The sequence below is a fragment of the Bombina bombina genome, chromosome 6 (genome assembly GCF_027579735.1).
Source record: "Bombina bombina isolate aBomBom1 chromosome 6, aBomBom1.pri, whole genome shotgun sequence".
NCBI classification, from domain to species: Eukaryota; Metazoa; Chordata; class Amphibia; order Anura; family Bombinatoridae; genus Bombina; species Bombina bombina.
Window position 1 is genome coordinate 919763795 of NC_069504.1, and position 144179 is coordinate 919907973.

The following is a 144179-nucleotide window of genomic DNA, read 5'->3' on the forward strand; positions in this document are numbered from 1 at the left end:
TCACTTCACACCCACAACATTTATATTGTTGATGGTCAAAGATGTAAAGAGTTTACCTCAAAATTGTTAGTAATGTGGAATAAAATAAAAAACGCTATAGATAAATAACACTACAGAATAAAAAATTATAGGTATTACATTTAAGAATATAAAGAAATAAAGAATCTTTATTTCAAATAATAAAATAAGACTTAATTTTGGAAGTAGGTTAGATACATCCCCTGCTGACTGGAAGGCAGCAAAGAAAAGAGGAAGATATTTCCTGTTCCTGTAAAGTTATATTATCTGCTCGTTGCTGATTGGTTGTTTTTGTTGCTATGCTAATTTTTTCTTTGCTGTTGTTTTGGAAGTCAGTAAAGATTCATGCATAAAATATGAAGCCTCCTATCTAAAATGCATATTTTTTACATCTAACAAATATATATTTATTTTTTCATAAATCTATACAGTAACAAATGTAACATATAAAAATAAAGAATTCTGCTCTGTGCTATATAACGCCTAGATTTAGAGTTCTGCGTTAGCCGTCAAAACCAGCGTTAGGAGCTCCTAACGCTGGTTTTGGGCTACAGCTGGTATTTAGAGTTGTGTAGGTAAAGGTCTAACGCTCACTTTGCAGCTGCGACTTTTCTATACCGCAGATCCTCCTACGCCATTTGCAGATCCTATTTTTTCAATGGTATCTTTCTTACGCCGGTATTTAGAGTCTTGGCTGAAGTAAGCGTTAGAAATCTAACGACAAAACTCCAGCCGCAGAGAAAAGCCAGGAGTTAAGAGTTTTCAGGGCTAACGCCGGTTCATAAAGCTCTTAACTACCATGCTCTAAAGTACACTAACACCCATAAACTACCTATGTACCCCTAAACCGAGGCCCCCCCCACATCGCCACCACTCTAATAAAAAATTTTAACCCCTAATCTGCCGACCGCACACCGCCGCAACCTACATTATCCCTATGTACCCCTAATCTGCTGCCCCTAACACCGTCGACCCTTATATTATATTTATTAACCCCTAATCTGCCGCCCCCAACGTCGCCGCCACCTACCTACAATTATTAACCCCTAATCTGCCGACCGGACCTCACCGCTACTATAATAAAGTTATTAACCCCTAATCCGCCTCACTCCCGCCTCAAAAACCCTATAATAAATAGTATTAACCCCTAATCTGCCGTCCCTAACATCACCGACACCTAACTTCAAGTATTAACCCATAATCTGCCGACCGGACCTCGCCGCTACTCTAATAAATGTATGTAAGTCTAACTCTAACCCTAAACCCCCCTAAGTTAAATATAATTTTTATCTAACGAAATAAATTATTTCTTATTAAATAAATTATTCCTATTTAAAGCTAAATACTTACCTGTAAAATAGAACCCTAATATAGCTACAATATAAATAATAATTATATTGTAGCTATTTTAGGATTAATATTTATTTTACAGGCAACTTTGTATTTATTTTAACCAGGTACAATAGCTATTAAATAGTTAATAACTATTTAATAGCTACCTAGTTAAAATAATTACAAAATTACCTGTAAAATAAATCTTATCCTAAGTTACAATTAAACCGATCAGCCAATAGAATGCGAGCTCAATCTGATTGGCCTATTGGATCAGCCAATCGGATTGAACTTAAATCTGATTGGCTAATTCCATCAGCCAATCAGAATTTTCCTACCTTAATTCTGATTGGCTGAAAGAATCCTATCAGCTAATCGGAATTCGAGGGATGCCATCTTGGATGACGTCCCTTAAAGGAACCGTCATTCATCGGGAAGTCGTCGGCCAGGATGGATGTCCCGCTTCGGCGGGATGAAGATGGAGCCGGAAGAAAGAAGATTGAAGATGCCGCTTGATAGAAGACTTCAGCCCCCGCTTGGATCAAGACTTCAGCCAGATGATGGACCTCTTAAGCTCCCGCTTGGATCAAGACTTCAGCTGGATGATGGACCTCTTCAGCCCCGGCTTGGGCTTGGATGAAGAGATCGCCCGGATTGGATGAAGACTTCGGACCCTCTTCTGGACGGATCGGTGATACCCGGCGTGGTGAAGACAAGGTAGGGAGATCTTCAGGGGCTTAGTGTTAGGTTTATTTAAGGGGGGTTTGGGTTAGATAAGGGGTATGTGGGTGGAGGGTTGTAATGTTGGGGGGGGGTATTGCATGTTTTTTTTTACAGGCAAAAGAGCAGAATTCTTTGGGGCATGCCCCGCAAAAGGCCCTTTTAAGGGCTGGTAAGGTAAAAGAGCTTTTCAATTTTTATTTTAGAATAGGGTAGGGCATTTTTTTTATTTTGGGGGGCTTTGTTATTTTATTAGGAGGCTTAGAGTAGGTGTAATTATCTTAAAATTGTAATATTTTTATAATGTTTGTAAATTATTTTTTTATTTTTTGTAACTTAGTTCTTTTTTTATTTTTTGTACTTTAGTTTATTTAATTGTATTTATTTGTAGGTATTTGTATGTAATTTATTGATAGTGTAGTGTTAGGTTTAATTGTAGATAATTGTAGGTAGTTTATTAAATTTATTTATTGATAGTGTAGTGTTAGGTTTAATTGTAACTTAGGTTAGGATTTATTTTACAGGTAATTTTGTAATTATTTTAACAAGGTAGCTATTAAATAGTTATTAACTATTTAATAGCTATTGTACCTGGTTAAAATAAATACAAAGTTGCCTGTAAAATAAATATTAATCCTAAAATAGCTACAATATAATTATTATTTATATTGTAGCTATATTAGGGTTTATTTTACAGGTAGTATTTAGCTTTAAATAGGAATAATTTATTTAATAAGAAATAATTTATTTTGTTAGATAAAAATTATATTTAACATAGGGGGGTGTTAGACTTAGCTTTAGGGATTAATACATTTATTAGAGTAGCAGCGAGGTCCGGTCGGCAGATTAGGGGTTAATACTTGAAGTTAGGTGTCGGTGATGTTAGAAAGGGCAGATTAGGCGTTAGTACTATTTATTATAGGGTTTTTGAGGTGGGAGTGAGGCGGATTAGGGGTTAATAACTTTATTATAGTAGCGGTGAGGTCCGGTCGGCAGATTAGGGGTTAATAATTGTAGGTAGGTGGCGGCGACGTTGGGGGCGGCAGATTAGGGGTTAATAAATATAATATAGGGGTTGGCGGTGTTAGGGGCAGCAGATTAGGGGTACATAGGGATTACGTAGGTTGCGGCGGTGTACGGAGCGGCAGATTAGGGGTTAATACTATTTATTATAGGGTTTTTGAGGCGGGAGTGAGGCGGATTAGGGTTTAATAACTTTATTATAGTAGCGGTGAGGTCCGGTCGGCAGATTAGGGGTTAATAATTGTAGGTAGGTGGCGGCGACGTTGGGGGCGGCAGATTAGGGGTTAATAAATATAATATAGGGGTTGGCGGTGTTAGGGGCAGCAGATTAGGGGTACATAGGGATTACGTAGGTTGCGGCGGTGTACGGAGTGGCAGATTAGGGGTTAATAATAAGATGCAGGGGTCAGCAATAGCGAGGGCGGCAGATTAGGGGTTAATAAGTTAGGGGTGTTTAGACTCGGGGTACATGTTAAGGTGTTAGGTGCAGACTTAGGAAGTGTTTCCCCATAGGAAACAATGGGGCTGCGTTAGGAGCTGAACGCTGCTTTTTTGCAGGTGTTAGGTTTTTTTTCAGCTCAAACGGCCCCATTGTTTCCTATGGGGGAATCGTGCACGAGCACGTTTTTTAAGCTGGCTGCGTCCGTAAGAACTGCTGGTATTTAGAGTTGCCGTGGCGGTAAATTATGCTCTACGCTCCCTTTTTGGAGCCTAACGCAACCCTTCTGTGAACTCTAAATACCAGCGGTATTTAAAAGGTGCGGGGGGAAAAAGCACGTGTAGCTAATGCACCCCTTTGGCCGCAGAACTCTAAATCTAGGCGTACGTTTTTGACTGTGGATAACTAATATTTTGGAAAAAATATAACAGGATGGTATTGATAGTTGATGGATTATGTGATTGCCTGATGAAAACAATGCAAACACATTATGATCAGATATTTTCCCCCCTGATGTCTGACACCTGATGTTTGATACCTGATGTCTTACACCTAAGTCTTGATAACTGTTGTCCGACACCTGATACCTGATGTCTGACACCTGTTGTCTGACACCTGAGTCCTGATGTCTGACTCCTGATGTCTGATACCTGATGTCTGACACCTTATGTCTGATAACTGATGTCTGACACCTGATACTTGATGTCTGATACATAGGGTTGTAAGGTGCCCAACACAAAAATACCGGACATATGGGGGGAGGGGGAGTAAAATAAAAATGTTATTTAAGTCAACACAGACAAATATATACAGACACAGATGCACACACACATATAATATATATATATATATATATATATATATATATATATATATATATATATATATATATATATACACACGCACATATATATATATATATAAAGGTTATTTACTATTTTAATGCAAAGATAATTAAAGGTTTTAAAATACACTGTGTAAGCCCCTTGACTGCCAGAAATGTGTGCACATCTGCTACATACTGCACAGCAGGCAGCCCTTTTAAAACAGTCAAGGGGTTAAACAGTTTGTTTTATCAGACAGAAAAGTGAAATCAGAAACTACCTTATTGCAAATGCTATATTTACTCCCAATGTTAGCCTTCCATTTGCCTAAAAAAACAAATATTTACAGATAAGTCTGTACCCCAGCAACAAAAAACATAAAATCAACTGCTTCTCAGAGTACAATCCATTGTGGTCCTTGGACAAAGCAGCTTAAAATGTGTTTATATTAACATGTCTATGATTATTAGTATGAATAAAAAAGGAACTTATGTTTGTGTAGAAAAAAAAATAATACATTTATTATGAGTGGGTACAGGGATTTTGAGTAGAAATACAAAGAATGAAACAAAAGACCATGCAGGTAACTAGTACTACAGCTCAGATAGCACATTCAGTCAGTGAAAGTGCTAACAAACCTTTCTGTAAATACATAAGTAAAACAAAGAACACACCAGCAGTTACAATAGAGTTGTGGGACATAGGTGAGACATCAGATCTGGCAGTGTGACTGTGCAGGCTAAAGAGAAATTCTGCAGAAAAGACAGTAGACACTTCACAAACTCCCTTCTCAGCAGCAGTAGCAGACGCCCCATCCCCACAGCAAGTGAAGCAAGACAGCAAGTCTCTGAAAGGGGAGGGGGCGCAGTCTGTACTAGTTTTATTACTTTCATTTTGTTAACCCCACGCTGTGGAAGATTAGAAAGCATGGGGTTTTCTACTCTTTCACTTGCGTGGGTAAAAGGAACCTGGATGCACTGCATCTAGATGGATAAAAATCGGTGCTCTGACAAAATGCAGAAGGACATTTGGCAGACGGACATTTGGCAGACGGACATTTGGCAGACGGACATTTGGCCGACAGACAGAAAGCTAAAGAATGTTCCGATTTTGGCCGAGGGCAGATACGTTCCAGAGTGCTCTGTTCTAATCAGAGCCTCGGGCGCCGCAACTGCCTCTGGGAACTTTACCATGGGTCCCAGACCGCACGACTTGTAATTCTCTGTCTGGGAAATTATCTATCTATCAAATCTATCTATTTATCGATCAAATCTATCTATCTATCTATCTATCTATCTATCTATCTATCGTATCTATCAAATGTATCTATTGCATTTATTGATCTATCTATCTAATCTATGTATCCATCTATCAAATCTATCTATCTCGTGGCCAGACTGTTATCTGACAGCCACTTGTGTTTCGGCCAAATGTCCGTCGGCCAAATGTCCGTCTGCCAAATGTCCGTCGACTAAAAGTCCGGCCACATAAAAATCAGTGATCTGCTAAAAAAAAACAACAGATTTTTTTCAGCTAGCTGTCTAGTATTTTTCTGCTAATTTTATCGGACAGCTGGCTGAAAAAACAGACTTTCCGGTCAAATACCGGGCACCTGGCAGCCCTACTGATACCTGATGTCTGACACCTGAGTCCTGATACCTGATGTCTGACACCTGATACCTGATGTCTGACAACTGAGGTACAATGGAGTTTTCAGGGAGGGAGCATGGAGTTTTACAGTAGGGAGGAGAAAGGAGGGAGTTTTGCAGGAGAGAGCATGGAGTTTTAAAGGATTGAGAAGGGAGTTTTGTAGGAGGGAGGAGAAAGGAGGGTGTTTTGTAGGAGGGAGGATGGAGTTTTAAAGGATGGAGGAGGGAGTTTTTGAGAAGGGAGCAAGGATGTCCTAAAATGGACACCGTACACTCAATATTTCTCTGAGATTCTGTTAATTATTATTTATTTATTTATTTATTTATTGTGGCCATTACTGGTTTAATCTGTTCTACAATTTATATCCAACCATATGGTGACTTTAAATATTATCCAAACACAAAAGCATAGAAATCCTAATTGCATTGTTGTTGCTTCAAAGGTGCATGCCCCATACTCTTGTGTAAAATTATTCTATTTTGTGGGGGTGCTTTAGGCAACAACAAAAATGAAGGTGGTTTTGTAGACAGGAGCACTGAGAGTAAGTCTGGTGAATGCTGCTGTTAGGGGTATCTCACTTCCTCCAAAGTGAGACAAAATGTTTGTGGTTTGTAGGGATGTTATTTCTAACAGCGCTTGCAAGAGAGGTTCCTCATGTGCATTTGGGGTATAAAGAGATAAATGTATCTCCAATGAGTACAATTAAGTAGTCAACAGTAGCAAATAGTATAATATATAGCTCACCTGCAGAATCACAGGGACCGGTGATCAGCGACGTGAATCCCTTTTAGTGGATGCTGTTTCAGTTTGTTAACTTTTTAACTGCAATCTGTCTGTAGCATGTTGCATGGTTAGAGTTCAGAACACATTATCCATTTGCTATGCAATGTTCCTTCTCTGCAGGGGAAGTGTAGTTTGAGCATAACAAAATTTTGAATAATTTAAGACATTTTAGGCCAAATTACAAGAGCGCTAATTAACACTCCCGCTCAAGCATTAACTGCACTAGAAGTAAGCTTTTTGCGCTCATCGGGTTTCAACCGTATTACAACTTGAAAGTAAACTGTTTTTGATCCCGCTAATCCGATGAGCAGAAAAAGGCAAACTTAGAATATCGCATGTGCATTCACGTATTCCCCCATGGAAAGCAATGTAGCAAAAAAAAGTGGATAAAAATCCTAACACCTGTAATGCTCGTGGGATATTCCACTATCAGACCGAACTCGGCCAGTAGTCTTCTTATCCCGGCGTCAAGCCGGAGTGATAGGGAATAACCCAGAGCAGAGAAAGTTTGCAAGATGAGGTAAGCAACACTCACCACAGGCAGGATAGTCTTCAGCGGCAACAGGCAGGGAATCAGAGAAAGGCAGTTCAGGGGCAAACCACAAGAAGGGTCAGGCAGGACTTGGCAATGGCAAAGTAGCCCAAAGGTAAACCACTAGAATGGCCAGTCAGGCAGGGTTTGGCAACATTAAAGCAGTCCAAGGGTAAACCACTAGAATGGTCAGGCAGGCAGGGTTTGACAATGGTAAAGCAGTCCAAGGGTAGACCACTAGAATGGTCAGACAGGTAGAGTTTGGCAACAGAGAGGCAATATATCAATCCAGTAATTTAGGGTTTAACAGGCAGAGAAGTCAGACAGGCAGGGTTCAACAACAATAAGGCAATCCATAGAATAATGATCTATCACACCCAGGAGTTCACAAAGTAACACCTATACTTGGGCAGTGATAGATCGTTTTGAGCAACTTACATAGGCGTAGGATTCGCACCACAGGAATCCGGACCAGCATCAGAGAGAGGAGTGTGTGGCGATGACATCAGCGATGCACACATCCGGACCCGAAACACAGCCCCTGACAACGAGCAGGGAAGGAGACGCCATTCCCCTAGCAACAGCTAGAGCAGCACGGCGTGACATATCCCCCCCTCTCAAGGGTTCCCTACGGGAACCAGAGTCAGCTTCAAAGGATGAGCAACATGGAATCTGGAGACCAAAGATGGAGCATGTACATCACAGGCAGGAACCCAGGAATGACCTGCCACAGAATAACCCTTCCAAAGTACAAGATACTGCAGTTGTCTGAGCCTGTATCTGGAGTCCAGGATCTTAGCAACCTCATATTCAGAGTTGCCATGGAGGAGGAGTCGTGTATATCTATTCCTGATGTAAGACTTGAGTAGAGAGATGTGGAAGCCTGGGTGTATGCATAGGGTTTTGGGCAAGGCCAGTTTGTAGACAACAGGAGACAGTCTTTTCAGGACTTTGTAAGGACTGATAAACCTAGGTCCTAGTTTGTGACAGGGTTGACGTAGATTAATATGTCGAGTAGAGACCCAAACACATTCACCTTCTGAGATGGCACGTACAGAGTCTCTATGATGATCAAAAAACTTCTTGTATCTAGAGACAGCTGAACATAGCTGAGAGTGAATACGTCGCCAATGAGTGGTGAGTTCAGTAATGTGTCAGTCTGCAGCAGGAACCCCAGTGGACTGAGCAGAAAGAGGCAAGACACAAGGTTGATACACTGCTGCAGCTTGAAATGGAGAACATCGTAGAGAAGAGTGCCATTGAGTGTTTCTTGCCAGCTCGGCTAGGGGCAGCAAGTCAGACCAATTGGCATGGAGAGAATTGACAAAGGCTCTAAGGTAGGCCTCGAGAACCTGGTTTACTCTATCATCCATTGGTCTGAGGATGGTAGCCAGAAGACAAGGAAACAGTGGTTCCAATCAAATTGCAAAAGGATCTCCAAAATGTAGAGATGAATTGTGAACCTCTGTCGGAAACAATTTTTACAGGAATGCCATGAAGTCGTACCACATGCAAGAGAAAAAGAGATGATAATTCCTGGCCCGAAGGCAGTTTCGTTAAGGGTACAAAATGAGCCACTCTGGAGAACCGATCCACCACAACCTAGATAACTGATTGGTGTTCAGAAGGTGGGAGGTTCACAATGAAGTCCATAGTTATGTGTGTCCATGGTTGTTTGAGAATGGACAATAGTTTGAAGCAAGCCAGGAGGCAAGGATCGGGAAGTCTTGTTGGCAGCACAAATTCTGCAGGCTTTCACATAATCCTGAGCATCAGACTTTATAGCAGGCCACCATACATGTTGGGAAAGACGCTTAAAAGTCCTAGTCAAACCAGGATGTCCTGAGAGTTTACTATAATGAGCCCAGGATAGCAGCAGGGGTGCGTAGGTTCAGAGGTACAAAGAGGATATTGGAGGCCACGGAGGCTCCAGGAGGTTTACTAGACTGGGCATGTTGCAGTCTTTGCAGAAGAGTAGTATTTAGTTGAGCAACCACACAGGAGGGAGGTATGATGTGTTCAATAGGAGCTTCAGAGGATTCACTTGAGTGAGGGAACTGACAGGAAAGGGCGTCCGCCGTCTTGTTCTTGGTCCCAGGAAGTTAAGAGACCACAAAGTTAAAATGGGAAAAGAACAAGGCCCACCTGGCCTGTCGAGGATTGAGTCGATGACCAGTCTCTAGGTAAGTCAGATTCTTGTGGTTGGTGAGAATCTGAATGGGATTGGCGGTGCCCTCTAACCAATAACGCCATTCAGTCAAAGCCATCTTAATGGCTAAGAGATCACGATTACCCACATCGTAATTCCTCTCTACAGGATTAAAGCGTTTAGAGAAAAAGGCTACAGGGTGTGATTTGGAAGTCAAAGTATCCCTTTGGGTTAGAACTGCTCCAGCCCCTATCTTGGAGGCATCAACCTCTAAAGTGAACTGTAGGTCAGGATGGCAGAGCACAGGAGCAGAACATAAAGCCTTTTTCAGATGAGAGAAGGAATTTATGGCTTCAGGAGGCCAATGTTTACAGTCTTTGTTCCATTTTGTCAATTCAGTGAGTGGAGCGACTGTTTAAGAAAAGTTCTTTATAAACTTGCGGTAATAATTGGACAACCCCTAAAATCTCTGTAATTCCTTTAATGAAGTAGGTTGAGGCCATTCTAATACTGCGGTGAGTTTAGCAGAATCCATGGCAAAACCCTCCTTTGAGATGACATTGCCAAGGAATTGGATTTGAACTTGGTCAACTTCACATTTTTCTAGCTTGGCTACCAAAGAATTGTCTCTGAGATGTTGAAGTACCTGTCTCACGTGTTTATGATGCTACTCCAAAGTGGAGGAGAAAACAAGAATGTCATCCAGATAGACAATGACAGTGCGGTTGAGGATGTCGCGGAAGACATCATTGAAAAATTCCTGGAAGACTGCAGGGGCATTACACAGCCAAAAGGGCATTACAAGTTATTCGTAATGCCCTGATCTTGTGTTGAAGGTGGTCTTCCATTCGTGGCCTGGGAAGATAAGAATCAGATTGTATGCTCCAGGTAAGTCCAGCTTGGTGAAGAAACGAGCATCCTGGAGTAAGTCATACAGTTCGGTGATCAAAGGAATGGGATAGCGATTCTTGATAGTTATGTTATTCAAGGCCCCAGGGCCACCATCAGGGGGTGATGGGTGTCTACAGTCAGGGGCCCAGCCAGGAGGAGGGTCCCGAAGCCCACTGCTGACATACCAAGGTTATTTACAAACTTGTTTTTAATATTTTAAAAACCCGGGCCCGGTAGTGCGATGATGTCACTCGTACAATCACCACCCACCCACGGCCCGAGACTCTGTCTAACAATGTAATTCCCGCATTGTTGTCAAAGAGTTATCGGTAGAGGCTGTCCCACCTCCTCCCTCTGGCCCCCTCCCCTTCACATCCTTTCTATGATCCCCCAGCTCCCGCTTGCTGCAGCAAAGCTCTTAGAAGCGGTGTAGTGACAGGTACAGCAGGGTGTAATAAGCTGTTGCCCATATACTATGGAGCACTACTGCCTTCCACAGACGTAGCACAGCATCAACCCTGGAGAGCATGCTGCCATCTCCTCACCTGGAACTGGGTAAGTCTGCCCGAGTAAAGTTAGTATGGCCAGCATGATCACACTCAGATATGATCACCACTTATTCAGATAATAATAAGTGACTTTGTTTCAGGGTGTGAATCCTTTTCAAAACCTCTTTATTTCCTTATGTAATTATGTTTATTGATACATTCTGTTCTCCAAGATTGTATTGTAATAAAGCAAGCTTTACTATAGTACTATACCAAAGAGCTTGCAATCGATTTGATCTCACAAAAATTGGCAGTCTTATGATTTTAATTTGGGATAAATTACATCACTGCTACAGTCACTGCCCCTTCTGTAACAGGTATTTTTTTTAAATGTTGGAATAGTGAAATGGTGTAATATACATATCATCAACTCTATACTTCATGAGGATGTTTTCATTTATTAATTCATTTATTTATTTATTTATTTTTGTAATGTCCACTATTTTTCATGGTCACATATCACATATAAAGATTATATATGCTGTTTAGCACTTAACATGATAGAAGTGTATAAAGCATTATTATATTAATATTTGTAATAATAAGGTAAAGTGGCAAAATGTACAATTTAGTGTGAAGCTAAAACTCAGCTTTATTACTTGATAAACACGTATTCACCATCCTATGTTGCAAGTGAAATATTTAAAACTAAATAAATATTTTAAAGGGACAGTAAAGTCAAAATTAAACTTTAATGCTTCAAATAGAGCACTGGTTTTCAAACCTGTCCTCAGCCCTCCACAACAGGCCAAGTTTTAAGAATTACCTTGGGTTAGAGTAGGTAAAATAACCATTGGCTAGATTACGAGTTGTGCATTAGGCTTAAAAAGCAGCGTTGGCCGGTCCCAACACTGCTTTTTAAAGCCCGCTGGTATTACGAGTCTTGAAGGTACAGGTGTACCACTCACTTTTTTGGCCAGACTTGGAAATACTGCAAATCCACTTCCGTCAATTGTGTATCCTATATTTTCAATGGGACTTGCATAGCGCCGGTATTACAAGTCTGCCAAAAAGTGAGCGGTACACCCTCTCCTGTCAAGACTGGTACCGCATTTTAAAGTCAGTAGTTAAGAGTTTTACACTACAACGCCGTAGCATAAAACGCTTAACTAAAATGCTAAAAAGTACAAATACTAACACCCATAAACTACCTAAGCCCCCCCCCACATCGCAAACACTAAAATAAATTTTTAACCCCTAATCTGCCGAACCGGACATCGCCGCCACTATAATAAATATATTAACCCCTAAACTGCCGCACTCCCGCCTCGCAAACATTAGTTAAATATTATTAACCCCTAATCTGCCGTCCCTAACATCGCCGACACCTACCTAAATATAATTTAAATAAATCTAAATACAATTCCTATAATTAACTAAATAATTCCTATTTAAAATTAAATACTTACCTACAAAATAAACCCTAAGCTAGTTACAATATAACTAATAATTACATTGTTGCTAGCTTAGGGTTTATTTTTATTTTACAGGCAAGTTTGTATTTATTTTAACTAGGTACAATAGTTATTAAATAGTTATTAACTATTTAATAACTACCTAGCTAAAATAAAGACAAAGGTATCTGTAAAATAAAACCTAACCTAAGTTACAATTACACCTAACACTACACTATAATTAAATAAATTAACTAATTTAACAACAATTAAATACAATTAAATAAAATTATCTAAAGTACAAAAACAAACAAACACTAAATTACAGAAAACAATAAACAAATTACAAGATTTTTAAACTAATTACACCTAATCTAATCCCCCATACAAAATAAAAAAGCCCCCCCCAAAATAAAAAAGCCCTACCCTACACTAAATTACAAATAGCCCTTAAAAGGGTCTTTTGCGGGGCATTGCCCCAAAGTAATCAGCTCTTTTACCTGTAAAAAAAAGTACAAATTTCCCCCCAACATTAAAACCCACCACCCACACAACCAACCCTACTCTAAAACCCACCCAATACCCCCTTAAAAAAACCTAACACTAACCCCTTGAAGATCACCTTACCGGGAGAAGTCTTCACCCAACCGGGCCGAAGTCCTCAGCGAAGCAGGGAGAAGTGGTCCTCCAGACGGGCAGAAGTCTTCATCCAGACGGCATCTTCTATCTTCATCCATCCGGCGTGGAGCGGGTCCATCTTCAAGACATCCGACACGGAGCATCCTCTTCAATCGATGGCTAACACAGAATGAAGGTACCTTTAAGTGATATCATCCAAGATGGCGTCCCTTCAATTCCAATTGGCTGATAGAATCAGCCAATCGGAATTAAGGTAGAAAAAATCCTATTGGCTGATGCAATCAGCCAATAGGATTGAAGTTCAATCCTATTGGCTGATCCAATCAGCCAATAGGATTGAGCTGGCTGTTTTTCTACCTTAATTCCAATTGGCTGATAGAATTCTATTGGATGTCTTGAAGATGGACCCGCTCCGCGCCGGATGGATGAAGATAGAAGATACCGTCTGGATGAATACTTCTGCCCGTCTGGAGGACCACTTCACCCGGCTTGGATGAAGACTTCTCCCAGCTTTGTTGAGGACTTCGGCCCGGTTGGGTGAAGACTTCTCCCGGTAAGGTGATCTTCAAAGGGTTAGTGTTAGGTTTTTTTAAGGGGATATTGGGTGGGTTTTAGAGTAGGTTTGGTTGTGTGGGTGGTGGGTTTTAACGTGGGGGGGGGATTCATACTGTTTTTTTTTACAGGTAAAAGACCTGATTACTTTGGGGCAATGCCCCGCAAAAGGCCCTTTTAAGGGCTATTTGTAATTTAGTGTAGGGTAGGGCTTTTTTATTTTGGGGGGGCTTTTTTATTTTGTTAGGGGGATTAGATTAGGTGTAATTAGTTTATAAATCTTGTAATTTGTTTATTATTTTCTGTAATGTAGTGGGGGGGTTGTACTTTAGATAATTTTATTTAATTGTATTTAATTGTTGTTAAATTAGTTAATTTATTTAATTATAGTGTAGTGTTAGGTGTAATTGTAACTTAGGTTAGGTTTTATTTTACAGGTACGTTTGTCTTTTTTTAGCTAGGTAGTTATTAAATAGTTCATAAATATTTAATAACTATTGTACCTAGTTAAAATAAATACAAACTTGCCTGTAAAATAAAAATAATCTTTATTTTACAGGTACTTTTGTCTTTATTTTAGCTAGGTAGTTATTAAATAGTTAATAAATATTTAATAACTATTATACCTAGTTAAAATAAATACAAACTTGCCTGTACAATAAAAATAAACCCTGAGCTAACTACATTGTAACTATTAGTTATATTGTAGCTAGCTTAGGGTTTATTTTATAGGTAAGTATTTAGTTTTAAATAGGAATTATTTAGTTAATGATAGGAATTGTATTTAGATTTCTTTTAATTATATTTAAGTTAGGGGGTGTTAGGTTTAGGGTTATACTTAGGTTTAAGGGTTAATAACTTTAATATATTGACGGCGACATTGGGTGCGGCAGATTAGGGGTTAATAAATGTAGGAAGGTGGCGTCGATGTTAGGGCCGGCAGATTAGGGGTTAATAATATTTAACTAATGTTTGCGAGACGTTGGGGGCAGCAGATTAGGGGTTAATAAATGTAGGTAGGTGGCGGCAACATAGGGGGCGGCAGATTAGGGGTTAATAAATATAATTTAGGTGTCTGTGATGTTGGGGACAGCAGATTATGGGTTCATAAGTATAATGTAGGTGGCGGCGATGTCGGGGGCAGCAGATTAGGGGTTAATAAGTGTAAGATTAGGGGTGTTTAGACTCAGGGTTCATGTTAGGGTGTTAGGTGTAGACATAAATTTGATTTCCCCATAGGAATCAATGGGGCTGTGTTAAGGAGCTTTACGCTGCTTTTTGGCAGGTGTTAGACTTTTTTTAAGATGGCTCTCCCCGTTGATTCCTATGGGGAAATCGTGCACGAGCATGTTACACCAGCTCACCCAGCTCACTGATAACGTAAGCAGCGCTGGCATTGGAGTGTGGTAAGGAGCAGAATTTTGCTCAACGCTCACTTCTTGTCTGGGTTGTAAAAACTTGTAATACCAGTGCTGTCTGTAAGTCAGTGGTGAGCATAAACTGCTCATTAGCACCGCATAGCTTCTAACGCAAAACTCGTAATCTAGCCGCATGTTTCCTCATCAGCTGATTATTTCACCTGTGCTCTAGTTCAGATATCTCAAAATGTAGCCTGGTAGGGAGGCCTGAGGACAGGTTTGAAAACCAGTGAGTTAGAGCATGGAATTCAAACAACTTTCTAATTTGCATGGTTCTATTGGTATTTTTTGTTGAAGAGAATAGTTAGGTGGGCTCAGGAGCAGTAATGTACTACTGGGAGTGTTCTACTAATTGGAGGCTGCTATGTTTCTTGTTACAGGCTCACCTGATGTGTTCAGCTAGCTCCCAGTTGTGCATTGCTGCTACTTTAACAAAAGATACCAAGAGAATAAAGCACACTTGATAACAGAAATAAATCAAAAGTTGTTTATGGGGTTATATGTATGTCCCTTTAATTGAATTTGTGTTTTGGTTCCCCATTTATATGTTACAATTTACTAATGACTTGTTAAGCATGCTGCAGAGTAGATATTGCCCCTTTCAGTTCATTTTGGTATATGAAAATGTTTTTGCTCATTGGACAATGGGAGGGGGGCGGGCGGGTGCTGGAGGGGGGGCTAGGGGGACAGTCACAGGGCCTGAAAACTGGCTGAGTCAGGGGCCCCAAAATTTATAGTGGCAGCCCTGCAAGGCCCTGTAGTCGATGAAAAAGAAGCCTGCCCCAGCAGGAGAGGAGGAAGGGCAAATTAACCCTTTAGCTAGGTTCTCTTGGATGTACTCCTCCATGGATTTGGTTTCAGCTTTGGAGAATGGATAAGTCCTCCCTTTAGGAAGTGGGGCTCCAGGAAAGAGGTCGATTTTGCAGTCATAAGGATGGTGGGGTGGCAGCACGTCGGCTGCTTTTTTCTCAAAAACATCTGCAAAGTCTGCATATACAGAGGGAAGGTTTGGAGGAGTCTGTATACTGGCTATGGGAATACAGGCAGAGGAATGACTTTAGCAAGGCAGGAGTGGAAACAGGAGGTACCCCAGGAGGCCAGTTGTCCTTCAGCCCAGTCGAACTGAGGATTGTGTATCCGAAGCCAAGGAAGACTAAAGATGAAAGGTTGTGCTGGGGAATGAATGACCTCGAACTGCAGCTGTTCGGTATGAAGGACTCCAACAGTCAGGGTCAGTGGTGCTGACTCAAAATGGATTAACCCTGAACCAAGGGGGGTGCCATCCAGAGTAGTTATTTTGAGACAATGTTTTTTCTGCTGAAAGGTAAGCCAGCTTGAATCATGAAACGGTGATCCAGACAGTTTTCAGCTGCCCCTGAATCAATGAAGGTTTGAGTGTAGACAGTATTCTGAAGGAAGGTAAGGGTAACAGGTACAAAATCTGAGAAGTTCAGTAGAGGAATTTAGTAGAGATCATGCTTAGAGATACCCCAGTGTTATCCCCTAAGCATTGGCTTTTCCACAGTCACAGTTCTTCAGTTGGTGGGAGTTTGAACCGCAATAAAAGCATAGTCTCAATCTCCTTCTTCTCTGTCTTTCAGACTGAGGGTTTGAAGGAGGAAAGATCCATGGGTTCCTCTACTGGGGTGGCTGGAAAAGTTGAAGGGGTAGAGGACACTGCAGAAACCGGATTTATAGAAGGACGGGAGGGAAGGATTCTCTGAGTTTTGTCTCTCTCGGCTTGTCTCTCCTTTAAGTGAGAGTCTAGACTGATACAAAGTGTTATAAAGTCATCCAAAGCAGAGGGAATATCACGATAAGTGAGTTAATCTTTGATGCGTTCATGCAGACCCCTTCTAAAGGCTGCCTTGAGGGCACTGCTATCCCAACTGGTCTCTAGTGCCAAGGTGCGAAACTCAATGGTAAATTGTGCCACAGTTCTATTGCCCTGGTGGAGATCTAGGAGAGAAAATTCTCTAGCAGAAGTACGGCCACAAGTCACCAACACAGAAGTAAGTGCAGAAATGAACACCTTAGCGTCGTTCAGGAGTGGAGCGTTCTGTTCCAAAAGGGGAGAGACCCAGGCTAGGGCCTTGTCTTTCATTAAAGAAATGATAAAGGTGACCCTTGACTGGTGAGATTGAAAGGTGTGAGGATCATTGTGGAAGTGCACCTCGTATTGGTTAAGAAAACCCCTGCAATCAGTAGTACCTTCATACTTGTCAGGAAATGGTATCGCGGGTATACTTCCAGAAGCAGAAGAAGATGCGCAGTACTAGGAGCAGAGACTGGCGGTACAACAACAGGAGCGATATTCCTCGTTGAAATTAGTGAAGAGAGTTGAGCGATTATAGCCTCTAAATTGGAATCCATATGCTGAAACTGTGTGGTATGGGTTCCCAACATCTGTCCCTGAAGATAAACTGCTCTTGCCACCTCATCTGGCTTCATGGCCCAAGTATAATGTAATGCTCGTGGGATATTCCACTATCCAACTGAACTCGGCCAGTAGTCTTCTTATCCCGGCGTTGAGCCGGAATGATAGGGAATATCCCAAAGCAGAGAAAGTTCGCAAGATGTGGTAAGCGGCACTCACTACAGGCAGGATAGTCTTCGGTGGCAACAGGCAGGGAATCAGAGAAAGGCAGTACAGGGGCAAACCACAAGAAGGGTCAGACAGGCAGGACTTGGCAACGGCAAAGTAGTCCAAAGGTGAACCACTAGAATGGTCAGGCAGGCAGGGTTTGGCAACGGTAAAGCAGTCCAAGCGTAAGCAAATAGAATCGTCAGGCAGGCAGGGTTTGGCAACGGTAAAGCAGTCCAAGGGTAAGCCTATAGAATGATCAGGCAGGCAGGGTTTGGCAACGGTAAAGCTGTCCAAGGGTAAACCACTAGAATGGTCAGGCAGGCCGGGTTTGGCAACAGAGAGGCAAATTAATAAAGCAGAGTGGTCAGACAAGCAGAGGTCAGCAGCAGTATATCAATCCAGCAATTTAGGGGTTAACAGGCAGAGTGGTCAGACAAGCAGAGTTCAGCAGCAATATATAAATCCAGCAATTTAGGGGTTAACAGGCAGAGACGTCAGACAGGCAGGGTTCAACAACAATAAGGCAATCCATAGAATAATGATCTATCACACCCAGGAGCACACAAAGTAACACCTATACTTGGGTAGTGATAGATCATTCTGAGCAACTTACATAGGGACAGGATTTGCGTCACAGGAATCCAGACCGGCATGAGGTATGTGCGGCAATGTCATCAGCGCCGCACGCATCCGGACCCGACACAGCCCCTGACAATGAGCAGGGAAGGAGACGCCTCACCCCTAGCAACAGCTAGAGTGGAGCAGCGTGACAACACCCAACTGATGAGCAAACCTGATCATATATTCTCATGTACGCTAACCTGATATGAAAATTCGAATTTCACATTCCAATGTTCTTCACATAGAAGAATAAGCTGTATTTATTCCTATATATATATAAACTTGAAAGGAAGAAAATATCCAGAGCGAAGTGTAAAACAAAAAATCCTTTATTATATTCCACTTATGGTAAAAACAGACATGGGAGTACCATAAGCACTTAAAAGTTTAGACACATGAAAGCATCATGCCTGATGCTTTTGTGTGTCTAAACTTTTAAGTGCTTATGGTAGTCCCATGTCTGTTTTTACCATATAATAAAGGACTTTTTGTTTTACACTTTGCTCTGGATATTTTCTTCCTTTCAAGCTTGCATACCTCCAGGACATCCAAGAGCGAATGGAGGCTCGCACACTCTACATTCTGTGCCCGCAACAATACATTTAACCCCGGTTTGAAACTACCCGGTTATGACTGAGATAGGCGTTGGTTGGTTGTTGGAGACCAGGTGGGAAAACACGCCTCCCGGCGTCTCGGCGGAACACCACAATCTGTGTGCACAGCCAGGAGGATATCCCGGTTACATCGAGTCGAAGGAGACACGAAGGAAGCAGTGAGTGGGCGCAGCTAAAGGCAGTGTTGGGCATGGGCTGTCCTGTAAGGTCCCACTTTAACACCGCCAAAGTTGAACATAACGATACCGGTGACGTATGGCTGTTTGCTGAGTGAGACCAGCAGTATTTTCGCTGTCAGCACACTGGGATACTGTGGGAATAGCAGGGGCCAGAGACTTTCATGTAGAATGTTTGCTTTATATCGCTGTGCAGCTGTGTGAATCCTTCTTTCTTCTGACTATATATATATATATATATATATATATATATACACACACACATATATATATATATATATATATATATATATATATATATATATATATATATATATATACATATATCATAATATTTTGGTATAATGTACAGTATACCTATATATACATGATTATATATAGGTATAGACATATACAGATATATATATAGGAATATCTATTTAAAAATACCTAGAACATATTCCCCTATGTGCAGAATACCGGAATGTGAACTATTTACAGTAAATACACACTATAACACTTTAATAAATATGAATATTGCATAAATATGCTTTAACATGTTTTCATCTACTTAACTGCAAAGGGCTCTATTGTACTTATATATGTCTATGTATCTATGTACTTATAAATGTCTATTTATGTGTACATATATATATAAATAAAGAGAAAGAGAACAGCATTCCTGAGATAGAACAAAAGCTAGAATAACTTCCATGCCTGTTCATTTATATTGCAACTCAGAGTGCGTGTTCTTTTAGCACACTATGCCCCTTCACAGAGAAAAAATATCCTGTAACATATCAGTATGATCCTGTCCAATGACAGTTCAGCGCCAAAATACCAGGCAATTCTTCTCTGAACAAGGGAAGCACCCTGAGTTGCAATATAAATGAACAGGCATGGAAGTTATTCTAGCTTTTGTTTTATCTCAGGAGTGCTGTTCTCTCTCATTTTTCTCATTTATGTAAATTACTCTTGGGTCTCCCTAAGAGTAATGGGTAATCCACACGTGCAGCCCGTGCACACATGCCCTTAGAGAGATACAACTGCACCTCACTGACGAGGTCCATAGGAGGCCGAAACGATCGTCTGGGGTTGTTGTTTCCCTTGTTCAGAGAAGAATTGCCTGGTATTTCGGCGCTGGACTGTCATTGGGCAGGATCAGACTGATATGCTACAGGATATTTTTTCTCTGTGAAGGAGCATAGTGTGCTAAAAGAACGCGCACCCTGAGTTGCAATATAAATGACCAGGCACGGAAGTTATTCTAGCTTTTGTTCTATCTCAGGAGTGCTGTTCTCTTTATATATATATATATATATATATATATATATATATATATATATATATATATATATATATATATATATATAGCTCAATGTTAAAATATGATTTTTTTCTCTAACAGACTTGTATCTTTGAGCCCTTATAACTTTTTTTGGGGAATATTTTTTATATATAATAAAAAAAAATTATATACATATATTTTTTTATTAAATAGTGTTATAATTAGTAACTGTACTTTGTAATGTATTTTTTATGTGTTTTGTGACACTTTTTTTGTTTCACAAAACAGTTAACTAGAGCTCTGAGGACGCGGTAATCATTCTAGCGTAAATCATAATTGGACTCAAGCGCTCGCATTTACTTTCAACTTGTAATATGAGCAGTAAATCTAGCTCAAACAACTGTGATTAACCCCTTATCGTTCACAAGTAGCTTATAATCTGGCCATTTAAAGGCATAATTTAAATGTAAAGTCACATACTAAATTTTCCCATCTGTTAGAAAAAAATACTTTGCATATTCAATGACATTCCAGTCCATGAGGAACTTGTTTTCTAATGGTTTTCAAGGGACTTTCCACAAAACTTATTAGATATTTTATATTGAGTATCAGTATCTTCATTCATCAGAAAATATTTTGTAAACAATTTAAAATATATATATATAATTCAAGATATTTGTTCACTTAAAACCCATTTTGTCCCATTTCTAAGAGCATATCTTAGCTTTTCATATAGCTTTTTTTTTGTGGTGTGGGGATTGTTAATCTTGAGCATGCACGGTTCATATCTTAAGAAGCATAAATATCTCCTTGTTTTATTAAAATAACATTTTTAAACCATTAAATACATTCAGATGTATAATGTGGTCCATCAGTATGGTATAATATTGTTATAGTTGTATGTCATCTTCAGGGAAGGCACTATATAGAATATACCAGGCTGGGTCATCTGAGTCTAGCAGCGTATATACCTTTCATGTATTGAGACTGCCCCATGTAGAGTAAATAATTGTTGCATACAGTATCACATCTCTATCTGCTTATCTACCACTGGCTCTCAGTGTTCCGACTTTGTCGATCTGGAAAGAAAATAATAGGGTTGTAAAACCAGCTAAAATATTATCAATGTTACAAGAAATAGGAAATATTTAATATTTAACAACAGGTTGTTGCCAGCCCTAGTCTCTCCAACTCGGGTTGTTGCCAACCCTAGTCTCTCCAACTCCAGATATCAAACAGGTAATGAATAGCAACGCCGTCCTTTGCAGGTAGGTGACTTCAGTGCTCATCTCCAAATGAACCACTGGAAAGGAACACTAAGGATAGTGCAAAAAGTTTTTCACCCAACAAGCACGAAAGGAATATACTCACTAGGAAAATGATGTAGATTATTAACTTGTTTTATAGAAGACTATGACAGATGTGTCTTTAAACAACTTTTAATAAAACAATTAAAAAGCTCAACGCATTTCAGTGAATCAACCAACAATGTTATTGAAATTTGAACAGCTCTTGATAAAGGATAACTGTCCACACAACACTTACTCTGGTGAGCTAAGGAAATTTTGAGGTAAAATATGTTCCTTTTTTACATAGAGATGTTCAGGTGATATTTTCTTCTCAGCTTTTTACAGTTATGCTGAATTGCTTTCAAGTGATTTAGCACTTGGGTGTTATTTCCCTTTAAAGTTGAATGAATGAGTGCCCGGTTTTTATAAATACTATTAAAAACAGGGGCACTTTCATTCATTAAACTTTAAATTGCAGCGTTGTTTTTAAATACTTACCTTTTTTCTTAGGAAACCCAGACCAGCGATACTCCATCCACAGCCCCTCTGTACTTACCACAGCAATGACAAAACCGGCTTCCTCCAATCGTTGCATGGCCTCACGAGATATACACTCCAGGTGCACGCCATGATTGGAGGAAGCCGGTTTCATCATTGCTGAGGTAAGTACAGAGGAGCGGCGGGCGGAGTATCGCCGGTCTGGGTTTCCTAAGGAAAAAGGTAAGTATTTAAAAAAAATGCTGCAATTTAAAGTGTAATGAATTAAAGTGCCCCTGTTTTTAATAGTATTTTTAAAAACTGGGCACTTATTCATTCAACTTTACTTTCACTTTAAGCTTATGAGTTAGTGCAATACTGATTTCTTTTGTACTTTTAAACTACTTTATTTCCCAAACTCATCTAGAGTTCTGAACTAAATAAATTATCCAGTCCACACAAGTAGCTTTAAATAATTTTATTAAAAACAAAAGTTTTGTAAACCATCAGATTGCCACCGTGAAGAGACAAATAATTTCATGAAATGGCATTGCAGGTTTGTATATTGCTTGAAAATCTGGTGACATTTACAATAAAAACAACTTCAATAACATTTTACAACATTTGTTGTTATTTTCACATTTTGAACATTAAACAGGAAACAAAACTTGAACAATACTTTCTAAGGATAACAACAAAATGTACACGTCATACACATTTCTGAATGACAAAAGCTGGTATTTAAAACAAAGCCAAATTGAGTTCAAAGCACAACTGCCATGTTTGATTTACTGTTTTCAAAATGTTAAGTAAAGATAAGATAAGCAGTATAACTATGACAAAATAATGCTGAAAAATAAATATTATTCATAAAACATAATCTGCATGCTGTTATCTCTGTTGCATAATTGGAACCCTTTAAGACATTCATATATCTTTTGTTATTTAGTTGTATCTTTAGCATCTTATATTGCACAATGTACCCCATAATGTTAAACTATACTGAGGTGGATTTCAAGAACCTCAGTAAATTGAATAATATTTGCAATGCACCATCCAACCTTCACGTTTACAGAGATTTTTATAACTGTGTCTTAATAAAATATTTAAATTGTTCTTACATTGATTTGTTCCATAAATAAAGTTTTACCAAACACATACAAAGCATGAGGTTCCTCATATGTATTAAGCAATATACTGAACCTGTAACATGACTTGATATATTATTTCTTTCTCTTAAAATAAATATATATAAATTAATTAACAGATATGACAGCTTAGTCGTCATCCACACTTCACACTGCTTAACTGAGAGCTTTGTGAAAGTGCAATGTATCAGTTTAGATATCTGCTTTATGATTTGTATCATATGTGAAAATATTTATCTGTGGAGCATCGTTTTGCTTTTGTCATGCTATCAAACATTGAAACAAGTATCACTTTTAGTTCTCACAGGACTCAAAAGTCATGTTACATTTTTTTTTAAAAAACATTGCATTTATTTTGCACAAAGAATTATTGAAATCTCAGTTACTGTATTCAATATACCTCAGTTCTATCAATTATGTTGTGTTCTTACTGAAGAGAGCCCATATTTTAACCATATATATTGAATTTGATTTAAAAATGATACCATAAATTTGATGAAATTAATTACAATAAACTTTAATTTTGAAAAGTAACACAATTTTACACAGAAAAAAATAGTCCGGTTTCTGGAATTTCATAGTAAGGAAAGGCATGTTTCAAAATCAAAACACATTTAAGGGGATATTAAAGTCTTTTTTTTATATATATGTAATAGAAATTAAACAAAGTTTAAAAGTCCTGGGACACACCTTGATAAGCCTTTTGAGTGGTGTTTAACCTATTTTCTCTGCAATGAGGAAAAATAATAAGTTACCTCCTGCACATATTAAGCAATCACCTTGCAGCATTTAGGAGGGTCAGGGTAACATAGAATTTGTGCTAAAGAGACATTAAAGCCAATTTTCTTTCATGGTTTAGAAAGGGCATGCAATTTTAAACAACTTTCTAATTTACTTCTATTATCTAATTTGCTTCATTCTCTTGATATTCTTTTGCTGAAAAGCCTATCTAGATAGGCTTAGGAGCTGCTGATTGGTGGCTGCACATAGATGCCTTGTGTGATTGGCTCACCCATATGCATTGCTATTTCTTAAACAAAGGATATCTAAAGAATCAGGGAAATTAGATAATAGAAGTAAATTGGAATGTTCAAAATTGTATTCTCTATCTGAATAATGAAAGAAAACATGTGGGTTTAATGTCCCTGCCTTAACCTCTCTGCAGGCAATTGCAAAACTACAGCTTGAACATTTATAAGAAAAATAGACACAAGAAATAATAAAAATATGCTGCAAGCTTGTTTTACTATGCATACTTGAAACTTTTATGAAGAATTACATTTTGAGTATATATTAAAATCATGTGAACAAGACTATATATATATTTGTACAGTATGCAGGACACACACTGTACTATACTACTATATAGAGAGTGTTATTACTCACCTTTAATGTAAAAAAGGGCAGAAAATCTGGTAAAATTATTTTAGAAGCCTTGTAATCTGTGTACCTATTTCAAAGAGAAGTAAGGTTTTAAATAAAATAAAATTTTAAAATATATAAAAAAAAATCTATGTATTCAGGGTGTAGATAGATACCATGAAGCCCTAGAGCAAAAATGTGAGACGGGCCTTTTTCAATGTTCCCTCAAATAGAATCATTTTTACTCCATACATAATTCATGACCATGCATATATATCTATATACTTACATAAAATATGTATTTATTTTTATGGAGGTGAAATAGAACCCTAGATTTAGGGGTGGCTTTATTAAGCAGTGGATGCTGCAATCTACCCCCGAAGTTTCAGGTCCACCTGAAACATAAGTTAAGAAGCAGCGATCGTAAGATCACTGCTCCTTAACTTATTCGTCACCTCTGAGGTGGCGGACAGCAATCATCCCGATCAGATACAATCTGGATGATTGACACCCAAATCTGCAGGGGGCGGCATTGCACAAGCATTTCACTAGAAATGATGGTGCAATGTTAAATGCCGACAGCATACGCTGTCTGCATTTAGCAATGTCGGGTAGACATGATCTACTACAGCGGATCATGTCCGTCCGACATTTAATAAAGCTACCCCTTAGAATGGAATAGCTTAATACAACAGTATGATCAGGGTGGTTCTAGACCATAAAATTTGGGTATGAAAAGGGTTGACCACAAAGCTAAAGGGACAGTGTAATGTAAAATTGTTTTTCCCCTTAATGTGTTTCCAACAATGTGTTAAACCAGTTGTTTAAGATGTATAGGAAATTGTTCCTTTGTGTTTATTTCTGTATATGAAATAGGTGTTTTTGCTAATTGAAACCACAACCCAGTACAATGGGTTGATCTTTTAGAATACCCCATTATCTTATCTAAGTATTTACACAAATCCTTCCTTATTTATCACTGTTTAATAAAATACTTAGAGCGAACAATGGAAAATGAACATTTCAGTACCTCTCTGTTACAGCCCCCCCAGGTGCATTATTTTATCTAAACCTTCTTGTTTACATACAGAATTTTTCAATACAGATGGGAATACAATATGCAAAATCTATATTCAAATGACAAAATAAAGGTATAGGAGCTATTTGTTAATAAATACTCTCCAGCTGGTAAAATGAATCGTTGGGAACACATTAAGGGCTACTTTATGAGTGGCACGCTAACTGATGTGCACAAGCAATATTCTAAGTTCTACTTTTTGCATATGTCGTGTTTTTGCTCTTGCTAACTTTTTACTTTCAACTCATTATACGAGCGCAACCCGATGCTCACAAAAAGCCTCTGTCTAGCCAAGTTAACGTGCTAGCATAATCGCTAAATAGAAAGCCACTTGTAATCTAATATTAGAATACACTGTCCCTTTTAATATCATAGGAAGATAAAGTACTGGTGAGGAATCTAACTCTTTTTCTTTGTTAATTCTCGTCCTGTTCTGTGCCGAGCACTGAGCCTGCAAAAAAAAGCAGTCACTTGCAAATTCAGGGCATTTGGCACTATTGAAGTATGGGGATACTACTGTTATGGACTAGGACATATAGCACCCCAAGAATGATTTGCCTAATTCAGATTCTGTGTAATTTGGCAATATTGCTAGAACAAACAAAGGTATCTTCTACTGTTTTTTTTTTTGCTTGTGTGTCAATCAAGCTAGTGCACAGAGCATACCAACCAATTAGGTGCAACCTCAGGGACCCGGTACTAATGTTAGATAATGCTAATGCAGCCCCAGCATCCTAGTGACTTTCGTGCCCATTTAGGCTAAAAAGCTTAATATAAAAAGCTCATTCCACATACCTTTGCCAGATGATTTTGAAGTACTGTCCTAATAGCTTTAGGAAAACAATCTATGTAACCAAATTCTCCCAAAGTTAAAATTAAGAAGTTATAGCAGAGCCAGTTAAATGTTTTCTCCATGTCTAATAACAGCATCTTATTAGGATGGCTTTTTCACAGTGTCTTGTCTTGATGTACAATGGTTATATATTACTTTATATATAGTTACATGCCCAAATCGTCTCAAGGGTCTGTTAGTGTAATACAAATATGTAAAAATTAAAATATTGTTAACAAGTTGAGTAGCAGAAAATGTCTAAGATGCAGTATGGCCTCATTAGCTAAATGCAGTTACCATATAGCAGTGATGGCTAACCTTGGCACCAATCTTGGCAGTTGGCACCCCAGATGTTTTGGAATTACATCCACAGTGCCAAGGTTAGCCATCACTGCCTTATAGGATGGTCTGGCACCTTGGTTGACAATCACTGCTGATCATCCAGTTTCACATGCTGTTTTATATTGGTAAAGCTTATATATCAAGAAGAAAAGTGTAGGAGCCAATCTTAAAATAATACATGAAGTATGGAAGCTCTGGTTGCTTTGGCAATAATGTCTATTGAGTTAATTGTTTTTTTTTGTTCTTTGTTTTTTTTACAAAAGTTCCATTAAATTAACTTTCTAATGCAATAGTAACATGTATTTTTAAGGCTATAAACACATACTTAAGCTCATTGAGCAGATGTGTTTCTGTGTTGTTTTGAACAGGTTACAGGGGGTGATTAGCAGTTATGTACCATGTACATATGATATTTCTGATTGGTTTAACTGCCATGCCTGGATCAAAAGCAGCAATTCATTACACTTCCAGAGCCACAAAGGAATTAAAAACAGTTATCTATAAGCATCCATGCAATAATAAAATGCTTTCATGATAGATATCATTTTACTATTGGACTGGAAAGTGAAAAGTAGCCACAGGCATTTCTCAGCTGACAAACAATTACATCTCTGCCATTCACTTGCTGACAAAAACTACAAGCTTAATTAACATATTAATAAAAAAAATAGGTTTGTAATACATTTTTTAAACCAGGAAAAAAGGTATGATTTGTAAACATATCTACACTTTTACTGCCTTGAAATATGCGTTTATGCTTCAATATGCCGTTGTAAACATTGTAATCCGTGATCTAGATGTGAAGATATTACTGCTTTGTGCTGTTATATTTGCAAATGGCCGTTTTTATATATATATATATATATATATATATATATATATATATATATATATATATATATATATATATATATATATATTACATTATAATAAAGAAACCTACCATTTGGATGTATTGGTGCTAAAAGAATAGTCATCTGACTTGACTACTCATTGGATTAAAGTCAACCTCTTCTTAAAACAATTTAACTGCTACCAAAATAAAGCTAACTTTAGAAAAGTTTTAAAATAGCCGAGTTTGACTCAGTCATTCAAACTCCAATCTAATTGCTTTTAAAAAAAACCCAACTAATTTTGTACTGAGCTGACGCAGTGCAAAGTCAGTTGTTAAAAGACAATGCCACTGGCAGTTAAAGGGTTAATTTTAAAGCAGAACCACTTCTTTCAACTCCTTAACAACCCCAACGTATCCTGTATGTCTCTGGTCGTTAAGAGTTTTTCAGGTCATAGTAGCACGGGTCTTGCCATGAGCGGCAGGACTGTGCTATTATGACCTCCATTCCGGCTGCAAGCTTCCAGGAATATAAAAAAAACATACAGGGCACATTGCTGGTTATTAAGGGGTTAAAGAGACTGCTCCTGTACTATTAAATAAAATCCAAAAGTAAAGACATTTTGTGTACAACAAGAAGTGTTTCTGTGTATTATTTTTGTTTAAAAGCAGTGGAAAGGGTTTTCTGGTAACCAACAGTGCCTATGGCTATGAGAGTGAGAGGAGCACATACTGGTAGTTGTAATAAGAGGAACCCGTATTTTGCACAGGAGTAAGCAAGCAATGATATACTACTGTACTAATATTATACAGTGGACTAATAAGATCTCCAAAACACACTTTGTGCATACTTCGGATTTGTAGTTAAAGAGGCCTTTGTTTTTCTGCAATGGACTTAGAAACCGTTTTACACAACCAGCCAGTTTGGGTGTAACGCTGTGAAAACACAGCGTGATCTCTGCGCACATAGAACCAATACCACCGGAGGAGTATGACATATATGGCAGCCCAAGTAACGCCTAGTTTCCAATTTTTTTTATATAAAGTTTTGAAACTGGTGGTAACAAAAATTTTACATAGACTTTAAAGGGACACTGAACCCAATTTTTTTCTTTTGTGATTCAGATAGAGCATGAACTTTTAAGCAACTTTCTAATTTACTCCTATTATCAAATGTTCTTCATTCTCTTGGAATCTTTATCTTTATTTGAAATGCAAGAATGTAAGTTTAGATGCCGGCCCATTTTTGGTGAACAACCTAGGTTGTCCTTGCTGATTGGTGGATAAATTCATCCACCAATCAAAAACTGCTGTCCAGAGTTCTGAACCAAGAAAAAAGCTTAGATGCCTTCTTTTTTATATAAAGATAGCAAGAGAACGAAGAAACATTGATAATAGGAGTAAATTAGAAAGTTGCTTAAAATTGCATGCTCTATCTGAATCACGAAATAATTTTTTTGGGTTCTGTGTCCCTTTAATGAAGATAAATGTTTTTACCAACATTTTCCAAGTTTTACCACCCCAATGGAAACTAGGCCTAAGTTTCTCTTTTCATCTCAACACGTGTAAAGTCTATTTAAAGGATTTAACTAATATACAATGGACTGAATTTCTATAAAACGAATACTAGTTATAATGTTATAAGGTTTTTTGAATACTCTGCATTTTCCAGTTCATTCACACTTTGCGCACATTATCAATAGTTGCAAATTGCTTGTTTCATTTTGTGTACATTACCCTTATATGTTATTGGAAAAGTAAATCAGAAAATAAGAATCTTCACAGAAAATAAATCATAAACCATAACAAAAAAATAATTACAGCGAATATGATATAAAACTTTATACGACTTCCTTAACATACAGTAATGTGCACATTTTGTTTTTATAACAAATCTTAAAGGGATACTTGTAAAGCTATAAAAAAATATTGTGCAGTGTTTTTTAGCCCTTTTTTATAATTTATTGCATTTATATTGATAATTTGAAATATTTTACGTTTGCTAAAATTTTATATATAATTTTGTATTTCATATCACTGTGTCTTGGTTCACATCTTCTTACTTTTCTATTCCCCACTTTTTTCTTAGATGTGACTTATGTCTCCTGTCAACCTGTAGGAGATGAGACACACCCCTTATATAAAACTCAAATTTTAACATTCACGCTGCGTATTATGTTATTTATTAATTTAGATTATGTTCATGCTATTTGTCATATTTCACTGTCCATTGAAGAGTAAATCTGTTTGGAATTTTAAATTAAGTTTCTAGGTTTGCAACAAATGTTTCAGCAAATCATAATTGAAATCCACCTACAAGCAAAACTGTATAATATTTATAGTGATCAAATTCCAAATGGGCAAAAAAATCCAGACAGGGTACACATAACAAAACAGTTATTTTAAAAAACATATTTCAAATAGATTTTTATCAATGAAACTGAATCATCTTGCAAAATACATATTTTAATATGCTTATTAAAGTTTGATGAAATCCATTATTTTAAGCATTTATCTAAACAACCTCAAATGTATAAAGTTTGTTGTAACAAATATATCTATTGACAACAAAATGTGTATAGCTGATGTGAATGAATATTGAAGGTAACGACAAAATACAGGAAATATATTCTTCGATTAATTGAACCGAGCAGCATAGCTAATAGCCATCACACAATTAATTAGACTGACCCAAATTGTGAAGTTAATCCCACTTTATATCATTCTATATTTATGTTCTGGATTTCATTCAGAAACATGGCAGCACTAAAACCCACCCAAAAATAGCTGATCTCTCCCATGTTGTCGAAATCAAAATCAGACTACAAGCCTAAAGTGCACAAACTCAGTATGAACTACTAAATCCTTACACCAGGTGAGATTTTTCAAAATGAGTATGTGGTAGGTTATATCCAGGGACATTAAATCCACATAAAAGTGGGGATACTACAAACAGGGTATTTCTGTGATTGAGATGTTTAGACCAATTACAGAAACTGGAGGAATTTGATCCAGAAATCTAAGAGCTTTTCATACTATCATGCACTGCAGAGTAATTGTTAGTTTGCTCATTTAATTGACTTTAAATAATGGTATAGTTGTTTTAATTTCAATAATAACCTAAGCATATCAGCTTGTAGGCTTTTCTAAATTGTTCAGATTGTGCTCTTACATTGCTAACTGGAACTTAATTGTGCATATTAGTTTCAATCAAACTCATGATTTGTGTATTATGTATAGCCAAATTTAGTAATATATTGGTACATTTGTCTAAAACTCCTAAAAATTTAAATAACATGTATAGAAAAAAAGTCCCTCCATGGAAGGGAGAGAGCATCACCAGGCATTGGCCATCTAAGGCCTAGTTTCCAAACTTTACCACCTCAAAAGAAATTAGGCTTAAATGTTTATACATTTAACAGAGATACCTGTTGCATTAAAATACATTTTCTGGTTGTATAGCTTCCCAATTTAGGCCTAGTTTTCATTGGGGTGGTACATTTTGGAAACTGGTGGTAACTTTAAAAGTTTCCATAGACTTTAATGGAAATAAAGATTTTTATCACCAGTGTCCACAATTTACCACCTTAATGGAAACAAGCCCTTAATTGGCCAATACGTTTTGTTTGACTTGAAAATATGTTTCTAAATGGAAGTTAAAATTGCTACCTGATGATATGCACATGTTCAAACCATTGTGCTCACAGCCACTGGTTGTGTGCTGAGAAGATATACCAGTACTACAAAGGGCTTCTTGACACTTTCAACAAACACCTTGATAACCGTAATACCTAGGGAGTATAACGATTGATCAATACTGTTAAAAAAGTATAAAAACATTGTTTATTTGCTATTACATTTAAATACATTTACATTTGATATTTGAATAGTAACATTTATTTAAATTAACATTAGAATAGTAAAACTAATATCAAGGAAACATTCAGCTATGCCTTATCTATTTATTTTTTCACCTAATTGTGTAAGCTGTGTAAGCACAGCTGTATCACATATTGAGTATTACGTAAAAAAGTTCTCAATTTGGATGTTAGTATGGAGTAGCAAGTACCAAGAAAGGGCTTGTTTCTACTGAGTCATTAAGAATGGAATAGTAAGCTACCTATGTTGCCGATACCTAAAATTAGTTTACGGTTCCATTTTAGTACCAGGTTTCTATTTAAATATTTTGTGTGCAGTCATTCTTTTCGTGTATGTGTAAGTTAAGGTTGTGTTAACGCTTCTATCCGACGTCAGATTTTTCGGAAATCGCACCTTAACAAGTTTGTTGCTTGGTAACCAGACCTAACACTATAAAAAATATGTTTAACATCTGCGCCCCTTACTTGTGATTGTCTCTAGAAAGAAAGATACAGGAGTTATGTAGGTCACAAAACAAATACAAATATGAAAAAATGCTTTATGTATTTATTTATTGATATGTAATATTTATTGCTGCCCTAAGCAAAAACCTAGTTGAAATGATGGAGATATGTGCTTCATTATATTTGTATATGTAAATATATTGATATTTAAATAGGAACATAACTCCAAATAGTCCTATACTTGGGTCAGCAATACATGTTTCATATAACAATAAATTTATAAAATGAAAGACTTGCATTGTGTGTAAACGTTAATATCTCAATGGGAAATAATCCTCAAGAACCTTATTTTTCGTTTTTTACCGTAGTTCAGTATGCCATAGTGTTTCAGAGCTTATCGACAGCTTCAACAGTGTTTAACCTGCTTACGCATTCAATGGAAGCCAGGTGTAATTTTGCTTTTTTTGGATTCTATTATTTTCTATGGGACATGTAGTGATGGAAACACGACATCGGAAACTGTCAATAAGCATAATGGCTTCCGACAGTTGTTTTTTTATTTTGTGACCTCGCGAAAACCCAGTTGAGCCAAAAGTATGCTATTGATCCAACATTAAAAAAAACAAAGGCCTAGTTTTCATTGAGGTGATAAAGTTGGAAACTGGTTGTAACTTTAAAATTCCTATTGATCCAACACTACAAAAAACAAAGGCCTAGTTTTCATTAAGGTGATAAAGTTGGTTGTAACTTTAAAATTCTCAATATACTTTAATAGAGATAAATGGCTTTACTAACAATTTCCAAACTTTACCACCTCAATGGAAATTAGGCCAAAGCAGGTTATATACTTAGGCCTAGTTCAGGTGGTAAAATTTGGAAACTGATGATAAAACCATTTATCTCCATTAAAGTCAAAGGAGAATTTTTATCTTACCACCAGTTTCCAAATGTTAACACCTCAATGGAAACTAGGCCTATGCTTGAAATTCTTTTTAAGGGCACATATTTTTTTGAGAAACAGGGATTTAAAGCAAATATGACCTTTAAACATATTAACCAAACAGTCACATAAAAGCTGACAATTTACCTTGCATAAGCAAAACCATTTCTATAGCAGCATACATAAGAAGGATTCTGAATATATATATTTTTTCCCAATTAAAATAACTGAAATAAAACTATGGCAGCTCAAATAGTTTAAATGATTCTATTAGAATGCAAAATATTTGGATATTGGCAAACGCATTTTCCCTTGATGTATACCTACAAAATGATGACAACAAATTATTGTTTTCTCTATAATGTAGATTACAACCATGTGCACCAGAACACTTATCAGATCATAAGGATATATAAAATAAGATGGAAAAATTGTTAAAGTTAATGTATTTCTATATGTAGCAATTCAGAATCCTGTTCTATCAACATAGCTTAGATTTTGTTTTTGTTTATTGTCAACCTACTTTCCATATTTATACCCAATTGGATGGCAAATTGGTCTTTATATTTCTTATTGAAGTGTGCTCCACAATTTATTGACTTAACTGCCACAACAATGAAAGTAACAAAGAATATGTTAACCATTTACATTACTTTTACACATATGTAACATTATGCCATGATATTTTTTTAACTAACAAGTTTGGTATGAAACATATTCTACATATTTAGAAACCAACACAATAAAATTTTACAATGTTTTGCAAAAATATGGTAAGCTTATAGCTCCCACTCACAGTAAATGGCGGCTAACACACCAAAAGTAATTATCGCCTTAAGGTTTTTAATCTACATACCGGATCAAAAAGCAGAAGTAATTTTGACTAACAAGCAATTTTTTTTGTCTTACTATCGATTTAATTGAAAGTAAAATGTATTTGTAGATTTTATTTTCTTATCGTAGCATGCATCCAAAAGGATATAAAATCGAGTAAGTGTCTTGTATATGGGAAAGTTTTTGTTTTTTTTGGTTTATCCGTTCATACATAGTTTCTGAGTATGGTGTAAGGGCCTCATAGAAAATCCTTCTGGAATATTTAATGTCAATGTTGTAAAATTCCTCACAAAGAATAAAATTATTTTTTTTCTTATAGTTTCATAAAGTTGCTCGGTGTTAACTGTCTTCTCCAGAAATGTTACAGAACATTCTCAAAAAGTTGCAAGGACCTCATAATATTATCATCCTGTGATAGAGAAAACAAAACAGACAATTGGGTTCTGCAAAATATTAAAGGCTTCCCTGTGTCAGCATAAATCATAAATAGAAATCAAGTACATTTTTGTCACATCTAAAAGATATTTTTTTAATAAAGAATTATAGTTCCTTTTTAAAACAAACAAACAAACAAACAAACAAACAAACAAACAAACAAACAAAAAACTGATTAATATACAGAGAAAGAAATATTGAGTAGTTGAAGTTTTGCTTAGCAACCAGTGAGCAATCAGGCCCAGTTTAAGCTTTATGATAAAGGGACAGTAAACACGATGTAATTACAAGCGATTTCTGTTATGTCACCAGTACCACCATCAGGAGTTGACAGGTGCAACTGTAGTCAGGGGCCAATGGTCTAAGGGGGCCTGCCCAGCACTGATCACCAGTGCAGTGCTGCTGCAGGCAGAAGAGTGTGCTGTGTTTGTTTGTGGCATCATGGTGAGTAGGGTCCGGGGCTAGGAGGAAGCAGGAGGAAAAGAGTATGCAGGGAGGGTTTTTTGGGGTTGGAGGCAAACAACTTTTGCTCTGCTGACGTTGGGGGAATATCTGGTCGGGCCATTCCTCCACTCAGACTGGCTGTGATTGTCACTCTCCCTGTTCCCTACTCACCCTCTCTTTATCACTGTCACTGAGAGTGAGGCAAGGCCACCAGCGTGAGCAGGGACCATGGCAGAAGGAAGAGGATGGAAGGCTTTGACACAGGAGTGGACTAAACCAGAACGTTTGAGTGGGGAGGGCGGCAAATTGGTTGGAGTGTTCTGTCGTACCTCAAATCAGAGCGGGAGGGACAAGCTCCTGAGTGGAGGAGGAAGAGAGCTCCTGGAGCAGCACTGCCCATGTTTCCCCCCATGGGAGGCTGGACTCGGCAGTTTACCTGCAGGTAGGGAGGAAGATGAACCGCATACTGCGCTGTGTGACAGACAAAGGAGGCAATTAGGGCTCTAGTAGGGGAATACCTAGAGTGAGTCTCATAGAACACATAGAGGTTTTGTAGCCAGAGCAGGGTCTGTCTACAAGACTTGCAGGGATATAGGAGAGAAAGTGACCCCAGGGATCTCAACCTATTATAGTACTGTCTCTCCCCTCCTTCCAGTGCTGTCTCTATCTCACCCCCTTCTTCCAGTGGTATTTCTCTCCCCCCAGTCTCTCTCTTTCTCTCTCTCCCCCTCTGTCTTTTGCCCCCTCTGTCTCTGCCCCCCCCTTTGTCTCTCACCTTCTGTCTCTCTGTCCTCCCCTCTGTCTCTCTCTGTCCTCCTCATGTCCCCCTGTCTCTATCTGTCCTCCCCCTCTGTCTCTCTATATTTCCCCCACTATCTCTCTCTCACCCATCTGTCTCTCCTTCCCCTCTGTCTCTCTCTGTCTTTTTCTATTTCCTTCCATAGTGTGTCTCTCTCTGTCCCCCCTCTGTCTCTCTCTGTTTGTTCCCCTTTCTATCTCCCCTCTGTTTCTCTCTCTGTCACTCTATGCCCTCTGTATCTCTGTTTCCCCCTCTGTCTCTTTCTCCCCTCCTCTAACTCTCTTTCTCTCTCCCCCTCTGTTTCCCTCTCCTCTCTGTATCTCTGTTTTCCCCTCTGTCTCTCTATGTTTCTCCCCCTGTGTCTCTCCCCTCCTTTTTTCTCTCCCCTCTGTATCTCTGTTCCTTCTTCTTTCTTTCTCTGTCTCCCCTTCTGTGTCTCTCTCCCCTCCTCTGTCTCTCTCTCTCTCCACTTCTGATTGTCTCTCTCCTTCCCACTATTTCTTTCCTCCTATGTCTCTTTCTCCCTTCCTCTCTTCCAATCTTTCTCTCTATCTCTCAATCACCCTCCTTCTATCTGTGTGTGTCTCTCTCTCTCTCTCTCTCTCTCTCTCTCTCTCTCTCTCTCTCTGTTTCCCTCCCTCTCTTAATGTCTCCCTCCCAAAGTGCAGTGTGCGGATAATTACAGATAAATATAATGACTTTTCAAAGTTTGTCTTGATAAAGCCCCTACTAGGGATAAACGCGTTGACTTGTTGCTGACCACCATTTGAGGATTTCCAGTATTGCCAACAGAGGATATCAAGAAGAGATAGCCTTAACCTCTAGGATCTAGAAACTAAGAACAGGGAGAGGTGTACTACCACAAACAGCCGTTTTTTCTTTTTTTTTTGCTCCTGCATCACGCCTGGGCATACAACATAGTAACGGCTCTGGGTCCACTGTTTTCCAAAGGAAAGTGACATCATCGGAGACACGTGGGCCCTAAGGGAGATGCCGCAAAGTATTTGGATCCCTGGAACGCTGCAAGTCATAATTGGCAGTTAAACGTATCTTAGGCTACCGGTAAGACTGAATCCTTTTATCCTTACAAACAGTAAACATTGCAGACAGGCAGAACTCATCCTCCATGTTAATATACTTACCAGGTGATATCTTGACTTGTGTTGACAGGTAAGAGCCATTACAGGGATTTACATAATGCACCTGAATGTGACTATGCTACATGAGGATATATATCCTTAATTACATAAAAAGTCTATACGGACAATACCAATTCAGGTTTTAAGGTGGATTCATAATTGTTTTACAGTTTTATTGTTTATTTTATTGCTGCATTGTTCATGTGATTTTTATATTTACAATAGAAGTTGATTTGGCTTTTATTTCTATAAAAGCACAAGCATAAGTATCTAATTAGATTTTGTAATGCAGGGAGACATCCCTATATGCCCTTTATGCTGCACATATTGTTTTATAAATTGCTACACAAATAAACATATTTTATTTTACCTATAATAGGACTTTAAGTTTTATTTTTCCTCCAGGATTCCTTAGCTTTTTCTAAGTGCTCCCTTACTACTGCTTAAAATTAGGTTTTCTGATTTTGGGTCTGGGTCATAGGTCAAAGGGGGGGGGAGGGGCTCTATAAACAATGGTTTAATAAGGGGCCCCAACATTTCTAGTGGCAGCCCTGTGTGTTGCTATAGAATAACATATAAGCCAAAACATATAATGTTTTAAAAACTAATTAAAATCCTTTCTACTGCAATCATTTTTAATATCCAAACCCCACCCACATTTATTTCAAGACAACAAGGATAGTCACGGTCATAAAGTTAGTATAAAATACATGGTTTTGCAGTTGTCTGATATATCCAATTAGGTGCAGACATGTAGCAGAGTTAGCCATGAGAAGTCAGCTGGGTGCATTTCAAGCTCTGAGAAATAGAACTTGCTCAATTTTTTTAGCTAATTTACATGTATAGGGGCAAAATAAATAATATATTGCAAATTTGTTTAATTAAGCACAACTACACATTTTGGGCATGATCACATTAACGGCGCAGGTTTCGGCGCAAGCATGGGAACCCGCGCCACCCGTAATTTCACCTCGCACATCGGGGTATTACATATACTGCGCCGTTAGATGCTAAAGTACTGTAAGTCGGATAAACTAGCGATGTCCAGAAATGAGCGTAAATACAAATTTCTGGAGTCACTTTAGAAACTGCCGGCGCCTAAGAAAAGTTAATAAAATAACAAATCTCCCGTAAAAGTCTAACACGCCTCATAAAAAATAAGCCTGACACGTAAAACCCCAATATCCGCAATCTCCCCCTCTCATTACTAATTCATTCTATCAGCCAATCGGAATTAAGGTAGGAAAAATCCTATTGGCTGATGCAATCAGCCAATAGGATTGAAGTTCAATCCGATTGGCTGATCCAATCAGCCAATAGGATTGACCTTGCATTCTATTGGCTGTTCCAATCAGCCAATAGAATGCAAGCTCAATCCTATTGGCTGATTGCATCAGCCAATAGGATTTTTCCTACCTTAATTCCGATTGGCTGATAGAATTCTATCAGGCAATCTGAATTGAAGGGACGCCATCTTGGATGACGTCATTTAAAGGAACCTTCATTCTTCAGTCGCAGTCGGATGGAAGAGGATGCTCCACGTCGGATGTCTTCAAGATGGACCCGCTCTGCTCCGGATGGAAGAAGATAGAAGATGCCGTCTGGATGAAGACTTCTGCCGGTCTGGATGTCCTCTTCTGGCCGGATCGGATGAAGACTTCTGCCCCTCTGGAGGTCCACTTGTGCCCGGCTGGGTGAAGATGGCTCAAGGTAGGGAGATCTTCAAGGAGTAGTGTTAGGGTTTTTTAAGGGGGGATTGGGTGGGTTTTAGAGTAGGGTTGGGTGTGTGGGTGGTGGGTTTTAATGTTGGGGGGGTTGTATTTCTTTTTTTACAGGTAAAAGAGCTGATTACTTTGGGGCAATGCCCCGCAAAAAGCCCTTTTGAGGGCTATTTGTAATTTAGTATAGGGTAGGGAATTTTATTATTTTGGGGGGCTTTTTTATCTTATTAGGGGGCTTAGATTAGGTGTAATTAGTTTAAACTTCTTGTAATTTTTTTTAATTTTCTGTAATTTAGTGTTTGTTTGTTTTTTGTACTTTAGTTTATTTTATTTAATTGTATTTGATTTTAGGTAATTGTAGTTAATTAATTTAATTTATTTAATGATAGTGTAGTGTTAGGTGTAATTGTAACTTAGGTTAGGTTTTATTTTACAGGTAAATTTGTATTTATTTTAACTAGGTAGCTATTAAATAGTTAATAACTATTTAATAACTATTGTACCTAGATAAAATAAATACAAAGTTGCCTGTAAAATAAAAATAAATCCTAAAATAGCTATAATGTAATTATTAATTATATTGTAGCTATCTTAGGGTTTATTGTATAGGTAAGTATTTAGTTTTAAATAGGAATAATTTAGTTAATAATAGTAATTTTATTTAGATTTATTTAAATAATATTTAAGTTAGGGGGATGTTAGGGTTAGGGTTAGACTTAGGTTTAGGGGTTAATAACTTTATTATAGTGGCGGCGACGGCAGATTAGGGGTTAATACATTTAATAGGTTATGTGGGCTATGGCGGTTTAGGGGTTAATACTTGAATAGGTTTATTGCGTTGTGGGCTATGGTGGTTTAGGGGTTAATACTTGAATAGGTTTATTGCGTTGTGGGCTATGGCGGTTTAGGGGTTAATAATTTAGTTATTACTTGCGGTGTGGGTTTGATGGTGGTTTAGGGGTTAATAGACTTTATTAGTTATTGCGGTGGGGGATTGCGGTTGACAGATAGATAGACATTGCGCATGCGTTAGGTGTTAGTTTATTTTTGCAGGCATTTTATGGAGTTACGGTGCTCCCATACTCAGCGCAAGGCCTGCTACGGCTGCCTTTTATGGTGAGGTAAAAATGGAGTAAGATTTCTCCATTTTCGCCACGTAAGGCCTTGTGCTGGATATTGGATACCGATTTACGACGCGGTCCCATGTTAGCCTATGGGAGTAATAATTGCGAGCAACAGGTGAAATATACGCGCATAACTTGTATGCTATGCCGTATATGTAATACCAAAATCTCATAAAATCTGGCATCGCCGGCTTTTGCGGGCGACGCTGCATATGTAATGGAGGCCTTTATATACAAATCTCAAAATGTTTACTGTCCCTTTAAACTTCAAAATAAATTACCTTGAATATTTTTTTTATTCAGGTTTTTCCACATAAATAATAATATAAATTCATAAAAAATGTAATAACATTTTGATTAATTTTACAATTATCATTTTAAACCACCAACTACCCCATTGCAATCATATATGAACATTTAGAGAACTGTATTCAATAAAATTAAATCAAATTTCAGGAACATATACTTTAAAAAAGAATGGATGTAATTTAAAAAGCTTATTGAAGAAAAATTACCTCTTGACAGGATTCAATGAATTCATCTAAAGTAACGACACCATCTTTGTTTTTGTCCATTTTCTAGACAAAAATAATTGTGCTATTAGATATTCACAAAAGCATGTGTTCACAAAAATGATACTGAATTTAATGCAGTTTCATCCTATGAAGGTACATTAATCAAACCTTTATATATTATTTTAGATATTATGAAGAGTAATATAGTATTTATTGGTATTTTACTAAATAAAAGTACATGGAAAAAAAAAACGCTAGAACCGCTCCCTACCAGTATTGTAAGTTACAAGTGGATATGAAAACCTCAATATGTTTTTAAAATATACATTTATGTTCTTAATTTACAATTAAAGAGCATTTTCCGATCATTCTTTGTCTTATACACTTAAATGCACATTGTAGCTAAACAGAACCTACACCAGCACCTCTCTTAAACAGATATATAAATGTGGTTGGCAACAGTAAAGACTAACTGCAAACAGGTTGCAAAGTCTTTGACAACCATATTAGCATCTGTCTAGTGGGCTAATGGAATATATTTGTCGTTTGGAACACATTTATGTAGTTTATATTCTTTTTAGAGTGAAGAGGTATTAGCTGGTAAATAGATATAATTTATGTTAGCTTATTTTCTACAAAGGTAGCGCAAAAAATTGTTAGTTCAAATTCACTTTTATTATACAATATATATTCCTGCAAACACGTGCACATTTCGCATATAGATAGAATCATACATTTATTACCACAAATATAATACAATCAAATCATATTATACAAAAAAAATCCTATCACGTGATATTATACAAATAGGCACCGGTGTCTTAAAAACAATCGACCCAATAAAATCTGCTTCACTTTAAATAAATGACACTATTGTGTTTAGTTTTTTGTTGATGACAAATCACATTTGACCAGTCTTATATTATGTCACATATATGATGTGGAGGCAGACAGTTAGTGTGATTACCCCTACAATAAAATGTACAATTCCAAGGGAGTAACTCTTCCCGGTCCTGTAACTAGGACTTAGAGATAAATAACACTCACCTCACTTGTGGTACTTCCACACTGCAACAATCCAGTTATAGTTCGAGTTTACCGTCAGAGGCGAAAAAATGCAGATAACTGTAGAATCTGTAAGTAATACAGATCGAGAGATTCCTCAACAGCAGCGTTCTCTGCTGTTCACACAGTGACACCTCTATCCATGTTCAGGTGTTCTGTTAAGGGACCAAACTTTTGAAAAGAGTAAACCATGTCACTTCCTGTGACGTTACATCAGCTGTTGTACACATTTTGCCCCTAATGCGCATGCGTGCCAGCGTCATCACATACCTGGCTGCATACGTCACTGTGAAACTATTTAGACTTGTGAAATTGAGAAGCCTTTCTATAGCGCATGCGTGGGATTTTCTATCACAAATGGGGGGGGGGAGGGTTTATGGAACGCTGTTTATTCAACAATATATGTGAATTATGGTGTAAAACCCATATAAATGTAAGGATAGGAAAATGTGACCAGACTTTCTACTAAAGTAAAATGGATCTTCCAACACAAGCAGTGGCAATAGCCAAGTTGGTGTTTGTCATGCAGGGACAAATAAACAGCTTTCCATAAACCCCCCCATTTATGACATGGTTTGCTCTTTTCAAAAGTTCGGTCCCTTAACAGAACACCGGCCTGCGGTACTCAGCTCCGGGCTCCAGTAGATGACGTCAGTGATGACGTAGGGGTTGTGAGTGAGAATCTTCACCCAGGGCTTGTAAGCTTCCTGTGGGATAAGTCAGGACCCATACACTGGTGAATCAAATCACAGAGAGAAGAAAGTATCCAGAAGATCAACAGTGCAGCAAAAGCAAAAAGCTGAGTAGTGTGAGCGTGGCACCAATGGCTTACATGTTTCAGCGAAAAGCCATAATTATAGTCTATATATTTTGCCGAAACATGTAAGCCATTGGTGTCACGCTCACACTACTCAGCTTTTTGCTTTTGCTGCACTGTTGATCTTCTGGATTTTAATTGAAGTGTCACGGGACGTCATACTTTCTTCTCTCTTTGACATATATGATGTGCTCTTATGTTTGTTATTCCTTGGCCAGTGCAGAGTGGCTGATTGTAGTTCTTTAGTTCAGAAATAGTATCAATATACAAGCTATAGAAATACCTTGTATCCTTTTGGTGGTTAGGTATTCCTTCTTTATGTGGTGAAGTATTACTCACATTATCTTGTTTCCATTTTTTAAGCTGGCAGGGCAACTTATCTTGTCTCCTTGGTCTCCAACTGTATGGGTCTTTTGCAGTGCACTGCTGGACTTTGTGTATTAGTCCACGATGGATGTTGGTTGCTGCAAGATTTGCAGACTTCCTATGTTCGTCTCAGCTGGCTGGTGGAGTGTTACAGTGGCAGTTGGTTTCTCTACCTCCACTCCTCATAGCCTACATTTACTTCGCTACTGGCTCTACTCCAAATTAGGTTATCTATGCGTTTCGGCTTTTCAGCAATATTTATTTGATAAATTGTTTTTAATATAGACACCGGTGCCTATTTGTATATCCCGTGATAGGATTTTTATTGTATAATATGATTTTATTTGATTGTATTATATTTGTGGTAATAAATTTATGATTCTAACTATATGTGAAATTTGCACGTTTGCCAGAATATATATTGTATAATAAGATTGAATTTGAACTAGCAATATTTTGTGCTACCTTTGTAGAAAATAAGCTAACAAACTATTTCTTTGGAAAGAATCATTTTTAAAGTCAGCTAACGTTCCTAATTCACTCTCCTAGACAAATATATAAAAGCCTTTGTCTTCATTTTTGCTGAGATATAATTTATGGACAGATGACAATGTTTTTTATGTAAGATAATATCCTTAATTTGTGCTAAAAAGTGTAAAATAATGTAAAACATTTTTCAAAAGTGAAGGATAATACAATGAGTTAGAAATAAAGAATATAAAAAAATAAATGTAAGAAAATCTACCTGAAAAAATAAATCCACGTGTTGTTTAGGGGCATCATCCTTGAGGACTGGGTATGTATATTTCCCCATCATGTCATATATGGCTTTAACTATATTCATCATTTCCTGTGTGAAAAAAAGGTATCATAAAAATAAATAATAAAACCTAACCTGCCTCACACTAACACCTAACATGAGACTACAATTAAATAAATTGCATTAATTAAATACAATTAACTAAATTACAAAAAATAAAAAACACTAAATTACACAAAATTTAAAAAGAAATTATCAAATATTTAAACTAATTACACCTAATCCAATAGCCCTATCAAAATAAAAAAGCCCCCCCAAAAATAAAAAAAAACGTAGCCTAAACTAAACTGCCAATAGCCCTTAAAAAAGCCTTTTGCGGGGCATTGCCCCAAAGAAATCAGCTCTTTTACCTGTAAAAAAAAAAATACAAACAACCCCCAACAGTAAAACCCACCACCCACACAACCAAACCCCCAAATAAAACCATATCTAAATAAACCTAAGCTCCCCATTGCCCTGAAAATGGCATTTGGATGGGCATTGCCCTTAAAATGGCATTTAGCTCTTTTAGTTTTAAATATGTATTATTTAGTTAATAATAGTAAGTTTTATTTAGATTTATTTTAATTATATTAAAGTTAGGGGTGTTAGGGTTAGGTTAAGGGTTAATATATTTATTTAGTGTTAGTGATGTGGGATGCCAGAGGTTTAGGGGTTAATAACTTTAGTATAGTGGTGGCAGCGACGTTGAGGATGGCAGATTAGGGGTTAATAAGTGTAGGTAGGTGGCGGCGACGTTGGGGGCGGCAGATTAGGGGTTAATAAGTGTAATGTAGCTGTCGGCGATGTTAGGGGCGGCAGATTAGGGGTTAATAAGTGTAGGTAGGTGGTGGCGATGTCGGGGCGGCAGATTAGGGGTTAATAAGTATAATGTAGATGTCGGCGATGTCTGGGATCGCAGATTAGGGGTGTTTAGACTTGGGGTTTATGTTAGGGTGTTAGGTTTAAACATAAATTTTCTTTCCCCATAGGAATCAATGGGGCTGCGTTACGGAGCTTTAAGGTCCTTTATTGCAGGTGTTAGGCTTTTTTTTAGCCGGCCCCATTGATGTCTATGGGGAAATCGTGCACGAGCACGTAAAACCAGCTCAAAGCAGCGCTGGTATTTGTGTGCGGTATGGAGCTCAACGCTGCCATATTGCCTGCTAACGCCGGGTTTTTGCAAACCTGTAATAGCAGCGCTATTAAAGGTGAGCTGTGGAAATAACTTGCAAGTTAGTACCGAGCCGCTCATAACGCAAAACTTGTAATCTAGCTGTAAGTTTACAAAAAATAAAAAAAGGCTAACATTACAGAAAATAAAAAATTCAATTACCAGTAGCCCTTAAAAGGGCTTTTTGCAGGGCACTGCCCCAAGATAATCAGCTCTTTTACAAAAAATATACAAAGTCCCACCTAACATTAAACCCCCCCACCCCCCAAAATAAAGGAACCTAACACTAAAAAACCTAAACTACCCATTGCCCTGAAAAGGGCATTTGTTTGGGCATTGCCCTTAAAAGGGAATTTAGCTCTTTTACTGCCCATACCTAATCTAAATAAAACAAACCCCCCCAAAAAAACCTTAAAAAATCCTAAATCTAACCCCCAGGTTGGTACTCACGGTTCCTGAAGTCCAACGGAGAAGGTCCTGTTCCAGGCAGTGAAGTCTTCTTCCAAGCGCAACCTCTTCTTCTTCCAGGAACATCCTGTGCGGAGCGGAGCTTAAGACTGAAGACCGCAGAGCTGTAGACCGGCTGATTTGATTCTTCCAATTCAAATCATCCAATAGGATGAGAGCTACTCAAATCCTATTGGCTGTTTAAATCAACCAATAGGATGAGAACAAGGGAAATTCTATTGGCTGATTTGAATAGCCAATAGAATTTCACTTGCTCTCATCCTATTGGCTGATTTGAACAGCCAATAGGAATTCAAGGGACGCCATCTTTAATCGCGTACCTTGAATTCATTATTCAGTGCACGGCGGAGATCGTATGAAGAAGAATTCTCCACGCTCCATGGCTTCACGGTCGACAGTCTGCAGTTTCAAGGTTGCCGGTCTTCAGCTCCGCGGTCTTCAGTCTTCAGCTCCGCTCCGTGTAGGATGTTCCTGGAAGAAGAAGAGGTTGTGCTTGGAAGAAGACTTCACCGCCTGGAACAGGACCTTCTCCGCTGGACTTCAGGAATCGTGAGTACCAACCTGGGGGTTAGACTTCGGATTTTTTAAGGTTTTTTTGGGGGGGGAGTTGTTTTAGGGGTTGTTACGTTAGGGGGTGTTAGGTTAGTGTACTTAGTTATTTAAATATTTATTTGCGTTGTGGGTTTTGGCGGTTTAAAGGGTTAATAGGGTAAATAGGTTTATTGCGATGTAGGGGTTTTGTTGTTTAGGGGTTAATAGGGTAATTAGGTTTATTGCGATGTGGAGGTTTTGTGGTTTAGGGGTTAATAGGGTAATTAGGTGTATTGCGATGTGGGAGTTTTGGGTTTAGGGATAATAGGGTAATTAGGTTTATTGCGATGTGGGGGTTTTGTGGTTTAGGGGTTAATAGGGTAATTAGGTATATTGCAATGTGGGGGTTTTGTGGTTTAGGGGTTAATAGGGTAATAAGGTTTATTGCGATGTGGGGCTTTTGCAGTTTAGGGGTTAATAGGGTAATTTGGTTTATTGCGATGTGGGGGTATTGCGGTTTAGGGGTTAATAGGGTAATTAGGTGTATTGCGATGTGGGGGTTTTGCGGTTTAGGGGTTAATAGGGTAATTAGGTGTATTGCGATGTGGGGGTTTTGCGGTTTTGGGGTTAATAGGGTAATTAGGTGTATTGCGATGTGGGGGTTTTGCGGTTTAGGGGTTAATAGGGTAATTATGTTTATTGGGATGTGCGGTTTAGGGGTTAATAATATATTTAAGATAGTAGTCCATTAAAATTATAGTATTGCTACACCTGTAGCTTAAATATTTATATAAAAGAAGAGTTACAAAATAGGTTGTTTCTACATTTGTAGTTTAAAAAATAATTAGACTGCCCTCTGGGCAGGCTTATCGACTAGTCTAGAATAAAGCACAACAAAAAAAAAACACCCCCTAAGGTAAACCTAGTGCCCCCTTCTATAGGGGCACACAATAAACTCATGTCTATGGTGAGCAAAGCTGAGGGTGCACTAAGTTTGCAAGAAGTGGAGTTCTTCTTATAGTCTAGTGCTATACTGTTAATAATAATGGTTTACTTCAGGTCTCAAAAGGCGATACATTTTACAGTTATAATTTTGATTGTTCACGAGCAACATGCAATATATGAGTACAATGCACGTGCTATTAGCGCTTCCTGCCCTATTTATTAAAAAATAAAGGGCATGGTAAAAAATGTCTGCATTATGATGCTTTGGTTAAAATCTTTACCCATCCACTTGTAAAACTTTATTGTGCTTTATTCTTAGCGCAAGATAATGCACCCTGCGCTATTGATTGTGATTCACTTGTAATCAAGTCCATATATTGTAAAGTATATTAAACCAGCATGAGGAGATTTGTCTCACACAGATCATTTGAAGTAACTGGAATAAGACTCAATTACATTCAGCTATCCTGGAGGCAAAAAAAGACAACTTTTTTGTTATCTTGTCTTAAAGTAAACTAAATCTAATCCCATAATGATCTGTCTGAGGCAAATACAACTATTGCAATGTTATAAATATTGCATTAAAAGAGAATCTAATCCTTGTATTATTAAAATTATGAAATAAATAAATGATAAACTATTGATTTAATTAAACATTTTAATAAGCATATTTTAGTGTCATATTAGTAATCTGTTAAATTACCTCTTTGTTTATATATCCATCCTTGTTTATGTCATATAGATTGAAAGTCCAGCGTAGTTTTTCATGTATTGTTCCTCTCAACAGTATTGATAATGCAGCTACAAAATCCTGTTATTTTTATGCAACAGAAAAAGACATCATTAAAATAAAGGATCCAGTGAACATTTCTCTTAATTAAGCCCCATTCTTTAAAGCTTACAAATCATGCAAGATTATCTGAAACGATCCCTCTGCATTACAAGATCACTCACAAACTTCTAGAAAAGCAAATGTTGTTATATTTCTTTAAGGGATGTTCCCTGCATTTCTGGATATGAAAGAGAGATGCTCAGTACAAAATAGCTACACATGAGATGTGAACTTTGTAGCATTTGCCCCTTCTGATTTGTATTTTAATTTACTTTGGACTTTAGGGACAGTAAATACAAAATAAACGTATTAATCAGGCAGAGCATGCCATTCTAATAAACTTACTATTTACTTCTATTGTAAAATGTGCCTGGTGTCCAGGTCTGGATTTATAATAAAGCAGAGTAGGCACATGTCTCTACCTATTATAAATACCGGTCAGCCAGCGACCTTAACTAAGATGGCCGCTGGCAATGAAATAACAGCACTGTGCATGCGCCATCTTTTTTAAGGTTGCTGCAAATATTACGCATGCGCAGCACACGCAATGCTTGCTCCTTCAAAAAGATGGCCACCACACATGGTGCTGTTATTTCACTGCTGGTGGCCATCTTAGTTAAGGTCACTTGAATAGCGGTGAAAGGTGAGCGGGTGTGTGTGGGAGTGCTGGAGAGCCGCTTTAGATTTTGGTGCCTGTAAATCAAGCCCTGCTTTTGTTCTTTGTTGATGATCATACCTTGGTAGAATCAGGTGCAGCAATGCACTTTTGGGAGCGAGCTGGTGACTGGTGGCTGCACATATTTATACATAATTGTCTCACATAATTTGTTCAGATAGCTCAAGCTAGTGCATTGCTGCTCCTGAACCAACTCTTCAACAAAGGATACCAAAAGAACAAAGAAAAACTGATAGTAGAATTAAATTGGAAATGTGTTTGAAAGTGCATGCTATCTGAATAATTCAAGTCTTATTTTGACTTTACTGTCTGTATTACGTTTAAACTTTGTCCTTTCTATTTTGTATTTAAATGAATTTAGAAATTATATACAGCAACATTTCTGATTGTAATTTGTACAAATTATTATTGTACTAAATTATTTAATGTGTGCCTTTAACAAATTATAGCAAAAAAGACAAATATTTTGTGTAAAGTGTATTGCAAAGAAATAGCCACTAGAGGTCAGCCAAGAACAAATTAGAAGATTAACAGTAAAATGTAAGAAATATTTTAAAATCTCATAATAAAAAGGAGATATTTGCTATGCATAATCATCTATTAAAACAAATGACTTGTGGATTCAGTATATGTTTTTACTTTGCCTTACAAAAAAGAAAATGCCTAAGTTCAATACAAAATGTGTATAAATCTACATTGCTCTGTACACACTGAAATTATTTCTAGGTAAAGATTTTAGGATGCTTTTTATGGGATCTGAAATATTAGGACACAAACATCAGACTTTATGTTGTCTTTTGTTTGAAGTTTTCAAAGCACTGAAATGTATTTATGCAGGCATATGTAACCTAAGTAACAGTACTGAATGTATAGCTAGTCCTTATATGAGGTAAGTTACCTGTTGTATAAACATATGTAGTTTGTGGCTTTGGTTATGGACTAGAAATACTGACAGTCATTATTTAAATGACATTACTTTGTGATGATTTCTACACTAGACACCTTGTTCCAAAATACCCATTTCAAACTGATAACATGTTAATTTATGGATTACTAAATAAAAAGCAGATTTTAAAAATTAGGATGCAGCAGGTATTAAAAGGGGTGCATAAAAATAGTCTGATCTGTTGTTTGTGAGCCATAGGGTTAATACAATGGGGTGATTGGTGGAATCAGATAATTACTGCAGTATATAGAGGCTTTACTGCTACCTGTTTCATTTAGGTACCAGTCTCAATTGGTTCTACATCTTTAAATAAAATGTGCACAATGCTACATATCAAGGTCAACGGATGGTACTGAATGGGTTAAGCATCCTTTTCTATTACTTGTTTCATGTTTTATTTGTTTAAATCCCCTTTGCTCCCACTTTTACCTTTACTGAGTGCTGGATAGAAATGGGAGGACTTTGCATATTTATGGCTGTTAACACCTTTGAGAATTGGGGGTGCTACAAAAATGACTGCATATAGCACAGCTCTAAAATAAAAACCAAAACCTTGTATTGAGGTATAATCAGTCCCATTTTGTGCTAAGAGGCTGGACTGCTGACTTATATTTATTGCAAGACAGTGGCAGAAACTGGAACCTGGTGAAAAATGTTTTAGAATTGTAGATTTTAATGCAAGATCAATTATGTATCTAGTAAGTCTGTTTTTAGGATGTGTTTGATTAAAACAGAGGTGAATTGTATCCTGAGTCAGATGTGCACTTTCCTTGTTTCTATTAGATTAACCCTTTAGAGCTTGCACTAGTACCAGAGCTCATTTGACTGCATTTATTTCTGTTTTTTTGAAAAAAAAAAAATGCTTAGAATAGCATACAGTAAAGGAATAGTCTAGTCAAAATTAAACTTTTATGATTCTGATAGAGCATGCAATTTTAAGCAACTTTCTAATTTACTTCTACTATAATTGTTTCTTTATTATCTTGGTATCTTTATTTGAAAAGCAGGAATGTAAGCATAGGGGCCAGCCCATTTTTGGTTCAGAACCTGGGTAGCGCTTTCTGATTGGTGTCTAAATGTAGCCACCAATTAGCAAGCGCTATCCAGGTTCCAAACCAAAAATGGGACGGCTCCTAAGCTTACATTCAAATACAGATGCCAAGAGAATGAAGAAAAATGTATAATAGGAGTAGATTAGAAAGTTGCTTAAAATTGGATGCTCTATCTGAATCATGAAAGTTTAATGTTGACTAGACTGTTCCTTTAAGTAAAATTTCACAGTCACGTGTTGTTATTGAAACAAGTATTAATATATCTAGGCCAGTGACATCAAGGTAAATTCTGTATTTCTCATCTAAACAATATTTAAAGGAAATCTGACACCTTTCAGAATTTCTTCCATGTTAGAAATGTAAAAGTAAGAAAAGAAAGATACATTTTTATTCAATTACCTCAAATTTGACTGATCCAGACTGTGCAGTGTCAAAGGCATTGAAGAGATAATGTGCATACATACTTGCATCTGAAACATAGAAGTACATTGACTATATGTTAGTAAAAGGTGAGCCCATTTGAACTTAGGAATTGATTCATAAATGCATTTTAAAATTTAAAGGGACAGTAAAGTCAAAATTAATTTTTCATTATTTAGATAGAACATGCAATTTTAAACAACTTTCCAATTTACTTCTGTTATCAAATTTGTTTTGTTCTCTTGGTATCTTTTATTGAAGGGTAAAACTAGGTAGGCTCATAAGAGTTCAGGAGTGTGCACGTGTCTTTAGTACTCTTTGGCAGTAGTATTTGCAACATTATTGTAGCTTTGTTGTACAATGTTGCAAAATTGCATGCTCTATCTGAATCATGAAAGTTTAATTTTGACTTTACTGTCGCTTTAAGTGAAAAATACCACAATAATGCTCTACTGAAATAAAACAAATAATTATTTTAAAGAAAATGATCATTAATGCTTCTGCCATTGTTAGCACTCTTTCAGTATTTGCTTTTGCTGTGAACAAAGCATATGTACATATTTCTTGTACATGTAAGTACCACCCTGATTTTACAGCCCATATTGTATTGGTATGAGGTTCAGATTAAGAAAAAGATAAAAGTCAAGGAGTGTTTCCATAATTTTTTTCTTTTAAGCTTGTGGTTTTTTTTTCATATTAAACTGCAAATTAGTAAAAATAGATATTTCTTTTAATTAATAGTAAATAAAAAGTTGCACAAACATCACTTACAGGATCACTGAAGTTAAAAATACATTATAATGAAAACAAATGCTCATCATTGTTAGATTGTGCCATTTTTGCATTAGTAATTTAAAGGGACAGCTTACATGAAAATTGTTATTGTTTAAAAAGACACAACACAAATTATTGGCCTTAGGTATTAATTAGAAAATATATTCTACAAGTTGACTATTGAAGAGAAGCATATACTGTGTGTGCCTCTAACATGATGATTTCCTTGTGGTTTAACATTTATTTAAAAACTATACACACACACACACACACACATAAATATATATATATATATATATATATATATATTATATAAATAAATATAAATATATATATATATATATATATATATAAATATTTTTTTCATTTTTTTTATTGTGATCTGTTGAAAGAGAGGAAGAGAATAGTTCAGTATTGAAATTTATAGCAAGAGCACTTTGGGCGCGATCCGATATAGATCGCAGTTTGCGGCGCAAGCGAGGGAACCGGCGTCGCCCGCAGTTTCAGCTCGCAACTCGAGCTATCCCATATATGTCGCCGTCAGATGCTAACGTGCCGTAAGTCTGACAAACCAGCGATGTCCAGAAATCTGCGTAAGTACAAATTTCTGGCGTCGCCAGTGACTTGCGGCACGTTAGAAACTGCCGGCGCCTATAAAACCTGACTAAAGTCTAAAACACCCGCACTGTCTAACACGCCTCCCTAACATAGCCCGCACTGTCTAACACGCCTCCCTAACATAGCCCGCACTGTCTAACCCTCTATCCGCTATCCCCCCTCACTATCCTAACAATAAAAAAGCTATTAACCCCTAAACCGCCGCTCCCGTACCCCGCCGCAACCTAATAAAGTTATTAACCCCTAAACCGCCGCTCCCGTACCCCGCCGCCAGCTATATTATATCTATAACCCCCTAAAGTGAGCCCCTAACACCGCCGCCATCTATATTAAAATTATTAACCCCTAATGTAAGCCCCTTACACCGCCGCCATCTCTATTAAAATGATTAACCCCTAATTTAATCTACCTACCCCGCCGCCAGCTATATTATCTATATTAACCCTAAGTATATTATAGTTAATATAGGTATTACATTATATATATTAACTATATTAACCCTAATTATATTAGGGTTAATATAGTTAATATAGTTACTATAGTATTTATATTAACTATATTAACTCTATATAACCCTAACTAAATTTATATTAAATTAATCTAATTCATTTATAAACTAAAATATTCCTATTTAAATCTAAATACTTACCTATAAAATAAACCCTAAGATAGCTACAATATAATTAATAATTATTTATTTATTTTACAGGTAAATTGTTAATTATTTTAACTAGGTATAATAGATATTAAATAGTTATTAACTATTTAATATCTACCTAGTTAAAATCATTACCCAATTACCTTTAAAATAAATCCTAACCTAAGTTACAAATACACCTACACTATCAATAAATTTAATAAACTACAAACATCTATCTAAAAATACAATTAAATTAACTAAACTAAATTACAAAAAAAAACAAACACTAAATTACAAAAAATAAAAAAAAGATTACAAGATATTTAAGCTAATTACACCTATTCTAAGCCCCCTAATAAAATAATAAACCCCCAAAATAAAAAAAATTCCCTGCCCTATTCTAAATTCAACAAATTTCAAAGCTCTTTACCTTACCAGCCCTTAAAAGGGCCTTTTGTGGGGCATGCCCCAAAGAATTCAGCTCTTTTGCATACAACAAATACAATCCCCCCCCCCATTACAACCCACCACCCACATACCCCTATTCTAAAACCACCCAAACCCCCCTTAAAAAAGCCTAACACTACCCCCCTGAAGATCTCCCTACCTTGTCTTCACCACACCGGGCCGAACTCCTGATCCGATCCGGGCGATGTCTTCCTCCAAGCGGCAAAGAAGAATTCTTCCTCCGGCGATGTCTTCCTCCAAGCGGCAGCAAAGTCTTCATTCTTCCGGCGGCATCTTCAATCTTCTTTCTTCGCTCCACCGCCGCGGAGCATCCATCCTGGCCGACTGCTGTACTTGGAATGAGGTACCTTTAAATGACGTCATCCAAGATGGCGTCCGCCGAATTCCGATTGGCTGATAGGATTCTATCAGCCAATCGGAATTAAGTTAGAAAAATCTGATTGGCTGATTGAATCAGCCAATCAGATTCAAGTTCAATCCGATTGGCTGATCCAATCAGCCAATCAGATTGAGCTCGCATTCTATTGGCTGTTCCGATCAGCCAATAGAATGCGAGCTCAATCTGATTGGCTGTTCGGATCAGCCAATCGGATTGAACTTGAATCTGATTGGCTGATTCAATCAGCCAATCAGATTTTCTAACTTAATTCCGATTGGCTGATAGAATCCTATCAGCCAATCGGAATTCGGCGGACGCCATCTTGGATGACGTCATTTAAAGGTACCTCATTCCAAGTACAGCAGTCGGCCAGGATGGATGCTCCGCGGCGGCGGAGCGAAGAAAGAAGATTGAAGATGCCGCCGGAAGAATGAAGACTTTGCTGCCGCTTGGAGGAAGACGTCGCCGGAGGAAGAATTCTTCTTTGCCGCTTGGAGGAAGACATCGCCGGAGGAAGAATTCTTCTTTGCCGCTTGGAGGAAGACATCGCCCGGATCGGATCAGGAGTTCGGCCCGGTGTGGTGAAGACAAGGTAGGGAGATCTTCAGGGGGGTAGTGTTAGGCTTTTTTAAGGGGGGTTTGGGTGGTTTTAGAATAGGGGTATGTGGGTGGTGGGTTGTAATGGGGGGGGGGATTGTATTTGTTGTATGCAAAAGAGCTGAATTCTTTGGGGCATGCCCCACAAAAGGCCCTTTTAGGGGCTGGTAAGGTAAAGAGCTTTGAAATTTGTTTAATTTAGAATAGGGCAGGGAATTTTTTTTATTTTGGGGGTTTATTATTTTATTAGGGGGCTTAGAATAGGTGTAATTAGCTTAAATATCTTGTAATCTTTTTTTTATTTTTTGTAATTTAGTGTTTGTTTTTTTTTGTAATTTAGTTTAGTTAATTTAATTGTATTTTTAGATAGATGTTTGTAGTTTATTAAATTTATTGATAGTGTAGGTGTATTTGTAACTTAGGTTAGGATTTATTTTACAGGTAATTGGGTAATGATTTTAACTAGGTAGATATTAAATAGTTAATAACTATTTAATATCTATTATACCTAGTTAAAATAATTAACAATTTACCTGTAAAATAAATATTAACCCTAACATAGCTACAATGTAATTATTAATTATATTGTAGCTATCTTAGGGTTTGTTTTATAGGTAAGTATTTAGATTTAAATAGGAATATTTTAGTTTATAAATGAATTAGATTAATTTAATATAAATTTAGTTAGGGGTGTTAGGGTTAGATAGAGTTAATATAGTTAATATAAATACTATAGTAACTATATTAACTATATTAACCCTAATATAATTAGGGTTAATATAGTTAATATATATAATGTAATAACTATATTAACTATAATATACTTAGGGTTAATATAGATAATATAGCTGGCGGCGGGGTAGGTAGATTAAATTAGGGGTTAATCATTTTAATAGAGATGGCGGCGGTGTAAGGGGCTTACATTAGGGGTTAATAATATTAATATAGCTGGCGGTGGTATAGGGGGATTAGATTAGGGGTTAATAATTTTTATATAGGTGGCGGCGGTGTAAGGGGTCAGATTAGGGGATAGATAAGGTAGATGGCGGCAGTTTTAGAGGCTCACAGTAGGGGGTTAGTTTATGTAGATGGCGGCGGGGTCCGGGAGCGGCGGTTTAGGGGGTAATAACTTTATTAGGGATTTCGGGGGGGATCGCGGTTGACAGGGAGATAGACAATGCACATGCGTTAGGTGTTAGGTTTATTTTAGCAGATCGCGGTTGACAGGGAGATAGACATTGCGCATGCGTTAGGTGTTAGGTTTATTTTAGCAGCCAGTTTAGGAAGTTACGGGGCTCCAATAGTCAGCGTAAGGCTTCTTACGGCTGCTTTTTGTGGCGAGGTGAAAATGGAGTAAGTTTTCTCCATTTTCGCCACGTGAGTCCTTACGCTGCATATTGGATACCAAACTGCGCGGGTTTGGTATACCTGCCTATGGCCCAAAAAACTGCGGGCGACGGCAGAAATATACGGGCGTAACTTCTAGGTTACGCCGTATATGTGATACCAAACCCGCGCAAATATTGGCGTCTCCGGCTTTTGCGGGCGACGATTTATATCGGATCGACCCCTTTATATCTAAAAACTATAATTCCCCATTGAAGGAACACAAAGTATATATATATATATATATATATATACTGTATATATATATATATATATATATATATATGCAACTTATATAATTTATTTTCTAAAACCACAATTTGAACAATTAATCTTAATTTGTATTTCAGTTTCCAAATAAATCAGCATTTTCTTAATTCAATTCAAATAAGTTATGGGACTTGCTCAAGTTAATATAAAAGGTAGTTTAAAAATACAATAATATAGGCAAATGTGCAAAGAACTAATGAATAAAATTAATTAACATAATGAGATTAATTCATCAAATGATTATGCATGTCTCAGGTAAAAAAAAAAAAATAACAATATGAGGAAGATATTTAATATTTCTATAAGTAATTTATCAGCTTTAATGTTACTTCCAGGTCATGCTACAATATATAATGGCTCCTGTAAATTGGTTAATTATGTGAAATATTATGCACAAAAATGCAAAATAGTCTTAACTTAATAATTTAAATAATTTAATTAATTTAAAAAATATAGCTGGACAACCAAATATTTGCAATCAAAAGTAAATAACATATTATTTTTACATTACTATGAGTATTCTAAAAATATGAGTTTTTAATACTGTGATATTCTTCATTTTGAATAAAGATAGAGGTATAAGTTGTAAATGTATCTGGGTCTACAACCTATAAAGGAACCCTCCATGGGTTCTCCCCTGATAATTCCCCCAAAAACACATCTTAAAAGAACAGGGTATAAGTTAACATTAATTTGAGCATTTTATTTTTAAACAAAATCCCTTTATCACTATGAAATTAACATATTCAAAGTGGTAAAGCACATATGGCTAGATTACGAGTTTTGCGTTATGGGTGAAAAAGCAGCATTTTGGCTCTTTTTCACTACTGCTGGTATTACGAGTCTTGCAGGTATAGGTGCACCGCACACTTTTTTGGCCGTAACGCAGCGTAACTACCGCAGCTTTCAAAAATCCTTTTTCAATGCGACTTCCATAGTGTCGGTTTTACGAGTTTGCCTGTCCGGCCAAAATGTGAGCGGTACAGTGTATACCGTCAAAATCCATACCGTAAACTGAAAGTCAGTAGTTATGGGTTTTGCGCTACAAAGCTGTAGCATAAAACTCATAACTAAAGTGCTAAAAAGTACACCCATAAACTACCTATTAACCCCTAAACTGAGGCCCACCCGCATCGCAAACACTAAAATAAAATTGCTAACCCCTAATCTGCTGCTCAGGACATCGCCGCCACTATAATAAACATTAAACCCTAAACCACCGTACTCCCGCATCGCAAACACTAGTTAAATATTCTTAACCCCTAATCTGCTGTCCCTAACATTGCCGCAACCTACATTACTGTTATTAACCCCTAATTTGCTGCCCACAAAATCGCTGCCACTATACTAAAGTTATAAACCCCTAAACCTAACCCTAAGTCTAACCCTAACACCCCTAACTTTAAAAAAAATAAAATAAATCTAAATAAAAATTACTATCATTAACTAAATAATTCCTATTTAAAACGAAATTCTTACCTATAAAATAAATCCTAAACTAGCTACAATATAACTAATAGTTACATTGTAGCTATCTTAGGTTTTATTTTTATTTTACAGCTAAGTTTGTATTTATTTTAACTAGGTAGACTAGTTAGTAAATAGTTATTAACTATTTACTAGCTACCTAGCTAAAATAAATACCAATTTACCTGTAAAATAAAACCTAACCTGTCTTACCATAGCACCTAACCTTACACTACAATTAAATAAATGACATCAATTAAATACAATTAACTAAACTACAAAACCCCCCACTAAATTACACAAAATAAAAAGAAATTATCAAATATTTAAACTAATTACACCTAATCTATTAGCCCTATCAAAATAAAAAAGCCCCCACAAAATAAAAAGAAAACCTAGCCTAAACTAAACTGCCAATAGCCCTTAAAAGGGCCTTTTGCGGGGCATTGCCCCAAAGAAATCAGCTCTTTTACCTGTAAAAAAAAATGCAAACAACCCCCCAACAGTAAAACCCACCACCCACACAACCAAACCCCCCAAATTAAATCCTATCTAAAAAAAACTAAGCTCCCCATTGCCCTGAAAAGGGCATTTGGATAGGCATTGCCCTTAAAATGGCATTTAGCTCTTTTTCAGCCCAAACCCTGAAATTCTATCAGCCAAGCGGCATTCAAGGGACGTCATCTTGGATCACGTCCCTTAAAGGAACCTTCATTCTTCGTTAGCCATCGTCAGAAGAGGATGCTCCACGCCGGATGTCTTGAAGATGGAGCCGCTACGTGCCGGATGGATGAAGATAGAAAATGCTGTCTCAATGAAGACTTTTGCCGGCTTGGATGAAGACTTCGGCCCGCTTGGATGAAGACTTCTGCCGGCTTTGATGAGGTCTTCTGCCGCTTCATTGAGGATGGATGTCCGGTCTTCAAAAACTGTAAGTGGATCTTCGGGGGTTAGTGTTATGTTTTTTTTAAGGGTTTATTGGGTGGGTTTTATTTTTAGCTTAGAGTTTAGGCTGAAAAAGAGCTAAATGCCCTTTTAAGGGCAATGCCCATCCAAATGCCCTTTTCAGGGCAATGAGGAGCTTAGGTTTATTTAGAAAGGGTTTTATTTGGGGGGTTGGTTGTGTGGGTGGTGGGTTTTACTGTTGGGGGGGTTGTTTGTATTTTTTTTTTACAGGTAAAAGAGCTGATTTCTTTGGGGCAATGCCCTGCAAAAGGCCCTTTTAAGGGCTTATGGCAGTTTAGTTTAGGCTAGGTTTTTTTTTTATTTTGGGGGCTTTTTATTTTGATAAGGCTATTAGATTAGGTGTAATTAGTTTAAATATTTGATCATTTCTTTTTTATTTTGTGTAATTTAGTGTTTTTTGTTTTTTTTGTAATTTAGTTAATTGTATTTAATTAACGTAATTTATTTAATTGTTGTGTAAGGTTAGGTGTTAGTGTAAGACAGGTTAGGTTTTATTTTACAGGTAAGTTTGTATTTATGTTAGCTAGGTAGTTGGTAAATAGTTAATGTCTATTTACTAACTAGTCTACCTAGTTAAAATAAATACAAACTTATATGTGAAATAAAAATAAAACCTAAGCTAGCTACAATGTAACTATTAGTTATATTGTATCTAGTTTAGGGTTTATTTTATAGGTAAGTATTTAGTTTTAAATAGGAATTATTCAGTTAATGATAGTAATTTTTATTTAGATTTATTTTAATTATATTAAAGATAGTGGGTGTTAGGGTTAGAGTTAATAACGTTAGTATAGTGGCGGTGACATTGGGGCAGCAGATTAGGGGTTAATAAGTGTAGGTAGGTAGCGATGACATTGGGGGCGGCAGATTAGGGGTTAATAAGTGTAATGTAGGTGGCGGCAATGTTAGGGGCGGCAGATTATGGGTTAATAAGTGTAGGTAGGTGGCAGCGATGTCGGGGGCAGAAGATTAGGGGTTAATAAGTGTAATATAGGTGGCGGCGATGTCGGGCGGCAGATTAGGGGTTATTAAGTGTACTATAGGTGGCGGCGATGTCAGGGCCGGCAGATTAGGGGTGTTTAGACTCAGGGTTTATGTTAGGGTTTTAGGTGTAAGCATACATTTTCTTTCCCCATAGGAATCAATGGGGCTGCGTTACGGAGCTTTATACTCCTTTATTGCAGGTGTTAGGCTTTTTTTCAGCAGGCTCTCCCATGGATGTCTATGGTGAAATTGTGCACGAGCACGTAAAACCAGCTCAAAGCAGCGCTGGTATTTAAGTGCGGTATGGAGCTCAATTTTGCTCAACGCTCACTTATTGCCTGCTAACGCCGGGTTGATGAAAACCTGTAATAGCAGCGCTATAGGGAGGTGAGCGGTGACAATAACTTGCAAGTTAGCACCAAGCCGCTCATAACGCAAAACTCGTAATCTAGCTGATAGTCAATTAAAACCAGGCCCCGAGTTAGTAAATGCTTCCACTCTTGGGATGGAAACAGAATGTGAGACAATAAGGAGAAGCATACATAGGTGTCCACCAATCACAAGCTGAGTCTTGCTCAGGAATGGCACATGGCACACATTGTGAAAAAAAAAAAAAGAATTTTATGTAAAACAAAAATGCTCTAACAAAACAAAAGAAGCAATTCATGTTTGCACTTTTAATGTACTATGACACATAATGAGAGCAGGTGGCAGCTATACATCATGTAATTACACATATAGAGAACTATTTTACGGCTTCCAGGCACACATACAGGTTGTAATAAACAGTGAATAGAAAACTACCCTAACATAATTTATATGTGTATTTGTAAAAAGACAACTTTAAGGTTTCTACCAGAGAACGTTTGGGGCTTTAACCCCTAGTAGACCCCACAGCAACACACTTCGATAAAGGGTATTTATTTTAAAATTCATGATAGAAAACATAAAAATTCAATTTTTCCTTTTGAATGACCATGTACTGTAAAATAAACAATAACTAAAAAGCTTCAACAACAAAATGATTATGAATCAGTAAATATTCAGTAAACTACTAATACATATTATGATCTAATCTACTCACCTCCATGAGGAAAAAACTGTGAATATATTTGTTTGAAGATATCTTCATTAACAGCTCCTGCTGGACATTCCTTAGATCAAATAAAAATAAAATTAAAAATACAATTATAATCATTGATAATAAAACATATGGTCAAGAACATAATATGGAAGCTAATAGATCTCAGTTAAACTAATGTTTAATTATGTAAGGACAAATATCAAATAACCTAAGTAATGCAAATAATTAAATTAATTTGTTATATGTATTAGGTACATATTGTATAAAGAACTGAAAACATTTGAATAATCATCTGTCTAGTTTTCTACCTTTCAATCTATCAAGCAGATCACAAACCCAAAGAGGAGATAAACAATTAAGAAGGTGTAGCAGCAAGTAACATACAGGTACCAAACTGACACCTCAATCATCAATTGTTGTTTCCTATTAAACATTTTGTATATAACAACAATGTATATGATATATAAAATATAGTAGAATTGCATAATCAACACATGCATAATAACAAGACATTCCATTAGCAATTAATTTCAAAGTTTGCTTTAATTTGACGGCCCCTGTATCATGTGAAAGCCATCAGCCAATCACAGAATCATAAACATAAACACAGTGAATTCTTGCACATGCTTAGTAGTAGCATACTAGCCGGTGCCTCAGAGAGTGTGTATATTAAATGACTGTGCACAGTTTTGTAATGAAAGCAATTTGGAAAGTTGCTTAAAACGGAATGCTCTATCAGAATTCGTCTCTTTAATGGATCATGTTACTATTTAATTAGTTTCAGTGCTCTATACTCGAACTTGAAAACTTTATGGAGAAATAAGTAAGGATGATTGGAAACTATTTAACCTATTTTATAAAGCACAGCATTATTACAGATTACATGTCAAGGAAAGCTACAAAGAGTGTTTACTTATATCAATGACACCACCTAAATTGTTTAAATCACTGATTATTTTACATACAGTGTCACATTAATGACATAATTGCTGACATCATAAATATTACAGTGATAATCATTTTTATTTTTAATGATTTTTATTTGAGGCTCAAAATAAGGCATAAATAAATATAAAACAGTGATAAATGAGAACAATGCAATATTTGCATGAAATAAGAGTTTCAGGCTGGCAATCGATACATCAAAAAATAAATATAAAGAAAGTAATATATCAACAGTCTGCCAAATAATAGATAAACCTCCTAAAAAGACACAAGAGGTCACTCTCGGGCCTCAGCAGTGTAGAAAAATACAAATCACAGAAGGTTATCTTTGATCAAAGGAGACCACTTTTGGGTCTCGGATGACTGGCCTCATTTTCCAATTTTTATATACAGTGCATAGAAAAAACAATAAGCTGCACATATGTTACAGAACCCAGAACAATATTAAATATACATCGTTATGTTTGGGGAGAAGCAATACTATTATTGACATAGCATATATAAATAACTCTCCTACAAGTTTAATCCCTCTATAACACTTTAAATAACTAGCCCAGAAACATGTTTCTTAGACCACGGGGCCGCGCTGAGTTGCCAGAACCCGGGTCAAGGTTCAGGATAAGGTCTGGACATGACAGTATATCTCTGGGTCGCCAGGTTATTGATGGCGGCGCTCTCATTTGGCCCTGGTTAGAGTCCCCCGGATGAGGAGACGTATGTTGGGGTCCATGCTGGTTGCAGTGTGTAGTGTAGTGAGGACGTGCCACTTATGTTAGAGTCGGGGCGGCTGGCCACATCACCCCGTGGATGGAACACCATTAGGTCTGTATTGGGTATACTTAGTTTATCGGTCGGCTGAGGATCCACAGTGTGGTGCGACGTCACCTTAGTACTCCACTCAGCATCGGACTCTCCATATCTCTGTTTGCTGATCTCGGAGGGTTCTGTAGGGCTCAGTAGTGTATAAGCAGGAGCTAGGTAAGTCAATGGGGGCCCAGGTTCATACTGGCTGGGGAGCCGTATCTCAGCAGTGTTCTGGCTACTGATATCTATGTTAGGAGATCGGCAAAGCAATGGTTTAAATGCGTCTGCTATAGTGTTGCACAGCTCTCTTTCAAAGTTCTCTAGCAAGATCTGTATTGCTCGGCAAGACACCTCCATGTCCCACCCGAGAAAATATTCTAAATTGCTCATATCGAGGCAAGTATCAGAGGGCAACTAACTACTTGCAACTTCTGCGACTGTAGTGTTAGGAATTGGGGACAGCTATCAGAGCTGCTAAACTTGATCTATCAGGAATTAGGGAAGGGAGGGTAGATGTGGGCCAGGCCGTTTAGTAGGCCTCCGCTGCGTACCACATCTAATCCGGTCTGCGTGGTTGAGATTCTAGATAAGAAGTAGATAAATCTGTTCCTTAGGTATTAGTCTTCAAAATGTCTGTCAAATAGGACACAGATTGCTAATCAAATGGGTGATAAACAGCAGATTTATCAGCACCAGGCCCCAGCCATTATTAAAAAGCAGCCATCTTGGTCGGTGTACGGACCGCCCACCCACAGTGATAATCATTTTGATTAAAATATATTCTTTAAATTTAATACAATATTTTTTTTTACCAAAATTAAAATATCTTTAGACCACATTTACATTCCTTCATCAGGACACATAGTTTGAGGAGTGTTTTTAGTAAAGAAGGGAATGTGAGGGCCCGTTGTGGGTCTGATGAGAAACTGATGACAGAGAGGAATGTGAATTTGAGAAAGTAGTTAAAGTAGATGAAGATGAGATAAATGAGAAGGTTGGTGGACAGAGGGATGAATTCTATGGAGGGTGGGGAGAGAGAGGGATGTATGCTACGGAGGGTAGGGAGAGAGAGGGATGTATGCTATGAAGGGTGGGGGTAGGGAGAGAGATGTATGCTATGGAGTGTGGGGAGAGAGAGGGATGCATGCTATGGAGGATGGGGGGATAGAGGGATGTATGCTATGGAGGGTGGAGAGAGAGAGATATGTATGCTATGGAGGGTGGGGAGAGAGAGGGATGAATGCTATGGAGGGTGGGAAGAGAGAGGGATGTATGCTATGGAGGGTGGGGAGAGACAGGGATGTATGCTATGGAGGGTGGGGAGAGACAGGGATGTATGCTATGGAGGGTGGGAAGAGAGAGGGATGTATGCTATGGAGGGTGGGAAGAGAGAGAGAGATGATTTCTATGAAGGGTGGAGAGAGAGATGGATGTATGCAATGGAGGGTGGGGGAGAGAGAGAGATGTATGCTATGGAGTGTGGGGAGAGAGAGGGATGCATGCTATGGAGGATAGGGGAGAGAGGGATGTATGCTATGGAGGGTGGGGAGAGAGAGAGATGTATGCTATGGAGGGTGGGGAGAGAGAGGAATGAATACTATGGAGGGTGTGGAGAGAGAGGGATGTATGCTATGGAGGGTGGGAAGAGAGAGTGATGTATGCTATGGAGGGTGGGGAGAGACAGGGATGTATGCTATGGAGGGTGGGAAGAGACAGGGATGTATGCTATGGAGGGTGGGAAGAGAAAGGTATGTATGCTATGGAGGGTGGCAAAAGAGAGAGATGATTTCTATGGAGGGTGGAGAGAGAGATAGATGTATGCTATGGAGGGTGGGGAGAGAGAGGGATGTATGCTATGGAGGGTGGGGAGAGAGGGGATGTATGCTATGGAGGGTGGGGAGAGAGAGGGATGTATCCTATGGAGGGTGGGAAGAGAGAGGGATGTATGCTATGGAGGGTGGGGAGAGAGAGTGATGTATGCTATGGAGGGTGGGGAGACAGAGGGATGTATGCTATGGAGGGTGGGGAGAGAGAGGGATGAATGCTATGGAGGGTGGGGAGAGAGGGGGATGTATGCTATGGATGGTGGGAAGAGAGAGTGATGTATGCTATGGAGGGTGGGGAGACAGAGGGATGTATTCTATGTAGGGTGGGGAGAGAGAGGATGTATACTGTGGAGGGTTGGGAGGGGGGATGAATTCTATGGAGGGTGGTGAGAGAGAGGAATGTATGCTATGGAGGGTGGGGAAAGAGAGTGATGTATGCTATTAAGGGTGGGGAAAGAGAGTGATGTATGCTATTGAGGGTGGGGAAAGAGAGTGACGTATGCTATTGAGGGTGGGGAAAGAGAGTGATGTATGCTATTGAGGTTGGGGAAAGAGAGTGATGTATGCTATTGAGGGTGGGGAAAGAGAGTGATGTATGCTATTGAGGGTGGGGAAAGAGAGTGATGTATGCTATTGAGGGTGGGGAAAAAGAGTGATGTATGCTATTGAGGGTGGAAAGAGAGTGATGTATGCTATTGAGGGTGGGGAAAGAGAGTGATGTATGCTATGGAGGGTGGGAAGAGACAGGGATGTATGCTATGGAGGGTGGGAAGAGAGAGGGATGTATGCTATGGAGGGTGGGGAGAGAGAGAGATGATTTCTATGGAGGGTGGAGAGAGAGAGATGGATGTATGCTATGGAGGGTGGGGAGAGAGAGGGATGTATGCTGTGGAGGGTGGGGAGAGAGAGGGATGTATGGTATGGAGGGTGGGAAGAGAGAGGGATGTATGCTATGGAGGGTGGGGAGAGAGAGGGATGAATGCTATGGAGGGTGGGAGAGAGAGGGATGTATGCTATGGAGTGTGGGAAGAGAGAGGGATGTATGCTATGCAGGGTGAGGAGAGAGAGGGATGTATGCTATGGAGGGTGGGGAGAGAGGGGGATGTATGCTATGGAGGGTGGGAAGAGAGAGGGATGTATGCTATGGAGGGTGGGGAGACAGAGGGATGTATTCTATGTATGGTGGGGAGAGAGAGTGATGTATACTGTGCAGGGTTTGGGGGGGATGAATTCTATGGAGGGTGGTGAGAGAGAGGAATGTATGCTATGGAGGGTGGGGAAAGAGAGTGATGTATGCTATTGAGGGTGGGGAAAGAGAGTGATGTATGCTATTGAGGGTGGGGAAAGAGAGTGATGTATGCTATTGAGGGTGGGAAAGAGAGTGATGTATGCTATTGAGGGTGGGGAAAGAGAGTGATTAATGCTATTGAGGGTGGGGAAAGAGAGTGATGTATGCTATTGAGGGTGGGGAAAGAGAGTGATGTATGCTATGGAGGTTGTGAAAGAGAGTGATGTATGCTATTGAGGGTGGGGAAAGAGAGTGATGTATGCTATGGAGGGTGGGGAAAGAGAGTGATGTATGCTATTGAGGGTAGGAGGAGAGAGGGATTAATTCTATGGAGGGTGGTAAAAGAGAGAAATGTATGCTATGGAGGGTGGGGACAGAGAGTGATGTATACTATTGAGGGTGGGGAGAGAAAGGGATGAATTCTATAGAGGGTGGGGAGAGAGAGGGATGAATGTTATTGAGGGTGGGGAGAGAGAGGGATGAATGCTATGGAGGGTGGGGGACAGTTCCCATAGACTGCAATGTAAAGGCACTTTTCAGTGCCGTTTGTTTTCTAACACTTCACTCCTACCAAGTTTAAAGTGCCAAAACTGACTAGAACTGTTATTTTTTAATAAAAAAAAATGTATGCTTACCTGATAAATTTCTTTCTCTTGTGGTGTTCATCCATTACTTGTGGGATATTCTCCTTCCCAACAGGAAGTTGCAAGAGGACACCCCCAGCAGAGCTGTCTATATAGCTCCTCCCCTAACCCCCACCTCCAGTCATTCGACCGAAGACAAGTAAGAAAAAGGAGAAACTATATGGTGCAGTGGTGACTGTAGTTTTAAAAAATAAAAACACCTGCCTTAAAGTGACAGGGCGGGCCGTGGACTGGATACACCACAAGAGAAAGAAATTTATCAGGTAAGCATAAATTTTGTTTTCTCTTGTAAGGTGTATCCAGTCCATGGGTTCATCCATTACTTGTGGGATACCAATACCAAAGCTTTAGGACACGGATGAAGGGAGGGACAAGGCAGGTACTTATAAGGAAGGCACCACTGCCTGTAAGACCTTTCTCCCAAAAATAGCCTCTGAGGAAGCAAAAGTATCAAATTTGTAGAATTTAGAAAAAGTATGAAGCGAAGACCAAGTCGCCGCCTTACAAATCTGTTCAACAGAGGCCTCATGTTTAAAAGCCCATGTGGAAGCTACCGCTCTAGTAGAATGAGCAGTAATTCTTTCAGGAGGCTGCTGGCCAGCAGTCTCATAAGCTAAACGGATTAAGCTTCTTAGCCAAAAAGAAAGAGAAGTTGCCGAAGCCTTTTGGCCTCTCCTCTTTCCAGAGTAGACAACAAACAATGCAGATGTTTGACGAAAATCCTTAGTAGCTTGCAAATAAAACTTTAAAGCACAAACCACGTCAAGATTGTGTAACGGACGTTCCTTCTTTGAAGAAGGATTAGGACACAGTGACGGAACAACAATTTCCTGATTGATATTCCTATTAGATACTACCTTAGGAAGAAACCCAGGTTTGGTACGCAAAACTACCTTATCTGCATGGAAGATCAGATAAGGAGAATCACACTGCAAGGCAGATATCTCTGAAACTCTTCGAGCCGAAGAGATAGCTACTAAAAACAGAACTTTCCAAGATAAAAGCTTGATATCTATGGAATGCAAGGCTTCAAACGGAACCCCTTGAAGAACTTTAAGAACTAAATTTAAACTCCATGGCGGAGCAACAGGTTTAAACACAGGCCTGATTCTAACCAAAGCCTGACAAAACGCCTGAACGTCTGGAACATCAGCCAGGCGCTTGTGCAAAATAATAGACAGAGCAGAAATCTGTCCCTTTAAGGAACTAGCCAATAATCCCTTTTCCAATCCTTCTTGAAGAAAAGATAGTATCCTGGGAATCCTGACCTTACTCCACGAGTAACCCTTGGATTCACACCAATGAAGATATTTACACCATATCTTATGATTTTCCTGGTGACAGGCTTTTGAGCCTGAATCAAGGTATCAATGACCGACTTGGAGAAACCACGTTTTGATAAAATCAAGCGTTCAATCTCCAAGCAGTCAGACACAGAGAAACTAGATTTGGATGTTTGAATGGACCTTGGAGTAGAAGGTCCTGCCTCAGCGGCAGAGTCCATGGTGGGAAGGATGACATGTCCACCAGATCTGCATACCAAGTCCTGCTTGGCCACACAGGTGCTATCAAAATCACCAAAGCTCTCTCCTGCTTGATCTTGGCAATCAGACGAGGGAGGAGAGGAAACGGTGGAAACAAATAAGCCAGGTTGAAGGACCAGGGCACTGCTAGAGCATCTATCAGCGTTGCCTGGGGATCCCTTGACCTGGACCTGTAACGAGGAAGCTTGGCGTTCTGGCGAGACGCCATCAGATCCAGTTCTGGTTTGCCCCATAGTTGAATCAGCTGGGCAAATACCTCCGGATGGAGCTCCCACTCCCCCGGATGAAAAGAGAATTATCTTGGAAACTTCCATCATTGCCAGGGGACTCCTTGTTCCCCCCTGATGGTTGATATAGGCTACAGTCGTGATATTGTCCGACTGAAATCTGATGAATCTGACCGCAGCTAGCTCCAGAATGTTTATCGGAAGGAGGGCTTCCTCCTGAGTCCACAAACCCTGAGCCTTCAGAGAGTTCCAGACTGCACCCCAGCCCAGAAGGCTGGCATCTGTCGTCACTATAGTCCACTCTGGCCTGCGGAAACTCATTCCCCTGGACAGGTGGACCCGAGATAACCACCAGAGAAGAGAATCCCTGGTCTTTTGATCCAAATTTAACAGAGGAGACAAATCTGTGTAGTCCCCATTCCACTGATTGAGCATGCAAAGTTGCAGTGGTCTGAGATGTAGGCGGGCAAACGGAACTATGTCCATTGCGGCTATCATTAGGCCGATCATTTCCATACACTGAGCCACTGACGGCCGAGAAGTGGAATGAAGAACACGGCAGGAAGTTAGAAGCTTTGATATCCTGACCTCCGTCAGAAAAATCTTCATTTCTACTGAATCTATCAGAGTTCCTAGGAAGGAAACTCTTGTGAAGGGAGAAAGAGAACTCTTTTTTCTGTTCACTTTCCACCCGTGAGACCTCAGAAAGGCCAGAACAATGTCCGTATGGGACTTGGTGATTTGAAAAGTCGACGCCTGAATCAGAATGTCGTCTAGGTAAGGAGCCACCGCTATGCCCCGCGGTCTTAGGACCACCAGAAGGGACCCTAGAACCTTCATAAAGACTCTTGGCGCCATCGCTAACCCAAAGGGAAGAGCCACAAACTGGTAATGCCTGTCTAGGAAGCGAACCTTAGGAACTGATGATGCTTTCTGTGAATCGGAATGTGGAGATAAGCATCCTTTAAGTCCACGGTAGTCATATACTGACCCTCCTGGATCATAGGGAGGATGGTTCGGATCGTCTCCATTTTGAAGGATGGGACCCTGAGAAATTTGTTTAAGATCTTGAGATCCAAAATTGGTCTGAACGTTCCCTCTTTTTTGGGAACTATAAACAGGTTTGAATAGAAACCCTGTCCCTGTTCCTCTCTTGGAACTGGGTGGATTACTCCCATAACCAGTAGGTCTTGAACACAACGTAAGAATGCCTCTCTCTTTATCTGGTTTGCAGATAATTGGGAGAGATGAAATCTCCCCTTTGGAGATGATCCTTTGAATTCCAGAAGATAACCCTGGGAAACAATCTCTAGCGCCCAGGGATCCTGGACGTCTCTTGCCCAAGCCTGGGCGAAGAGAGAAAGTCTGCCCCCTACTAGATCTGGTCCTGGATTGGGGGCTACCCCTTCATGCTGTCTTAGAGTCAGCAGCAGGCTTCTTGGCCTGCTTCCCTTTGTTCCAAGTCTGGTTAGGTCTCCAGACTGGTTTGGACTGGGCGAAATTTACCTCTTGTTCTGCATTAGAGGAAGCCGAAGCTGCGCCACCCTTGAAGTTTTGAAAGGAACGAAAATTATTCTGCTTGGTCCTTAATTTACTGGACCTATCCTGAGGAAGAGCATGACCCTTTCCTCCAGTAATGTCAGAGATGATCTCCTTCAGGCCAGGCCCGAATAGGGTCTGTCCCTTGAAGGGGATGTTTTGAAGTAACGTCTGCTGACCAGGACTTAAGCCATAGCGCCCTGTGCGCCAGAATAGCAAAACCTGAATTCTTAGCTGTTAGCTTGGTTAAATGAAAAACAGCGTCAGAAATAAAGGAATTAGCTAACTTAAGAGCTTTAATCCTGTCTAAAATATCATCTAACGGAATCTCCACCTGTAGAGCCTCCTCAAGAGACTTGAACCAAAAAGCTGCTGCAGCAGTAACTGGGGCAATGCATGCAAGAGGCTGTAGAATAAAACCTTGATGTATAAAAATTTTCTTAAGGAGACCCTCCAATTTTTTACCCATAGGATCTAGGAAAGCACAACTGTCCTCGACGGGGATAGTTGTACGCTTAGCTAGGGTAGAGACCACTGTTCCCTCTAAGGTGCGCGGTAGCGCAGCCGCGCACCTTCCCTCTCTGTGTAGCGCAGGCAGTACATCAGGCCGCGCAAAACACAGGAGGAATGAAATAAAAAGACTCAGCTGCTTTGTTTTCCTGAACAGAACATTGCATCGCTGCTAGAGTATATAAGGATTTGCAGTCCCGCTACTAGCTGCCACCTCTGTAAATTCTCCTGCTTACTTGCTTGCCCTTACTTCCCTTAGCATAATACGGTCACACCGATACATCTTCCCTTCTTAAATATGGCTGATACAGGATCCTGAAGTGGCTTAAGCGTAGCTATACCCGGAAGTGCCGCCTCGCCTCCTACTGCACAGACCAGAACCGTCGGGTTGGTAGAGGCAGCTGTGTACTCCCAGCATCAATCACCACAGTCACATCATGATTTCCTTCACCATAAATATGAAGCTGTCCACACGCAGCCTTACTGAGGTGAGCGCTGGACTGGTGAGTTTCAATGTGAGGAGAGGTCAGAGGTCATGAAGTGTCAGAATCATGATAGGATATGGATGTGCTCTACTGTCAGATAACTTTTTAGTACACATAGAGTGTCCCAATGCAAATTGGTTTAGTTAGGTTTAACTTTTTTTTTGGCAGCATATACAATTTTCTACATATATTCCCAAATATAACTATATATATCTAAATATGCCATAATTTTGCCTAAGATATTTGTGCATTAAACAAAGTAGAGTTTTGAGCCAGGGACAGTAAAGTCAAGATAAATCTTTAATAATTGTGACAGTTCATGCAATTTGAATTAAACAACTTTCCAGTTCACATTTTTTGGTCAAATTTGCTTTTTTTCTCATTGTCCTTTGTTGAAAAGCATACTTAGGTAATCTCAGGCATAGCAATGCACTTCTGAGAGCTAGCTGGTAATTGGTAGCTATACACAAGTACCTCTTGTCATTAGCTCACCAGATGTGTTCGGTTAGGTCCTAGTAGTGCACTTCTGCACCTGTTGCTTTTCAACAAAAGATACAGAGACTAGAATACGTGTGTGTATATATATATATATATATATATATATATATATATATATATATATATATATATATATATATATATATATATATATATATATATATATATATATATATATGTGTGTATGCTCAAAGCCGAACACAAGCGGTATCAAGCCTGCACACAGAAAAAAATAATTGCACACAACGAAAAAAAATTAGAGGGAACATTGGTAGAGACTGCTCCCTCCACCTTAGGGACCGTCTGCCACGAGTCCCGTATGGCAGCATCTATGGAAAACATCTTTTTAAAAGCAGGAGGGGGAGAGAACGGCACACCTGGTCTATCCCATTCCTTAGTAATAATTTCCGAAAACCTCTTAGGGACTGGAAAAACATCAGTGTAAACAGGTACTGCAAAATATTTGTCCATCTTACACAATTTCCCTGGAACTACCATGGGTTCACAGTCAACCTCCCTAAGCAATAAGCGGAGGTGTTCGAGCTTAAATTTAAACGCTGTCATTTCAGAATCAGACTGAAGCAACGCCTTCCCTGAATCTGAAATGTCACCCTCAGCTTCTGAGCATTGTGAGGGTATATCGGACACAGGTATTAAAGCGTCAGAGAGCTCTGTATTAGTTCTGGCCCCAGAGCTGTCTCGCTTTCCCTGTAACCCTGGCAGTTTGGACAATACCTCTGAGAGGGTAGCATTCATAACTGCCGCCATGTCCTGTAAAGTAAAAGAATTAGACGCGCTAGATGTACTTGGCGTCACTTGAGCGGGGGTTATAGGTTCTGACACATGGGGAGAGCTAGATGGCATAATCTCCCTTTTTTCAGTCAGAGAATCCTCTGGAGATAAATCTTTAAGCGCCATAATATGGTCTTTATAGTTTATAGAAATTTCAGTACATTTGGTACACATTCTAAGAGGTGGTTCCACAATGGCTTCCAAACATATTGAACAAGGAGTTTCCTCTATGTCAGATATGTTTAACAGACTAGTAATGAGACAAGCAAGCTTGGAAAACACTTTAATAAGGTGAAACAGCAATTAAACAAAAACATTACTGTGCCTTTAAGAGAAAAAAACTAGCACTTAAACTGCAAAATAGTGTAAAAATATAGTAAAGTCTTCGAAATGTTTACAGTGTGTGTAAGGGACTAAAGCAACATTGCAAACACTTGCAAATGGATGGTTAACCCCTTAGCCCCCAAACCAGATTTAAAAATGTCAACCACCGTTAAAAAGCAGTTGAGCACCTTGCCACAGCTCTGCTGAGGCTCCTACCTGCCCACAAATATGATTTGGGGAAGGAATAAACCCTTTATAATGGTCCTCAGATGCCAAAGGACTCCTCTAGGGAAGCTGGATGTCTCAGTCTGAATTAAAACTGCGCAGCTAGAGCGCTAAAATAGGCCCCTCCCACCATGTACTGGATGTCAGAGGGGCCTTAAGAAAATACTCCTAGGAGTATCTGACTAGCCATGTGGAAAACTAGGCCCCAAATAAAGATTTATCCCCCTCAGAGAAAAAACGTTCTATTTATGAAAACATGTAAACATTTTGACACTAAATAATATTAACATGAGTATTACCCTGTTTTGTAAGTATGATCCCAGTCGTTGTTAAATCACTGCATCAAGCTTACCTCAAATACACAAGGCTCTGTCAGCATTTTCTAGAACTTATTTATCTCTCTAGAAATAAAAATACTGAACATACCTCAAAGCAGGTAATCTGCAGACCGTTCCCCCAACTGAAGTTTTCCCATACTCTTCAGTTATGTGTGAGAACCGCAATGGACCTTAGTTACAAACCACTAAGATCATCAACCTCCAGGCAGAATTCTTCTTCCAATTTCTGCCTGAGAGTAAAATAGTACAACGCTGTTACCGTTTAAAAATAACAAACTCTTGATTGAAGGTAACACTACACTGTCACCACATATCTCTTGATACTTCCCTTGTCGAGAGTTGCAAGAGAATGACTGGAGGTGGGGGTTAGGGGAGGAGCTATATAGACAGCTCTGCTGGGGGTGTCCTCTTGCAACTTCCTGTTGGGAAGGAGAATATCCCACAAGTAATGGATGAACCCGTGGACTGGATACACCTTACAAGAGAAAACTATAATGTCCTCTATTTTGAGGGCATTTGGGTCACTTTTAGAAAATTAACCAGCGATCTAATCTCTGGTTAAATTAATTGCTACCGTAACCTCGCAAACAGTTGCATGATAGTTTAACGCTTCACTTGTAATCTAGACTTTGTGTAACCTTATTCTAACATAGATTAAATTACTTTTTATTTTGCCATTTCTAGTTTAGATGTTTTCACAGACTGTTCTAGATCATTGTTCCCTTTAGCAATTGTAATATAGACAGGATGCATATGGAAACACTTTATTTAAGATAAGAAAAATATCTCCTGTAATATTGTCAGTAAGAATAATTAATCATGTTGCTCTGATAGTAAAATGATAAAGAACCATTTTAATTAAAAAATGTATCATACTTTTCATCTTTTAATCATGATGAAGCTGTTAATATGTTTTTAAGCTCATTGGTAAAAGCTGAAGTAATTGTCTGGAATTGCAAGATAAAATCATAAATATGAGTCTCCTTTTGATCTGGTCTGCCTGCAGATATTAAAAATAATCCTTACACTTTATATTTAAGCAGCATTTCTTGTTTATTGTACCCATGGGACATTTTGTAATCAAGTGATTTAAAAGCTTAGTGGCAAGTACATTCAATTATTTTATTTTCTGTTCAATTCATACAATGAAACAAACAACAAATTTGTCAAAGTCTTCTTGTATTATACTGAAAAGCAATATGTGTCTTACATCATTTTATAACTGATTAATTACAGAAAATATTAATCTCCTGTGAGATGTGTTCATGAACTACATTAAAACAATATTGCGTCAAAGTCATAACTTCTTTTCCATCCCCATTTTCACACATTTTTATGGAATATAAACAGGGTCAACATTTTAAAACGAAGAAAATCATGGTTGATGATTAACACTTTGACATACTGGGGTCTATACAAATTCTGCAAAGCAACATATTGGACAAATTGTAACACCTGTGATGATTCATAAGAAATGCCTCTAAATAAAAGCTCACATTTGCACAAAACAAGGGTCTCACATACAGAAATATACTTTTATACCTTACACCTGATTCTAAAATTTTCTTTATTGAAGCCTTGGTTCCTGTGTAACAGACCCCAAAACAGGCTCTTTTTCCTTATCCCTGATTTTAAGTCTCTTACTGTAAGGGTTCCTTCCGACAATCCTCCACCATTCTGAATGACAGTAAGGCCTCTATTTATCAAGCTGTCTACTTACCTGCATTCAACTGCCCCAATACGCTCGCCTAAGCTCGCCTAAAATCGCTGCCACAGACCTGAATACATTCGCCAAATTTATCAAGAAAGTTGTCAAAAAGCCACGCACCAAGTACGGTGCGATGAGCAGCGGACTGTTGTTTACTAACAGTCATCAATCTCGCTGCTCTTCGGCTTATTTGCAGCTTTCTTGCTATACTGTCACTAAGCACCCAAACTGTACTATACTGTTTTACCCCCTATACCGCCACTCCCGGAGCCCCCCGCAACTACATAAAGTTATTAACCCCTAAACCGCCTCTCCCGGACCCCGCCGCAACTATAATAAATATATTAACCACTAAACCACTACTCCCGGACCCCGCCGCCACCTACATTATACCTATTAACCCCTAATCTGCCACCCCCTATATCGCCGCCACCTACATAAAGTTATTAACCCCTATCCTGCCAATCCCGGACCCCGCTGCAACTAAATAAATTGTTTAACCCCTAAACCGCCGCTCCCGGAGTCCGCCGCCACCTACATTATACATATTGACCCCTATCCTGCCCCCCCTACACCGCCGCCACTATAATAAAGTAATTAACCCCTAAACCTAAGTCTAACCCTAACACCCCCTAACTTAAATATAATTTAAATAAATCTAAATAAATATTACTATAATTAACTAAATTATTCCTATTTAAAACTAAATACTTACCTATAAAATAAACCCTAAGATAGCTACAATATAATAATTACATTGTAGCTTTTTAGGATTTATTTTTATTTTACAGATGTCAAGGTATATGTGAGATTAATAAATATATATTTTAATCATATATTTCAAGATTAATAAATCTGTATCTTTGATCAGATATTTTCACTGATCAGTAGAAAATAACTCATTGCATTCAGAAGAACTAGCTTCAAACAGGTTTAGTTCTCCCCCACTTCTTCAATTGCACAGGAGACATTCTTGGCTAAAATGAGAACAAAGGATTGACTCTGGGAGATCTCACACACTCAATATTTTAAATCATGCAATTGTATAATTTAGCAAGGAACTGAAATATAACACAGTTTATTTAACCATCTGTATGATTGCCTGTGAACCAATGTTGGATGACAGCACTTTGATGCATAGAGCAGGACACAGGCCAATATATGGATTTCCTACAAGGGAGATGCCGATCCGTCTGAGGAAATGTGAGAACTGCAAGCATTTTTCAAGGGGAACTGGTAATTGGCACAGATTTCTTTGAATGGCTCATGCTGTGTGGCTGATAACACAGAGAAAACACAGACAAATGCTAAGGTATGACTCTGAAAATACAGCACACAGTGAAGACACATGGCTTACATTATGATTTCAAAACAACTGTATATATTTTAATGGATATGAGATATATATATATATATATATATATATATATATAGATAGATAGATAGATATATGTATATGAATATATATATGTATATTTTGAAAGCATTGAATATCTTAACCTCTGTGTTTTTAAATACATATTTGTGGACCTGAAAAGAAATAATTAATGACACTTATTACTTTATTTTAGATGGAGTGCCTGCGTGAGGTGAAATAAGTCATATCATATAAATATGAAATAAATGTTTATAAAGTTTTAAATACATCTTTTAAAATATAGTGAGATGAAGATATGGAAGTTACTTTGATATGATATGATTATAAAATATATATTTTTTTTTCTTAGACTAAATAAAATATAAATTATTTTAATATAATGTTAGATGTATTTGATATTTCATATCAAAATGATCAGAAAATTCATTAAAGATATAACTTATCCAAAAAAATATTGTGAATAGTTGTTGCAGTAAATTATGATAAAATGAATAACCATTTCATAAAAATACTGATTTAAGTTGTTTCAAATGTTGCTATGTCTGATTGTAATGATGCCACCTAAGGGCCAATACCGGTAGGACAGTTAAGGGAATTACTGTTCAAAAGATGCGTTACCATAGTAAACATGCTCAACTCCGTTAAGGGCCAATCCAATCAGGTATTCCAAATACCCAATCAGAAGGGACCAGGAGGCCCACCCACAATTTACCAATGATGGAAAACTAAATAAAAAGTGAATGCAATAGAGAGAAGGACAGATTTCCTGCTGAAGCTAAAACTTGTAACTGGTTCCTGCTGGGCGTGAAATACCACTTTACTTGAGCAAAGCTAATCTACCTTTCTCATTGATTGCGATATACACTTATTGGTGATCTGAGGTAAAATAATTCCTACCAAGGAATATTGGATATCGACTGCTTTTTTACTCTGGTAACGTATTCAAGGTTTTTGTAAGATAAGTTATATGCATAGTCAATTTGTATTTAACCCCTTAATGACCGCAGCACTTTTCGATTTTCTGTCCGTTTGGGACCAAGGCTATTTTTACATTTTTGCGGTGTTTGTGTTTAGCTGTAATTTTCCTCTTACTCATTTACTGTAACCACACATATTATACACCGTTTTTCTCGCCATTAAATGGACTTTCAAAAGATACCATAATTTTCATCATATCTTATAATTTACTATAAAAAACATTATAAAATATGAGGAAAAAATGGAAAAAAACACATTTTTTCTAACTTTGACCCCTAAAATCTGTTACACATCTACAACCACCAAAAAACACCCATGCTAAATAGTTTCTAAATTTTGTCCTGAGTTTAGAAATACCCAATGGTTACATGTTCTTTGCTTTTTTTGCAAGTTATAGGGCCATAAATACAAGTAGCACTTTGCTATTTCCAAACCACTTTTTTTCAAAATTAGCGCTAGTTACATTGGAACACTGATATCTTTCAGGAATCTCTGAATATCCATTGACATGTATATATTTTTTTTTAGAAGACATCCCAAAGTATTGATCTAGGCCCATTTTGGTATATTTCATGCCACCATTCCACCGCCAAATGCGATCAAATAAAAAAAATTGTTCACTTTTTCACAAATATTTTCACAAACTTTAGGTTTCTCAATGAAATTATTTACAAACAACTTATGCAATTATAGCATAAATGGTTGTAAATGCTTCTCTGGGATCCCCTTTGTTCAGAAATAGCAGACATATATGGCTTTGGCTTTGCTTTTTGGTAATTAGAAGGCTGCTAAATGCCCCTGCGCAAAATACGTGTATTATGCCCAGCAGTGAAGGGGTTAATTAGTGAGCATGTAGGGAGCTTCTAGGGTTAATTTTAGCTTTAGTGTAGTGTAGTAGACAACCCCAAGTATTGATCTAGGCCCATTTTGGTATATTTCATGCCACCATTTCACCGCCAAATGCGATCAAATTTAAAAAAAAACGTTAATTTTTTCACAATTTTAGGTTTCTCACTGAAATTATTTACAAACAGCTTGTGCAATTATGGCACAAATGGTTGTAAATGCTTCTCTGGGATGCCCTTTGTTCAGAAATAGCAGACATATATGACTTTGGCGTTGCTTTTTGGTAATTAGAAAGTCGCTAAATGCTGCTGCGCATCACACGTGTATTATGGCTAGCAGTGAAGGGGTTAATTAGGTAGTGTGTAGGGAGCTTGCAGGGTTAATTTTAGCTTTAGTGTAGAGTTCAGCCTCCCACCTGACACATCCCACCCCCTGATCCCTCCCAAACAGCTCCCTTCCCTCCCCCACCCCACTATTGTCCCCGCCATCTTAAGTACTGGCAGAAAGTCTGCCAGTACTAAAATAAAAGATTTTTTTTTTTAAAGAAAAAAAAAAAAAGCATATTTACATATGCTGTGTTTAGGATCCCCCCTTAGCCCCCAACCTCCCTGATCCCCCCCAAAACAGCTCTCTAAGCCTCCCCCTCTGCCTTATTGGGGGCCATCTTGGGTACTGGCAGCTGTCTGCCAGTACCCAGTTTGCACAATCAAATGTTTATTTTTTTTATTTTTTTTTATTTTTTCTGTAGTGTAGCTTCCCCCCCCCCACGGACCAACCCCCACCACCTAAATAACGCCTAAGGTTTTTTAAAAAAAAATTACTGGTCCCACTTTTATTTTGGGACACATTTTTTTCTGTAGTGCAGCGGTCCCCACCCGGTCCCTGCCCCGGCGCGCGCCTGTGCGCGCCCCCTCGTGCACGTGCGTGCTCCCGCGCGTGCGCCCGGGCTTCCACGCCCACGATCCCGCCCCCCTCCACATGACCAGGGCCATCGATGGCCGCCACCCACCTCCCACACCGGCTCCCACCCACCAACGATACCGGCCATCGATGTCTGGTGCAGAGAGGGCCACAGAGTGGCTCTCTCTGCATCGGATGGCCATCTAAGGTTATTGCAGGATGCCTCCATATCGAGGCATCACTGCAATAACCGGAAAGCAGCTGGAAGCGAGCAGGATCGCTTCCAGCTGCTTTCCACACCGAGGACGTGCAGGGTACGTCCTCAGGCGTTAACTGCCTTTTTTCTGAGGACGTACCCTGCACGTCCTCGGTCATTAAGGGGTTAATAGATTTAAAGAAGCAGTGTGTTTTTTCAAGTTAGCATTTCACAGCCTATATATATATATTGTTTAAATCTGTATCTGATTGGCTAAGTAACTCATCTGTGCAAGTTCTGAGATTGTAAGTTAATTTTGTATTAGGATTGCAGTTAAATAGCAGAATATATATATTATCCTATTGTTTTATAAACACTGTTTAGAATTGTATTACTTGGATGTTAAAGGGTTTTTAGTCCCATTGTGTTAAATAAATAAAGACTATTTATAAATAAGGTGGGTTTTTAATATAAGCGTGTATGAATTTTGCATAGCATATTTAAATAGTTTTCAAGCGCATATAATATTATTTCATTTCCTTTTATTGCAAATATATTTCCATATGTTCACGGATATTAACTAAATAAAAGAATTCAGATATTTATATTAATTGTATGGTCTAGTAGATGCATGGTTGATTAGGGTTTCTATTTTTTTTTGTATTGAGTTTATAACCCTGCCATAAACTGATATATTATTTGGATAGCACTACTAAGATTTTCATAAATATACTGACATAATAATTGGAGGCACTGTTCTGAGATTTAATAATATTCATCATAATTGATATAATATATTTGTAAGTAAATAGAAATTATTATAAAAGAGAGAATTTTTTTTTTGCATATTTCGATATTAATATTTTGAAGATATAATTTTTGAAAAGTTGAAATATTAATTTTCATATTTCGAGATTGATATTAATATCTTGAAATATTATTAAAGATGAATTTTGAAAAATTAATAAAAATATTAATTTTTCATATTTCAAAATTAATCAAAATTATTAGTTTTTCATATTTTCAAAATTAATCAAAATTATTAATTTTTCATATTTCGGAATATTAATTTTTCATATTTCAAAATTAATAATATATTTTTTTTGAAATATAAAATTTTTCTCTCTTTTTATTGGCAAAAATTGTATTAGTGTTTTAGTTTAACTAAGTACTAAACCAATATAATAATGTCTGTAGCCAGAAGTGACTTATTTAATTCTATACATAGCGATGAAAATAGTCCCATAACCATACCTATTACTAAAGGTCAGTTACCTTAAAGGGAAGTTTAATATTGCGGGTGAATTAAATGATTTTATGGATATGCTTGAAACTAGGGCTAAAAATATTACCGTTAATAATAATATGTGGAATGAAGAAAATGAATTCTGCCAGGAATTATTAATGATTAATCAATGCAAAGCTCCCAAAAAGTGAGCAGAACTAATACTAAAATCTTGGCCCCTCTTAATATGCATTATTGACAAAATGTCGTTTTGTGTCACAGACAAACGATTGCAAATACAGGAGCTAGAAAATAGTATTCGTTCCTCGCGCAGACGTGAAGAGGGTTTAAAAATAGCCAAAAATAAAATGGATGAATTTGCCCAAAACCTAGCCACCTTAGATAAGCATAATATAGACTTAATTGCGCAAATACAAGATTTAAATAAACAGCTTGCGTAAAGCCAGAGAGAATTAAGCGATTTAAAAAGGTCATATCGCCATAATGAAAACCCTTATATTAACAGTGAGAATAATGCAGATAATGCTAACTCCTTTAGCGAACGCGTCAGGGACGAGGTACAAAAATATATAGAACAATATAGACAAACGACCCCTAACGGGTCAGAAATAGATTTCCCGAATAGACAATCCCCTCAGGATGTAAATCCAGAGGACAGCTGTAGCGCAGCTGGCGCGGGGGAGGGAAACTCTAACAGAGAATCCCAAAATAAGTCTGATAAAGTCTATGATTCCCATAAAATAATCACCTTCGTACAACGTGCAGTACCTATATTCTCCAATAAGGGAACAACATCTGTAATTGATCATTTACAGGCTTTTGAAAATGTGTTAGCTATAATGAATGTTACAAGTGAGAAATTGAAAATTGAATTTCTGCCTTGGGTATTTGACAGTAAGCATCACAAATTCTTTGCTTCACTAAGGGATATGAATATTCATTCCTGGAATGGGGTAAAACGACAATAAAGAAAAGAATTCGGGCAATATCGCACTAAAACTGCTGCGAAAATAGCGCTATATGGTTTAAAGTGTCGTGCGAATCAGAGTCCAATCGAATTCCTTTCTGTATTGAAAAATGCGTACAGTATGGCTGAAGATAATCCCAGATTTGATGGCTCAGAATTTGTAAATTTATTTTTTGAAGCATTGCCTACACCCATCAAAATTAACTTAGCTAGAGATTTTGATGAGGACTGCTCATTGGAATGGCTGATCAAAGAGAGTACAAAATTATACTCTATTCAGCAGTCCAGTGAGCAGGGGGTTAAAAAGGAGTCAAAACCCAAAATTGTGGCAGAAACTAGGGTTTCACCTAGCCCTCTCAATTTGGAGTCTAAAAAGAAGACATCTGCAAAGGTGGCCAGTCAAAACAGGCCATCTCCACAGAGGTTTAACTCTGCCCCCTCCCCTACACAGGTTGAGGCGCAGGGAGACTATAACCAAAGTGGGGGACATAATCAGGTGAATAATTACTCACAAAGAGAATACACACCAAATAATTGGTATCCGCGCAAGGGTAGATACAATAGACGGCGAAGATATTCTCAGGGTAACCAGACACCCCAGGTATATAATGCTCCCCAAAGTACTAATATTGAACAAGCTGAACCCCAGGGGCAACCACGCCAGAATAGAAATAGCGACCCTAATTCTGAGGGAACCCAATGGTCCAGGAATCAGTACAATGGGGCACCAAGAGATAGGCCCAGGGGTAGAGGTAACTTGTACAATCAGGTAGATATGCTGTATACCCAGTTAAATCGGTTGAGCGAACAAATCGCTAATATGAGTAAAAAATCTACGGCTCAGCAACCGAACAATACTTTTTTAGGGGTACAGCCAGTGGTCAGCAGTGGACCACAGGCACAGTCATAAATACTGCAGCATCACCTGAGGGGGAGGGGAGAGATATACAAAATGTAATAATAAATATCAATGATACTAATCATGTTCTCTCCCCACAGACCGAAAACGGACAATTTAGCTGTGATGACAGGCAACCTCATCCGGGAAAAATTAACAAAACTCTTCCCTTGCAGCTCTCTCCTAACCTTATCTCCACAGATGCAGTACAAAAGAATCCAGCCGACCCTGTCATAGAGGAAACAGGTAGGTATGAAGGTTCCTCTGCATCGAATGATATGGCGAATTCAGGTAACACGTGGCGAAGCCCACAAATGTATGATAACGCCAACTTTATGTGTGAAATGGTAGAAACTGCAGGAAGGTATTATGTATTAGTTGAGCTGCAAGATTCCGTCTCCAACCCTATCAAGGGATTAATTGACAATGGGTCACAGGCAACTATCTTATCCCACAGGTACTACACACAGCTAAATGAGCTAACACCCCACAAACCTAAAATAAAAGAATTTGACGGTTCTCTAATAGGTGTTGGGGGTGACTCCCTAAAAGTTTACGGTACTGCCTGGTTAAAATTTAAATTGGGGAACAGGGTCATAAGACACCCTGTCATTATAGTGGATCTGCCAACTGATTGTTTAATTATTGGTAGTGATCTCCTGAAGCAATTAAGCACCATAATTGATTGCATAAATAATGTAATTTGGTCACAAGTTAAATGATCTATCAATTATGAAAAATCTGGTATATCTCGCACCCGACATAGCTGTCACATGGTGGAAGAGAAACCAGATGCTGTGGAGATTCATTCCAGGAATAACTCTGTACCTGAAATCACTATTCTACAAATAGATGATCAGACTCCTTTTAGTGGCTCTGATGGTAATACTTTTAAAATTTCGCCCGGAAAGATAGCGAATATCTCCCTAGATGGTGATGTATTAACCACATCACTCCACAAGGGGGATCATAAAATCCCTAAGGGGGGAGACCACGCTCAATACCTCACAGGGATTGAGAGAGTTAAAGAGGATCTATTTATCCCTATACAAGTACATGACCTTGGTAAAACCAAGTATGCTAAAATAAACTTAAAACAGGAAGCTAGCTATATAAGCGAAGGTTTATTAGTGCAAATAGCTGAACCTAAAGTGATTAAATATCTTTCTCCCCAAGACCACTGTGTCAACGGCCTGGATGACAGGTCTGAAAGCTATAACATCACAGCTAAGTGCTTATTATCTATCTCTATAGGTAATAAGTCAGTGAAGCACCTGTTTTTAGTTTTAAATACTCCCCATAATCAAATATACATTGGCAATGATATCTTACATAGATATGCCATACAAATAGATTTGATTAATTCTTGCCTTTGGAGCAGGTTAAAGGGGGACCCTGAAGTATTTCAGGATGAAAATGCAGCCCTAAAATCAAACCAGCAATTGTCATATGCTGTGAATATGCAGGTATCTAGCGATGTTATAATTCCTGCTGGGGCTGATAAATTTCTTTTACCCTTACAGGTAAAGAGAGGTCAGAAATTAAAAACTTCTGAAACACTAATTTGCCTCTCCCATAGAATACAAAATCTGGGTGTCACAGTAACCTACACTCCTATGGTGAATATTGGAACTGTTCCAATACATATTATTGTGCATAACATGACCCCACAGGATATAACATTATCCAAGGGAACTACCATAGGATATGCACTGGAATCAAGTTATTACACTTTTGGATTCCAGAATAATGTAATTGGGCTAATACCTGAAGGATACTTAACTGAAGAACAATTAATAGAACAATCCTTTGCATCTATGCCAGAGGGTCTATTTAATATTCAGTCCATTTATCCCTTCAGCTCAGAGGAAGGCATCTGTAAAATTGAAGAAGCCTCTCTAGTGTTTGATCAGCCAATCAAACAGCAAGATTACCCCAATACCCAGAGTCATGGGAGCAATGTAAATTATAATCAAGGGGATCTCACCTCTAGGCTGGAAGAAGCCTATGAAATAGGACAGCCTGAAATCTTTCCAGGATTTCAGCAAATAGTCGAAGAGCAAATATCCTTAGCTAATGGCTGTTCCAGCGATGATGAACGCCAACAGCTGCGAGAACTCCTGATGGAGTACAAGGATATTTTTGCTAAGGATTCTTATGACTGTGGTACTACAGACTTGCACATTGCAAGAATACAAACAGATCCCGATGCACCACCTGTATTTGTCAAACAATACAGACTTCCCTTAGCCTCATATGATTCTCTTGCAGAGATCATAAGGAATTTGGAAGAAAGAGGTATTATCAGACAGGTGCACAGCTCTTATAATAATCCTATTCTAGGTGTCCTTAAGCCCAATGGACAATGGCGTTTGTGTGCTGACTTAAGACAGCTAAACAAACGAGTATACATGTCTGTCTGGCCTGTACCATACATTGACCAGTGCCTAGCACAAATGCAGGGATCAAAAATTTTCACTGCCATTGATTGTGCACAGGGATACTGGACCATAAAGGTACATGAAGAGGACCAATATAAGCTGGCGTTCTCTTTCCAAAAGGTCCAATATGCATTCCAGAGACTTCCATTTGGATACATAAATTCTGGACATGAATTTGCTGTATTCATGCATAAGGCTATGCCTGACGCACTGGAAAGGGGGACCTTATCTTATGTTGATGATGTTTTAATCAAAAGCACAGACTTTGAAAAACACATCGCAGAGCTTAAACACGTCCTCAGCCAACTTAAAAGGGCAGGTGTCAAATTATCCCTGCAAAAAGCTCAATGGTGCCACACTCGTGTAAACTTCTTGGGACATGAAGTTACCTCTGAAGGATTAAATCCCCAAAAGAAAAAGGTGGAAGCTGTAGTGAATTCTAAAAACCCAACTAACTTAAAGGAATTGAGATCATTCCTGGGTATGACGAATTATTCTCGCAAATTCATTGATAATTATGCGGAATTAGCTAAACCACTACTACTTCTTCTAAAGAAAGATGTGAAATGGCACTGGAGTGAGTCTCAAGAGACAGCCATCAGAGAGCTGAAGAGAAAACTCACTCAAGCACCTTGCTTAGCATACCCTGAAGGTGGTAAACCTTTCTTCTTAGAGACAGGTTACACAGATATAAGCATGAGTGCTGTTTTATACCAAAAGCATGATAATTTGAACAAAGCCATTGCTTATGCGAGAAAAAATCTATCCCCAGTAGAAATAAAGTTTAACAATTGCGAAAAAGCCCTCTTATCTACTGTATGGGCTCTACAAAATTTCCGCAGCTATATACAGGGCGAGAAAATTATTGTAGAAACGGCCCACCAGCCTTTGCTATATTTGCAAAGTGAGAGAATAAGAGATGGGAATTTGTCTAATAGCCGCATAACAGCGTGGACTCTTTCCTTGCAAGGCTGGCCATTAGAAATTCGCTACAAGCAGAATAAAAAGAATCCAGTCGCACAAGTGCTTACTGAGCTCCACGACTGTACTGCTAGAGATCCTGGGGAAGAATTATCAGAAGATGATTTTCTGGAGGAACAATTGCTTTCCCCATATAAAATATACCATGAGGACCATTGTCAAACACTACCTTGGGTGTATGTTGATGGTTGTTCTTACCATGCCACTATTGATAATGAGCGCAGATTAGTCGCTGGCATTGGTATAACTGGGGCAAATGGATTCCCAAATATATCTATAGGTTTCAACATTGGACCAAGATCCAGTCAAGTTGCAGAACTAACTGCTGTTTTCAAAGCCATTGAAATGGCTACTGAACATGGTATTCATGAATTTGTGATCATAACTGACTCAAATTATGTGCGTGACAGTTTTGTTGAATACCTGCCAACTTGGAAAAGAAATGGCATGCAGAAAAGCAATAACAAACCAGTCAAGCATGGCAAGTTATTCTGCGAGATTGATAATCTGGTAGTATCCAATGATTTAACCATACACTGGAAAAAGACCAAGGGTCATTCCAGAGTTTTAGGTCCTGATAAGGAAGGCAATGACCTTGCGGACTCATTAGCCAAACAAGGAGCCATAACCGGAGAACTCCTTAATATTGACCACTTAATGGGTGCAATTCAGGTAGAAGCCATTACCAGAAACCAGGCAAAACAACAGAGTGAGCCTAACTTGGTACAATGGAGTCAGGATTCTCCTAGTGAGGACCTGATCACTAGTCAAAGAGAAGACCCCATTGTAGGCATCTTCTATAAACACATAGAAGATCCTGAAAGCAACCCCATCTCAAAAGATGATTGTATTGGCAAAGAAGATCTGAGAATCTTAATAAAATCTAAATCACAATTCAAATTACAGGATGGTTTGTTAATTAGAACCTCCAAAACTGGCATCCAGCAGTGGGTAGTACCCACCAAGTTCTGAGGTCTAATGCTTCAACATGCCCATGATGCTCCCACATCTGGTCATCGTGGTGCCAAACTCACGTATGAAATATTGCGTGATTACGCTTTTTGGCCACACATGTTGAAAGATGTTCAAACCTACTGTCAAGGGTTTTTAATCTGCCCACAATTCCAACCCACTGCACCAACGCATAGAGCACCCTTGCAGAAAAGGGGGATGGTAATGCCATGGTCAGATATACAAATTGATTTTATTGGTCCGGTAACAAGGTCATCAAGTGTCAACAAGTACATGTTAACAGTGACATGCCTGTTCACTAAATGGGTAGAGTGCATTAGTGCACATAACAATAGTGCTGAAACATGTGCAACATTGCTCATCAACCATGTATTTTCCAGATTTGGTTTGCCCCAAAGAATCAAGTCAGATCGGGGGACCCACTTCACTAGCGTAGTGATGACCAAAATGTGGAAAATACTAGGGGTTAAAAGAAAGCTCCATATTTCTTATAGAGCTGCCTCAAGTGGTGGTGTAGAGCGTTACAACCAGTCCATTGTTAAAATCCTCAAAAAGTTTGTGAGTGAAACAGGTAAAGACTGGGATGTAAAACTACCTCTAGTCTTAATGGCATTAAGAGCAACTCCAAGTAGTGCTACCAAAATGTCACCTTTTGAGCTGATGACTGGTAGAAGAATGATTCTACCTCAGCATCTGCTATACCGTACATCAGACCAAAACTTGATAAACGCTACCAATACACATCAATATGTGGAGAACTTAAGAAAACACCTGCAATATGCCTTTGCATTTGCTCAAAGGAATTTAGAAAGAGCCGCAACTGCCTCTAAAACCTATTATGATCTCAAAACATCCAAAAAGGAATATGAAATAAATGATAAAGTTTATCTTTATAACTTTGGAAGAGATCAGGTTAGGGAGAAGAAATTTCTTCCCTCGTGGAAAGGTCCTTTCGTCATTACTGACAAAATATCTCCAGTGGCCTATAAAACACGGATCCCCAAAAATGAAAGTTTCATAGATAAATGGGTCCATATCAATCAATTGCGAGCGTGTCATCCAAGATCCCAACTACAAGTTATAGAGGGAGAATGAAGTGTCATATCCCCAAATGAACTGAGATATACGGCTGATCCTCATCAAATACCACTGACTTTAAGCCAATTTAAATACATGTGTCCTACATCTATTTGAAGTTGGAAGGGGGATTTATTTCAAGGTATATGTGAGATTAATAAATATATATTTTAATCATATATTTCAAGATTAATAAATCTGTATCTTTGATCAGATATTTTCACTGATCAGTAGAAAATAACTCATTGCATTCAGAAGAACTAACTTCAAACAGGTTTAGTTCTCCCCCACTTCTTCAATTGCACAGGAGACATTCTTGGCTAAAATGAGAACAAATGATTGACTCTGGGAGATCTCACACACTCAATATGTTAAATTATGCAATTGTATAATTTAGCAAGGAACTGAAATATAACAGTTTATTTAACCATCTGTATGATTGCCTGGGAACCAATGTTGGATGACAGAACTTTGATGCATAGAGCAGGACACAGGCCCATATATGGATTTCCTCCAAGGGAGATGCCGATCCGTCTGAGGAAATGTGAGAACTGCAAGCATTTTTCAAGGGGAACTGGTAATTGGCACAGATTTGTTTGAATGGTTCATGCTGTGTGGCTGATAACACAGAGAAAACACAGACAAATGCTAAGGTATGACTCTGAAAATACAGCACACAGTGAAGAAACATGGCTTACATTATGATTTCAAAACAAATGTATATATTTTAATGGATTGGCCAATCCAATCAGGTATTCCAAATACCCAATCAGAAGGGACCAGGAGGGCCACCCACAATTTACCAATGATGGAAAACTAAATAAAAAGTGAATGCAATAGAGAGAAGGACAGATTTCCTGCTGAAGCTAAAACTTGTAACTGGTTCCTGCTGGGCGTGAAATACCACTTTACTTGAGCAAAGCTAATCTACCTTTCTCATTGATTGCGATATACACTTATTGGTGATCTGAGGTAAAATAATTCCTACCAAGGAATATTGGATTTCGACTGCTTTTTTTACTCTGGTAACGTATTCAAGGTTTTTGTAAGATAAGTTATATACATAGTCAATTTGTATTTAATAGATTTAAAGAAGCAGTGTGTTTTTTCAAGTTAGCATTTCACAGCCTATATATATATATTGTTTAAATCTGTATCTGATTGGCTAAGTAACTCATCTGTGCAAGTTCTGAGATTGTAAGTTAATTTTGTATTAGGATTGCAGTTAAATAGCAGAATATATATATTATCCTATTGTTTTATAAACACTGTTTAGAATTGTATTACTTGGATGTTAAAGGTTTTTAGTCCCATTGTGTTAAATAAATAAAGACTATTTATAAATAAGGTGGGTTTTTAATATAAGCGTGTATGAATTTTGCATAGCATATTTAAATAGTTTTCAAGCGCATATAATATTATTTCATTTCCTTTTATTGCAAATATATTTCAATATGTTCATGGATATTAACTAAATAAAAGAATTCAGATATTTATATTAATTGTATGGTCTAGTAGATGCATGGTTGATTAGGGTTTCTATTTTTTTTTTGTATTGTGTTTATAACCCTGCCATAAACTGATATATTATTTGGATAGCACTACTAAGATTTTCATAAATATACTGACACAGGCAACTTTGTATTTATTTTAACTAGGTACAATAGTTATTAAATAGTTATGAACTATTTAATAACTACCTAGCTAAAATAAAGACAAAATTACCTGTAAAATAAAACCTAACCTAAGTTACAATTACACCTAACACTTCACTATCATTAAAATAATTACATAAATTAACTACAATTAAATAAAACTAATTACAGTTAAATAAAATTAACTAAAGTACAAAAAAACCAAAACACTAAATTACAGAAAATAAAATAAAAATTACAAGAATTTTAAACTAATTACACCTAATCTAAGCCCCCCAATAAAATAAAAAAGCCCCCCAAAATAATAAAATTCCCTACCCTATACTAAATTACAAATAGCCCTTAAAAGGGCCTTTTGTGGGGCATTGCCCCAAAGTAATCAGCTCTTTTACCTGTAAAAAAAGAAGTACAACCCCCTCCCAACATTAAAACCCACCACCCACACACCCAACCCTACTCTAAAACCCACCAAAACCCCCCTTAAAAAAACCTAACACTAACCCCCTGAAGATCACCCTACCTTGAGCCGTCTTCACCCAGCCGGGCACAAGTGGACCTCCAGACCGGCAGAAGTCTTCATCCTATCCGGGCAGAAGAGGACATACAGACTGGCAGAAGTCTTCATCCAGGCAGCATCTTCTATCTTCTTCCATCTAGAGCGGAGCGGGTCCATCTTTAATCCATCCGACGCGGTGGGTGCATCCTCTTCCATCGACGTCCTAACACTGAATGAAGGTTCCTTTAAATGACATCATCCAAGATGGCGTCCCTTGAATTCCGATTGGCTGATAGAATCAGCCAATCAGAATTAAGGTAGGAAGAATCCTATTGGCTGATGCAATCAGCCAATAGGATTGAGCTCGCATTCTATTGACTTTTCCAGTCAGCCAATAGAATTCAAGCTCAATCCTATTGGCTGATTGCTGATTGAATCCTATCAGCCAATCGGAATTCAAGGGATGCCATCTTGGATGACGTCATTTAAAGGAACCTTCATTCAGTGTTAGGACGTTGATGGAAGAGGATACTCCGCGCCGGATGGATTGAAGATGGACCCGCTCCACTCCGGATGGAAGAAGATAGAAGATGCCGCCTGGATGAAGACTTCTGCTGGTCTGGATGTCCTCTTCTGCCCGGATCGGATGTAGACTTCTGCCGGTCTGGAGGTCCACTTGTGCCCGGCTGGGTGAAGACTGTAATTTAGTGTTTTGTTTTTTTTGTACTTTAGTTAATTTTATTTAATTGTAATTAGTTTTATTTAATTGTAGTTAATTTATGTAATTATTTTAATGATAGTGTAGTGTTAGGTGTAATTGTAACTTAGGTTAGGTTTTATTTTACAGGTAATTTTGTCTTTATTTTAGCTAGGTAGTTATTAAATAGTTAATAACTATTTAATAACTATTGTACCTAGTTAAAATAAATACAAAGTTGCCTGTAAAATAAAAATAAATCCTAAAATAGCTACAATGTAATTATTATATTGTAGCTATCTTAGGGTTTATTTTATAGGTAAGTATTTAGTTTTAAATAGGAATAATTTAGTTAATAATAGTAATATTTATTTAGATTTATTTAAATTATATTTAATTTAGGGGGTGTTAGGGTTAGACTTAGATTTAGGGGTTAATTACTTTATTATAGTGGCGGCGGTGTAGGGGGGGCAGGATAGGGGTTAATATGTATAATGTAGGTGGCGGCAGTTTAGGGGTTAAACAATTTATTTCGTTGCGGTGGGGTCCGGCATCGGCAGGATAGGGGTTAATAACTTTATGTAGGTGGCGGCGGTATAGGAGGCGGCAGATTAGGAGTTAATAGGTATAATGTAGGTGGCGGCGGGGTCCGGGAGCGGCGGTTTAGGGGTTAATATATTTATTATAGTTGCGGCGGGGTCCGGGAGCGGTGGTTTAGGGGTTAATAAGTATAATGTAGGTGGCGGTGGTGTAGGGGGGGCAGATTAGGGGTGTTTAGACTCAGGGTACATGTTTGGGTGTTAGGTGTAGACTTTTTCCTTAGAAATCAATGGGATATCGGGCAGCAGCGAACATGAGCTTTCGCTGCTGTCAGACTCCCATTGATTCCTATGGCATCCGCCGCCTTCAGGGCGGCGGATTGAAAACCAGGTACGCTGGGCCGGAAAAGTGGCGAGCGTACCTGGTAGTTCTTTGATAACTTCCAAAAGTAGTCAGATTGTGCCGAACTTGAGTTCAGAATATCTGGAGTGACATAACCATCGATCTGTGTCGGACTGAGTCCGGCGGATCGTATGTTATGTCAATAAATTCTACTTTTGCCGGTCTCTAGCCTTTGATAACTAAGGCGAATCAGGCTTTCCACAAATACGCTGCGGAATTCCAGCGTATTTGCGGTTGACAGCATGATAAATAGAGGCCTAAAACTCATATAAATGAATTTTTAATGGATCCCTAATTGTTGAAGTAATTGTACATTAAGTTTGATAATGAGGGTGGATCAAGTGGGCTTGTTTAGCATTAATTATAGTGTGGGAATCTGTGAATGGTGGAGGATCTATTGCAATTACATGAGAGCTATCATGATTAAGCTATTCAACTAATGAATGGCTCAAGTGAGATAAAGCACTCAAATGTGATGACTACTGGTAACATATCTTTGCATATCTTTTGTACTGTCGCAATAGTATTAACATACCTATGTCACTGCAAATAGTATAAGAGAAAGCACAAATTGTACTTACAGATAAATCAATTTGTTCATATTTACAGTTGTGATATATGAAGCCCCAGACTGACACCTATTTTTGTTTGTATCATAACCCTAGCCTTCATATTGATAGCTTTGATGCTATAACAAATAGTACATACAACTATGACACTATATAGTGTAAGAGAAAAAGATTTATACAGATTGATTAATTTCTTAACAGACATGATTGTGACATATAAAGCCCCGTCCTGACATTTATTTTTGTTTGATGTCATCTGTTTCTTTTATTCTTTTATTCACGCGACCACTGAGCTACATGTCTAGGGGTTACAATTCCTATTTTTTTCCCTTTGAACATATAGCTCTTCATCTATGAGAATACCGTTTTCTTTGACATAAGAATAAAGCAAATAGCGTTTGAAAACAAAACAGCCAGTACAATGCTTTAGGAAGTGATAAATACTTAGAGTTGAGTCATAGTTCTAATCTACTTAACTTAAATATATCTGAAAATGTCTGAAGGATCTATATTCAGTATTTGTTTTTTCTTTTTTTAAACAATAGCTGCCCTTGAGTTATACTGAAATCATTGCTGATATCTTTATTTCCTCCATTTTATTTACAAAAGTATTCTGTGTAGGAATTTGGTCTACCCAAAGTATCTAAATTACACTCTAAATTTTACACGCAAGAAAAATATATTTTTCTTGGGGGTCAACATCAGTGGATATAAGCACAGAAGGTGATCCGTTTTAAAGATTACTAAAAAAAGAAGGCTGTTTTCTTCAAATGGTCAAATGACTTTGGCATGTTGTCTCTTAGGACCTGATAATCAAAACTAGACAAGTGCTTTCCTCAGTATTCAGTTAATTCTGGCAAGAAAAGGATCGGGTTAGCACACTCTTCAGAGCACGTTAAAGTAAGTATTCTTGCTACACCTGTAACAAAAACAAATCTAAATGTTTAACTAAAATACAGTATTAGTTTTGCTTTAAATTAAACGAATACCGAATATTGCAGGCAATGAATATTCAAAACGAATATCCCCGGATATTCAGTACAGAAATTTCAGACAAACTGGATAGGTTGTGGTGGGGCTGAGGGCACATAAGGGCTTAATAGTGTAAGGGGTTTAGGATGTGGTGGGGCTGAGGCGTTAATTGTTTAGAGGCGCATTAAATGTATATACAATATTTAATTTATATGCATTTTCTAGCATAATACATATTATTTAAAGTATTGTGGTAATGTTAAACAGCTTTTATTTTTTGGCGTGTTATTTTTTTAAGCAATAATATTTATGCTTCATTATAAAAATATGTTATAAAAGACAGTAGCTCAAACATTACAGTTTTACATAACTGCTTTTGTTTAACTTTGCAATGTTAAACATAATACAATAATGTAAAACTATAAAGTTGCTGCTACTGTATTTTATAACACACTCATATATCTATATCAAAATGTTGTCTAAAAAAAACAAAACATGCCAAAAAGCTTTTTAAAAACACTAGAATACTTAAAATACATAGTATCGCATTATACAATAGGATACATGTAAATGAAACATTGTATATACATGTATTCCCACAGCTCCTATAAGTTTAATAGGAAGTTTTTTTTTCTTATTAGTACATCGCAGACATGACGTGTATATAGGCGTTCTGTGGGAGTTTGATTGGCGTTACATGGGAGCAACTTGTATTTTAATGGGGAAACATTCAAAATGCTGCCCTCATGGTTAGGTACTGCTTTTCAGACATATTTGTCTCATCAGCTTTTCAATGGCGAGAATTCCCAGTGTGAGAAATCTGCAGAATGTACAGTTACACTAAGTTTACACAGTCATTATTTGAAGCATTCCTACACAGAAACCTTTTTTTTTTGTTTCAGTGAGTGCATTGTCTGTGTAAAAATAGTTTAAATACCGACCCACCCCCCTTGCAGATGAGTGGAGATGTCAGTGGGGTTTTGTTGAAGCCGCAATCCCTATTGTTTCCTATGATACCACAATATGTCCAGTATACAGCACCTTGCTTGTGTACGGGCTGAGGAACAGGGGTGACTGCCTTCCCCTCATACAAATGCAAACCTCCTCAGCATTATATATTCTTCAATTTAATAAATCACCTCACCAGGGTACAGTAAGAAAAAACAAGCAACGTTTCGGGATGTTATCCCTTAATCATGCTTGAAATATTGTTTGTTTTTTGTTTCTGTACTCTGGTGAGATGATTTATTAAAATTAAAGCCTATTGTTTCCTTTTGGAGACACAGACATCACCACTCATTGGCACATAGAGGCTCAGCCTTCTTTTTCAATATATCACTGCAAGATGGTGAACACAGAAAAACACAATTTATGCTTACCTGATAAATGTATTTGTTTCCGGATATGGTGAGTCCACGGATTGAGTAATTACTGTTGGGAATATCACTCCTGGCCAGCAGGAGGAGGCAAAAAGCACCACAGTTAAACTGGTAAGTATCACTCCCTTACCCACAACCCCCAGTCATTCGACCGAAGGGAAATGGAGAAAAGGGAGTAACACAAGGTGTAGAGGTGGCTGAGGTTATAGCCAAAAGAACAACTGTTTTAAAATAAAGGGTAGGGCCATGGACTCACCATATCCGGAGAGAAATACATTTATCATGTAAGCATACATTTTGTTTTTCTTTCCTAAGATATGGTGAGTCCACGGCTTGTGTAATTACTGTTGGAAACCAATACCCAAGCTAGAGGACATGGATAAATAGGGAGGGACAAGACAGGCAGTCCTAAACAGAAGTCACCACCGCTTGAAGAACCTGTCTCCCAAAAGAAACCTCAGCCGAGGCAAAAGTATAAAATTTGGAAAATTTTGAAAAAGTATGTAGAGAAGACCAAGTTGCAGCCTTGCAAATTTGTTCCACAGAAGCTTCATTTTTGAAAGCCCAAGAAGAGGATATAGCTGTCGTGTAATGAGCTGTAATTCTCTCAGGAGGCTGCTGTCCAGCAGTCTCAAAAGTCAAAGGAATTATACTTTGTAACCAAAAGGAAAGAGCAGTAGAAGTAGCTTTCTGACCTTTACGTTACCCACAGAAACAGACAAGAAGACTGGCGAAAATCACTTGTAAGTAGAATTTAAGAGCACGTACAACATCCAAATTGTGTAACAAACATTCTTTGGAAGAAGAAGGATTAGGACATAGAGAGGGAACAACAATTTCCTGATTGATAATTCTATTAGAAACAACCTTAGGAAGGAAACCTAACTTAGTACGAAGAACCGCCTTATTGGCATGAAAAATAAGATAAAGGGAATCACACTGCAGAGCTGAGAGTTCCGAGACTCTTCGAGCAGAAGAGATAGCAACAAGAAATAAAACTTTCCAAGATAATAACTTAATGTCTATGGATTGCAAAGGCTCAAACGGAGCCAGCTGTAAAACTCTAAGAACAAGGTTAAGGCTCCAAAAAGGAGCAACAGGCTTAAAGATAGGCCTGATTTTGACCAAGGTCTGACAAAAAGATTGCACATCTGGCACATCTGCCAAACGTTTATGTAGCAAAACTGATAAAGCAGAAATCTGACCCTTCAGGGTACTGACTGACAATCACTTCTCCAGGCCTTCCTAAAGAAAAGATAACATTCTAGGAATTCTAATTCTACTCCAAGAGTAGCCCTCGGATTCACACCAATAAAGATATTTACGCCATATCTTATGGTAAATCTTTCTAGTAACAGGCTTGGGAGCCTGAATCATGGTCTCAATGACCGACTCAGAAAAAACACGCTTAGACAGAATTAAGCATTCAATAACCAAGCAGTCAGCTTCAGAGAAATGAGATTTGGATGAAGGAATTGATCCTGAATTAGGAGGTCCTTCCTCAGAGGTAGTTTCCAAGGTGGGAGAGATGACATCTCCACTAGGTCTGCAAACCAGATCCTGCGAGGCCACACAGGGGCTATTAGAATCACTGACGCCCTCTCCTGTTTGATACGAGCAATGACTTGTGGAAGAAGAGCAAATGGAGGAAACAGGTATGCCAACCTGAAAACCCAAGGAACCACCAGAGCATCTATCAGAACGGCCTGCTGATCTCTTGACCTTGAACCGTACCTTGGAAGCTTGGCATTCTGACAGGACACCATCAGATCTAACTCCGGCACCACCCCCATTTGAGGAATAAGCTGGAAAAGACCTCTGGATGCAGTTCCCACTCTCCGGGATGAAAAGTCTGTCTGCTCAGAAAATCCGCTTCCCAGTTGTCTACTCCTGGAATGTGGATGGCAGATAGACAGCAATTGTGGGTCTCTGCCCACTGAAGAATCCGAGTAACCTCCTTCATGGCTAAGGAACTCCGAGTTCCTCCCTGGTGATTGGTGTAAGCCACAGAGGTTATGTTGTCTGACTGGAACCTGATAAACTGGGCTGCGTACAACTGAGGCCGAGCCAAGACAATAGAGCATTGTAAATCATCCTCAACTCCAAGATGTTGATGGGAAGAGCAGACATCTCCCGAGTCCAAAGGACTTGAGCTTTTAATGAGTTCCAGACTGCTCCCTGCCCAGCAAGCTGGCGTCCATGGTCACAATCACCCAGGAAGGTCTCCAAAAGCATGTGCCCTGAGACAAATGTTCCTGAGAAATCCACGAGAATCCCTTGATGACTGATCTAACTCTATTCTCTGAGATAGATCCACATGGTTGCCATTCCATTGTCTGAGCATGCACAACTGGAGAGCTCTCAAATGGAATCAAGCAAAAGGAATGATGTCCATGGAAGCCACCAACAGACCGTTTACCTCCATATATTGAGCCACTGAAGGATGAGCAGTAGCCTGAAAAGAGAGGCAAGAGGAAATTATTTTGTTTTTCCTGACCTCTGTCAGAAAAATCTTCATCAATAGAGGATCTATTATGGTCCCTAAGAACACTACTCTTGTAGCAAGGGAAAGGGAGCTTTTTTCCAGATTCACATTCCATCCATGTGAGATTTTGTTTGTTGAAAGGATGGTGCCTGAACCAATATATCATCCAGGTAAGGTGCCACAGCAATTCCACGAAAATGGATCACTGCTAAAAGAGCCCACAGAACCTTTGAAAAAATTCTGGGAGCCGTGGCTTGAACCAAATGGAAGGGCCACAAACTGGAAATGTTTGTCCAGAAAGGCAAATCTCAGGAATCTGCGATGGTCCCTGTGAATAGGAACATGAAGATTTGCATCATTTAGTTCTATGGTTGTCATGAACTGACCCTCTTGTACTAAAGGAAGAATGGAGCTTATAATCTCCATCTTAAAGGATGGAACTTTGAGAAACTTGTTTAGACACTTCAAATCTAGAATGGGACGGAAAGTTCCCTCTTTTTTGGGAACCACAAATAGGTTGGAGTAGAACCCGATACCCTGTTCCTGCACTGGAACTATCACCCCCAGGGAGGAAAGATGTCAAGAATGCCTCTCTCTTTATCTGGTATGCAGATAATCTTGAGACAAGGAATCTGCCTCTGGGAGGAAAAGTCTTGGATTCCAATTTGTAACCCTGGGATATTATGTCCACAGTCCAGGGATCTGGGACATGTCGTATCCAGAGAAAGAACTGAGATAGTCTGCCCCCCAACCTGATCCAATCCTGGATTGGGGGAAAACACTTCATGCTGATTTGGAATCAGCTGTGGTTTTCTTTGATTATTTACCCTTGTTCCAAGACTGATTGGGTTTCCATGAAGACTTGGATTGTTCCTGCCTGGAAGAAGAAGAAGGGGAAGGCTTTCCTCTGAGGTTATGAAAGGAACAAAAATTACTCTGATGTCCTTTAGGCCTATTCTTGTTATCTTGAGGTAGAAAAGACCCTTTTTCACCTGTAATATCAGAGAAAATTTCTGCCAAACCGGGTCCAAACAAGGTTTTACCCTTGTAAGGAATCGCCAGAAGCTTGACTTTAGAGGAAACGCCGGCAGGCCAGGATTTCAACCATAACGCCTGTCATGAGATGCAGGACATATGCAGGACACAGCAATGATGGTACAACTCTATTTCATTGCAGAGCATAGCAATACACATCTAGTCAGGTTGATTGTACTAAACTAACTGCGACACACACACCGGACCTAAGCCACACCCCAAACTAGTGACATCACATCCTGCTCTCATCACATCTTCCCCTTTTTCAAAGTCGAAGCATACATTTGCATATAACAAATAACAAGGTATACGAACAGAGTATACAACAACATTTTTTTTCCCGAACATTATATAAACAAATTGGTTAGAAAAACATAAACAAATAAATTACATCCTGACTTGGACATAGGGGTAGACTACCCTAGTCCACAGTGACCATGGGATTATTCTGCCCGGTCACTGTTCTAGCTAAAGTCAGTCCCTATATCGGGCCCGAAGTTTCACCACTCTTCTGCTTGATGTAACTTTGCATGAACTGTCCTCTGATACAGAAGATGGTGAATTAGAGTCTGCTGGAGGCAAAGATATATCCCCGCTGTGATCTTGCTGAGGGGAAGGCACCTCTCTTAGAACAGAGGATCCCACCGGCAGTGGTACTGAGGCATCCAGTTCCAGACTCTCAGGTACAGGCTGAAGATGTCTTCGGTTACGGCGTGTAACCGTCCCTCCCTCAGTAAGGATTGTATAAGACCTTGGTTCTGGAGAGCGGCCAACTACCGTAGCAGGCATCTTCCATTTCTTCTCATCGTCCAGTTTAATTCTGACACTTTGGCCCGCTTTCAGTTCCTGTAGGGGCCTGACAGAAAGTCTCCTGTCGTAGAAGAAACGATAACCCTTTTTGGCCTCTTCAAAGTGGTACGAATCTGGCGTCCTAGCATCAGCTGTGCCGGGCTAAACCTGGTGGCTTGAATGGGCATCGCCGTGTATGACAAGAGGGCTAGGTACGGCTCAGATTGCTTTAGAATGAATTTTGTTGTTTGAACTGCCCTTTCAGCCATTCCGTTGGCCTGCGGATAATGTGGACTTGATGTGGAATGTACAAAATCATATTCCCTGCTGAAAGCACTGAACTCTGTAGAAGCGAACTGCATACCATTATCACTCACCAGCTCCATTGGAATGCCCCAGCGGGCGAACAAGCTCTTCAGGCGAATGATAACGGCCTTACTTGTGATATCATTCAGGGGTGCAATTTCCAAATACCTGGAGTAGTAATCGATCACAACAAGAAACGTTTTCCCGTGCAGTTCACACAAATCAGCAGCTATTTTCTGCCACGGCCCGCAGGCAGCGGAGTAGAAATCAAGGGCTCCCTTCTCTGAGTAGGCCGGCGTTCCCGGCAAAAGGCATATTTAGACACGTGATTTGCAATGTCGGAGCTGATCCCAGGCCACCACACAGCTGTAGCTGCCCTTTCTCTGCACTTTGTAATGCCTAAGTGGCCCTCGTGAATCCTGTTTAACATCTCTTTCCTCATGCTGACAGGAATTACAATGCGGTCTTGGAACAGCACCAACTCATCCAGCTCCGTGAGCTGCGACCTCTCTGGCTGGTAAGCACTTAAAGACATCCAGGCTGCCCGGCTCTCGGGCCAGCCTTCTTTTATGTACTTTATAATTTCTTGCAGATCTGTGTCCAAATATGTCTCTTTCTTTATCTCTTCCAGTTTCCTTGAAGAAATGTACTTAGAGGCCAGAACTGAATCAACATAAACTTTCACATCCGATTCTGTGGAGGATTCTTCAGCAGCAGCCAGCGGGAGCCTGGATAGTGTATCTGCCACAACCAGTTGTTTCCCCGGCACATGCACTGCCTGAACACTGAACCTGAGCAGTCTAATTGAAAGTCTCTGGCATCTCAAGGGTCTTTTGTCAATGTCGTAAGAATTGATTAGAGGGACTAGCGGTTTGTGGTCAGTTTCCAGACTAAATTTCTCCAAACCCACTAGATAACGCTGAAAGCTCTCACAGGCCCAAACTGCAGCCAGGCACTCTTTCTCAATTTGAGCGTATTTTGACTCCGCAGCCGTCAGTGTGCGGGAACAGTAGGCGATGGGCTGTAGTTTATTCTCATTTAACTGCAGGAGTGCAGCCCCAACCCATAACTGCTTGCATCGGCACTAACCACAGTCTTTTTTGAAGGGTCGTAGAACCCCAGCACTGGGGCAGACCCCAGCAGGGACTTGGCCTGCAGGAAAGCTTTTTCTTATGAAGGTCCCCAGACCCAGGCAACGTCTTTCTTTAGCAACTCTGTGACAGGGTGTAAAACTGTTGATAAATCTGGAAGAAACTTGCCCACGTAATTTACAAGGCCCAATATCTGTCTCAGCTCATGTACATCAGAAGGACTTTTCATCTGTTCAATGGCACGAATTTTCTCGGGGTCTGGCTTGATGCCATCCCTGTTGATGATATGCCTAAAGTAGCATAATTCAGTTTTCCTAAAATGACATTTTTCTTTATTCAGCTTCAGCCCAGACTCTTTGATAGCCTGTAGCACACAACTTAAACGCTGATCATGCTCCTCCACTGTAGACCCATACACTAGAATGTCGTCCATGACGACCGCTGTGCCCAAGTGGTCACTCAGGAGAGAACTAATTTCCCTTTGAAAGATTTCAGGAGCGGAGGATATCCCAAAGGGGAGTCTGCAGAAGCAGAACCGACCTACCGGTGTGATAAAGGTAGTCGGTTTGCGGCACTTTGGATCCAGGGGGATCTGCCAAAAGCCGCTAGAAGCGTCTAATGTGGAAAAGAACTTCGCCCCAGCCAACTTTGGAGCTATATCTTCTAATGTTGGCAGCACAAATCTCTCTCTCTTCACTGCCTCATTCAACCTTTTCAGGTCCACACAAATGCGCACCTTTCCGTTTTTCTTTGCAACTGGAACAATGGGGGCACACCAATCAGTCGCTTCAACAACCTCTTCATGGGCATGAGCGGGAACGGAATTCTACGAGGAGTAGAAATACTGTATGGGACTGCGTCACTTTTAAGTGCTATACGGACTGGTTTGCAATTCAGTAGGCCCAACTCGCCAAACATATCTTCGGAAATCTCATTCACTCTGGCCACGAGGCCCAAGTCACAGGCTGCTTTTCTGCTCAATAAATTGTTAACACACTGACCTCGAATCACATGCACCCACATGGTGAACTTTCTTTGCTTGTACTCACAGCTGGCAAGAAATTTCCCCACACAATCAATGCGGCCACCAGGACTATGGACATTTGTAGTAACCTTCGCCAGCTGGGGCTGTCGAGGCAGTTTCATAAATTCAGCAAAAGACATTACAGTGATATCTGCTCCTGTGTCAATCTTAAAATCAACTTTGTCTCCCATTACAGTAAAAGTAACTTTCCAATCTTCCTCCGAGCTTGGCCGTTCCACAACGGACCCCACAAAAGACACTTCCTGACCCTCCTGGTCACCGTCCACCTGCATCTCCTTAATGTATTCAGTTCTACACACCACTTCAAAATGGCCCATTCTGTTACATTTTCTGCATCTTTTATCTCTGGCCGGGCATATAACACTCTGATCATGGGCGCGGTAGCACCGCGTGCATCGGGCATGTTGCGCCCATCCACTTCTAGGCCTTTCCAGTACTTTAGATCTACCGCTCACACTGTGCCTTTCCCTAGCATTTTTCCTAGACTGTTGCACTTCATCCACAATACTCTCAGACCTCAGATCAGAACTTTGCTTTTTCACCAGTTCACTCTGGCGGGCCATCCTAATAGCCCCATCTAATGTTAAATCAGGCTCTAACTGCAGCTTCAGTGAGACTTCAGCATCTGCAATCCCAATAACTATTCTGTCTCTGATTTGCTCTTCTTTAGCAACACCAAACTCACAGAATTCAGCTAGTTCATACAGGCTGCGCACAAATGACTCCACAGATTCTCCCACACGCTGATTACGTTTGTGAAAACAAGCTCTCTCAGGAATCACATTTCTTTTGGGCACAAAGTGGGCACTGAGTTTATCCATAACTATATCAAAGTCAAGTTCTTCCCCCTCTTGGAAAGTAAAAGCATTGAACACTGGCTCCACATCTTTCCCCATAGAGTATAAAAGAGAATTAACTTGTACATCACCACTCTCCTTGTTCAGTTTGGAAGCAATCCTGAAGCGCTGAAACCGCTGACGCCATGTGGGCCAAGCTGCAGGTTGAGAGAAGTCAAAAGGCTCAGGTGGGGTAAACTTAGACATTGCAATCGATCAGGAACAGAAGCGCAGTCCAGAACTTCTGACACCATGTCATGAGATGCAGGACATATGCAGGACACATCAATGATGGTACAACTCTATTTTATTGCAGAGCATAGCAATACACATCTAGTCAGGTTGATTGTACTAAACTAACTGCGACACAGACACCGGACCTAAGCCCCGCCCCCAAACTAGTGACATCACATCCTGCTCTCATCACAACGCCCTGTTGGCTAAGACAGCGAAACTAGAAGATTTAGCTCCTTGCCTAACAACCTGTAAAATGGCATCTGCAATAAAGGAATTGGCCAACTTTAATCCTATCCTGAATTTCATTCAAGGAAGTCTCTACTTGAAGAGAATCAGACAAGGCGTTGAACCAATAAGATGCCACACTAGTCACGGCAATACACACCTCAGGTTGCCATTGGAGACCTTGATGAACATAAATCTTTTTCAAATCGGCCTCCAGCTTCTTGTCCATCAGATCCTTAAAAGAGCAGCTATCCTCAATAGTGTGGGTGGAAATGGCCCCTTCAACTTTGGGTACAATATACCAATGGTCTTTAATGGAGTTCATACAGGAAACATTTTCTTAAAAATGGGAGAAGGGGAAAAAGACACTCCTGGTTTCTCCCATTCCTGTAATCTCCCTAGCACGGTCCAGCACAGGAAAAACCTCCGAAGTGGAAGGTCCATCAAAGAAACTATTAAGTTTACTAGATTTCTTAGGAGTGACAATGACAGGGGTATCGGAGTCATCTAAAGTAGCTAAAACCTCCTTTAACAATACACAAAGGTGTTCAACCTTAAATCTGAAGGATATCACCTCAGTCTCAGAAGGGAAAGGAATTATACTGTCCGAATCTGAGATTTCACCCTCAGAAAGTCCTGATGTATCTTCCTCATCAGACTTATGAGAAAGGGCAACTTGGGAAGCAGAACTGAGGACAGGCATCTTACTTTCAGAATTTCTAGATTTCCTCTTGAATTTTCCCTGTAATCTGGGAATGGCAGATAATGCCGCAAATACTGCTGAAGATACCTGGGCAGCAATTTCTGCTTTTAAATAATCTCCACTAGGAGTTATAGAGGAACCGCAGGGCACTGCATGTGACACCATTGAGGCTTGGGATGTAGCAGGAGAAAGCTGAGGTATATAACAGCATCATCCTGGGAGACATTAGGTTCTAAAAATAGATTCCTGGTACACTGAGTACCAGAAATAACCGTTTTTTCAAACCGGACAGTTTAAAATGTTGCATCGTTTTATTTTAATGCAAAGGGGAAATGAATACGCTGCTGAAATAAAAAATTCAGCCTTACTTTCAGTTTAAACTTGAATTGTTTTATCAAGTAAATATGTGTCAGAAAATAAAAAAAAATAAAAAAATGTTTTACCCTTTCTTTTTAAAAGAGTTTAAATGTTAGTCTCACACATGCTACAGTGCCTGCTTCATGCCCCAGTGTAACCCATACAACGGGATTATCTATGTCCCAATAAAAAAGCAGTGTCTTTTAATTTGTTAAGTGCATGGTCTCCCCAACCGGAGGAAAAAGCACTTACCTGCTCCGCTGTCTGGCATGTAGACTGTTACAAGGTATGAGAAGACATAGTTCTTCACAGAGACCTCTGAAAAAGAAATAACAGAGTAGCCAACTCTGGCTTTCTAAACTAGGTCAGCAATTGTTAGGAAAACACAGTAAGTACCTGTTTACAAGTTCCTAACTGCTTTAAAGTCACCACTACCCGACTGCAAGGAATGACGTGGAATACGGCTATACCCCAAAACTTGCTTGTAGATTAAATCAAACATTTTCTTCAGACACCTAAACTTGGTGTTAAACTTACACTGAAGGCAAAGAGAATGACTGGGGGTTGTGGGTAAGGGAGTGATACTTAGCAGTTTAACTGTGGTGCTCTTTTTTTCTCCTCCTGCTGGCCAGGAGTGATATTCACCATATCTTAGGAAAGAAAAGTAGTTTCTTGTGGGTCTAACGATGTTTTGCATATCAAGGGCTTAGAGAGGGAATGGTTCATTTCAACACTTAGCTCATCCTCTGCTTGGTGAGATAAAGAAGAGGGGATCATTTCCTATGTTTGAAGAAATTCTTGTTCCACAGAGTTTATAGAATGCTTTTGCCCATCATTGCTGATGAAAGGGTTCATTGGGTATCCCCATCACTCTTTCTATAGAAAATATATTTATAAAAATGTCTTAAGTATACTGTACAATATAGTAAATGTCATAAGACTACTGTATATTAGATGCTGAGCTTTATAGAAAATGATATATTTACTATACACCTAATCCACAATTGAAAATTCAGAGACTAAGCATAGTCTCTTTTCCAGTTATGTAAATCAGTGTAACTTTAAGATAGCATATTAGCTCCTGGTCTCCAGTTCCTGAGAAGACACCCCAGCTGCACCAGCCACTCCTCCACGCCTCCTCCAAATACTGATTATAGGATGGAGAACATATAATTAATCATTGATGAGGCAGCTGCAAATCTTACCTTTTCTTTCTCTGTTGCATACACAAAGTGGGGTTTCTACTACTCTGGTGCACTGCAAAATGACCGAAGGACTCCATAAATCACTGCATCCTTCCAGCTTATTCCATAAAGGTCAACGTTAAAGTATCTAGACTATGAAGCAAATTCTATAACATTGGTTCCACTTAACATGGGTCAGTGGTCCTCTGGGAAGGCAGCCAGGTTTCTCTAGGAACAATATGGGAGTGGCCCTTTTGCTATACTTAGATTAAGAAGCCAGTCCTCTCCCTTTGCCTAGGAAGATTCTTCTAACTGTAATGCAGTGGCAATTTAGGTACCTTTTCAGACCCACTTCCAACTATAATATTGGTGACAAATCTTTGTTTGCAGGACAGAGTTGCTTTTGCCTTTTGAAACCTTTTAGGAGTTTAAAAGTTTTAAATCAATTGTTTCTTCATATTTTTAAAATGACAACCAATTGTTCCTTGGCTTTGTTGGTAGGGCCATGTATTCAAATTAAAAAACATTTTCAATGTTTTATTTTATATAGTGGTACATACTTGAATAACTGTACAATTAAGTTGTTGAAATATGGCTGTTTTTCCACTATGCACTACTCTTTTCAATTGTCCCCAATACATTGTGTGAGTGAGTATAGGTTTAATAATGAGACTTAGTAGATAATATCAGGCTCTCAATATAATGTTGGAGAAAATATCATAATATAATATGTAAAGTAAAAACCTGCCATTTAACAAAGTCTGAGATATACTTATTAGGTCATTCTTATTGGTTTATAATGTATGCTGAATTGATTATACCAAACTGGGATGTATATTTGTCTATATAACCCCAAAGTTCATGTTTAACCCCTTCGCTAATGGGGATTTAAAAGAAAAAATTGCCCAAAATACTTTTTGATTTTTTAGCATTTTTGCTATCACTCAATTTAAACAGCATTAAAACCTTGTTTTTTTTATTTACCTATAAAAACTAGATAATGATCTAGGAATTCCACCATTCCATTGTCAAATGTGATCATATAAAACAATCATTAACTTTTTCACAAACTTTAGGTTTCTCACTGAAATTATTTACATACCACTTGTGCAGTCATAACACAAATGATTGTAAAAGCTTCTCTTGGATCCTATTTGTTCAGAAATAGCAGACATGGATGGTTTTGCCATTGTTTTGGGGTAATTAGAAGGCCACTAATTGCAGATGTTCACTACACAATATTCCTGGCAAAGAAGGGATTAATTAGTTAGGTGGTAAGGATAAAAGTATTGTAATGTAGGGATAACCTCCCACCAACCTAATCCCTCCCAAACAGCTCTCTCCCCCCACCCACACTCCTCACCACCATCTTAGGTACTGGCAGACAGTCTGCCAGTACGCAGTTTATGTTTTTTATTTATTAATTTTTTTAAATATTTTTTTCTGCCATTTCCCAGTCCCTACTTTTATTTTTATTTTAAATGTAATTATTACTGTTTTGTTCTGTAGTGAAGGGTTCCCCCACATCCCCTCCCTATGATCATTATATAGAACCACCCACCTTTATTATATACTATCAACCTATCAGCCTTCAGTTCCACACCTCCCACCGGCACCAATCTGGCTTTATTTGGTAATGAAGCACTGATCATGCTCCATTAATATATAAAGGCAGATGCTGGTAGCCCACAAGCAGAAAGTCTTGGGGTTCCAGCATTATGCAGTAGATCTACATTTTGCAGTACAATGGACTTTGCACCACATTATGTAGATCTACATCCATTTGGCCAAAGGGGTAAACATTAGAGATACCTAATTTTAGACCCAGGAAGAGGCTTTGCAATGGGTGGAGGAAGCTGGAGCTGCTGTGAAGATTAAAAAGTAAGTTTATTTTCACAACAGGAGTGAAATGAAAATATTGATGAATTAAAGTGCCCCTGTTTTTAATCAAAGTTTTAAAAACCGGGCACTTTAGCATCAAAATTTACATTCACTTTAATACTGTATATTCGAAAGTTTTTTATATTAATACACTATCTCCCAATATTACTGGAAAATAAATCATTTATATTATCTAACCTTACTGTACAACCTGAGTTTTAGAAGAAAGACAAACAGTACAAAAAGGATATTAGATACTTCATAATCCTTTCTATCACTCTTTGTATTTTATAGATAAGATAGGCCTTAATATAACAATAGCAATGTGGCTTTGCTCTCTATTTTTGAATGAAACTTATTTCTTCCATGCATAGCATAGCTCATAAACTCCAAGTATAAAACATTCATTAAAAATCTAAAGGTACAAATGATGGGCAACATTCTCTTAAAAACTGCCTCAAATTGTACATTTCTCATACATTTATTTCTTTGACTGGCTGAAGGTTTTTTTCTGCCATTTCCCAGTCCCTACTTTTATTTTTATTTTAAATGTAATTATTACTGTTTTGTTCTGTAGTGAAGGGTTCCCCCACATCCCCTCCCTATGATCATTATATAGAACCACCCACCTTTATTATATACTATCAACCTATCAGCCTTCAGTTCCACACCTCCCACCGGCACCAATCTGGCTTTATTTGGTAATGAAGCACTGATCATGCTCCATTAATATATAAAGGCAGATGCTGGTAGCCCACAAGCAGAAAGTCTTGGGGTTCCAGCATTATGCAGTAGATCTACATTTTGCAGTACAATGGACTTTGCACCACATTATGTAGATCTACATCCATTTGGCCAAAGGGGTAAACATTAGAGTCATCAGTTTTTATATTATATATAAGAAAAAAAAGAAAGAAAGGCGCTCCAATGGTGCAGAAAATCACAACAGATACTGAAAATACTCCAATATCCCCTCCACTGAATGATACTCACAGAGGTGGCGCACTATATCGCAGTGCAAGTCAAGCAAGCTGGATAGATCAGAGCCCACCAGCTGGCTCACTCCGGTAAGCAGGTACAACACCTTCAGAAGGTGGTAGATGGCCAAAAAGGATAGATTTGTGGTCTCCAATGAGAACTCACAAACCCTTTAAAAGCATACACCCTTATGCATAGGGGATGATTTATTGTACACAAAGTTAAAAGTGTAAAAGCAATCTGCAACGCGTTTCTCAGTGCTTCTGGCACTGTTTCCTCAGGCAGTGAATAAAGATAAATGGGAATAACAATATATATAAGACATTAAATAACTAAATAATCATTGAAAGGTTCCAATGTCTGTAAGAGGATTTAACCACATGATCATGATTAGCAAAAAACCTCTGCTGTGTGATAAATTAACCTCTTCAGAAGATCATTCTGCTATAGTTGTTACTACCCATACATCAAATGAAAGAATACATCATCATCCTTAAAAACTGCTAATTCATTTACAGTGTCTCCTTAAAGTGAATGTAAATTTTGATGTTTAAGTGCCCGGTTTTTAAAACTTTGATTAAAAACAGGGGCACTTTAATTCATCAAAATTTACATTTCACTCCTGTTGTGACAAAAAACTTACCTTTTAAACTTCACAGCAGCTGCTGCTTCCTCCGGTCTCACAAGCCATTTCTGATGTCAGAAATGATTGATAGGTCATCCTCCAATCACAGATTCCCCCCCGGGGGATTCAGTGTCTGATTCACTGCTGTGATTGGAGGAAGCCAGATACCTAATTTTAGACCCAGGAAGAGGCTTTGCAATGGGTGGAGGAAGCTGGAGCTGCTGTGAAGATTAAAAAGTAAGTTTATTTTCACAACAGGAGTGAAATGAAAATATTGATGAATTAAAGTGCCCCTGTTTTTAATCAAAGTTTTAAAAACCGGGCACTTTAGCATCAAAATTTACATTCACTTTAATACTGTATATTCGAAAGTTTTTTATATTAATACACTATCTCCCAATATTACTGGAAAATAAATCATTTATATTATCTAACCTTACTGTACAACCTGAGTTTTAGAAGAAAGACAAACAGTACAAAAAGGATATTAGATACTTCATAATCCTTTCTATCACTCTTTGTATTTTATAGATAAGATAGGCCTTAATATAACAATAGCAATGTGGCTTTGCTCTCTATTTTTGAATGAAACTTATTTCTTCCATGCATAGCATAGCTCATAAACTCCAAGTATAAAACATTCATTAAAAATCTAAAGGTACAAATGATGGGCAACATTCTCTTAAAAACTGCCTCAAATTGTACATTTCTCATACATTTATTTCTTTGACTGGCTGAAGGTTGTGATTTATAGATGAGAATGATGTGCAGTTATGTTGGTTTATGGTGCCATTTAGCTTGAACATTACTTTGAGCATACAAGAAATTGTGCATCTTCTTAACAATCTTCAGCTATAACATTTTAATTGACCTTGTTTCCAGTCTCACCTTAAACAATCCATTAAAGAGAAGATGTCACAGATATTTGATTGCTTATAACTTATACAGTACTGTAAGCCTTCAATGTATAACAAATTATTTGAGTTTAATCAGGTGGTTGAGTCCTAAATATGATTTTTCATTATTGCTAAACTTTTTACAAACTCCCAATATCACTTTAAAATTGTTTTTCACTGTTTAAAAGAGTACTGTCTAACTACCACATCTTTACGCTCTGAATTTGGTTGTGTGATATTCAATTATTAACAATATGATATAAAAAAAACCATTTAGATATATTCTAGTTTTTTATAGACAACTTAAATGTAAAATTGGATATCATGGTGGTCATGGTCCTAAACTCTCTATATATATTTTCCCATAAACCTATATACAGTATATATAATAAGTGTATATACATCAGTCATTTTGTTTTATTGGGACAGTCCCGGTTTTAATGGCTTATGTCCTAAGACTTATTTCCAGAATGATTTTTATTTGACCATATTGTTAATTATAAATTAGGAGCATTCATGATTTCATATAATAATCAAATAAATGCCATATACCCACTGCAATGAGGGTGCAGCACATCAGTAATTGGAATCCGCACCTTCCCACCCCAAACACCCGCTACTATTCAGTGACATTGTACAGCTCTGCTAAAGGAGACTCAGGGTGCATTGAACACTTGTTCTCATGTTGCGACAACATCTTCTGCCCCTCACGCCCACCCTACAAGATGTAAGAAGAATGGATCGCTACTGATTAGTTCTGTTCCCTCACTTACACAATTAGCATTTTCTTTTCAGGATTAATTTGTAAACTGAGGCTGGCAAGTAAGTTAGGCACAGATTAGAGAGAGATATTCACCTATGGTCATGTCTAGCATTTTATGTTTAACTTTACACTTCAACTCTTAGGCCATGGTGTTAATTAATTATTAATAATTTTTAGTAAGTTTTTTGTGATTATTACTTGACCATGCTAAAGAAAAAAAACAATAGAACTGTATCGGATAAGGGGCCTTTTTGAAAATCTGGTCACCCTGCTGCACAGATTCTCAAGACAAGTATTTGTTACATTTCAAGAAAAACATGGTACTGAAAAATAAAAATAAAAGCTCTTATTTTGCAACCATAAAAAGATTGAGAACCAGTAAGCTGTATATTTCATGACACAACTAAAGATTCATAAGCAGTCAATAATACTGTTACAACATAAAATGTTGGATGTTAAATGCAGCATAATTACCAGCCTCGTTAGTAAATTATGCTGATGTTAATAACTTATTGATGGCTGGCTTCAGGGAGGCATTATGAATTGCTCATTGATCAGCCATACCAAGAGTAGTTTTGATAAATGCAGCCTTAAAATAATATTCACATTTTTCAATGTGTGAAATTAATTACACAAATATTGATTTAGATTTCTATTTTATTTTCCTTTTCTGATGGACAGAGAGTCTGCTGTTTCTGAATAACGTTAATTTAAATTAGATGTGTCTAACTCCATTTTAGCAAATCCAAAACTACCTCAGGATTTAAAGATTTGACAAATATTAAGATTTACTGAACCTCATTTGTTTTCCTGAAGAAACTAAGAGTGCCGTTGGACTGCATGGAAGAGCATTTAAAGGGACATAAAAGTTCAAAAAGTAAATTTTATATTTGTGTGTATGTATATATATCTATATATATATACTATATAGTATATATATACTAACAAAACAACCAGGGCAATGCTTTTTGGAAGTGATACAAAAAAGTGCTGATACTTATAACTGAGTCTTAGTTCTAATCTAATTAAAGGAACAGTTTTGCATAACCAAGATGGTTATGTTAATTTAATTTTTACCTCTGTAATTACCGTGTAAGCCTCTGCAGACTGCCTTCTTATTTCAGTTCTTTTGATAGACTTGCATTTTAGCCAGTCAGTGCTGACTCATAAATAACTTAAAGGGACACTGAACCCAATTTTTTTCTTTCGTGATTCAGATAGAGCATGCAATTTTAAGCAACTTTCTAATTTACTCCTATTATCAATTTTTCTTCGTTCCCTTGCTATCTTTATTTGAAAAAGAAAGCATCTAAGCTTTTTTTTAGGTTCAGTACTCTGGACAGCACTTTTTTATTGGTGGATGAATTGATCCACCAATCAGCAAAGACAACCCAGTTTGTTCACCAAAAATGGGCTGGCATCTAAACTTACATTCTTGCATTTCAAATAAAGATACCAAGAGAATGAAGAAAATTTTATAATAGGAGTAAATTAGAAAGTTGCTTAAAATGTCATGCTCTATCTGAATCACAAAAGAAAAAAAATGGGTTCAGTGTCCCTTTAACCCCTTAACGACCGAGGACGTGCAGGGTACGTCCTCAAAAAAAAGGCAGTTAACGCCTGAGGACGTACCCTGCACGTCCTCGGTGTGGAAAGCAGCTGGAAGCGATCCTGCTCGCTTCCAGCTGCTTTCCGGTTATTGCAGTGATGCCTCGATACGGAGGCATCCTGCAATAACATTTTTAAGCCATCCGGTGCAGAGAGAGCCACACTGTGGCCCTCTCTGCACCGGAGATCGGTGGCTTACTTAGTTGGTGGGTGGGAGCCGGACCGGGAGGCGGATGGCGGCCATCGATGGCCCTCGTGATGTGGAGGGGGGCAGGATCGTGGGCAGGGATGCGAGGGGGGCGCACTGACGCGCGCACGTGCACGGGAGGGTGGGGGCGGGCGCGTGCACGGGGAGGGAGCGGGTGGGAACCGCTACACACAGAAAATTTTTTGTAGAAAAATGAAAACAAACACTGAAATTAAATAAACAAATTAGAGAAAAAATACAATCAGTTAGGTGGTGGGGGTTGGTCTGTGGGGAGGGGGAAGCTACACTACAGAAAAACCGGGCAAAATAATAAAAAAACCCATATTTTTTTGCAAACTTGGTACTGGCAGACAGCTGCCAGTACCCAAGATGGCCCCAATTAAGGCAGAGGGGAGGCTTTGAGAGCGGTTTTGGGGGGGATAAGGGAGGTTGGGGGCTAAGGGGGGGATCCTACACAGTAGCATATGTAAATATGCTAAAAAAATGTTTTATTATTTTTAAAAACCCTTTTATTTTAGTACTGGCAGACTTTCTGCCAGTACTTAAGATGGAGGGGACAATTGTGGGGTGGGGGAGGGAAGGGAGCTGTTTGGGAGGGATCAGGGGGTGGGATGTGTCAGGTGGGAGGCTGATCTCTACACTAAAGCTAAAATTAACCCTGCAAACTCCCTACAAACTCAATAATTAACCCCTTCACTGCTAGCCATAATACACGTGTGAGGCGCAGCAGCATTTAGCGGCCTTCTAATTACCAGAAAGCAACGCCAAAGTCATATATGTCTGCTATTTATGAACAAAGGGGATCCCAGAGAAGCTTTTACAACCATTTATGCCATAATTGCACACGCTTTTTGTAAATGATTTCAGTGAGAAACCTAAAATTGTGAAAAATTTAACGTTTTTTTTAATTTGATCGCATTTGGCGGTGAAATGGTGGCATGAAATATACCAAAATGGGCCTAGATCAATACTTGGGGTCGTCTACTACACTACACTAAAGCTAAAATTAACCCTACAAGCTCCCTAAAAGCTCCCTAATTAACCCCTTAACTGCTGGGCATAATACACGTGTGGTGCGCAGTGGCATTTAGCGGCCTTCTAATTACCAAAAAGCAACGCCAAAGCCATATATGCCTGCTATTTCTGAACAAAGGGGATCCCAGAGAAGAATTTACAACCATTTATGCCATAATTGCACAAGCTGTTTGTAAATAATTTCAGTGAGAAACCGAAAGTTTGTGAAAAAATTTGTGAAAAAGTGAACAATTTTTTGTATTTGATCGCATTTGGCGGTGAAATGGTGGTATGAAATATACCAAAATTGGCCTAGATCAATACTTTGGGATGTCTACTAAAACAAAATATATACATGTCAATGGCTATTCAGGGATTCCTGACAGATATCAGTGTTCCAATGTAACTAGCGCTAATTTTGAAAAAAAATGGTTTGGAAATAGCAAAGTGCTACTTGTATTTATTGCCCTATAACTTGCAAAAAAAGCAAAGAACATGTAAACATTGGGTATTTCTAAACTCAGGACAAAATTTAGAAACTATTTAGCATGGGTGTTTTTTGCTGGTTGTAGATATGTAACAGATTTTGGGGGTCAAAGTTAGAAAAAGTGTGTTTTTTTTCCATTTTTCCTCATATTTTATAATTTTTTTTATAGTAAATTATAAGATATGATGAAAATAATGTAAAGTCCATTTAATGGCGAGAAAAACGGTATATAATATGTGTGGGTACAGTAAATGAGCAAGAGGAAAATTACAGCTAAACACAAACACTGCAAAAATGTAAAAATAGCCTTGGTCCCAAACGGACAGAAAATGGAAAAGTGCTGTGGTGATTAAGGGGTTAACTGGAGTGAGCACAATGTTATCTATATCATACACATGAACTAGCTCTGTCTAGCTGGGAAAATCTGTCAAATGCACTGGTATAAGAAGCAGCCTTCAAGGGCTTAGAAATATACATATGATTCTACATAGGTTTAGCTTTCAACAAAGAATAGCAAGAGAACAAAGCAAATTTGATGATAAAAGTAAATTGGAAAGTTGTTTTAAATTGCATGCCCTTTCTGAATCATGAAAGTTTAATTTTATATAGACTGTATCTTTAAATATCTCTGCAAATTTCTGAAGGATATATATTCCCTACCAATACCCCACAATATTTATCCTATTCTCTTTGGAGGAAAGAAAATGTACTGATCTTGTTTTGTTAGTCATGTTACGCCTCCCTAGGTTAATAAGTTCATAAGTTGTATAATGAAGGCTCCTAAAGCCCATTACTTTATATCTATATCAATGGAATGTGTTTGCCCATAATTGCTTATGAAAGGCTTCATCAGGAAATCCCAACATTATATCTATAGAAAATATATTTATAAAAAATGTCATAAGTATACTGTGCTATATAGAAAATATAATTAGAATACTGTATATTATATTCTGAGCATTGTAGAAAATGATATATTTACCCAGTGCACCTAATCTACAATTTAAAGTTCAGAGAGTAAGCATAGTCTCTTTTCCAGTTACTCTCCACCAGAGTTATTTAAATTGTTGTAACTACTTTATAAGATAGCCTATTAGCTCCCGGTCTCCTGTTATGGAGAAAGCACCCCAGCTGCCAGTCATTTTTCCCAGCCTCCTCCAAATACTGATGATAGGATGGAGAACATAACCTTAAAGGGACCCTCAAGTCAAAATAAACTTTTATGATTCAGAAAGAGTATGCAGTTTTAAAGGGCCACTGTAAGTAAATATTTTCTATGCCTGTTACTAACTAACTACCCCAAATACGCTTTTTATCAATAGCATTTCATTAACATATCTCTACGGTACATCAGAAATCTTGTCTGCAAATTTAATTGTTTTCCAAACCCACTCCGTGGGTATCCTTTGCTCTGTACCAATCCGTTTACAATACCTAGGTTTCAAAATGGCACTTTAAACACAAAGTTATTGGTTTAAGTATTTTGAACACGCAGGGCTGAAAATAGTGGGCAGGATAACGTGACATCATCGGCGAATAAAAGATATAACTTTTAGAACGTTATGAAACTTCGTTTTGGAGAAAATATAGGTCAGTAGGTTTTAATTAATGTTTATTAACTTTAATATGTTAGTTGTTTAGCTTAAAAATTATAACAGAAAGTAATCCTTTAAGACACTTTCCAATTTACTTAAATTATCAAATTTTTATATACACACTTTCTGGGGAACAAGCTCCTACCGAGCATGTGCACAACCTACCGAGCATGTGCACAAGATAACAGGGTATACATATACTAGTCTGTGATTGGCTGATGTCTGTCACATGATATATGCGGCAGAAAATGGGTGAAAAAATAAATGTGGCAGAAAAAACGCTACTGCTTATTTAAAATACAGAGTAAATGTTTTTGCATTGTATTTGTATTATGCACTTGTGCAATGCTACTGCATTTGGTGGTCCTTTAAAGTGATGGCAAACTTGACATGTTTTAAAATCAGTTCCAGAATCTAAGCAATATTTTAAATTGAATTTAATTGATCACTTCAAATACAGATGCACTGTAAAATTACTTTGTAAACTAGCCGTGCCATTCTAATACCCCACGCTACAAGTGTCCACTTAAAAACTCATATTTTTTGTGAGATAATGTTCTCTAAATGGTGCTCTAGTTACAAAAAAGTGCTGTATGGCTAGAGCGCCATTTGGAGAACAGTTCAAATCATTAGCTCAGAAAAAATATGAGTTTTTATATATATAATAAAATGAACATTTTCTATTGAGTGAAGAACAAATCTATTGAATTGATTTTGTAGCACACCTGCATCTCAGCACACCTTTAGGTTTGCACTTGACTTAAAGGGACATTATACACTATTTTTTTCTTTGCATAAATGTTTTGTAGATTATCTATTTATATAGCCCATAAATGTTTGTTTGTTTTTTAAATGTATAGTTTTGCTTATTTTTAAATAACATTGCTCTGATTTTCAGTCTTTTAACCAAACCCCAAAGTTTCAGTAGAGTACCGACAGATACCTGCTCCAGCTTGCTCCTGTTTGTGTAAAGGGTCTTTTCATATGCAAAAGAAGGGGGAGGGGGAGGGTCTTATTTCCCACTTGCAGTGGGCTTTCCAACTACCTTTTCAACAGAGCTAAACTGAAAGCTTCTAAGTAAGTTTTTAAACCATTTTATACTGGATTTTTATATCAGTATCTGTGCATTGCGCTAATATGTTTTGCCTATTGTTTATTTTCATGTAGAATGTTATGTATTTAAATGCATGAATTATTGATTAAACATTTTTATAAACATGTTCTTACATTTTTGAATCCTCTGTAAAGAACCTGAAGTTCCCTCTTTGTGAAATTAGTTTGTGCCTCAAGTTGTTCCAGTCCTTCTGGTCTGTAGCACACTATTGACATTTCCAGCTCATCTTCTATTTTATCTAAAAAAAAAGATGGAAATGGTTAGCATACATTCAGTAAATTATTATAGCTAAGATATTCATTAGTTTGTAAGTTGTTAAAGGACCACAAATCCCACATTTCTTTCTTCCATGATCCAAGAGTGTACATTTTTTTCCATTTTACTTGCATTATAAAATGTACATAGTTCTCTTAGGTATCCTTTATTGAAAAGGAACATTATAACTCCGCAGTTTTGCAAGAATTCTTTTAACAATGGTATACATTTGGAAGAGCACTAGATGGGAAGCAGTGTTTGTTGCCATGTAGTGCTTCAGACATATGTAAGCTGCATACCTAGAAATTCACTTCAACAAAGAATACCATGAGAACAATGCAAATTTAATAATAGAAGTAATCTAGAAAATTTTTAAATTGTATGCTGATGAAAAAAAAAATGTGGGCTTCATGTCCCCTAAGTATTGTTAAGTACAATATAATGAAAATTACAATATATATTGTTGGGATGTTTATATAAATATTAATAATTAATAATAATAATACAAAATATTATTAAATATCAGTATTTAATCCCAATTAACAGTAACTAAGTTCTGACATATTTATTACAATATTAAAGCTCAAAACAATCTATAGAATTTATTTAAAATAATTCAAATTAACCCAATTGTCTGCTACACCAGCAGATATAGGCACAAATTGAGAAACTACATTTTGGCCAGAATTAAATAAATATCAAAGTTAAAGGGACACTGAACCCATTTTTTTTTTCTTTTGTGATTCAGATAGAGCAACTTTCTGATTTACTCCTATTACCAAATGTTCTTCATTCTCTTGGTATCTTTATTTGAAAAGCAAGAATGTAAGTTTAGATACCGGCCCATTTTTGGTGAACAACCTGGGTTGTTCTTGCTGATTGGTGGGTAAATTCACCCACCAATTAACAAGTGCTGTCCATGGATCTGAACCAAAAATGTTTTGGCTCCTTAGCTTAGATGCCTTCTTTTGCAAATAAAGATAGCAAGAAAACAAAGAAAAAATTATAACAGGAGTAAATTAGAAAGTTGCTTAAAATTGCATGCTCTATCTGAATCGCAAAAGAAAAAAATTGGGTTCAGTGTCCCTTTAAGATTTACTAGAACAATTCAAAATAAAAAACTAATTAATAACACAAATGGCTAATTATCAGAATTCAGCTATTGAGTACAAACCAGAGATTATAACATCAACAGGGCTTTTGGTATAGCAATTCAATAGGGTGATGCCTTTAAATCTAATACCTGATTATCCACAATAGCACAATTGTAAATAATCAAATGTAGCAACAGAAGCTTTATAGTTATTCATCAACTATCAAGCAGTTATTAGCAAATACAATGTAGTTCAAATTGAATATCACCCTAGAATACTTTATAACAAATTAAAAATACCTCAATAATATTGATCATAGATCCTTATATTATCTTCCTATAGACTGATATATGAAAAATTCCTAGATTTGCCACGTGTAAAATAAGAAGCTAAGATATAAAATTCACTTATAAGCAGGAAGTTAAAAGTAAATTCTAGCTACAATAATATTTCAGGGATTTTCCCAGCGCACCAATCAGGAAGCTCTATGACAATGTTCAACAATCAATTGAACAGCAATGAATACAATATGGATAAACTTTGCATACAATTTCTAAAATACCTTAAAATAATTTAAAATCAATTTAGAAGTATGTAATACAGGACCCCTTCAATATTAAATATCCTAACAACAGCTAACATTTATCTTATAATAAGCTTCAAATATAAAAATGGCTATATAGAGAAAATATGTTAAAGGACTACTAAACACAAATTGTAAACTACATGAATTTGAACCTTCATATCTGAGAATAGTTTTGCAATGAAAACTGCAGCTTTATTTTGTGAAATGAGTATATATTGGTTTATGTTTATTAATTTTACTGATTTCCCTTTCCCCTAAAACAAAAGAATCCTTGCTAACCAATCACAAACTAATATTCAGATATAGCACAAACTCTGTTTGAACATGTGCAGTTGAGAGAGACTGGGGAAGCCTTCGCTTAAGTAGGCTTAGCACTGATTTATCTTAGTTACTATTGAAAAGAATGCTTCTCCTATCATAAATGTTGATGCAAAACTGATAATCCACCTATTACAAACATGAGACTGCTGTGAATTTTTGGGGGAGGGTAAAGTAAACAGAAGCTTGCATAAATTGCCTACAATTATTAACCCAAACCTCCCTGGGAGAATTTGAAACAAGCACAATTTTTAGATGTATTATACAGCAAAAGGCAGCAACATAAATAATGAATGTATATTGCAATAATGTTTCACTTGCAATAATGAAAAAAGTGTACATTGTTGAAATGTCAAGTTTAATGGTCCTTTAGCATAAATACATCCCCAACCCTGGTTCACAATATGGAAAAAACTTTTGTATGGATAAACCAGGTATGTGATCTCTATGTGGATATCCGTATAGTGTATCAATAAGCTACGCCCTTATCAGAGTGTAGCTTATTGTCCCTTCACAATAGGTTTCTATCATTAACAGGGCAGAAATTAATAGTACCTTAATAATATTTCACAAATGGGGAGAAGAAAAAAACACAAAAACATTGATAGAATAGAACAAAATATCAAAGAAGAAAGAGAGAGAAAAAAAGGCAGGCAAGATAGAAAAAAAGGGGGGAGGGAAGAGGGCAGTCCTCCTCTCTCAGTAGCTCTCGCTACCCAGCCACAGACTGGGTAGGTGCCCATCATATACATTCAGTTGGACATAAGATGATTTTACCAATGGTTTAACTAATCGGATTTGTGCCGTCTCTGGCAAAATACAAATAAATTCTGTCCATTTTTTTTAAAAAGACTACAAGTTGCGTATCAGTGGGGTTCTGTAAATTATATGACTCTACTGTACATTGTGTAATAAGCACTTGCTTAAGCTCAGAAAACTATGGAGCTGAGTGTGATTTCCATGATATTAAAATTAGATTATGTGCTATAAACACAATGGTGTTAATTAGACTAATTTTTTTGTATATGCCTCGAAATTTAGCTAAAAAAAACCCACTTCATATGGACGAATACAAAAGTTTAAGATTAATACTGAATTCATCCAATGCGTAATTTTTGCCCAAAACTGTGCAATTTTGGGTCAACTCCAAAAACAATAATAGATGTCAGCGAGACTCGCAGTACATCTTGAACATAAAATATTTGACTTATACCATTTGGATAGAATCTCTGGTGTTAGGTACACTGCAAAATGTATTTTTAGCTGAGACTCTCGCCAGGCCGTCAGAACCCAAGTTTTATCTATTAGTTTATTTATTGGGCATTTCTAAAATCCATAACCATAACAGCATTAAAGTTAAAATGGTGCATGGATTTCTTTAAGATATATTTGTAGGTCTGTATAAATCACTGGAGTAAATAGCCACCAGAACACACACACACAAACATATATACTGTATATATATATATATATATATATATATATATATATATATACATATATATTAAAACAAAATATCCCCACTCACTGGACTTGAGCGACAACAATTTTATAGTGATGTTTCGGGGTACAACACTCCTTCCTCAGACCAAATATATATATATATATATATATATATATATATATATATATATATATATATATATATATTTATTTTTCAAAATAATTTTCCTTGTTATATTCTGGTGAGTGTATTCAATATAGTGACATTACTATCATATATATATATATATATATATATATATATATATATATATATATATATATACACACATATATATGTGTGTGTGTGTGTGTGTGTATTAAAGGACATTAGTAATTTCCAGTATTATACAAATTATCAGTTTGGGGTTCATTGAAGTAAGTAATTAGATATTTTGTTTTATTTTCTAATCTTTCATTTTGTGTCATGTATAAGTGTATGCAGTCTGTATGAATAATATAACTTCCTTAATCTGGTTTCAGTGTTTTAGAATACATTTTTTATGTTCAGTATAATGATTCAATATTTGCCATATCTGTGTGTCTTGGTAATACATTGTGTATCATTAAAAGACTTATAATTGTCTATCTCATAGATACATTGTAAATATAAGTTAGTATACTATGCATATTTGTATATTAGCTCAGCAATCCCTATTTTATAGTTAGTATCATGCACTGGGTATCACATGGTTATCCTAGACTTATATATTGGTGCATTAATACAGTACTGATGCACATTAACTGCATGAATATTATATACACAAGTTATTTCATGCATTACAATTTTATATTTTTTTTATATATATATTTCCTTTCCATGCAGGATTGAGTATTCAAGAAAAATCAGAATCACATAGCCTCTTCTTTGTTTATATTACACAAGTAGCTTGTTTCTGTCACGGGTGTTAGTAGATTCAGTATTTCTTTCACCATAAGGGATTTCCTGTCCTTCCCTAGACAGAAAACCTTTTAATGTAATTTCATTAGTAGATCTCAATCTCTGTAGGGTTAGTAAAAAAGAAGGACCTTCTGAAGTAAAATGTTTACAATTTGGGCAAATGAATTCCCTTCTAAATAAATAATCGCATATATATAGGTGAAATTTCAGTTCCCCCCACAATTTATCTAACATTATCTATCTATCTATCTATCTATCTATCTATCTATCTATCTATCTATCTATCTATCTATCTATCTATCTATCTATCTATCTATCTATCTATCTATCTATCTCATCTATCTATCTATCTATCTATCTATCTATCTATCTTTATTAGGCATGTGCATTTGGCTCTTTTCGGTTCCAGATTTCTTCTTGTGAAACTTCAGCACACTAAAATCTGTGCAAATCCACATCTTAGTGTGTTGCACTTTCACAAGAACACATCTGGCTCTGAAAATAGCTGAATGTCAATGGCAGCTGCCTCCTTCCTGATTTTTCCAAACTGTGGAATGTGTATATAATATATATATAAACATATTGATTGAGATTGGTGATTACAAACCAAAAGGTCATTTTAAGATATTTACATAAAAAAGTTAAAACTCATGTAATTCCATATGTTTAGGGATTCTTGAAATTTTGTAATATTTTGCTTGCTTATACAACCCTGCAATCGCAAGTTAAATTGCAAAGTTGGGGGGGGGGGGCTGTATAACTCTTTACAAAGTAAAATCTGCAAGCAGTCAGGTTCCCTGCCTGGGAACATTGACCTCTCTCACTTTCATAAATGGGACTTTATGGCCTCTATTCAGGTCCGCCAGACCTCGCTGAATACGGAGAGCAACACGTCCGCCAGACCTCGCTGAATCAGGTCCGCCAGACCTCGCTGAATACGGAGAGCAACACGCTCTCCGTATTCAGCATTGCACCAGCAGCTCACAAGAGCTGCTGGTGCAACGCCGCCCCCTGCAGACTCGCGGCCAATGGGCCACCAGCAGGGAGGTGTCAATCAACCCGATCGTACTCGATCGGGTTGAATTCCGGCGATGTCTGTCAGCCTGCTCAGAGCAGGCGGACAGGTTATGGAGCAGCGGAGCTTGATAGATAGGCCTCTATGTATTTACAATTTTTTTCTTATAAAATAACTCCTGAATCTTCTTGTTCTACACGAATAAAAAAATAAAAATAAAAAAAAGTACAAGACCTCTTTTTGCATGTAATAAAACAATTTCAAGAAAAAACTTTCAATATCTTTTTAGAATATAATTACTAATTATTATCACACAAGGCAGTCCATTTAAATTCAAGAACATCAATTTTCTTTCCTTCATGTTTATTTCAACCTTAGTCATAATTCCATCGGATAACAGGTATGACAGATGCTGAACCTTCTTTTAATTAATCTACTAATGAACTGTTCTTACATCTCACTGTGCTTTAAAAGAAAATATCAGCATGGCTTTCCTAACACCTGGAAACAATTACAGAGCTTTTTAGCAAATGCTATTGTAAGATGAATGTCTTGCGGTCATTCTCTATCCATTCATTTTTTCATGTTTCTGATTACATCATTAATTGAAGGAGAAAGTAATGATTCATCACAAGTCTAATGCACATAACATTTTTATGTTTCAGTGTGTTTCCTTGCTTACTGGTTCCTGTTTAGGTGGTTAAAGGATTACTGTTTTTTGCTTTTTTCGTTACACACTAGTCACATATTTTGTATAATGATCATGTATTAAAAGCTACTAACCTATATTTTTTTTAAAAAACGAAGCTTACAAACCTTATATTTTTAATAAATATTACCCGGCCATGACGTCACCTTTTCCAGCCCACCGTTTTCGGCATTGTGTGTATATGAAAACATTGACCAATTACATATCGATCCTATGCATATAATTAGCACCATAACCCTTCCTAATAAGCCTGCGCATCAATTCGGCTAAATCGTGCATGCGCATTTCTAATCCTAGAAGCCAAAGTTACCCACATCTATGTTTATTTGATGCTTGCGCATTTGAGGGAACAATCGATTCAATCTGTTATCCAGACTTTCTACTTATTATAGAAATGTGACACGTCTTATCTCTTGCCAAATTTTTGACTATATTTAATATTGTATCTAAGTTATCCTTTGCTCGTTTATTCTAGAGCGATTCTCAAAGCGTTAGCAAGAACAATACTTACGTTAGTTGTGCAGCTCAATCGACTGCTGCTCAATAGATTCTCCTCGCCTAATGTATCTGCAGATGGTGACGTTGGATGTGACGCTGCGCTAACTCGCGCATGCGCAGTACTTACCAAAGACGCCATATTTCAACTGCAGTTGTCAGCACAGATTGGGAATCCGTAACGTCTGACTTAGAAGTAGGTTTGGAAATAATCAATATTTCCAATATCAATATTTTATAAATGGAACATATTTGGTAAAGAATGTATTTTAGAAAAAGATATATTTATATGTATATTACAATCGTATTGTGATTTCATTTCTGACTACAGTGTCCCTTTAATAAAAAGGGGTCATACAATTTAGAGAAATAAAAGGAGTGGTCTTGTCCTAAAGACATCTGTGAGGGGGTATAATTATTCAAACTGCTTCCTTTGACAGGAAAAGGTTTGGATTTTGGAATCATTTGGATTTTTGAATATTTGTATATTTACATCTGTAAAATGAGACAGCTTGGTAAGGGGACCAAGTGTAGACAACATCATGTAATTTACACAATATTTACATGTCCTAATACATCTTAAAGGGTTAAAGTAATTTATATAATTTTTAATACTTTTGCATACATAGTACCCTCAGACAGCTAGTACAGTACAGTAATCAGAAAGGTGATAGCTGTTGTTGTAAAAAATAAATATAGGCTACCATTAGCCTTTTAGAACACACAAAAAAAAACAACAACCCAAAGACACAGGCAGAGAAGAGTATGACTTAAAGGGATATGAAACCCAATTTTTTTTTCTTTTATGATTCAGATAGAGCATACAATTTTAAGAAACATTATAATTTACTCCTATTATCAATTTATCTTCGTTCTTTTGGTATCTTTATTTGAAAAGGCAGGAATGTAAGCTTAGGAGCCAGCCCATTTTTGGTTCAGCATGGGTAGCGTTTTCTGATTGGTGGCTACATACCCCGGGTGATGAACCAAAAATGGGCTGGCTCCTAAGCTTACATTCCTGCCTTTTCAAATAAAGATACCAAGAGAACAAAGACAAATTGATAATAGGAGTAAATTATAAATTTGCTTAAAGGGACATTATACACTCATTTTTTCTTTGCATAAATGTTTTGTAGATGATCTATTTATATAGCCCATACAGTTTTTTTTTTTAAATAAATGTATAGTTTTGCTTATTTTTAAATAACATTGCTCTGATTTTCAGACTCCTAACCAAGCCCCAAAGTTTTATGTGAATACTGTCAGCTACCTTCTCCAGCTTGCTTCTGTTTGTGTAAAGGGTCTTTTCATATGCAAAAGGCGGGGGAGGGGGGAGTGTCTTATTTGCCACTTGCAGTGGGCTTTCCAGCTGCCTTTTCAACAGAGCCAAACTGACAGCTTCTAAGTAAGTTTTTAAACAGTTTTATACTGGATTTTTATATCAGTATCTGTACATCTTATTCTTTATAGTAGTGTCTATTACATGCAGTTATATGAAAATGAGTGTATACTGTCCCTTTAATATTGCATTCTCTATCTGAATCATGAAATAAAAAAAGGGTTTTATATTCTTTCAAAAACACATTAATCTCCAAATTTAATTCACCTACAAAATTTTGAATCGTGCATAATAAAAAACAAACAAACTGGGGGGCGGAGCCGGCCGTCGAGAGTAATGGCCGCGCACTAGTGTGAGCTCCGGGAGCCGATGCCCATATCTTCATGAGGCGCAAAGCAGAAAACCAACAGCAGCCTTATAGCCACTCGTAAACCGGTGTAGATCAGATACCGGACGAAAATAGGCGACAATAAAGTCTCAGGAGACATAAATGCGCTGACTTCAATAGCGCTCTGCAATAAGGCCTAACCAACAGCGGCCATCTTTTTCTACACGGCTGTAAATTTTCAACTACGCATGAGGCTAAAGCAGCAGTGGTAAAGGGTAATACACGATCCAGGACTTAACCGGACAAAAACTGACCAAAGGTAATTGCGGCAGTAGCCGATGGGGGTTTAAAGCAAAAAAGCACAGATGAAACTTCTGGGAACTCTTTGCAAAATACATATAGTGGGGTACTGCAACACGAGGAGCTAAGAACTAGAAATCTTAATTCACTTGCAGCCACATTGTGATGACACAATTAAGTATCAACTGGTAGATCACACTACCTAGGCTACAACCTACAGAGATGTAACGGACACTTTTTAACCTGATCACAGCCCACTTTGTGGGGGAGATTCTATAGTACCCACCAGCACTAGATGCTGAGGAAACCCTGCATAACATACCCTTTACTCATCTACAGATTTACTGAAAATTTTACTTAACCAGCAAATACCTATTATAGAGGAACAGAGATGTCACCAAAGAGAGCATCAAAAGTAGGCAAAGACATTAAAAAACATACTGCTGCACGCAGCTCGGTGAGCTCCTTTTTTAAAATGTCAGACACCCAACCTCCTAGTTTGACAGCAGAACTTTCACAACAACCCACAGCATCTGCATCAAGTAGTGAAGATAGCGACACAGACACCCCAGTCCAGCTCTCTAAAGCGTTCCTGGCTACCATACCTTCTAAGAATGACCTAGACAATATTGTGGTAAAAGTCAGAGAGTGTATCAAAGAAGAAATGGCCAGCTTGAGAAAAGATATCACAGAAGTGGGAAATCGGGTTGAAACGCTGGAGGAAGATGTAGAATTTAATCAATCTGAGATATCCACATTGCAAACTACCACACAGACACACGACTTATTAATTATGCAGCTGCAGGACAAACTAGAGGACCTGGAGAACAGGGAACGCCGCCAGAATCTACACGTTAGAGGGATCCCAGAATCTGTCTTACCAAACACCATCCCTGAGTTCCTGAAAGGCCTTTTTGTATCACTACTGGGATCCACATCCGAAGTGGACATGGATATAGATAGAGCTCACAGAGCGCTCAGGCCTAAACCGGCAGATCAAGCTCCACCACGCGATGTGGTCCTTAGACTTAAAAGCTATCAAACGAAAGAAGAAATACTTAAAGTGGCTAGACAGATTAAGGACATAACCTTCCAAAATTTCCACCTGCAAATATTTGCGGACCTAGCCCCCCGCACTTTACAGAGACGCAGGGAATTCCAACCACTAACATCTATGCTCAGAGCCAAAGCTATTCCGTATAGGTGGGGGTTCCCCTGCTTTCTCAACATTTCCTATAAAGGAGTAAAACACATCTGCAAAACACCAGAGGAAATCTCAGAAACATGTGTAACATTGGGGCTGGACCCCCCACCCTCTGTGGCAACCAGTGGTAACCCTGAATACACCGATCCAATGAACCCCACGAGACCACTAAAATCGCCTTGGCAAAAACAAAGACCCAGTAAGACTGGGAAGACGCAGGAGGTTCTAAATTCGGATAACACCTGAAGATCCAACTCTACAGCTGGGTGAGGTAGATTCACACTTTTTGCAGAGGTAGACCAAGATGAACATTTGGCCCTCTTCTTTTCATTATAGTCAGAAAGGTTTAAGTTCCAAAAAAGGTTTACTTGTTAAAGATCTAAAGAGAAAGAACTTATTGACTGCTACACCGCATAAGACTATCTAGTTCTCTAAATGTTTATTAATATAAAATGGGATAGGCTATTCTTTCCCTATTGAGTGACATTTTATGTCATTTTACTTGTTTTTGTTTAAGTTCATATTGTTGTTTTGTTGTTTGTTTGTTGTTTTTTTCCACAGGATACAGAGACATGCTATACTGCTTAACGTGAAGTTTATCCACACCATAACATTAACGAGAACACCTCTTTATCAACATGATAGGATCAGAGTTATAAGGTTCCCTACTGCATCTCCCCATAGGTCAGCCCTGGGTATTCGCTGAGCTATGACAAGCAGAAAACAGGTTAGATTCATGTCACAGAATGTTAGAGGGTTTAACAATCCCCACAAGCGGCGGGTAGCTTTTGCTGACATTACACATAGGCAAATTGATATATTATTTTTCCAAGAAACCCACTACTTGAAAGAACAGGAACCTAAATTCTTCACAACCCTATATCCCACCCATTATCATAGTAGCCATCCAGATAAAAAAATCTCAGGAGTCAGTATCTTAATACACAAGTCATTACCATTTCATATGCAGCAAGTGGAAAGGGACAATGAGGGGAGATATGTGGCCATACTGGGCCTGCTATATGGCAAACCAACCACGTTAGTCAATGTTTATGCCCCCAATACCCACCAGGCAACCTTTTTCCGCAATATTTTTAATAAAATTCTAGCTTTCCACAAAGGTTCATTAATTATAGGGGGCGACTTTAACACACCATTAAACCCACTTTTAGACAGTTCAACAACCCAAACCCATTTATCAAAAAAAGCGCTTAAATCTATTAGAGATGACCTACTGTTGCTAGGAGTACACGATCCATGGCGTGTTCACAACCCCACTAGTAAAAGTTTTACTTTTTATTCAGCATCTAAGCGATCCCATTCACGCATTGACTATATCCTCATAGACCACCTAACTATATCCTCAGTCACACATACCGATATCTCCCCCACTGCATGGTCAGACCATTCAGCTGTCATATGCACCACACAATGGACTTCCCTTCCCTTCAAGCCCTTCCAATGGCGTTTTGATGACGCCTTACTTAATGACGCTCCCACTTTTCAACAAATAAATGCAGCACTAACTGAATACTTCTCAAGCAATAGTACTCCAGACATTGCCCCAAATATTCTGTGGGAAGCCCATAAATGCTTTCTAAGGGGTGAGATAATAAAAATTAAAGCCACACAAAGAAAACATCTTCAAAAATGCCATCAGGATCTTACCGACAAATTCCAACAGCTTGACAGGTCCCATACACTGAACCCCCAAGATACATCACTGAAATCCCAAAGAGAACAAGCTAAAAACAACCTTATGACATTCTTAGAACACAAGGCACAAACACAAGCTTTAAAACTAAGACAGAAGTTTTTTGTGGAGGGTAATAGACCTGGCAAATTACTGGCGAGAGCGCTTAAAACTAGACAAGCCACACACTTTATCACCGCACTACAAGATGAGAACAGAGGCACCACAGTAGATTCTTACAAAATAGCTGAGATATTTAGAAGCTATTATGCGGCCCTTTATAATTTGACCCCCAATAGAAATAAAGAGAACCATAGAGCACAATGTCTTGAGTACTTAGACCGGATAACTGTACCTACTATCCCATCTGAGGACCTAGAGCCCCTCACCGCCCCAATCTCAGTAGAGGAGATTAATACAGCCATACAGTCCCTGAAAGCAGGGAAGAGCCCGGGTCCTGATGGACTCACAAACTCCTATTACAAAAAGTTTAAACACCTGTTACTACCACATCTACTCTCTGTTTTTAATCAGATCGACCAAGAACCTAAGCTTCCACATTCCATGCTTGAAGCTATAGTGACTGTCATACCTAAACCGGGTAAAGATCCCACAATCCCCTCAAACTACCGCCCGATCTCACTTCTAAATGTAGACGTGAAGATTTACGCGAAGATCCTAGCCACCAGAATCAATAAATTCTTACCCCGGCTGATCCATCCAGACCAGGTGGGCTTTGTGCCGCAGAGAGAGGCAAAAGACAATACCGTAAAGGTACTTCAATTAATGCAGTACGCTACTAATCACAACATACCCTCTATTCTACTTTCAACTGACGCTGAAAAAGCTTTTGACAGACTGGACTGGACCTTTCTGACTTTGACTTTAAAAAAATTCGGCTTCCCTGACAGTTTCATCTCCAGAATATTTGCCCTCTACTCTAACCCGACGGCCAAAATTAAAGTAAATGGAATCCTGTCTACCTCATTTACTATATCAAATGGCACCAGACAAGGCTGCCCATTATCCCCTTTACTATTTGTCCTTTCAATGGAAATTCTAGCCACAAACCTACGACGCAACCCTGATATTCACGGATTTAACATAAGCTCCACCCACCATAAGCTTGCACTATACGCAGACGATTTATTGTTGACCCTAACACACCCATTCACATCTCTCTCTGCGGTTCAGAGCTCCCTGGTGGAGTTTGGCAGATGCTCCAATTATTCGGTCAATCATACTAAATCAGAAATCCTTCCTATTAACCTAAATAACACAGATATTCAAAAACTTCAAGCCCATGTACCCTATCAGATACAACAGACAGCTTTAAAATATTTAGGTATCTACCTCGCTAGCGACAAACAAAAACTAATTGATCTGAATTATGAAACTTTAATGGCCAGTATCCACAGAGACACGTCCTTATGGTTACACAAACAAATATCGTGGCTAGGCAGAATTGGAGTAACTAAAATGACCATTCTCCCAAAGATACTCTATCTATTTCAGACTCTCCCTATTCCGCTCCCAGAAGCATATGTTTCCAGGCTTCAGACAGTAGTGAATTCGTATATCTGGAGAAAACGCCCACCCAGAATTGCCAGAACTACCCTTTACCTACCAAAAAAATTTGGGGGCCTAGGAGTACCAGACTTATCTAAATACCGGAGTGCAGTATTTATAAGAAGAATAGTAGATTGGTGCACACTCCCCTTAAACTATAATAGACTTTGGGTTACACTGGAACATGACCTCACTAAATCCGTTCAACTAGGATCATACTGTTGGCAGCCTAAGGGGAACCAACCACTATTGACTAAAGAATACCCAATAATAAAAGAAACATTCGAAGTCTGGCTACACGTGCTCCATAGACATAAACACATATCTACGATCCCCTCTCCCTTGACAACTGCATTGTCTAATGCTGACTTTCCAATAGGGATGTCCTTAACGCCGAAAATACCGAGTGGTTTAGACTGTCTGCTTCCACTATACACTTTAATTGATGAGGGAAAACTGGTCCCCAGACAACACCTAGAAGAGCTGTCTACCACACATTTTACAAATTGGTTAAGATACTTACAGCTTAAACATTTTATAGACTCCCATGGACACAAACATCTGATCATAAGAGACCGTACTACACTAGAGAAATATTGCACTCAAGACTTCCCACAGACGCATATGATCTCCTCTCTATATCAACTCTTACTCATACCTCAAGAGATTTTAAAATCACCAACAATCAGCTCATGGCACAAAGAACTCCCATACACTCTTACTGAACAAGAATGGCTACTAGTATTCCAAAATACAACGAAATCTGCACACTCAGCAACCCTATTAGAAACAAACTATAAATTTTTGCTACGTTGGTACCTTACTCCACATAAGCTAAAATTCATCTTCCCTGCGGCGTCAGACAGATGCTGGAGAAGATGTACAGGCAAAGGGACTCCCTTCCACATATGGTGGGAATGCCCTAAAATAGAAAGTTTTTGGAAGAGTATCAATGATGAGTTATGTAAGTTGCTGAATTATGATATTCCATTAGACCCCATAGTATATCTATTTCACGTTATTCCCAAGTTCCCCTCCAAACAGCACACAACACTCTTCCAATTGGCTATATGTAGCGCAAAACAAGTAATCCCCAGGCTATGGAAATCAGAATCCGAACCAACGTTATCGATGTGGCTAGCACAAATGAGAATTAACCTAGCGTTAGAAAGGTTTTATTATTATACAGTAGGAAGACTAGATTATTTTGCAGAAATGATGTTTTTTTGGGAATCACATTATCACCTTAGAACATAGCAAAACAAGAGGTCCACATGCGCTGATGCAGCATTCCTTTCCCTCCCCTACCCCTTATCTACCTTACTTACCTTACCCACCTACTTGACATTAGCAGGCCCCGACACAAGAGGTTACAAGACAAACAAATATTTTGGAAATTACTACATATATATATATGCGTGTACTCTTTAAGTTGTTCACTACATAAGAGAGGGACATTGAAAACACTTCACTATCTTGAATTTCTAGGTAAGACGCTCTCTAACTGTTCTGGAAAATAAATTTACGACATAGTTCTCAATTGATACAGGGACCCAAGAGAAAGATTATGTAACAAAGCAGTAACTCTGATAGACTTGAACAATATTCTACTCCCTATTTTTGTTTTGTTTTTTCTCGTACTTTTTTGTGTATATTGTATTTGTTTCTGTGGAGAAACCTTTTATATGTGTATTTGTATTTGTCTTTTGATGTCCTGTACACCTTTGATATAACTCAATAAAGAAAAGATAAATATAAAAAACAAACAAACTGCAAAGCACTTTTTATTATGATTTTGCCATATTTTCCATTAATTTACTCTTAGAGAGGCTAGAGTGCAGTGCAGAACCATGTCACATGCTGCTCAATGATTAATACGTGCAGGAGCTTGCTTATATCTTTCTTTAATTAATCACTGCAAAGGAAGATTATTATTATTATACTTTTATTTATGAAGCGCCAACATATTCTGCAGCGCTGTCCATAGATTCAATTCATATAAATAAAACAGTACAAGACTTGTAAGAGACAGGAAAAAATTTACAAACACATACAGGAGGGATTGAGGGCCCTATTCCCGTGGGAATTTACAATCTAGAAGGGTAAGAGGCTGAGAAACAGGAGGTTAGGACTGCAAGATTGAGAAAGATGTTAATACAGAGTTAGATGAGGGAAATGTTAGGTAAGTGAAATTAATGTATTATTGAGTTGGGTGGTAGGCTTCTCTGAACAGAAAAGTCTTCAGGGAACATTTAAAGGAAGAAAGATTAGGCGAAGCCTTACAGCACGAGGGGCAGTGTTCCAGAGGGTAGGTGCTGCACGACAGAAGTCCTGCAGTCTATCATGAGAGGAGGTGATAGTCGTGGATGGAAGGAGCAGGTGATTGTTGGATCTTAGTGGGCGGGCTGGAGTATACTTGTGTATTAGAGAGGATAGGTAGAGGGGAGCGGCGTTGGTGAGAGCTTTGTATGTAAGGGTGAAAATTTTGAATTTAATTCTGCTGTGAATGGGGAGCCAATGAAGGGACTCGCAGAGAGGTGCAGCAGATACAGAGCAACGAGAAAGGTGGATCAGCCTGGCCGAGGCATTTAGGATGGATTGAAGGGGAGAGAGGCAGGAAAGAGGAAGGCCAGTAGTCAAGTCGGGAAATAACAAGGGAGTGGATTATTTGCTTTGTGGTGTCAGCGCTCAGAAAAGGGCGAATCTTGGAAATATTGCGTAGATGGTTGCGGCAGGATGTAGAAAGTGATTGGATATGGGGGACGAAGGATAGATTTGAGTCAAGTGTAACTCCGAGGCAGCGGACTTGGGGCGATGGGGAAATGGTGATGCCGTCAACAGGGATATAGAAGTCAGAAGTCGGTGTAGAGCTTGAGGGGGGGATAAGAAGGAGCTCAGTCTTGGACATGTTAATCTTTAGGTGGTGAGAGGCCATACAGGAAGAACTACCAGATAAGCACTCGCTGACATGAGAAAGGACAGATGGAGAGAGAGCAGGGGTGGAGAGGTAGATCTGGGTGTCATCAGCATAGAGGTGATATTTGAAGACATAACTGTTGATAAGTTTACCCAGCTAAGAAGTATAGATGGAGAAGAGTAGAGGACCCAGAACAGATCCTTGAGGTACTCCAACAGACAGAGGCATAGGAGAGGAGGAGTTGCCAGCAAATGACACAGAAAAAGACCTGTGAGAAAGATAGGAGTGAATCCAGGAAAGAGCAGTGTCACAGAGGCCAAAAGAGCTAAGGGTCTGTAGGAGGAGGGGGTGGTCAACTGTGTCAAAGGCAGCTGAGAAGTCAAGTAAGATGAGTATAGAGTAGTGGCCAAAATGTTTAGCAGAGAGAAGATCGTTAGTAACCTTGGTAAGGGCAGTCTCAGTTGAGTGTTTGGGGTGGAATCCAGATTGCAGGGGGTCAAGCAAAGAGTTGGTGGCCAGGAAGTGGGTGAGGCAATTGTAAACTAGTTTTTCAAGGAGTTTTGATGTTAGTGGAAGCAGTGATATGGGACGGTAGCTTTCAGGAGAATTGGGGTCAAGGGAGGGTTTTTTGAGTATGGGAGTAACTTTTGCGTGTTTGAAAGAAGATGTGAATGAGCTGGTAGAGAGAGATAGGTTGAAGATGTGAGTAAGAGCAGGAGTGAGGGTGGAAGACAGGGAGGGTACTAGATGGGAAGGGATAGGGTCGAGCAGGCAGGTAGTGAGGCATGAGGAAGATAATAATGAAGAAACAGTGGCTGGATGGAAGATGCAGAGAGTGGCAGAGATAGTAACCTGGCCTGTTGTTGGAATATTGCAGGTTGGTGTTGGGATGTTGATTCAGATAGTATGTGTTTTGTTTAAAAAGTAGTCTGCCAGATCTTGAGCACTTAAGACAGATGGGGGGGGGTGGAACAGGTGGGTAGAGGAGAGAGTTAAAGGTGGAGAAGAGTTGTTTAGGGTTTGAGGAAATAGTAGATATGAGAGAAGAGAAGTAGGTTTGCTTGACTAAGTGAAGGGCAGAATTGTATGAACGAAGAATGAACTTATAGTGTATAAAATCAGGTTCAGAGTGAGTTTTCCTCTAGAAGATGAACAATAAGGAGGCCTGCACCTTTTCTAATGAACTGACAGTTTTAGATGCTATTAAACCAATTATTTTGAATGCAGACAATGCAAAGAATATGCCATCTGACCATAGTACTCATTACACATTACAGTCCCCTATACACTTATCAAACACCTCCAAGATGTTCCCTCTCAGCACCAGTAGTTCTAATGTCTTCTTACTGCTAACTTCAATGTTCATTCAAGAGAATTTGGTTAAAAATCACCAGACTTTGTACATTATAGAATAGTATATATATATATATATATATATATATATATATATATATATATATATATATATATATATATTTATATATATATTATAACACCATATCATATACCATATATCTTTGAACCCTTATAACTTTTGCAATAATATTTATAGAAATCATTTTTATTAGATAGTGTGTGAGTGTAAATATTTATTTTAATATATTTATGCTGTGTTTGGTGAACATTTATTTTTAGCCCTAAATCTTTACAAGAAGGATTCAGTCACGCTATCCCGATAATCAAAAATTTAGTTTGCACTTGTGCACTCATGTTTACTTTCAATTCGTAATATCGCACTAAAGTTTGCACAGTCGTGATATTGAAGTTTGCAATGGACACTTGCATTTCTCTGAACCGGCAAATCCACAATTTTCATTGTTAAACTACAGGAAAATAGAGCAAGAATAATTTATGAAAGTATTATTCTAAAGTTGTTTTTTTGTACTGCACATGATGAAATATTTATACTAAAATCTATATCACCTTCAACTGAAATCACTTAATATTAATGTATGGATGTCTAATATTAATAGACATGACACCTGTAATTCCATAAAAACAATGTTGTTAGAGCACCAGAAATGAACAAAAAATACTCTTTACTGGTTAAAAAAAAAATGAGTACATGGAAAAACAGGATAAAAAGCTTGCAAAACCTCAGGGTGAGGTGGAGAGTGCGGTGGACCACGCGTCAGCATTAGGGTACGTGGTCCACCACACTCTCCACCTCACCCTGAGGTTTTGCAAGTTTTTTATCCTGTTTTTCCATATACTTTTTTTTTAACCAATAAAGAGTATTTTTTGTTCATTTCTGGTGCTCTAACAACATTGGTTTTGTGTGTCTGAATGGATATGAAGAGAGCACAGATGAACTGCAATTGAGCAGCGACTTAGCCCCTGAATCAAGTCTCTGGGACTCTATGAGCTATTGGCTCTCCCCTGTCCCCACCCCCCACACTGACGTCACACGCCTCTGGTTACGGAACATTGGAGACGGACACCCATGGACGGGTCTAACAGACGGCGCGCCAAAGAGGGATTACTTGCTTAGGAGCATACGGTTTGAAGCGGAGACATCCTGAATCAGGTACTCACGTATGTTTCCCCACGACTGGTACATTTTCTATCATCGTCTTATGTGAGTGTAACCATCGTTTACTTTACTGTGAATACTTTTGACAGCGAGTTTAGGGGAGGGGAGTGAGACGTTGGAATATTGAACACGGGTGAAGATTTCTTTCCTACCCACAATCACATTACAATTGCTGTTTATTGTGGAGGTTCTTGAATTATGATTCTTCTACACTAACTTATAATTGTGTGAACACAACAGGTGCTGCTTAAATACACGTGTGACCTGTAATTCCATACTCACATAAAGAGAATAAGAAAAAAAGCATGTAGGTTATAGAGTGATAACAGTATTTCTCTTTATCGGCTACTGTACTATTTCAGATTTGTGGGATATGAAAAATGTATCAGCACCTCTGGCATAAAAACTGGCGCAGCTAAGAAAATAAAGAAATGTCAGTAAGATTAATGATGCATCATTGATGGTAACAAATAAAAAACATCACTGACAAAAATACCTCATATTTTTACTTTTAGAGAGAGACCCAGATTTATTGGTCATCTAAAGAACCATGTTTGTCAGAAAGGATTTCCTTATTTTACTGACCATACTTCTCCTTAGACGTGACATATATTCTCTGTATTTCTTATTCTTAAAGAGAGTGTACTGTTTTAGCTGCATTACAGTTATTTGAAGAAAGAAGATCCTGTGCTGTTTTGTTTTCATATATGCAGCTAGAGTTGCCACCCACCGGTATTGTACAATATGGAGCTAGGTTACACAATTGGTTAAAATGGGTTTGCTACATGAAAAATAAGCTTTTTTGTTTTGTTAAAGGGACAGTCTAGTCAAAATTAAACTTTCATGATTCACATAGATCATGCAATTTTAAACAACTTTCCAATTTACTTTTATCATCAAATTTGTTTTGTTCTCTTGGTATTCTTTGTTGAAAGCTAAACATAGGTAGGCTCATATGCTACATACTAAGCCCTTCAAAGCCCCTTCTAAGCTCAGTGCAATTTTGACAGTTGTTTTAACAGCTAGACAGCACTAGTTCATGTGTGCCATATAGATAACATTGTGCTCACTATTGTGGAGTTATCTATGAGTCAGCACTGATTAGCTAAAATGCAGGTCTGTAAAAAGAACTGAGATAAGGGGGCAGTCTGCAGAGGTTTAGATGCAAGGTAATCACAGAGGTAAAAAAGTGTATTAACATGTTGGTTATGCAAAAGAGGGAAATCAGTAATAAAGGGATTGAGGCCTACTTATCAAGCCGTCAACTTACTTGCATTTGACGGCACCAATAAGCTCGCCTGACATCGCCTAACATCGCTGCCGCGAACCTGAATACGCTCTCCATAGCTACCAAAAAAGATGTCAAAAAGCTGCGCACCAAGTACGGGGTGATGAGCAACGGACTGTTGTTAACTAACAGTCATCGATCTCGCTGTTCTTCGGCTTTTTTCCAGCTTTATTTGTATACTGTCCCTAAGCACTGCCACTATACTAAACTGTTTAACCCCTACACCGCCACTCCCGGACCCCGCCGCAACTAAATAAAGTTATTAACCCCTAAACCGCCGTTGCTGAAGCCCACCGCAACTCTAATAAACTTATTAACCCCTATACCGCCACTCCCGGACCCCGCAGCAACTAAATAAATTTATTAAAAACTATCCCGCTGCTCCCAGAGCCCACCGCCACCCTAATAAAGTTATTAATCCCTATCCCGCTGCTCCCGGAGCCCACCGCCACTCTTATAAACTTATTAACCCCTATTCCTCCGCTCCCGGAGCCCACCGTCACCTACATTATACGTATTAACCCCTAATCTGCCACCTCCTATACCGTCGCCACCTACATAAAGTCATTAACCCCTATCTTGCCGCTCCCGGAGCCCACCGCAACTAAAAAATGTATTAACCCCTAAACCGCCAGCCCCCCACAGCGCCATAAAACTAAATTAAGCTATTAACCCCTAAACCTAACAACCCGCTAACTTTATATTAAATATTAAATCATTCCTATCTTATAATAAATTTAAACTTACCTTTAGATTTAAATTAAACTATATTAAACTATTAATTAACCTTTCCTAACTTTTATGCTAAAATTACATTAAACTATATTAAATTAATAATTAACCTACCGTAACTATTATAATAAAATTACATTAAACTATATTAAATTAATAATTAATCTAACCTAACTTTTAAACTAAAATTACATTAAACTATATTAAAAAAAATAATCTAACCTAACTTTTATACTAAAATTACATTAAACTACAAATTAAATTAACTATATTATATATTTAAACACCTAACCCTACTCAAATAATTTAAATCTACACTAAAAAATTACTAAGTTACCAAAAACTAACAACTAAGTTATAAAAAATAACAAACACTAAGGCCTAGATTTGGAGTTTGGCGGTAGATGGGCTGTTAACGCTACGCGGGCTTTTTTCTGGCCGCACCATAAAATTAACTCTGGTATCGAGAGTTCAAAAAAATGCTGCGTTAGGCTCCAAAAAAGGAGCGTAGAGCATTTTTACCGCAAATGCAACTCTCGATACCAGAGTTGCTTACGGACGCGGCCAGCCTCAAAAACGTGCTTGTGCACGATTCTCCCATAGGAAACAATGGGGCTGTTTGAGCTGAAAAAAAACCTAACACCTGCAAAAAAGCTGCGTTCAGCTCCTAACGCAGCCCCATTGTTTCCTATGGGGAAACACTTCCTACGTCTGCACCTAACACTCTAACATGTACCCCGAGTCTAAACACTCCTAACCTTACACTTATTAACCCCTAATCTGCCGCCCCCGCTATCGCTGACCCCTGCATTATATTATTAAGCCCTAATCTTCCGCTCTGTAAACCGCCGCAATTTACATTATCCCTATGTACCCCTAATCTGCTGCCCCTAACACCGCCGACCCCTATATTATATTTATTAACCCCTAATCTGCCCCCCTCAACGTCGCCTCCTCCTGCCTACACTTATTAACCCCTAATCTGCCGAGCGGACCTGAGCGCTACTATATTAAAGTTATTAACCCCTAATCCGCCTCACTAACCCTATCATAAATAGTATTAACCCCTAATCTGCCCTCCCTAACATCGCCAATACCTAACTTCAATTATTAACCCCTAATCTGCCGACCGGAGCTCACCGCTATTCTAATAAATGTATTAACCCCTAAAGCTAAGTCTAACCCTAACACTAACACCCCCCTAAGTTAAATATAATTTTAATCTAACGAAATTAATTAACTCTTATTAAATAAATTATTCCTATTTAAAGCTAAATACTTACCTGTAAAAAAAATCCTAATATAGCTACAATATAAATTATAATTATATTATAGCTATTTTAGGATTAATATTTATTTTACAGGCAACTTTGTAATTATTTTAACTAGGTACAATAGCTATTAAATAGTTAAGAACTATTTAATAGTTACCTAGTTAAAATAATAACAAAATTACCTGTAAAATAAGTCCTAACCTAAGTTATAATTAAACCTAACACTACCCTATCAATAAATTAATTAAATAAAATACCTACAATTACCTACAATAAAACCTAACACTACACTATCAATAAATAAATTAAATACAATTTATACAAATAACTACAATTACATAAACTAACTAAAGTACAAAAAATAAAAAAGAACTAAGTTACAAAAAATAAAAAAATATTTACAAACATAAGAAAAATATTACAACAATTTTAAACTAATTACACCTACTCTAAGCCCCCTAATAAAATAACAAAGACCCCCAAAATAAAAAAATGCCCTACCCTATTCTAAATTAATAAATTTAAAAGCTCTTTTACCTTACCAGCCCTGAACAGGGCCCTTTGCGGGGCATGCCCCAAGAAAATCAGCTCTTTTGCCTGTAAAAAAAAACATACAATACCCCCCCCCAACATTACAACCCACCACCCACATACCCCTAATCTAACCCAAACCCCCTTAAATAAACCTAACACTAAGCCCCTGAAGATCTTCCTACCTTGTCTTCACCTCACCGGGTATCACCGATCGGTCCTGGCTCCGATATCTTCATCCAACCCAAGCGGGGGCTAGACATCCACTGAAGAAGTCCAGAAGAGGGTCCAAAGTCTTCCTCTTATCCGGCAAGAAGAGGACATCCGGACCGGCAAACATCTTCATCCAAGCGGCATCTTCGATCTTCTTCCATCTGGTGCGGAGCGGGTCCATGTTGAAGCAGCCGACGCGGATCCATCCTCTTCTTCCGGCGTCTCCCGACGAATGACGGTTCCTTTAAGGGACGTCATCCAAGATGGCGTCCCTCGAATTCCGATTGGCTGATAGGATTCTATCAGCCAATCGGAACAGCCAATAGAATGCGATCTCAATCTGATTGGCTGATTGGATCAGCCAATCGGATTGAACTTGATTCTGATTGGCTGATTCCATCAGCCAATCAGAATATTCCTACCTTAATTGCGATTGGCTGATAGAATCCTATCAGCCAATCAGAATTCGAGGGACGCCATCTTGGATGACGTCCCTTAAAGGAACCGTCATTCGTCGGGAGACGCCGGAAGAAGAGGATGGATCCGCGTCGGCTGCTTCAACATGGACCCGCTCCGCACCAGATGGAAGAAGATCGAAGATGCCGCTTGGATGAAGATGTTTGCCGGTCCGGATGTCCTCTTCTTGCCAGATAGGAGGAAGACTTTGGACCCTCTTCTGGACTTCTTCAGTGGATGTCTAGCCCCCGCTTGGGTTAGATGAAGATATCGGAGCCAGGACCGATCGGTGATACCCGGTGAGGTGAACACAAGGTAGGAAGATCTTCAGGGGCTTAGTGTTAGGTTTATTTAAGGGGGGTTTGGGTTAGATTAGGGGTATGTGGGTGGTGGGTTGTAATGTTGGGGGGGGGGTATTGTATGTTTTTTTTTACAGGCAAAAGAGCTGATTTTCTTGGGGCATGCCCCGCAAAGGGCCCTGTTCAGGGCTGGTAAGGTAAAAGAGCTTTTAAATTTATTAATTTAGAATAGGGTAGGGCATTTTTTTATTTTGGGGGTCTTTGTTATTTTATTAGGGGCTTAGAGTAGGTGTAATTAGTTTAAAATTGTTGTAATATTTTTCTTATGTTTGTAAATATTTTTTTATTTTTTGTAACTTAGTTCTTTTTTATTTTTTGTACTTTAGTTAGTTTATGTAATTGTAGTTATTTGTAGAAATTGTATTTAATTTATTTATTGATAGTGTAGTGTTAGGTTTTATTGTAGGTAATTGTAGGTATTTTATTTAATTAATTTATTGATAGGGTAGTGTTAGATTTAATTATAACTTAGGTTAGGACTTATTTTACAGGTAATTTTGTTATTATTTTAACTAGGTAACTATTAAATAGTTCTTAACTATTTAATAGCTATTGTACCTAGTTAAAATAATTACCAAGTTGCATGTAAAATAAATATTAATCCTAAAATAGCTACAATGTAATTATTATTTATATTGTAGCTATATTAGGATTTTTTTTTTACAGGTAAGTATTTAGCTTTAAATAGGAATAATTTATTTAATAAGAGTTAATTAATTTCGTTAGATTAAAATTATATTTAACTTAGGGGGGTGTTAGTGTTAGGGTTAGACTTAGCTTTAGGGGTTAATACATTTATTAGAATAGCGGTGAGCTCCGGTCGTCAGATTAGGGGTTAATAATTGAAGTTAGGTGTCGGCAATGTTAGAGAGGGCAGATTAGGGGTTAATACTATTTATGATAGGGTTAGTGAGGTGGATTAGGGGTTAATAACTTTATTATAGTAGCGCTCAGGTCCGCTCGGCAGATTAGGGGTTAATAAGTGTAGGCAGGTGTCGGCGACGTTGTGGGGGGCAGGTTAGGGGTTAATAAATATAATATAGGGGTCGGCAGTGTTAGGGGCAGCAGATTAGGGGTACATAAGGATCACGTAGGTGGCGGCGCTTTGCGGTCGGCAGATTAGGGGTTAATTATTGTAAGTAGCTGGCGGCGACGTTGAGGGGGGCAGGTTAGGGGTTAATAAATATAATACAGGGGTCGGCGGTGTTAGGGGCAGCAGATTAGGGGTACATAAGTATAACGTAGGTGGCGGTCGGCAGATTAGGGGTTAAAAAAATTTAATCGAGTTGCGGCGATGTGGGGGGACCTCGGTTTAGGGGTACATAGGTAGTTTATGGGTGTTAGTGTACTTTAGGGTACAGTAGTTAAGAGCTTTATGAACCGGCGTTAGCCCAGAAAGCTCTTAACTCCTGCTATTTTTCTGCGGCTGGAGTTTTGTCGTTAGAGCTCTAACGCTCACTTCAGAAACGACTCTAAATACCGGCGTTAGGAAGATCCCATTGAAAAGATAGGATACGCAATTGACGTAAGGGGATCTGCGGTATGGAAAAGTCGTGGCTGAAAAGTGAGCGTTAGACCCTTTAATCACTGACTCCAAATACCGGCGGTAGCCTAAAACCAGCGTTAGGAGCCTCTAACGCTGGTTTTCACGGCTAACGCCAAACTCCAAATCTAGGCCTAAGTTACACAAAAAAATAAACACTAAGTTACAAAAAATAAAAAATAAATTATCAAAGATTTAAACTAATTACACCTAATCTAAGGGCCCTATGAAAATAAAAAAGCCACCCCAAAATAAAAAAAACCCTAACCTACAATAAAATACAAATAGCCTTTAAAAGGGCTTTTTGCGGGGCATTGCCCCAAAGAAATCAGCTCTTTTACCTGCAAAAAAAAAATACAAATACCCCCCAACAGTAAAAACTACCACCCACACAACCAACCCCAAAAATAAATAGCTAACTCAAAAAACGTAAGCTCCCCATTGCCCTGAAAAGCATCGGAATGAAGGTTGAAAAAATCCTTTTGGCTGTTGCAATCAGCCAATAGGATTGAGCATTCATCATATTGGCTATTCCAATCAGCCAATAGAATGCAAGCTCAATCCTATTGGCTGATTGGTTCAGCCAATAGGATGAAAGTTCAATCCTATTGGCTGACTGCAACAGCCAATAGGATTTTTTCAACCTTAATTCCGATTGGCTGATAGAACTCTATCAGCCAATCGGAATCTAAGGGACGCCATCTTGGATGACGTCATTTAATGGATCCTTCATTCGTTGGAAGTCGTCAGAAAGAAGAGGATGCTCCGCGTCGGATGTCTTAAGGATGGAGCCACTCCGCGCCAGATGGATGAAGATAGAAGATGCTGTCTGGATGAAGACTTCTGCGGGCTTGGATGAAGACTACAGCCGCTTGGATGAAGACTTCCGGCTTCTTGGAGGATGGATGTCGGATCTTCAAAACTGTAAGTAAATCTTCTGGGGTTAGTGTTAGGATTTTTTAAGGTATTATTGGGTGGGTTTTAGTTTTAGATTAGGACTTGGGCTGCAATAGAGCTAAATGCCCATTTAAGGGCAATGCCCAACCAAATGCCCTTTTCAGGGCAATGGGGAGCTTAGGTTTTTTAGGTTAGGTTTTTATTTGGGGGGTTGGTGTTGTGGTTGGTGGGTTTTACTGTTGGGGGTATTTGTATTTTTTTTTAACAGGTAAAAGAGCTGATTTCTTTGGGCAATACCCCGCAAAAGGCCCTTTTAAGGGCTATATGTAGTTTATTATAGGTTAGGGGGTTTTTTATTTTGGGGGGGGCTTTTTATTTTCATAGGTCCCTTAGATTGGTGTAATTAGTTTAAATCTTTGATAATTTCTTTTTTATTTTTTATAACTTAGTGTTTATTTTTTTGTGTAACTTAGTGTTTGTTATTTTTTGTAACTTAGTTGTAAATTTAAATTTATTACAAGATAGGGATGAGTTAATATTTAATATAAAGTTAGTGGGTTGTTAGGTTTAGGGGTTAATAGTTTAATTTAGTTTATGGTGATGTGGGGGGCTTGCGGTTTAGGGGTTAATACATTTATTTAGTTGCGGTGGGCTCCGGGAGCAGCAGGAAAGGGGTTAATGACTTTATGTAGGTGGCGGCGGTGTTGGGGCAGCAGATTAGGGGTAAATAAGTATAATGTAGGTGGCGGCTTTGTAGGGGGCGGCAGATTAGGGGTGTTTAGACTCTGGGTAGATGTTAGAGTGTTAGGTGTAAACGTAACTTTTATTCTCCCATAGGAATCAATGGGATATCGGGCAGCAGCGAACATAAGCTTTCGCTGCTTTTAGACTCCCATTGATTCCTATGGCATCCGCCGCCTCCAGGGTGGCAGATTTAAAACCAGGTACGCTGGGCTGGAATAGTGGCGAGCGTACCTGGTAGTTATTTCTTAACTAGCAAAAGTAGTCAGATAGTGCCGAATTTGCATTCGGAACATCTGTAATGACGTAAGCATCGATCTGTGTTGGACTGAGACTGGCGGATCGTATGTTATGTCACAGATTTCTACCTTCCCTTGATTTTTTTTTAAGTTGCAAGAAATAATTAATTAATTAATTTATAAAAAAAAAGAACAATTACACTTGCAATGGCATTGTATTATTTTGTATTATATAAATAAATAAAAAATCTTAAAATAAATAAGAAATCTTAAAATAATTTGTATATTTTGCCAATGCTCTGGTATTACTACAAACTCCATTATAGTATATATCTATTAAATTAAATTTGATTTTGATAATATTTAATGATGTCTTGACATTTATACCAAAGAAAACCTTAATACATTTGTTATAATGTTTATTTAAAGGGACAGTATAAACCAATTTTCATATAAACTCTATACTTATCTTACTTGACCTCTCTGCTGCCTTTGACACAGTTGACCACCCCCTCCTCCTACAGACCCTTAGCTCTTTTGGCCTCTGTGACATTGCTCTTTCTTGGATTCACTCTTATCTTTCTCACAGGTCTTTTTCTGTGTCATTTGCTGGTGACTCCTCCTCTCCAATGCCTCTGTCTGTTGGAGTACCTCAAGGATCTGTTCTGGGTCCTCTACTCTTCTCCATTTATACTTCTTCACTGGGTAAACTTATCAACAACTATGGCTTCAAATATCAACTCTATATTGATGAGACCCAGATCTACCTCTCCACCCCTGCTCTCTCTCCCTCTGTCGTTTCTCATGTCAGCGACCGCTGGATGGCCTTCACCACCTAAAGATTAACATGTCCAAGACTGAGCTCCTTCTAATCCCCCCTCTAGCTCTACACCGACTTCTGACTTTTCTATCCCTGTCGAGGGCATCACCATCTCCCCAACGCCCCAAGTTCGCTGCCTCTGAGTTACACTTGACTCAAATCTATCCTTCGTCCCCCACATCCAATCGCTTTTCTCATTCTGCCGCAAACACCTATGCAATATTTACAAGATTTGCCCTTTTATTAGTGCTATCACCACAAAGCAAATAATCCACTCCATTGCTATTTCCCGACTTGACTACTGCAATAACCTACTTACTGGTCTTCCTCTCTCCCGCCTCTTCCCTTTTCAATTCATCCTAACTGCCTCTGCAAAGGCTAATCCACATTTCCTGTCGCTCTGTACCTGCTGCACCTCTCCCCATTCAGAATTAAATTCAAAATCCTCACCCTTACATACAAAGCTCTCACCAATGCCGGTCCCCTCTACCTATTCTCTCTAGTCCACAAGTATACTCCAGCCTGCCCACTAAGATCCAACAATGACCTGCTCCTTGCATCTTCAACTATCACCTCTTCCCATGCTAGACTACAGGACATCTGTCGTGCAGCACCAACCCTCTGGAACACTCTCCCTTGTGCTGTCAGGCTTTCCCCTAATCTTTCTTCATTTAAATGCTCCCTGAAGACTTTTTTGTTCAGAGAAGCCTACCACCCAACTCAGAAATACATTAATTCCACTCACCTAATAGTTCCCTCATCTATATCTGTATTAACATCTTGCTCACTCTTGCAGTCCTTACCTCTTGTTTCTCAGCCTCCTACCCTACTGAATTGTCAGTACCCATGGGAATAGGGCCCTCAATTCCTCCTGTATGTGTTTGTAAAATGTTGTCTTGTCTCTTACAAGTTTTATATCATTGTCTTATATAAATGAATGGTACTCATTGACAGCGCTGTGGAATATGTTGGCGCTTTATAAATAAAGTATAATAATAATAATAATAATGTAATAGACACTACTATAAAGAAGAATATACACAGATGCTGATCTAAAAATCCAGTTTAAAAGCTTTTAAAAACTTACTTAGAAGCTACTAGTTTATCACTGTTGATGAGGTTAGGCTAGGACACCCACTGAAAAGGGCTTAGAAAGCAGGACAAGCAGACCCTCAAATTTTCTTCTGTTTTCAAATTTACTTCGTTCCCATAATATTCTGTGTTGAAGAGATACCTAGGTAGGCATCTGGAGCACTACATGAAAGGAAATAGTGCTGACATCTAGTGCTCTTGCAAATGGATAACATTCTTGCAAAACTGCTGCCATATAGTGCTCCAGAAATTGCCTGGCTCCTAAGCATACATCCCTTCTTTTCTACAAAAGATACCAAGACAACAAAGAAAAATTGATAATAGAAGTAAATTAGAAAGTTGTTTAAAATTGTATGCTCTATCTGAATCATGAAAGAAAAAAATTGGGTTTCATGTCCCTTTAATATTTTTATGATTTTTTTTATCAGAAGGTGTATAAATGTGTTAAATTGTCTATTCTAATGTGTTTGTGAAGTGTTTTGTGCAACATTTCTTTTAACCCTTACACTTTACGCTAGGTCTGAAGCTGTGCTAATACTTTGAGGCCTATTTATCAAAGGTCTTGCGGACCTGATCCGACAGTGCGGATCAGGTCCGCAAGACCTAGCTGAATGTGGAGAGCAATACGCTCTCTGTATTCAGCATTGCCCCAGCAGCTCACAAGAGCTGCTGGTGCAACGCCCCCCCCCCCCTGCAGATTCGCGGCCAATGGGCCGCCAGCAGGGGGGTGTCAATCAACCCGATCGTGCTCGATCGGGTTGAATTGTGGCGATTCCTATCCGCCTGCTCAGAGCAGGCGCACAGGGTTATGTAGCAGCAGTCTTTAGACCGCTGCTTCATAACTGCTGTTTCTGGCGAGTCTTCAGACTCGCCAGAAACATGGGCCCACAAGCTCCATACGGAGCTTGATAAATGGGCCTCTTTGTGTACAGTTTTTGTTTGCGCTCGACCCCAACCATATACTTTCAACTTG

At 38.2% G+C, this 144179-nt stretch overlaps 1 protein-coding gene across 2 annotated transcripts; it reads right to left on the reverse strand.

Moving 5' to 3' along the window:
- Positions 1 to 33994: 33994 nt before the first annotated feature.
- Positions 33995 to 114521, reverse strand: KCNIP1 (potassium voltage-gated channel interacting protein 1). Of its 2 annotated transcripts, XM_053716168.1 has the most exons (9): positions 114397 to 114510; positions 97970 to 97984; positions 78857 to 78862; positions 59535 to 59604; positions 49881 to 49951; positions 46679 to 46786; positions 42804 to 42908; positions 39811 to 39873; positions 33995 to 34042 (listed from the first exon to the last, which is right to left on the reverse strand). In XM_053716168.1, exons 1-9 carry the CDS (start codon positions 114496 to 114498, stop codon positions 33995 to 33997), a joined length of 588 nt encoding a protein of 195 aa, XP_053572143.1. In that variant the 5' UTR covers positions 114499 to 114510. The 2 variants fall into 2 exon arrangements, with proteins under 2 accessions (XP_053572143.1, XP_053572142.1); XM_053716167.1 differs by lacking the exons at positions 78857 to 78862; positions 97970 to 97984 and having other exon boundaries at positions 114397 to 114521.
- Positions 114522 to 144179: the final 29658 nt, after the last annotated feature.

Coding starts and splice junctions, on each gene's coding strand:
- KCNIP1 (XM_053716168.1), bottom strand. CDS start 114,498: ATGTCAATAGTGTGCTACAGACCAGAAGGACTGGAACAACTTGAGGCA. Junction 42,909..46,678: donor ATGGATATATAAACAAAGAG/GTAATTTAACAG, acceptor TTTTTCACACAG/GAAATGATGAATATAGTTAA. Junction 34,043..39,810: donor TCATTGAATCCTGTCAAGAG/GTAATTTTTCTT, acceptor TCTCTATCACAG/GATGATAATATTATGAGGTC.